Below are 144179 nucleotides of genomic sequence, written 5' to 3'. Positions count from 1 at the left end.
ACTCAGAACGCAAAACAGAGCCCGTGAACAAACTTGTCATCCATCATTTTCAATCTTTCTCACTATTTCTATTACATTACATTCAATGTTAAGACATCAATCAACCTCTTGTCCACTCCATTCAATCGAAAATGTCGAGCTTTCACATTCGGTAAGTTTTCATTTTCTTTCTTCTTTTTTTATGCATTAGTTTGAAGTAAAACGTGTTATAGATTGTTTATGGTACATAAGGATGCATAATAGGTTGCTTAGTGAGATGTGTATGTAGACTTTTTTATGTTTGAAGTTAAAGCATATGGGCATGCTCTATTTATTTGTTTTATGGTTTCAAGAGGATATGAAAGTTATCTTTCACATTTTATTGTTCTGCATTGCAGAAGTTAACTTCAAAAGTTTGTTGTCTTGCATTATTTTATTTTTTGTGTTCTATCCCATGTGTTTTTCTTATATGATTATGATATAATTTTTCTAGTGTAATTACATGTAAAATGTATGACAACATGGATAGATTGAGGCATGGTAGAGTGAGCCAATGTGCTTCTGTTCGGAGAAAAAAAGATAGACCCTCTCATCCAGTCGTTGGTGCCACCTCATTTGATGTTGAAGCATTTTCTTCCAGAGTTCATGTGTCTCTGAAACTGTTCTCCTAGAGACACGAGTCCTTTGTTGATGCTCTTGATGCCCCGAAAGTATAACCTGCTTCTGCCCTTGATGTCCCATAAGTCTAATCTGGTGATGCCCCAAAAGTCTAACATGTTGATGTCATTCCTGATATTTATTTAGAAGGCCCCTCATACTCCTAATTACTTTTTCTGTATGCAAACAATGTTTCCTGGCACATGTGTGATGAAGAGGTAAAATAAATCTGATTTGTTCTTTTGTTATAAGATTTAAACATTTTGACGTTGATGTATTTTTACAACACTGTAAGTCACTAAAATATATCAACCATGATAGGAAGATTGCGGAGCTGTCGCAACGTGATGAACCGTTGTTTTAGGATGTCATGAAACTATATGAGCTGCAAAATTTATCAAGGTCTGGTATATTTTTGGAAAGGTTGTATATATACGAACTGGATATGGAAGTTGATAATAATGTTGAAGATGCATAGGTAGCATATCATAGAATATGTGCATTGAGGCCATATGAAGATGCATAGGTAGCATATCATAGCATATCATAGTCATCTACATATGCCCAACACTTTCCACGCCTCTCTAGTTGGGCATATGTAGATGACTATGATGAGCCTTTGCCACGTGCTAGCTCATGCATCCCGCTCAGAGAGAATCAGGCGACCATACCGTTTAAAGTTTATCTTTACTACATTGTGGCAGATGACATAAACTTCACACATTATGACAATCACTGTGAAACACACCCTTTCGATAATATATCCTTCTATCGGGATGGCTGGATTATGGGTCATAATTGAGTATTGACATCTACCTGAGTGAATCATTCGATAGTTCGGGTAGATGTCGGGTATTCCTAGAGCCCCCATCGTTGTTACTCCACCCATAACCCCTCTCCCCCACAAAGATGTTAATGAGATATTTACAGAGTACCATGATCATTTGGTCCAAGAGGATGTATGTGGTGTGTCAACTACTCATCTATGGAGTTCTACATTAGACTACATATAATGTGAAACTTTGTTCTTATGAGGATATATGTCGTACACAATGCAGGGGACAATGTGTATAAAAAGTTAATTGTGTAATAGACAGAATAACAATAACACATGAATTGTTAACATTTACACTCATGAATAAGAGACCCCTATCACTTTCACTCAAACACTCTCCCAATTTTTAAACAGTTACAATAATAAGATGAATGGTATAACAACCTTAAAACTCAATACTCTACTTGGCTAATTTAGATTTGAAGTGCATGAATAAAGTGTACAAAATACAAACGAAAATAAAGACTCAACTAAAAGAAAATTCTCCTAATGAGTAGATATTTTCTCTTAAGGTTTGAGTCTTCACAAAGGAGATTAACTCCTTATATGGCCACAAAAGCCCAACTCCAAAAGCCCATAAGAATTTAGGACATGAATTCGATTTGACTTCTAAAAAGCACATGAAATTAATCTTCAATAATGTGATTTCCAATCTTGATTGATAACCTTGAATAAATATAAATCTCTTGATTATCCTTGTTGTATTTAATTCATATCACATCCTCCAAAAACACACATGATCAATAAAATCCTTATTAGAAAGATTGAGATCCTTGATTGATACAAATTAAGCATTCCACATGCAATCTTGCTAAAATAAGATCTTTTCCAAATCCAATCTCAAGTTAGCACACTTATATCTCTAATATAACAAAAAATAAAACAAATCATAAAAGGACAATATATACTTCAATTTATATTGCTCTCCAAGTAACTAGACCGAGCAGATATCTCACAGATCATGGAACATTTAGCCTAACATCCATCCATGTCACAAAATTTTGAGTCTTGAACAAATCATATAAAATCTTTACTTGATATAAATCACAATTCCAACTTCTCAAGTAAAGTATTCATAATAAATCTCTTGCGGAAACTGAATCACACTTTAAATCATCTTTAATAGAGATTGGAGATTTTATCATTAAGTCCAAATCCAAATCATGTAATTAAAACATATCTAATTAAATCTCATCATGGAATGAATCTTTAATCAGTATATTTGCATATCCAATTTCAGCATAATCTTGAATAGACTAAATCTGAAACAAATCTTCCTTTAAGGCACATTCAAATAAATATTTTTTTCCGAAGCAAATCCAATCAAATCAAATATTCATCTTTTCTTTAATGCAAATCCAATCAAATCAAATCTTCTTATTTGAATAAAATCTTTTTCAAATTGATTTGGATTAACATGCTTCTTCCAAAAGTAGTCTTCTGTATCTTCTGAAGGAATTAAAATCAAAGACAATTTGATGATAATCAGAACCCAATTTGCATACAGAGATGTCCCATAACACGTGCTTAACATCTTGATCGACAAATTTCCTATAAAAATTAGCCAATTACTTGGAATAAAAAAACTCTGTATGAGTAGTATGAACAACACCTGAGTTAGGATGTCATACAACATGTCAAGACATCTTGCTCAACAAGTTGCCTACAAAAATAAGTCAATCAAAGGAACAACAATATCCCTTTTTGGCTATTTTTTATGCAAAGCACATATAGTACATATTAACATTCCTTCAAAGAAACACACCAAAAATAGTACACAAGAGACAAAAAGTATAAAAAACATCATCAAAGAAGTGTGTCATTTTCTTTTTGTCCCCCTATTTGCCTCAAAAGAGACAAAGGACATTGGACCACCATCAAACAAGCAGCAACGACTTATAAAATCCAAAGCGAGCCAGAACAAAAAAATAACATAAGAAACCAACAAACCAGCAACATATCCTGCAAACAGACATGATGTTACGCACATTCTTCTAGACATTCTTAAGATGACAACAACATACAACTTCTTACGAACATCGGGTTGAAGTAATAGTCTTTCTTGAAAATCATCATATCGCCATCAGCCTTAATTTACTCAAATGGACACAAATACCAGAGAACAAGAGCATAAGTACATATACATCATAAATCACTGTTGGACATAAACATTCCAATAGCAGTAACAAGAGGTTAAGATGAAGAAGCTCATATATGACGATGATGTGTCTCACATAAATTAAAACCTTTGGAAATTTGACTTCTCGTAGGCCTTGAAGGTGAAGCAACATATAACATTTCTTTAATAACAACAAGAACAATTTCATTAATAGGTATCATAATGTCCACCACAAGTTTCCCAACACTCAACGTGTAACACATGAACAACACACTTGAAGCGATACCAATCCTACCAACACAATTACTAGTTTCTTACTTTTGAACACTAAAAATACCATAAATTAAAGAAATAATCCCTATAGGTGGTTTGTACAAGATGACATACTTAAAACTTAAGTAGGTGGCAACCAAAAGATCATTTGAAGGCTAGTTCTCTTGAATATTTCTAGTAATTTCTCGAGCTATGATGCTCAAAGATGGGATATAGCCAGAAGTATGAAGACTTAACATTTTAAGAATACCTTTACAAACACCTTTTATGGTAGTGAGTATGACAATGATTTCCTGTAAATCCTTGGCTTCATGGATGGGTGCTGTCATACCCCAAAATTTGCCCATTAATCTTGCAAAACATTTCTCGAAGCACTCCAACTTATTCTGCAAGGCACTGACCTTAAAGGAACAAAAGCCCAGCTCACAACAGACCCAATCCAGAAAAAGGCCCAAACTAGCTTGCTCGCTAGGCGAGCAACTCCTTCGCCTAGCGAAGCTTGCGATATATCAGAATTTCCGGGCTTCATTCTGAGCCCATTAGGTCACCCCAATAACTATAAATACCGACACTTCAGTCACGAAAATGGACAGACGAAGACGGACAGAAACCCTGGCATAGAAACCCTGGAGACTAGCTCAGAGAATTCCGAGTAAAGAAACCCTGAAGGCCGCTCATCCGCACCGAAGTTACCTCCGCCCAACTCCATCCGATACTAAGAGTGGTCAGTCCCCTCAACATCGCAGCTCAGTTGCAAACAGGTTTGCGCATCACTACTGTTTTATGCTTTTAATCGGTAATCTCTACATACATAAGGTATCATGATTAAATTTTCGGATATGTAATTTGATTTCACATGTGAATTTAAGTATGCCTGAATATCCTGAATGTTTGTCCATGCTATTCCTGTAATTAAATGCCATAAAGTTCAGGGCTCCGGAGATCATGCTGCTATCAAACTCAAAACCCGTAGCCGCTCGCTAGCATATCGCTAAGCGAGCCTGTAGCGAGCACTCGCTAAGCCTTCGCTAGGCGAAGCAGGAGCGAACGGGACAGTGGCTGTTTTGTTTCTTTTCTGTTCTGCCTTATACTTATCTAATCCAGATTTATCATAATTCTGCATTATTTGGCCTGACCTTATGACTGTTGTGTTTATTTTGTGGTGCAATTTTCAATTGTACTTTATCTCGATGTTCTAACCCGTGTGCTGAAATGTGTAAAGGCTTACATATTCCCGAAGAAACGGCCAGCTAGGTATTCCACTTTATTTGTGGGATACCCTTATGGAGATGGATTCTGAATTACTTAATTTTAATGTGGAGATTCATCCTAATTGCCTAATTAATTTTAATGTATTGATTTCATCGATTTTAATGTGGACCTAATTACTTAATCGATTACGGCTATCTAATTAATTGTAAAACTTTGCCTTTAAATATGCGGTCTTGGACCTCTCTTTGTTACCCTACGATTACGGTATTATGGTCATGTCCTACGAATATGGGGATACACTTAGCAAAGACCCTTCGGTTAAATCATCATAGTCTCTCGAATGTCGCCTTTGTCCCTCGATGACCCTTCGGTGTAGCCTACAGTTAAATGATGATTGTCCCTTCGAATGCTAAGGTATCCTCACAACTGTTGCCTTCAATGACCAATCGATGACCCTACGATGACCTTTTACATCCAAAGGATAAAACTACTTACTTCTCAATAGTAAGGACAGTTTTACCCTCATAAGGATAGGAAATGCCCGTAAAGACCTTGGATAGGTATAACTCTTAATTGCTTATTCACAACCTAAAATACTTTTAACACCTCACACCTTTCAAAACATCTTTTAGAAAATCACCACTTGGCATACATTCGTACTAGAATCATTGCCGAGTTATATTTTTCTAAACTATTTTCAAAACTAAATGAGATAACCACTTTGTATACATTCATACAAGAATCATTACAAAGTTAAATTCTCCTTTTCAAAACATTTCCTACACATTTCTCAAACACTTTTTCAAACTAGAAAAACATAAATGATTAAGCAATTAAGAGCCCATGGAAAACCATGGATACAAAGGGTGCTAACACCTTCCCTTTGTATAATGTACCTCCCGAACCTAAAAATCTAAATTAAGGTTTTTCCTGTTCTTTTCCACCTTTCCTTATGGGATAAAAGAAAAGTCGGTGGCGACTCTTGCTAACCGAGACATTTGCTTTCCAAAGCAAAAACAAATAAAGTCAGTTCACCGTATGACAGAACTGGCGACTCTGTTGGGGACTACAAAGAGAGGTCACCTTAAAAAATCATTTATGTTTTTAAATTGTTCCTTCTTTTAAGGGTATTGTTGAGTGAAAGATCCTACACCCGGATCTAGTGTACCTTAGGTAAGTAGCAATAGATCATCGCGACTATCCGGCGTATACTGGAATGGTTAAAATGATGGCTACGGTTAATGTGACACTTTGGATGTCCTGATGTTCCTCATGTTTACTTGAGGAAAAATTTGGCATTCACGTGGTGTCATCAAAGCATTAACCATACCTTTAGAACCCTAATTGACTCATCCTAGCCATTAGAAATTAGTGAGATAACTGGCTTCGGTTCCGACTGAGGTTGGTTGAGACTCGATACTACACTCTTTGAGATTGGACTTTAAAGAAATTTTGGTCAACCACTTGGTGTTGCACTGAAGTGGACTTAAGGAAAGGTCGATGATTTGAGATCCTTCTAGAACCCGGTTACTATTCTAGGACAGGTTGAACCAACCAAACTTCAGTGGGGAGGGTACTTACCTATGGAACTCATGCAAGCCTTAAAACCTAGGAATGTTTGTTGTGTGACTTGTTTGTGCTTGTTATTTCATAACACCATAACATCATAACATCATAACATTGTACTAATCATTTCAAGGACTTAGGGATTTAACTTTGCTCTGTTAAACAGGTTATGGCTTCCAGGAAGACCATCCGGATCAATCTTGTAGCAATCTCTCCTCAACTCAAGGATTTAGTGTCAGAACTTCCCGATCATGCTCAGTTCATCAAGAAACATGGTTCTCTCCTCAATTTGGTTACCACTGGTTTCAAAGAAGATATGATGAGAGTTCTATTCCAGTTCTTCGATCCTAAATATCATTGCTTCACCTTCCCAGATTATCAGTTGGTACCCACATTAGAAGAATTTTCCAGGCTGCTTGGGATACCTATTCTTGATCAAACACCTTTCAGTGGTTTAGAAAAGATTCCGAAGTCTGAAGAAGTTGCCGCAACTTTACACGTGACAAAGTCCGACATTGAGATTAATTGGGTAACAAGAAGTGGAGTTAAGGGTTTACTTGCCAAATTTCTGATAAATAAGGCCCGAGAATTCCTAAAAGTTATGAATGTCCATGCTTTTGAAGATGTCCTAGCATTGCTAATCTATGGTTTGGTGCTATTCCCTAATCCAGACCAATTCATAGACGTGAATGCTATTAAGATATTCCTCACTCATAACCCTGTGCCTACCTTGCTCGGAGATATTTTGCATTCCCTTCACACCCGTACTATGAAGAGACAAGGGACTCTCATGTGCTGCATACCTTTATTGTTTAGGTGGTTTATTTCGCACCTTCCTCAATCAGTCTTGAAGAATGAACCAAATCTGAAGTGGCCTCAAAGGATAATGTCGCTCTCCCATTCAGACATCCGTTGGTGTCCTAATCTCAGAGAAAATGTTATCCTCATCGACCGTTGTGGAGAATTCCCTAATGTACCACTCATGGGGATAAGAGGAGGTATTACTTATAATCCTGCTTTAGCCCTACGTCAGTTTGGTTGTGCTCGAAGAGATGGTCCACATGAAATGATCATTCAAGGTACGGTGTTTGACTATGACGATGACTCTCAAGGTCTCCGTCAAAGGTTTGTACGGGCTTGGGGCATGGTGAAAAGAAGCGCTTTAGGACAGAAAAATTCTATTCCTATGGAGCCTTATCTCAGATGGGTACGCGCCAGAGCTCGTGAACTAGTCATGCCATATCTTGCGGTCGGACCATTGATTGTTGAACCAGAAGTTGAAGGAGGTACTCCTCAGATCATTCCTTATCCTGATATGCCTACCGATGTTGAAGAATTAAAGAGATCCTGGATCCAGCTAAGAGAGGAAAGGGATACTTTTGAGACTCAGTTTGTTGCAGAAAGGAAGAAAGTATTAGAGCTCACCAGTCAACTTAATGAGGAACGAAGACTCAATACATATCTTCGCCCAAAAAGAAGCCGTCCCTGGGAGACTTGAGCTTTTATTGTATTTTTATTTTTTCCTTTTTGTAATGAACATTGATTAAAGAAATTATTAATAAAAGTTTCCCTCTTTTGGGTGGTTTACGCAAAGTTAAATTCCAGGAGTCCTTGAAAACATTTCATACATTGCATAGCATAACATAACATTGCATAACAGGTGTTCTAAAAGATCAATATTCTCACGGTCTTCCTTCCAAACAGAAAAATGGCTCTCGAACAAACTGTCAAAGATCTCCAGGCTCAGAATGCTCAATTCCAGGAGATGATGCTGAGCTTATCCAAGGGGCAGGAAGAACTGAAGGCTCTCTTGCTCGAGAAGAAGAAAGACCCGAAACCTGTGAGTTACATTAACCCGGGAAGGAGGCGTAAAGGACAGGCTGCAGGAGTCAAGATTAGACTTCCAAAAGAGCAAGAAGAGGAGACAGAAAATGATTCAGGAGAGGAGGATGTTGATCTCTTCAACTCTGAGGACGACGATGAAGATTATGAGAATGAACAGTACTCTCCAAGAGATGGCAAGTACAAGTTGCTGGAAGAACGTATGCTAGCTATGGAGGGTTAGAAGGCGCCCGGTCTGGATTTCGAAAGCTTGGGACTGGTCTCTAATGTGGTCATTCCTCGCAAATTCAAGATCCCCACTTTCACTAAGTACGATGGTGCGTCTTGTCCTCAGATGCATCTGAGAGCTTATGTGAGAAAGATTTAGCCGTATACCACTGATAGGAAACTATGGATCCATTTCTTCCAAGAGAGCCTGTCTGGCACACAGCTAGAATGGTACTATCAGCTCGAAAGTTCTAACATCCGCACCTGGACTGATTTAGCGACAGCTTTCTACAAACACTACCAGTACAATTCTGAATTGGCGCCTACTCGGCTACAGTTGCAGAATATGACTATGGGATCTAAAGAAAGCTTCAAAGAGTATGCTCAAAAATGGAGAGATTTGGCTGGCAGAGTCAAACCCCCTATGGCTGACCGAGAATTAGTGGACATGTTCATGAGTACATTGACTGGCCCATTCTACAGCCATCTACTGGGAAGTTCGTCATCGAGTTTCACTGAACTTATATTGACAGGTGAACGTGTGGAGAGCGGCATTCGAAGTGGAAAGATACAGGCGACTACCTCTGCAAGCACCAAAAGGTCCTACCAGGGGAGGAACGAATCAAATGCCGTGTACAGTCAAAGGGGTCGTAGCAAGAAGAATCGTGACCATACCATTGGAGCAGTTACGATTGCAGCACCGCCATCTCAAAACTTCCAGCACAGACAAGACAGGCCAAGAAGGCAGTTTACCAAGATCAATATGACTTTAGCACAGGCACTGCAGGGTATGCTAAAAGCAAATTTGATTACCCTCAAAGATCCTCCTACGAATCCCAACACTACTTCTCCTCGTTATAATCCCAATGCCAGGTGTGCGTATCACTCCGATAGCCCCGGGCTTGATACAAACGATTGTTGGTCGTTGAAGAATAAAATTCAGGATATGATCGACGCTGGGGAAATTGAGTTTGAGCCTCCGGAGACTCCTAATGTCATCACTGCACCTATGCCTAATCATGACAAGGCTGTTAATGCTGTGGATGACAACTCTCACATTTCTAATGTAGCTGACTTAGCATCTCCCCTCCTGGCCATCAAGAAGAAGTTGTTGCAAGCTGGTTTATTTCCAGGTTGTGCTGAAAATTGCGATCTCTGTATATCCCGACCCAATGATTGCTTGAAGTTGAGAATTGGTATTCAACGACTGATGGACGATCATACAATTCTCTTCGAAAAGGTTCCTAAGGTGGAAGACCCTACTGAAGAAATATTTGTGATTGCTAGGTCCAAAGTTCCAGTGAAGATTACCGCTCCTAGAGTACCTGTGAAGATTACTGCTGAACCCAAGGTAGCTCCCCTGATCATTACTGCACCTGGCCCAGTACCATATTCCTCAAGCAAAGCCATTCCGTGGAATTATGGGGGTGATGTCTATATCCATGGTGTAAAGCAAGATGATAATTCTGCTAATTCTGATGACGTTGACATTGTTGGGACTAGTAGAATTACTCGAAGCGGAAGGATCTTTTCTCCAGAGATCTCGCCTCCAGTCCCTGAAAACCGAGGAAAGGAACCGGTCAACCCTTCTCAGTCAGAGACCCCGGTCGAAGTTACTACTGAAGATGTTGCCAAACAAGAAATGGAAGAAGTGCTGAAAATCATCCGCAAGAGTGATTTTGATGTGGTAGAACAGTTGGGGCATACCCTGTCTAAGATCTCAATGTTATCCTTGTTGTTATCTTCTGAATCTCATGCCAACGCCTTGATAAAATTCTTGAAGACTGCTCATGTACCTCAGGAGACCTCCGTCGATCAGTTCGAAAACTATGTTGCTAACCTGACTGTTGACAATGGCCTAGGTTTTTCCAATGCTGACCTGACACCAGCAGGGAAGAATCACAATAAAGCTCTGCATATCTCCATTGAGTGTAAGGGGATCACCTTGTCTCATGTGTTGATCGATAATGGCTCTTCTCTGAATGTGCTACCGAAAGCCGTGCTCGATAAACTTGACTGCAAGAGCATTGAACTGAAGCCTAGTGATATTGTGGTGCGTGCTTACGATGGTGCGAAGAGTGTTGTCCATGGTGAAGTGGTTCTCCCTATCAAGATAGGACCTCAAGTCTTCAACACTACCTTTCATGTAATGAACATTCGCCCCGCCTATTCCTGCTTGCTGGGACGCCCTTGGATTCATGGGGCAAGTGCGGTAGCTTCGTCTCTCCATCAAAAGTTGAGATATCCAATAGAGGGTAAGATCGTCACTGTGTGTGGGGAAGAAGAGTACATTGTCAGTAGTGTGCATACCTTCAGATACGTCGAGATGGATGGTGAATTCTTTGAGACTCCGTCTCAGTCATTTGAAGTAGTTCCTCCGACTAATCCTGTCCTTAAGCCAACTTCCTGTGTGCCCAAGGTTATTCGTGCTCCTCCTACTATGATTTCTCTGAAAGATGCTCAAGATGTGGTTGAAGATGGTGGTCGTACTGGCTGGGTCAACTGATCAATGTACCGTACAAGTATGATAGATTTGGCCTAGGGTTTAGCTCTAAGAAGGTAGTCAAAAATCAGCTCAATGTTGTAGAAGATGCTGATAGCGATTGCGACTTGGATAGCTGGATTTTCCCAACAATTGGTGACGGACTCAATAATTGGAAGGCTGAAGACACTATCCCGATTTCCTTTAGTCAGGAGTAATTGTTATTGTCTATTTTAGTGTTGCAAATTTTTTAATTTTAATGTTTACAATTGAACTTCTTAAAGCATTGTGTCTATGCCCGGGGCACAATAGCTAATTTGTTAAGGGTTTGTCATTTCATAAGCATATCCACATTCAATAAATCAATGGACTTTTTGCATTCAAATATTGCGCTCTTTATCTTTCTTGTCATCTTCCAAACAAGCTATGTTTTCTTACACACACTCACGTAACAAATTGCAGATCCGTACCCACTCTGGATCCTGTTGATAATAGTCCTACTACTGTTCATTATGACTTTGAAAATCCGATCTACCAAGCCGAGGATGGAAGTGAGGAAGAGTGTGAAGTCCCTGGTGAACTTGCCAGACTGTTACTGCAAGAGGAAAAGACCATACAGCCGCATGAGGAGACAATCGAAATTGTAAATCTGGGTACTGAAGTAGACAGGAAAGAAGTCAAAATAGGAGCAGGCTTGGAAAACAGTGTCAAAGAAAGATTGATTCAGATGTTACATGACTACGTAGAGATTTTCGCTTGGTCTTATGAAGACATGCCAGGATTGGATACTGACATAGTAGTGCATCGTCTGCCAATGAAGGAAGACTGTCGTCCTGTTAAGCAAAAGGTTCGCCGCATGCGTCCTGAAATGTCTGAGAAAATCAAAGTCGAGGTTATGAAACAATTCAATGTCGGTTTTCTAGCCGTTACTTCTTATCCTCAATGGGTTGCTAATGTGGTACCGGTACCGAAGAAGGATGGTAAGGTGCGAATGTGTGTAGATTACAGAGATTTGAATAAGGCAAGTCCCAAGGATGACTTTCCACTTCCGCACATTGATGTTCTGGTAGATAACACCGCTCAACACAAGGTATTCTCATTCATGGACGGCTTCTCAGGTTATAATCAGATTAAGATGGCGCCTGAGGACATGGAGAAAACTACGTTTGTGACGCAATGGGGCACTTTCTGTTACAAAGTAATGCCATTCGGTTTAAAGAATGCGGGGGCAACGTACCAGCGTGCTATGGTGGTTTTGTTCCATGATATGATCCATCATGAAATAGAGGGATATGTGGATGACATGATAGCTAGATCTCATACTGAAGAAGAACATCTCGATCATTTATACAAACTGTTTGAGAGGTTGAAGAAGTACAAGTTGAGATTGAATCCGAACAAATGCACCTTTGGAGTAAGATCCGGTAAACTCTTGGGCTTTATTGTCAGTGGTAAAGGAATTGAGGTCGACCCGGCTAAGGTGAGAGCTATTCAAGAAATTCCAGTTCCCCGTACAGATAAAGAAGTCAGAGGTTTCTTGGGACGCTTGAATTACATTGCCCGATTTATCTCCCACTTGACTGCTACCTGCAAACCCATCTTCAAACTACTGAAGAAAAATCAAGAGATGGTATGGAATGATGAATGTCAAGAAGCTTTTGATAAAATCAAGAAGTATCTCCAGGAACCTCCCATTCTGATACCACCAGTTGAAGGAAGACCTCTAATCATGTATTTGACCGTGTTAGAAAGTTCAATGGGGTGTGTGTTGGGGCAACATGACGAGTCTGGTCGAAAAGAGCATGCCATATACTACCTTAGCAAAAAGTTTACCGACTGTGAAACAAGATACTCACTGCTCGAGAAAACTTGATGTGCTTTGGCCTGGGCTGCTCGCCGACTAAGACAGTATATGTTGAATCATGCCACTTTATTGATTTCTAAGATGGACCCTATCAAATATATATTTGAGAAACCCTCTCTCTCCGGAAGGATAGCAAGATGGCAGATGATTTTAACAGAGTATGATATCCAGTATACTACCCAGAAAGCAATCAAAGGAAGCGTGCTAGCTGATCACTTGGCTCATCAAGCGGTGGACGATTACCAATCTATGAATTTTGAGTTCCCAGATGAGGATGTCATGCTTGTTACTGATTATGAAAAACCTGGACCGGATGAAGGACCCGAACTGGGATCCCGATGGACTATGGTTTTTGATGGATCTTCTAATGCATTGGGCAATGGTGTTGGTGTTGTAATCATTTCTCCCAGGGGTGGCCATACGCCTTTCACTGCTAGACTATGTTTTGATTGCACCAATAATATGGTTGAGTATGAAGCGTGTATTTTGGGACTCAGAGCTGCTATAGACCTGCGAATCAAGTTTTTGAGTGTGTACGGAGATTCAGCCTTAGTAATCAGTCAGATCAAAGGAGAATGGGATACAAGACATCCGAATCTCGTCCCTTATCGAGAGCGGGTGTTGACATTAATCCCATACTTTGAAGAGATTACATTCGAACATATTCCACGAGAAGAGAATCAGTTGGCAGACGCATTGGCTACCATGTCGTCTATGTTCAGAGTCAGATGGGATAATGAAGCTCCCAGGATCACCATTGAACGATTAGATGAACCAACATATTGTTATGAACTTAACACTGATGAAGTAGAAGAGAAACCTTGGTTCCATGAAGTAAAAAGATATTTAGAAGCTCAGGAATACCCTGAAGGGCCATCCATCAACGACAGAAAATTTCTGAGGAAGTTCTCCGCTAAGTTCTTTTTGAGTAATGGAGTATTATACAAACATAATCATGATTCGACTTTGCTTCGCTGTGTGGATAAAAAGGAAGCAGAAAAGATTATGGAAAACATGCATGACGGTATTTTTGGGACTCATTCTAGTGGACATACAATGGCCAAGAAGATTCTGAGATCAGGGTATTATTGGTCTACCATGGAAGCTGATTGCCACCATCACTCCAGAACCTGTCACAAGTGCCAGATCTATGCGGACAAAGTACATGTGCCCCCTGCTCCTTTAAACGTGCTGACAGCCCCTTGGCCCTTTGCAATGTGGGGCATTGATATGATTGGGGAGATTAAACCTACTGCTTCTAACGGACATCGTTTCATTCTTGTTGCTATTGATTACTTTACAAAGTGGGTAGAGGCAGCCTCATTTGCTTCTGTCACCAAGAATGTGGTAGTACGATTCATCAAGACTAATCTCATTTGTCGATACGGCATCCCTGAAAGAATTATCACTGACAATGGTACTAATTTGAACAACAAGATGATTACTGAACTTTGCACGCAGTTCAAAATAAAACACCATAACTCTTCTCCGTACCGGCCAAAGATGAACGGCGCCGTGGAGGCTGCTAATAAGAATATCAAGAAGATCATACAAAAGATGACAGTAACGTACAAAGACTGGCACGAGATGTTACCGTTTGCTCTCCATGGTTATCGCACTTCAGTACGCACTTCGACAGGGGCAACTCCCTTCTCTTTAGTCTACGGAATGGAAGCCGTTTTACCAGTGGAAGTTCAGATTCCCTCTCTAAGAATCATGAAAGAGGCGGGCTTAGATGAAGATGAATGGATTCAAACTCGACTCGATCAGATAAATTTGATTGATGAAAAGAGACTTGTGGATGTTTGTCATGGGCAGATATATCAGAAGCGCATGACCCAGGCCTTCATAAAAGGTCAAGAGACAGGTGTATCAAATTGGCGACTTGGTGATCAAGCGTATCATTCTACCACAAGGTGATCCCAGAGGCAAATGGACCCCCACATACGAAGGGCCATTTGTAGTTAAGAAAGTATTCTCTGGTGGAGCCATGATACTTGCTACGATGGATGGCGAAGATTTCCCGCATCCCGTGAACGCAGACATAGTTAAAAAATACTACGCATAAAAGAGACCCGCTAGGTCGACGTATCTAGGCAAAAGTAAGGGCATCCCGACGAACCAAAAGGGTTCGGGCAAAAATTAGGGATAAACATATAAAAATGTACACCCGGCAAGTCGAAAACCCGAAAAGGCGGCTTGGGCAAAAAAGGGTATCCTGGTGGACTGAAAACCTAAAAAGGCGGTCCAGGCAAAAATTAGGGATTAAAGCGTATGACTATGTCCCGTTCTCGGTCAGCTTCACCCAAGTCAAAGGGACTGAACAAGCCAATCACTTCTATCCGACAGCAGGAGATAAGACGCTTGAAGACGTAATGACAGTAGCAGAATTAAAATCGATAGGACTTTTCCTTCATAGCTTTTTCTTTATGTTCTCGACAATTTCCTCTTACTAGGATTTCTGTCTCTTTGTACACAAATGGCCTGTTTATAGGCCCTCTTTCAAAATCAATACAATTTTATTTCCAAAAAGATGATTTTGTTTTTACTTTTTCTGTTTTGTTTGCGTAAACGTCCATTGATTTACTTTGAATTAATATATGCATTTTGAATATGATCAATGTTTATCAAAAATACATGCATAAAATAGCAATAACAGTTACTAAAAGACTTTAGGGTCGAGGATAAGGTCTAACCATGCTTTCCAACAAGTCCGGTTACAAATCCTGTTCCCCAGCAAGAAACCAGTTATTTCCCAGAAGAGGTCGGCATCACCAGACAGACTGATCATCTCTTCCATCCCCAGCCAGGCTCTGTTGGATATTTCCACCATCAGACAAAATTCAAATACCCCCAGCTAAGAAAGGGTCATCAATACAAGTATTTCCAACCAGGATATTGGATTTATCTTCCCCCGGCAAAACTTTCAGACGCATAATTCATTCACCACATCATTTCACATCATACACATGCATACAATGATCGCATTTATTTTCACAAGCATAAAACATCTCATGCATCATGACATGGCATGAAGCTAACCTTATTTTTCAGGTTAATTATCCTCTTGATACAGTCAAAATAAAGATTCATTCGGACGGATCTTTATCAACCACATCCAAGGTTCAGATACATCTTTCAGATATGCTCTATGTCAACATTCATTCTGACACCCTCTTAATGATGGCATCTATAAGCCCATCCCAGACATTTATTGCAAATACAGCATATACAAATACTATCAGATTCAGCCTAACGTACGGTTCGTTCTGATTCAGCCCAACATACGATTCCTTCAACTATTTCAAGACGGTCTAGCGTACGACCCATTTGGATCTTTATTCCCTAGATACTACCTAGCGTACGGTACACTCTGAAGTGTAGTCTAGCGTATAACTATCCCTTTCATCCTCAGATGCAGCCTGACAGACAACTCATTCCACAACTCCAACACGGTCTAACGTACGACCCATTTGGATCTTCGACTCAGACACGATCTAGCGTACGATCTATTCTGATTCTACCTTTCTCAGATACAGCCTAACGTACGGTTCATTCTGCAACTCCAACACGGTCTAACGTACGACCCATTTGGATCTTCAACTCAGATACGATCTGGCGTACAATCCATTCTGATCTTTCATCCCCAGTGGAGTCACCCGTGAAGTCATCCGCCTAATGAACAACTCACTCTGCTATTCAGATACGGTCTAGCGTATGATCCATTCTGATCCCTTATCCCCAGCAGTATATAACACACTCCGACTCCCCAGTGAAGTCGACAGCCTAATGGGCGACTCACTATACGGTCTAACGTACGACCCGGTATGACACCCATGACTTCAGATATCGTCTAACATACGACACAATCTGAAGCTCTCATCATCAAACTTCCTGGATGGCATCTTTAAGCCCATCTCCATCAAGACTAATTGACAAGTGCAAATTTTTGGGGCATTCTAGTGTTCAATAATCTTCCACCTCCAGACCACGAATGGCATACTTGCCATCCTAACTCTCTCGGTTCAAGAATAATGAACAGGGGCAGCTGTCATACCCCAAAATTTGCCCATTAATCTTGCAAAACATTTCTCAAAGAACTCCAACTTATTCTGCAAGGCACTGACCTTAAAGGAACAAAAGCCCAGCTCACAACAGACCCAATCCAGAAAAAGGCCCAAACTAGCTTGCTCGCTAGGCGAGCAACTCCTTCGCCTAGCGAAGCTTGCGATATATCAGAATTTTCGGGCTTCATTCTAAGCCCATTAGGTCACCCCAATCACTATAAATACCGACACTTCAGTCACGAAAATGGACAGACGAAGACGGACAGAAACCCTGGCATAGAAACCCTGGAGACTAGCTCAGAGAATTCCGAGTAAAGAAACCCTGAAGGCCGCTCATCCGCACCGAAGTTACCTCCGCCCAACTCCATCTGATACTAAGAGTGGTCAGTCCCCTCAACATCGCAGCTCAGTTGCAAACAGGTTTGCACATCACTACTGTTTTATGCTTTTAATCGGTAATCTCTACATACATAAGGTATCATGATTAAATTTTCGGATATGTAATTTGATTTCACATGTGAATTTAAGTATGCCTGAATATCCTGAATGTTTGTCCATGCTATTCCTGTAATTAAATGCCATAAAGTTCAGGGCTCCGGAGATCATGCTGCTATCAAACTCAAAACCCGTAGCCGCTCGCTAGCATATCGCTAAGCGAGCCTGTAGCGAGCACTCGCTAAGCCTTCGCTAGGCGAAGCAGGAGCGAACGGGACAGTGGCTGTTTTGTTTCTTTTCTGTTCTGTCTTATACTTATCTAATCCAGATTTATCATAATTCTGCATTATTTGGCCTGACCTTATGACTGTTGTGTTTATTTTGTGGTGCAATTTTCAATTGTACTTTATCTCGATGTTCTAACCCGTGTGCTGAAATGTGTAAAGGCTTACATATTCCCGAAGAAACGGCCGGCTAGGTATTCCACTTTATTTGTGGGATACCCTTATGGAGATGGATTCTGAATTACTTAATTTTAATGTGGAGATTCATCCTAATTTCCTAATTAATTTTAATGTATTGATTTCATCGATTTTAATGTGGACCTAATTACTTAATCGATTACGGCTATCTAATTAATTGTAAAACTTTGCCTTTAAATATGCGGTCTTGGACCTCTCTTTGTTACCCTACGATTACGGTATTATGGTCATGTCCTACGAACATGGGGATACACTTAGCAAAGACCCTTCGGTTAAATCATCATAGTCTCTCGAATGTCGCCTTTGTCCCTCGATGACCCTTCGGTGTAGCCTACAGTTAAATGATGATTGTCCCTTCGAATGCTAAGGTATCCTCACAACTGTTGCCTTCAATGACCAATCGATGACCCTACGATGACCTTTTACATCCAAAGGATAAAACTACTTACTTCTCAATAGTAAGGACAGTTTTACCCTCATAAGGATAGGAAATGCCCGTAAAGACCTTGGATAGGTATAACTCTTAATTGCTTATTCACAACCTAAAATACTTTTAACACCTCACACCTTTCAAAACATCTTTTAGAAAATCACCACTTGGCATACATTCGTACTAGAATCATTGCCGAGTTATATTTTTCTAAACTATTTTCAAAACTAAATGAGATAACCACTTTGTATACATTCATACAAGAATCATTACAAAGTTAAATTCTCCTTTTCAAAACATTTCCTACACATTTCTCAAACACTTTTTCAAACTAGAAAAACATAAATGATTAAGCAATTAAGAGCCCATGGAAAACCATGGATACAAAGGGTGCTAACACCTTCCCTTTGTATAATGTACCTCCCGAACCTAAAAATCTAAATTAAGGTCTTTCCTGTTCTTTTCCACCTTTCCTTATGGGATAAAAGAAAAGTCGGTGCCGACTCTTGCTAACCGAGACATTTGCTTTCCAAAGCAAAAACACATAAAGTCAGTTCACCGTATGACAGGTGCCTTGCGAATTTTCACCATCATAAACATATATGCCACTTTGGACATATCCTCATCACCCGATAAACCAAATTTATCAATAACAGTAACATTGGGAAGACTAATTTCTAGGACATATTTCCCTACAAACAGCTTGTAACTAAAGTTCAGCAACCCATGAGGAATATGATCATTGTTAACCATAAATTCCTTCATTAACTTTGGATAATAAGCTCCAACGTTCACCATTGTCTTCAAGAACTAATCATCACTAAGAGACTTTATAATTTCACTATACTTCAATGTTTAAACATAAAGCTTATCAAGAGTCATTCTCTTATTGTAATCAAAATTCCATTTGATTTTACTTTCTTCGAAATGAAAAGGAACAGGAGGAGAGTTCTTGGGAAGCTTCTTTCCTTCAACATACATTTTAAAATTTATAACACTCTTTACATCATGCCCATTAATCTTCACTTTCTCTTCACCTTGAACCGCAGGTTCTTCATTTCGGGGGTACTCATCTTTCATGTCTTTAGTAGAACCGTGGTCTTAGTTCAAGATATCATTTAGGTACATATCAAAGACAATTATATCATCAGTTGATTTAGCAATGGGTTCAATAGGAGGTTCAACGGGCTTCACTAGATATTTCACCACGAGGTTTAACATTTGGATCAGTGTTGGTTTCAACATATTCAACAATATTCTCAGTAGGAGTGGTATCGACATTATTATCCTCAATGTCTTTATTCAAGGAACCAACAGGCCTATAAACTGAGCATGCACAAAGGTGCCTTTATCAGAGGGACTTACCTTTTCAGTTGCCTTATTCTTCTTGAAGTCAACATTCTTAACTCTTGTATTTGGAACATCAACTAATACAATCATATGAAGAGGTACAACATTGAGTACCACATATTAATCGTCAAGCTTGACATTCTTATCCTTCCTCTGAGTTGGAAACTCAGTCACCAACATGTCATACAAGTTGTCTAGCACGTCCTGGTTTACATCTTAAATTCTCAGATTGGTTTCATGGGTTGCATTAGCAACAATCTTTTGAATGAGAGGATGGTTTCTTACAGGTACATACATGAGTGGGACATCAAGAATGTTGTCACCAGTAGGCAGATCAGACTCGTCAAAATATGGAATATTATGGGAACAATGTTTGGGACATGTTTCTTGACATGCATCTTATAACTGAAATTCAACTCACTAATAAGAACACCAATTTCAGCTTCACCAAACATAATATCATGTTTTTGAATAGTTAAAATTCCATAAATATGAGAAGGAACCCCAATAGAAAGAATTATGCGATAATCATGAATCTTCTTCAGCTTCTTCTTTTGAACCATCGTTGGTTGTTCAATGTTGGGAGGAAAATGGCTTTAAATTGGGAGAGTTGGGAGGAACCCCTGTCACTTTCACTTAAACACTCTCCCGATATCCAATTTCAAGGCATATTCAAATAAACCCCATATCCAATCTCAGCACAATCTTGAATAAACTAAATCTGAAACAAATATTCCTTCAAGGCATATTCAAATAAATATTTTCTTCAAAGCAAATCCAATCAAATTAAATCTTCATCTTTTCTTCAATGCAAATCCAATCAAATCAAATTTTCTTATTTGAATAAAATATTATCCAAATTGATTTGGATTATCATGCTTCTTCTAAAAGCAATATTTTGCATCTTCTGAAGAAATTTAAATCGAAGAAATCTGAAGATAATATGAAGATAATATGAAGATAATATGAAGATAATCATAACCCAATCTGCCTACAAATATGTCCCACAACATGTGTTGAACATCTTGCTCAAAATGTTTCCTACAAAAATTACCCAATTACTTGGAACAACAAAACTCAGTATGGGCAGTATGAACAACGCTTGGGCCAGGATTTCATACAATATTTCAAGACATCTTGCTCAATAAGTTTCCTACAAAAATAAGCCAATCAAATGAACATCAACCTCCCTTTTTAGATATTTTTTAGGCAGAGAACAAATAATACATATTAACATTTCTTCAAGGAAACCCACCACAAATAATACACAAGAGACAAAGATTAACATAAGACATCATCAAAGAAGTGTGCCATTTTTCTTTTTCTCCCCAATTTGCCTCAAAAGGGACAAAGGACATAGGACCATCATCAAACAAGCAGCATTGGCTTAAAAAATCCTAAGTGATAAAAAAGCAACAACTGAAGAAACCAACAAACATGGATGTTATACAACATATTAAGACATCTAGCTCAATAAGTTGCCTATAAAAATAAGCCAATCAAAGGTACAGCACAATGGTTTTTCAGGGTATCACTGTTGGTGTAAGCCCTAGAGGCCAATACTTTTGGTACTTGTATCGAATTATTTAAAAGGCTTTTTCTTTATTACGTTTGTTTAATAAAATCCCTAGAATAGCTAGTCTGTTTAATGTATCAAGTGTGACTTGATCATGAGATCACATTGAACATAAGGACATTATTCTTAAAGTATTCGTAGTCGAGCTTTATTGTGAAGTGGGATAGCATTAAAGCATTAAGACTATTATGTATATAGACTGATGATCACATCTCATGGATCATGGATAAAGGAGTTATCAAGTCTTAAACATAGGTATGAATATTAAGAGTAATATTTATACCGGATTGACCCGCTATGAGAATACTATATAGAAAGTTATGCAAAGTTTCATAAGTTATTCTCATGGTGATAATGGTGTATACCACTCTTCGACCTGAAACCACTATGGACCCTAGATGTAGAGTCGAGTGCTTTGTTGCTGATCAAACATTGTCCGTAACTGGATAACCATAAAGACAGTTGATGGGTAAAGCATGCTGAGGGACATGAGTGACCTAGATGGAATTCGCCCATCCTGCATAACAGGATAAATGTCTATGGGCCCAATATTGAACTGGACAAGGATGACACGGTCTATACCTTGTGTTCAATATAGACATAAGGGCAAAAGGATAATTATGCACATAAGTATTATCACAGAAGGTTTGTCAGATCACATGACATTTTTGTGTCTTGGGTAGCAGTGATGTGTTGCTAGATACCACTCGCTGTTTATTATGTTAAATGCGTGATTTAATATAATTGTCAACGTTGCGAAAACCTACAGGGTCACACACAAAGGACGGATTGATGAGAGATAGAGTAACTAAGGAACACCGTAAGGTACGGTTCCCTTAAGTGAATTGTAGAACATCGTAAGGTACGGTGTACTCAAGTAGAATACGAAATATGGTAAGGTACCACACGCTTAAGTGATTTTGGGCATATTATAAGATATGGGCCAAAATACACTTAAGTGGACTTTTAGCTTGAAGCCCACACAAGTGGTTCTATAAATAGAACCCTTGTGCAGAAGCATTCATTGGCGGTTGCATTATTTTCGTTTTCTCTCTCTCTCTCACTCTCTCCCTCTCTCTCTCTCTCTCTCTCTCTCTCTCTCACACACACACACACACACACTCAAAGCCTTCATTCGTACCAGCTAGCACTGAGATTGAAGGAATCCGTTCGTGTGGACTGAGTAGAGACGTTGTCATCGTTCAACGTTCGTGATCGCTACGTGGATTTGCATCAAAGGTTTTGATTGTCACAAGAGATCTGCACCAAAGGTTTCGATCATCACAAGAGGTAAATATTCTATCACTGATCATGACCATTCGTAAGGATCTCTAAAGGAGAAAATTTTAATTTCCGCTGCGTTTTGGACCGCAATTCTCCTTCAATCACATCCTTACATGACACCAAATGCAGAGAGAGGGCCACTTAGGCCAGCTCATCAGAAGATATTAGAGGAGGAACATGCTAGGCATACTATGATATTAATGTGTTACCCGTTGTTAGCCTGTAAATTTTGGCTTAGTATTTCGACATAAAAGTGTGATTTAAAGGTATGAAGTGAAGGAGAATTGCGGTCCAAAACGCAGCGGAAATTAAAATTTCTCCTTTAGAGATCCTTACGAATGGTCATGATCAGTGATAGAATATTTACCTCTTGTGATGATCGAAACCTTTGGTGCAGATCTCTTGTGACAATCAAAACCTTTGATGCAAATCCACGTAGCGATCACGAACGTTGAACGATGACAACGTCTCTACTCAGTCCACACGAACGGGTTCCTTCAATCTCAGTGCTAGCTGGTACGAATGAAGGCTTTGAGTGAGAGAGAGACAGAGAGAGTGAAAATGAAAAGAATGCAACCGCCAACAATGCTTCTGCACAAGGGTTCTATTTATAGAGCCACTTGTGTGGGCTTCAAGCTAAAAAGCCCACTTAAGTGTATTTTGGCCCATATCTTATAATATGCCCAAAATCACTTAAGCCCATGGTATCTTACCATATTTCGTATTCTACTCAAGTACACCGTACCTTACGATGTTCTATAATTCACTTAAGGGCACCGTACCTTACGGTATTCCTTAGTTACTCTATCTCTCATCAATCCGTCCTTTGTGTGTGACCCTGTAGGTTTTCGTGACGTTGGCAATTATATTAAATCACGCATTTAACATAATAAACAGTGAGCGGTATCTAGCAACACATCACTGCTACCCAAGACACGAAAATGTCATGTGATCTGACAAAACCTTCTGTGATAATAATTATGTGTATAATTACCCTTTTTCCCTTATGTCTATATTGAACACAAGGTATAGACCGTGTCATCCTTGTCCAGTTCAATATTGGGCCCATAGACATTTATCCTGTTACGCAGGATGGACAAATTCCATCTAGGACACTCATGTCCCTCAGCATGCTTTGTGGAGTACCCATCAACTGTCTTTATGGTTATCCAGTTACGGACAATGTTGGATCAGCAATAAAGCACTCGACTCTACATCTAGGATCCATAGTGGTTTCAGGTCGAAGAGTGGAATACACTATTATCACCATGAGAATAACTTATGACACTTTGCATAACTTTCTATATAGTATTCTCATAGCGGGTCAATCCGGTATAAACATTACTCCTAATATTCATACCTATGTTTAAGACTTGATAACTCTTTATCCATGATCCATGAGATGTGATCATCAGTCTACAAACATAATAGTCTTAATGCTTTAATGTTATCCCACTTCACACTAGAGCTCGACTACGGATACTTTAAGAATAGTGTCCTTATGTTTAATGTGTTCTCATGATTAAGTCACACTTAATATATTAAACGGACTATCTATTCCAGGGACTTTATTAAACAACCATTGTCATACGGTGAACTGACTTGGGGTGTTTTGCTTTTTATCGCAATGTCGCGGATAGCAAGAGTCGCCACCGACTTTTCTTTTATCCAATAAGGAAAGGTGGAAAAGAACAGGAAAGACCTCAATAGATTTTGGGTTCGGGAGGTACATTATACAAAGGGAAGGTATTAGCACCCTTTGTATCCATGGTTATCCATGGGCTCTTAATTGCTGGATCACTTATATTTTTGTCTGAAAAAATGTTGGTGAATTGCTTAAAAAATGTTTGAAAGAGAGTTTAACTTTGTAATGATTCTCGTATGAATGTATACAAAGTATTTATCTCGTTTGATTTTGAAAATGGTTTAGAAAAATATAACTCGGTAATGATTCTAGTATGAATGTATACCAAGTGGTGATTTTCTAGGATTTGTAAAGTGTAAGGTGTGAAGGGTGGAAAATGTTTTAGGTTATGATCCAGTAATTGAGAGTTATACCTTCCTGAGGTCGTTATGGGCATTTCCTATCCTTATGAGGGTAAAACTGTCCTTACTATTGAGAAGTAAGTAGTTTTATCCTTTGGATGTTTAAGGGTCATCGTAGGGTCATCGATAGGTCATTGAAGGCAACAGTTGTAAGGATACCTTAGCATTTGCAGGGACGATCATCATTTAACCGTAGGCTACACCGAAGGGTCATCGAGGGACAAAATCGTATTTTCGAAGGCAACATCCGAGGGACTATGATTTATTTTATGATGATTTAATCGAAGGGTCTTTGCTAAGTGTATCCCTACATTCGCGGGACATGACCGTTATACCGTAATACCGTAAGGCAGCAAAGAGAGGTCCAAGATCACGTATTTAAAGGCCGTATTTTAAAGTCAATTAGGCGATTTAAGGTGAATCTCCATATTAAAATCAATACATTAAAATTAATACATTAAAATTAATACATTAAAATTAATACATTAAAATTAATTATTTAAAATTAATTAGGTAATTTAGGGTGAAAATCCACAAGGGTATCCCACAAATAAAGTGGAATACCTAGCCGGCCGTTTCTTCGGGAATATGTGAACCCTTACAAAATTCAGCAAACGGGTTAAAATACCGAAATAAAGTGCAATTGAAAATTGCACCACAAAATGAACACAACAGTCATAAAAATCAGGCCAAATAATGCAGAACTGTAACAACTCTTGGTTAGATAAACATAAGGCAGAACATAAAAGAAACAAAACAGCCACTGTCTCGTTCTCCCCTGCTTCGCCTAGCGAGGGCTTAGCGAGTGCTCGCTTCAGGCTCGCTTAGCGATGTGCTAGCGAGCGGCCACGGGTTTTGAATTTCAGAACAATACAATCTCAACCTGCTGCATGGCTTATGGCATTCAATTACAGAAATAGCATGGTCAAATATTCAGGGTATTCAGGCATACTTAAATTCATACATGAAATCATATTACATATCCGAAAGTTTAATCATGATGCCTTATATATGTAAAGATTATCGATTAGAAGCCTAAAACATTAGTGATAGGCAAACCTGTTTGTAACTGAGCTTGGTATCGAATGGAGTTGGGCGGCGGTAGCTTCGGAGCGGATGAGCGGCCTTCAGGGTTTCTTTACTCGGAATGCTCTGAGTTAATCTCCCGGGTTTCTATGCCAGGGTTTCCGTCCGTCTTCCTCTCTGTTTTTCCGTTCTCCTTTTCGTTACTGAAGTGCTGGTATTTATAATGCTCTTTTTCATGACCTAATGGGCTCAGAATGAAGCCCGAAATTTTCTGTTGTCTGTCAGCTTCGCTAGGCGAGCTGGTAGCGAACGCGTAGCGAACGTTCGCTAGGCGAGCGTGTAGCGAGCGCGTAGCGAACAGGCCAGTTTGGGCCATTTTCTGGATTGGACCATTCGTGAGCTGGGCCTTTGTTCCTTTAAGATCAGTGTCATAAAAATGAGTCGGAATGCCCTGCAAAATGTCTTAAAATATTAATGGGCAAATTTTGGGGTATGACAGCTGCCACTGTTCAATATTCTTGAACCGAGAGAGTCAGAATGGTATGTACGCCATTCGTGGTCTGGAGGTGGAAGATTATTGAACACTTAGAACGCCCCAAAAATTTGCACTTGTCAATTAGTTAGTCTTGATGGAGATGGGCTTAAAGATGCCATCTAGGAAGTTTGATGATGAGAGCTTCAGAGTGCGTCGTACGTTAGAAGATATCTGAAGTCATGGGTGCCACTGGGTCATACGCCAGACCATATAGTGAGTCATTCATTAGGCTGTCGACTTCACTGGGGAGTAGAATGGGTCATACACCGCTGGAGATAACAGATCAGAATGGATCATACGCTAGATCGTATCTGAGTTGCAGAATGGGCCGTCTGTTAGGCTGTATCTGACGAAAAGTAGTCGTACGCTAGACTACACCTCGAGATGTACCGTACGCTAGGTAGTATCTGAGGAATGAAGATCCGAATGGGTCGTATCGGACTTGTTGGAGGAGTAATATGTTATGCCGAATCAAAATGAGATAAGAATCCGAATGAGTCATACACTGCTGGGGATAAAGGATCAGAATGGACCGTACGTTAGATCGTATCTGAGTTGCGGAACGAGCCGTCCGTTAGGCTGTATCGTTACTGGGGGTGAAGGATCAGAATGGATCGTATGCTAGATCGTATCTGAGTTGTAGACTGAGCCGTCCGTTAGGCTATACCTGGTGATGAAGGGGGGTAGTCATACGCCAGACTACACTTCAGAATGTACCGTACGCTAGGTAGTATCTGAGGACTTGAAGGTCTAACTGGGTCGTACATTAGACCGTACTTGAGCAGAATGAGCCGTCCGTTAGACTGAATCTGATGATGAAAGGGGTAGTCGTACGCTAGACTACGCTTCAGAAATGTACCGTACGCTAGGTAGAATCTGAGGACTTGAAGGTCTAACTGGGTCGTACGTTAGACTGTCTCTGAGTTGTTGAAGGTCAGAATGGATCGTACGTTAGATCGCATCTGAGTTGAAGGAGTCATATATTGAGCTGAATCAGAATGAACCGTACGCTAGGTTGTATCTGATAGTATTTGTATATGTTGTATTTGCAATAAATGTCTGGGATGGGCTTATAGATGCCATCGTTAGGAGGATGTCAGAATGAATGTTGACATGGAGTATATCTGAAAGATGTAGTTGAATCCTGAACGTAATTGATGAGGATGTCCGTCTGAATGGACCTTTGTTTTGACTGTATCAGGAAGATGATTAACCTGAAAAATAAAGTTAGCTTCATGCCATGTCATCTTGTGGTAGAGTGATGCGCTTTACCACCAAGTCGCCAATTTGATACACCTGTCTCTTGACTCTTTTGTTAAATGCCTGGGTCATGCGTTTCTGATATATCTGTCCATGACAAACAGCCGCAAGTCTCTTCTCATCAATCAAGTTTATCTGATCGAGTCGAGTCTGAATCCATTCATCTTCATCTAGGCCCGCCTCTTTCATGATTCTTAGAGAGGGAATCTGAACTTCCACTGGTAAAACGGCTTCCATTCCGTAGACTAAAGAGAAAGGAGTTGCTCCTGTCGAAGTGCGATAACCGTGAAGAGCAAACGGTAACATCTCATGCCAGTCTTTGTACGTCACCGTCATCTTTTGTATGATCTTCTTGATATTCTTATTAGCAGCTTCTACAGCGCCATTCATCTTTGGTCGGTACGGAGAAGAGTTATGGTGCTTTACGTTGAACTGCGTGCAGAGTTCAGTAATCATCTTGTTGTTCAAATTAGTACCATTGTCGGTGATAATCCTCTCAGGGATGCCATATCGACATATTTCTTGGTGAATCGTGCCACCACATTCTTGGTGACAGAAGCGAATGAGGCGGCCTCTACCCACTTTGTAAAGTAATCAATAGCAACAAGGATGAAACGATGCCCGTTAGAAGCAGTAGGTTTAATCTCTCCAATCATATCAATGCCCCACATTGCAAAGGGCCAAGGTTCTGTCAACACGTTCAATGGAGCAGGAGGCACATGTACTTTATCCGCATATATCTGGCACTTGTGACAGGTTCTGGAGTGATGGTGGCAATCAGCTTCCATGGTAGACCAATAATACCCTGATCTCAAAATCTTCTTGGCCATCGTATGTCCACTAGAATGAGTCCCAAAAATACCGTCGTGCATATCTCCCATAATCTTTTCTGCTTCCTTTTTATCCACACAGCAAAGCAAAGTCGAATCGTGGTTACGTTTGTATAATACTCCATTACTCAGAAAGAACTTAGGGGAGAACTTCCTCAGGAATTTTTTGTCATTGATGGATGCCCCTTCAGGGTATTCCTGAGCTTCTAAATATCTTTTTACTTCGTGGAACCAAGGTTTTTCCCGTACTCCCTCAGTGTTAAGTTCATAACAGTATGCCGGTTCATCTAGTCGCTCAATGGTGATCCTGGGAGCTTCATTGTCCCATCTGACTCTGAACATAGATGACATGGTAGCTAATGCGACTGCCAACTGATTCTCTTCTCGTGGGATATGTTCGAATGTAATCTCTTCAAAGTATGGGATTAATGTCATCACCCGCTCTCGATAAGGGATGAGATTCGGATGTTTAGTGTCCCATTCTCCTTTGATCTGACTGATTTCTAATGCTGAGTCTCCGTACACACTCAAAAACTTGACCCGCCGGTCTATAGCAGCCTTGAGTCCCAAAATACATGCTTCATACTCAGCCATATTATTGGTACAATGAAAACATAGTCTAGCAGTGAAAGGCGTATGGTAACCCTCGGGAGAAATGATTACCACACCAACACCATTGCCCAATGCATTAGAAGACCCATTGAAAACCATAGTCCATCGGGATCCTAGTTCGGGTCCTTCATCCGGTCCAGGTTCTTCATAATCAGTAACAAGCATGACATCCTCATCTGGGAACTCAAAATTCATAGATTGGTAATCATCCACTGCTTGATGAGCCAAATGATCGGCTAGCACGCTTCCTTTGATTGCTTTCTGGGTAGTATACTGGATGTCGTACTCTGTTAGAATCATCTGCCATCTTGCTATTCTTCCGGAGAGAGCGGGTTTCTCAAATATGTATTTGATAGGATCCATCTTAGAAATCAATAAAGTGGTGTGATTCAACATATACTGTCTCAGTCGGCGAGCAGCCCAGGCCAAAGCACAACAAGTTTTCTCGAGCAGTGAGTATCTTGTTTCACAGTCGGTAAACTTTTTGCTAAGGTAGTATATGGCATGCTCTTTTCGACCAGACTCGTCATGTTGTCCCAACACGCACCCCATTGAATTTTCTAACACGGTTAAATACATGATTAGAGGTCTTCCTTCAACTGGTGGCATCAGAATTGGAGGTTCTTGAAGATACTTCTTGATTTTGTCAAAAGCTTCTTGACATTCCTCATTCCATATCATCTCTTGATTTTTCCTCAGTAGCTTGAAGAGGGGTTTGCAGGTAGCAGTCAAGTGGGAGATAAACCGGGCAATATAATTCAAACGTCCCAAGAAACCTCTGACTTCCTTATCTGTACGGGGCACTGGCATTTCTTGAATAGCTTTCACCTTGGCCGGGTCAACCTCAATCCCTTTACCACTGACAATAAAGCCCAGGAGTTTGCCGGACCTTACCCCAAAGGTGCATTTGTTCGGGTTCAACCTCAACTTGTATTTCTTCAACCTCTCGAACAGTTTGTATAAATGATCGAGATGTTCCTCCTCAGTATGAGATCTGGCTATCATGTCATCCACATATACTTCTATTTCATGATGGATCATATCATGGAACAAAACCACCATAGCACGCTGGTACGTTGCCCCTGCATTCTTTAAACCAAATGGCATTACTTTATAACAGAACGTGCCCCATTGCGTCACAAACGTAGTTTTCTCCATGTCCTCAGGCGCCATCTTAATCTGGTTGTAACCTGAGAATCCATCCATGAATGAGAACACCTTGTGTTGAGCGGTGTTATCTACCAGAACATCAATGTGCGGGAGTGGAAAGTCATCCTTGGGACTTGCTTTATTCAGGTCTCGGTAATCTACACACATTCGCACCTTACCATCCTTCTTTGGCACTGGTACCACATTAGCAACCCATTGAGGATAAGAAGTAACAGCCAGAAAAACCTGCATCAAATTGTTTCATCACCTCGGCTTTGATTTTCTCAGACATTTCAGGACGCATGCGACGAACCTTTTGTTTAACAGGACGACATTCTTCCCTCGTTGGCAGTCGATGCACTACTATATCGGTATCCAATCCTGGCATGTCTTCATAAGACCAAGCAAAAATCTCTACATAGTCATGCAACATCTGAATCAACCTTCTCTTGACGCTGTTTTCCAAGCCTGCTCCTATTTTGACTTCTTTCTTGTTTACTTCAGTACCCAGATTTACAGTCTCAACTGACTCCTCGTGTGGCTGTATAGTCCTTTCTTCCTGCAGTAACAGTCTGGCAAGTTCTCCAGGTACTTCACAATCTTCCTCACTTCCATCCTCGGCTTGGTAGATCCGATTTTCAAAGTCATAATGAACAGTAGTAGAACTATTGTCAACAAGATCCAGAGTGGGTATGGATCTGCAATTCGTTACGTGAGTGTGTGTAAGAAAACATAGCTTGTTTGGAAGATGACAGAAAAGACAAAGAGCGCAATATTTGAATGCAAAAAGTCCATTGATTTATTGAATATGAATATGCTTATGAAGATGAAAAAAAAATCCTTAACAAATTAGCTGTTGTGCCCCGGGCATAGACACAACGCTTGGAGAAGTTCAATAAAACACAAAAATTTGCAACACTAAAATAGACAATAACAATTACTCCTGACTAAAGGAAATCGGGATAGTGTCTTCAGCCTTCCAATTATTGAGTCCGTCACCAATTGTTGGGAAAATCCAGCTATCCAGGTCGCAATCGCTGTCAGCATCTTCTACAGCATTAATTTGACTCCTGTCAGAGCTGAACCCCAGGCCAAATTTGTCAGACTTGTACGGTACGTCGATCAATTGACCCCAGCCAGTACGACCACCATCTTCAACCACGGCTTGAGCGTCCTTCAGAGAAATCATAGCAGGAGGAGCACGAATAACCTTGGGTACACAGGAAGTTGGCTTAAGGACAGGATTGGTCGGAGGAACTACTTCAAATGACTGACAAGGAGTCTCAATGAATTCACCATCCATCTCGACGTATCTGAAGGTATGCACACTACTGACAATGTACTCTTCTTCTCCACACACGGTGACAATTTTACCCTCTGTGGGATATCTCAACTTTTGATGGAGAGATGAAGCTACAACACCTGCCCCATGAATCCAAGGGCGTCCCAGTAAGCAGGAATAGGCAGGACGAATGTTCATTACATGGAAGGTGGTATTGAAGACTTGAGGTCCTATCTTGATAGGGAGGACTACTTCGCCATGGACAACACTCTTCGCACCATCGTAAGCACGTACCACAATGTCACTAGGTTTCAGTTCAATGCTTTTACAATCCAGCTTATCCAGCACAGCTGTCGGCAGCACATTCAAGGAAGAGCCATTATCGATCAACACATGAGACAAAGTGATTCCCCTACACTCAATGGAGATATGCAGGGCTTTATTGTGATTCTTTCCTGCTGGTGTCAGATCAGCGTCGGAAAAGCCTAGGCCATTGTCAACAGCCAAGTGAGCAACATAATTTTCGAACTGATCGACAGATGTTTCCTGAGGCACATGAGCAGTCTTCAAGACTTTTATCAATGCATTGGCATGAGATTCAGAAGATAACAGCAAGGATAACATCGAGATCTTAGACGGGGTATGCCCCAACTGTTCTACAACATCAAAGTCACTCTTGCGAATGATTTTCAGCACTTCTTCCATTTCTTGTTTGGCAACATCTCCGGGAGTAACTTCGACCGGTGTCTCTGACTGAGAAGGATTGACTGCTTCCTTTCCTCGAGTTTCAAGGACGGGAGGTGAGATTTCTGGAGAGAAGATCCTTCTGCTTCGAGTAATTTTACTAGTCCCAACAATGCCACTAGTATTAGCAGCATTATCCACTTGCTTCACGCCATGGACGTAAACATCACCGCCATAATTCCACGGAATAGCTTTGCTTGAGGAATACGGGATCGGGCCAGGTGCAGTGATGATTAGGGGAGCAACCCTGGGCTCAGCAGTAATCTTCATAGGCGCCCTGGTAGCGGTAATCTTCACTGGAACTTTGGACCTAGCAATCACAGATATTTCTTCAATAGGGTCTTCCGCCTTAGGAATCCTTTCGAAGAGAACTGTACGATCGTCCATCAGCCGTTGAATACCACTCTTCAATTTCAAACAGTCCTCGGGCCGGAGTATGCAGAGATTGCAATCTTCAGCACAACCTGGAAATAAACCAGCTTGCAATAAATTCCTCTTTATGATCGGGAGAGGAGATATTAAGTCCGCCACATTGGAGATGTGAGAATCGTCATCCATAGCATTAACAGTCTTGTCATGGTTAGGCATAGGAGCAGTGATGACATTAGGAGTCTCCGGAGGCTCAAACTCAATTTCTCCAGCTTCAATCATATCCTGAATCTTATTCTTCAATGACCAGCAATCGTTTGTATCATGCCCGGGGCTATCGGAGTGATATGCACACCTGGCATTGGGGTTATAACGAGAAGAGGTAGTGTTGGGACTCGTAGGAGGATCTCTGAGGGTGATCAAATTTGCCTTTAGCATTCCCTGCAGTGCCTGTGCCAAGGTCATATTGATCCTGGTAAACTGCCTTCTTGGCCTATCTTGTTTGGGCTGGAAGTTTTGAGATGGTGGTGCTGCAATCGTAACTGCCCCAATGTCGTGGTCACGGTTTTTCTTGTTACGACCCTTTTGACCGTACACAGCATTTGATTCATTCCTCCCCTGATAGGACCTTTTGGTGCTTGCAGAGGTAGCCGCCTGTATCTTTCCACTTCGGATGCCGCTTTCAACACGTTCACCTGTTAATATAAGTTCAGTGAAACCTGATGAAGAACTTCCCAGTAGATGGCTGTAGAACGGGCCGGTCAGTGTGCCCATGAACATGTCCACCAATTCTCTGTCAGTCATAGGGGGTTTGACTCTGCCAGCCAAATCTCTCCACTTTTGAGCATATTCTTTAAAGCTTTCTTTAGATCCCATAGTCATATTCTGCAACTGTAGCCGGGTAGGTGCTAGTTCAGAGTTATACTGGTACTGTTTATAGAAAGCTGTTGCTAAATCAATCCAGGTGCGGATGTCAGAGCTCTCGAGCTGATAATACCATTCCAACTGTGTGCCAGACAGGCTCTCTTGGAAGAAATGGATCCATAGCTTCCTGTCAGTGGTATGCGGCTGAATCTTTCTCACATAAGCTCTCAGATGCATCTGAGGACAAGACGCACCATCGTACTTAGTGAAAGTGGGGATTTTGAATTTGCGAGGAATGGTCACATCGGAGACCAGACCCAAACTTTCGAAATCCAGACCGGGCGCCTTCTGACCCTCCATAGCTAGCATACGTTCTTCCAGCAACTTGTACTTATCATCTCTTGGAGAGTACTGTTCATTTTCATAATCTTCATCGTCATCCTCAGGGTTGGAGAAATCAGCATTTTCTTCCTCTGAATCATTCTCCGCCCCCTCTTCTGGACCATTTGGAATTCCAAACTTGACTCCCGCGGCCTGTCTTTTAAGCCTTCTTCCCGGGTTAATGAAACTCACAGCTTTCTTGTCTTTCTTCTTTTCGAGCAAAAGAGCCTTCAGTTCCTCCTGCCCCTTGGATAAGCTTAGCATCATCTCCTTGAATTGAGCATTCTGAGTCTGGAGATCTTTGACAGTTTGTTCGAGATCCATTTTTCTATTTGTAATGAAGACCGTGAGAACATTGAACTTGTAGAATACCTGTTATGCAGTGTTATGTTATGCTATGCAATGTATGAAATGTTTTCAAGGACTTTTGGAGTTTAACTTTGCGTAAATCACCAACAAGAGAGACATGTTTATTGCTGATTTCTTTGATCAATGTTCATTACAAAAGGAATAATAATAAAAATACAATGAAAGCTCAAGTCTCCCAGGGGCGACTTCTTTTTGGGCGAAGATACGCATTGAGTCTTCGTTCCTCATTAAGCTGACTGGTAAGTTCTAGCACTTTCTTCCTTTCTGCGACGAATTGAGTCTCGAAAGTATCCCTTTCTTCTCTCAACTGGATCCAGGATCTCTTTAGTTCCTCAACATTGGTAGGCATATCTGGATAAGGAATGATCTGAGGAGCACCTCCTTCAGCTTCAGGTTCGACAATCTGAGGTCCGATTGCAAGATATGGCATGACAAGTTCACGAGCTCTGGCGCGTACCCATCTGAGATAAGGTTCCATAGGAATAGAATTTTTCTGTCCTAACGCACCTCTCTTCACCATGCCCCAAGCTCGTACAAATCTTTGACGGAGGCCTTGGGAATCGTTGTCATAGTCGAACACAATGCCTTCGATGATCATTTCATGTGGACCATCTCTTCGAGCACAACCAAACTGTCGCAGAGCCAAAGCAGGATTATAAGTAATACCTCCTCTTATTCCTAGGAGTGGTACATTAGGGAACTCGCCACAACGGTCAATGATGGTAACATTTTCCTTGAACTGAGGACACCAACAGATGTCTGAATGGGAGAGTGACATTATCCTTTGAGACCATTTCAGATTTTGCTCATTCTTCAAGACTGATTGAGGAAGGTGTGAAATAAACCACCTAGACAATAGAGGTATGCAGCACATGAGAGTCCCTTGCCTTTTCATAGTACGAGTGTGAAGGGAATGCAAAATGTCTCCCAGCAAGGTAGGTACAGGGTTATGAGTGAGAAATATCTTAATAGCATTCATGTCTATGAATTGGTCTGGATTAGGGAATAACACCAAGCCATAACTTAGTAATGCCAGGATGTCTTCGAAAGCACGGACATTCATAACTTTTAAGAATTCTCGGGCCTTATTTGTCAGGAATTTGGCAAGTAAACCCTTAACTCCACTCCTTGTTACCCAATTAGCTTCAATGTCGGACTTCGTCATGTGTAAAGTTGCGGCAACTTCTTCAGACTTCGGAACCTTTTCTAAACCACTGAAAGGTATTTGATCAAGGATAGGTATCCCAAGCAGTCTGGAGAATTCTTCCAGTGTAGGTACCAACTGATAATCCGGGAATGTGAAGCAATGATGTTTAGGGTCGAAGAACTGGAATAAAACTCTCATCATATCTTCTTTGAAACCAGTGGTAACCAAATTGAGGAGAGAACCGTGTTTCTTGATGAACTGAGCCTGATCAGGAAGTTCTGACACTAAATCCTTGAGTTGAGGAGAGATTGCTACAAAATTGATCCGGATGGTCTTCCTGGGAGCCATAGCCTTACAAAACAGAGCAAAGTTAAATCCCTAAGTCCTTGAAATGGTTAGTACAATGTTATGATGTCATGATGTTATGATGTTATGATGTTATGAGGTTAAATAAATAACAAGCACAAGCAAGTCACACAACCATCATTCCTAGGTTTTAAGGCTTGCATGAGTTCCATAGGTAAGTACCCTCCCCACTGAAGTTTAGTTGGTTCAACCTGTCATAGAATAGTAACCGGGTTCTAAAAGGATCTCAAATCATCGACCTTTCCTTAAGTCCACTTCAGTGCAACACCAAGTGGTTGACCGAAGCTTCCCTAAAGTCCAATCTCAAAGAGTGTAGTATCGAGTCTCAACCAACCCCAGTCGGAACCGAAGTCAGTTATCTCACTACTTTCTAATGGCCAGGATGAGTCAATTAGGGTTCTAAAAGTCTAGTTAATGCTTTAATGACACCACGCGGAAGCCAAATTTTTCCTCAAGTGAACATGAGGAACATCAGGACATCCAAAGTGTCACATTAACCGTAGCCATCATTTTAACCATTCCAGTATACGCCGGATAGTCGCGATGATCTATTGCTACTTACCTAAGGTACACTAGATCCGGGTGTAGGATCTTTCACTCAAAAATACCCAAGCAATCCCTTAAAAGTAAATCAGACAATTTGGAATAAGTGATCTTGTTTTTTAAGGTAACCTCTCTTTTTAAAGATTCCCCAGCAGAGTCGCCAGTTCTGTCATACGGTGAACTGACTTGGGGTGTTTTGCTTTTTATCGCAATGTCGCGGATAGCAAGAATCGCCACCGACTTTTCTTTTATCCAATAAGGAAAGGTGGAAAAGAACAGGAAAGACCTCAATAGATTTTGGGTTCGGGAGGTACATTATACAAAGGGAAGGTATTAGCACCCTTTGTATCCATGGTTATCCATGGGCTCTTAATTGCTGTATCACTTATATTTTTGTCTGAAAAAATGTTGGTGAATTGCTTAAAAAATGTTTGAAAGAGAGTTTAACTTTGTAATGATTCTCGTATGAATGTATACAAAGTATTTATCTCGTTTGATTTTGAAAATGGTTTAGAAAAATATAACTCGGTAATGATTCTAGTATGAATGTATACCAAGTGGTGATTTTCTAGGATTTGTAAAGTGTAAGGTGTGAAGGGTGGAAAATGTTTTAGGTTATGATCCAGTAATTGAGAGTTATACCTTCCTGAGGTCGTTATGGGCATTTCCTATCCTTATGAGGGTAAAACTGTCCTTACTATTGAGAAGTAAGTAGTTTTATCCTTTGGATGTTTAAGGGTCATCGTAGGGTCATCGATAGGTCATTGAAGGCAACAGTTGTAAGGATACCTTAGCATTTGCAGGGACGATCATCATTTAACCGTAGGCTACACCGAAGGGTCATCGAGGGACAAAATCGTATTTTCGAAGGCAACATCCGAGGGACTATGATTTATTTTATGATGATTTAATCGAAGGGTCTTTGCTAAGTGTATCCCTACATTCGCGGGACATGACCGTTATACCGTAATACCGTAAGGCAGCAAAGAGAGGTCCAAGATCACGTATTTAAAGGCCGTATTTTAAAGTCAATTAGGCGATTTAAGGTGAATCTCCACATTAAAATCAATACATTAAAATTAATACATTAAAATTAATACATTAAAATTAATACATTAAAATTAATACATTAAAATTAATTATTTAAAATTAATTAGGTAATTTAGGGTGAAAATCCACAAGGGTATCCCACAAATAAAGTGGAATACCTAGCCGGCCGTTTCTTCGGGAATATGTGAACCCTTACAAAATTCAGCAAACGGGTTAAAATACCGAAATAAAGTGCAATTGAAAATTGCACCACAAAATGAACACAACAGTCATAAAAATCAGGCCAAATAATGCAGAACTGTAACAACTCTTGGTTAGATAAACATAAGGCAGAACATAAAAGAAACAAAACAGCCACTGTCTCGTTCGCCCCTGCTTCGCCTAGCGAGGGCTTAGCGAGTGCTCGCTTCAGGCTCGCTTAGCGATGTGCTAGCGAGCGGCCACGGGTTTTGAATTTCAGAACAATACAATCTCAACCTGCTGCATGGCTTATGGCATTCAATTACAGAAATAGCATGGTCAAATATTCAGGGTATTCAGGCATACTTAAATTCATACATGAAATCATATTACATATCCGAAAGTTTAATCATGATGCCTTATATATGTAAAGATTATCGATTAGAAGCCTAAAACATTAGTGATAGGCAAACCTGTTTGTAACTGAGCTTGGTATCGAATGGAGTTGGGCGGCGGTAGCTTCGGAGCGGATGAGCGGCCTTCAGGGTTTCTTTACTCGGAATGCTCTGAGTTAATCTCCCGGGTTTCTATGTTAGGGTTTCCGTCCGTCTTCCTCTCTGTTTTTCCGTTCTCCTTTTCGTTACTGAAGTGCTGGTATTTATAATGCTCTTTTTCATGACCTAATGGGCTCAGAATGAAGCCCAAAATTTTCTGTTGTCTGTCAGCTTCGCTAGGCGAGCTGGTAGCGAACGCGTAGCGAACGTTCGCTAGGCGAGCGTGTAGCGAGCGCGTAGCGAACAGGCCAGTTTGGGCCATTTTCTGGATTGGACCATTCGTGAGCTGGGCCTTTGTTCCTTTAAGATCAGTGTCATAAAAATGAGTCGGAATGCCCTGCAAAATGTCTTAAAATATTAATGGGCAAATTTTGGGGTATGACAACCATAATAAAGAAAATGCCTTTTATTATTAATAAATAATTCGATACAAGTACGAAAAGTATTGGCCTCTAGGGTTTACACCAACATGAAGTTGCTAAGTATAAAACAATATAGTTGTAGTCATGACATGTTGATGACTTTGACCAAAGAAGCGAGTTAGGTAATCTAGTAACCTATGAATCTTGGTTTGGAGGAATATCAGGAACAAATCCACAAGATTAAGATCATTCTCTCATCAAAACATGTCCAGAATCTCGAGAAGGTTTGCACAAATCAATAATTCGACGTGGAGATATGGTGTAGAAGTTTCGAGTTCGCTGTGTCCATCAGATGTCAGAGACTTAGATTGTTTTGAATCTAGAGGTCAACTAAACTAAGGGTACTTCAATAACACTTAGGAGTCTACTGGAGTTTCTCGACTTGGGAAATTAGGAGATTTAAAAGAAGTTATCAGCGTGAGTGGTGATTTAAGGTAATTCAAACGTTAAATACGCGTGGAAGAAAACTAGAAGGCTGAAGCCCACATTTGTGAGTATGTGTGAGTTTCTGCGAAGATAACCATTATCGACGGTTAAAATTGTAATAGTATATAAGACGATTTCAGTTGTGCAAATAGGGGTTACAATTTTCATGTACTCTCTATAAAACTAAAGTATCCAAGTCACAAAGAGAAATAGTTTGTGAGAAGATGTATAAATATGCGTCATTTCTTTAAGTCTTTTGAAATCAAGCATTTACTTAATGACATTTATTATGCTTTTCATTTACTTTATTCTCCAATAACAATTATGCATTGTTTTGACCATAGCCTTATCCAAATTCTTACCATCCAAAAATTTAAGTTTCTAGCACAAACATTTTTTGTTGCACTTTTCTACACAAATTATCCTTAGGATTTTTTTGAGTTTAATCCCTTAAGTGAACTAAAACTTGTGACTTGATTTACTAAAAATACAAGTAAAAAAAATTGGCACGTAAAGTGGGACCCTTTTGTTCAAGAAATTCGAACCTTTGCAGAAACGTGTTATATCTTTTATTTTACATTTTGTTCTCCATACATGGAATGGTTTGCAGCAATTCAAACGTTAAAGACGCGTGGAAGCAGACTAGAAGGCTAAAAAGCCCATGTAAGGGAGTATGTGTCAATTTCTACAAAGATAACTAATATCGATGATTAACATTGTAATAGTATATAAGACAAGTTATGTCATGTAAAAAGGGATCCGAATTTTCATTTACTCCCTATAAAACTAAAGTATTCAGGTCATAGAGAGAAGCCCCTTTTCAGAAGATGTATGAATATGCATCATTTCTTTAAGTCTTTTAAATTTAGGCATTTACTTAATGATATTTATTATGCTTTTTATTTACTTTATTCTTCCAAAACAATTATGCGTTGTTTCGAGTTTCAACCATAGTCTTTATCCAAATTTTTACCATTCAAACATTTTCCAAGCACAAATAATTTTTTGTTATACTTTTCTACACAACTTATCCTTAGGATTTTTTCGAATTTAATCCCCTAAATAAACTAAAACTTATGATTTGATTTACTAAAAATAGCAATAAACACTTGTATGTCTGCGTATTGTGGCTATTGGGTGAACGGGTATAAAGAGAGAAGAGTTTTAGGAAGACACTCCTAGGAGGGCCACTGTAGAGGTCAAGATAGCCGAGACACAAAATGCATTGTAGTAAAGGAGACAGAGGAGGAACTAAGGGGTTAGATATACTAAATAATTGACTTTTTCTTTGTATTTGATAATTTGCATTTTAGTTTTTATTTTGTGAATGATGTATGGTTTTGATTTTGAATTAATATATGGTATTTTGATTTAATTACATAAATGCATGATTTGGTTGAATTAAATATGATATTTTAATTGTATTTTGTGATTGAATTATAAGATTTACTAAAATGTGTCAAATTTATAACAAAAATACTGTTCACTAGAGAAATTTCATGTCCCGAGGGTAGGGGTGCTCGTGGTGCGGTTTGAGTGGTTTTGACGCTAAAAATCATCTGAACCGCAAAAGAAAAATATGTTGTTTGGTTTGGTTCAGTTGACCTTTAGAAATAAAACCAAACCAAACCAATGCGGTTTGTTTGGTTCATTTTTTAAAATTCATTGAGTCATACATACATAGAGGACAACATAACTCTGTGTTTAGTCATTCATACATTACCAAATAACAACAAGACTCAACATATTTGGACAACAACTTCTTATTTAATATATAAAAATCATATTAAACAAAAGTGGATTAATAAACATAAAATGATAGTATAAAACAATATCAATTTTTTTTTAATAAAACAAAAAAGTCGAGGAGGTGAGAGATTAGTGAAGATGAAAAAGAAAGAACAGAAGAGATGAGAGATTAGAGAAGAATAGGTGCGATAAAAATGAAATTGGAAGAGAGAACAGTAGTATAGAAATGAGAAGATGAAATAAAAAGAATAAAAAGAATGGAGATTAGAGAAGAAGAGGCGAGATGTACCGAGCGATGAAGGCGTGATACTATTATGAGAGATTTGAGAAGACTGAAACTGAATTCCTAAGTGCAAGGAAGGGAAAATCGTTCATGATCGTAAGGATAAGTCATAATAGGTTTGAGTTTGGGTTGGATGTGGGTTAAATGAAGTTTAAGTTGTAACATAATGTGGTTTGATTCAGTTTGCGAAATACAAATTACAAATCGAACCAAACCGCACAGTTTTGTTAAAAATTGGCTCAAACACATCCGAACCAAATGCATTTTTTTTGCAGTTTTCGATTTGGTTTAGTTCTGTTTGCAGTTTTCTATTGGGATGGTTTATTTTTGAATACCCCTACCCGAGGGTTATACGAAAGTTAACTTCTATAATATCTACTAAGTTATAAAATAAACAGACTATCATGAGTTTAAAATGTGTCGTATGGGTTAGTCGGAAACTTAACTCGCCTTTCCTTCAATAAGAAGGTGATTTTTTTAGTAAATATTTTTGGTGTGTACAAATGGGAGATTAACTTTCTTAAGAGAATTCTTCTTGCCACCTCCCCTAATTAAACCTGGCACACCCCCCCCCCCCCCCCCCCCCCCTAAGTTTTCAATATTTCTAAAATACCCTTGCTAATATTTACACTTCAAAATTTATTTTTCTTCCATAATTTTTACCTTTTCAAACTTACTAAAACGAAAATTTTGATAGTTAATTTGAAATTTTTGGTACTCAGTTTTTAGCATTCATGTCGGAAATTTGGAAAAATCCGGTAAAAAATTCCGGAAGTTTCAAAAAATTTGGTATATAATACTGGAAACTCTCAAATATTCTATGGACAAACAACAAGTACCAGAAATTTTCAAATTTCCGGTATACCGGAATTTTTTAGTATATTTGAAATTTCTAGTAACATAGTAGAAATTTCAAAAAATGCTTTATTTGTGTGGTTCGGAGTCGGCAATGTCATCTATAGATTCGTGTAGTGATTGTATGCAATTCTTCACCACATACAAAATAATTTTTTCTATGTAATAAATTTAAATTGAATATTTTCTCGCCCTTATATGATATTGATAGTATACTTTTTCTACGATGTAAATGACTAATATTTGAGTCCCAATCTGAAGTATTAGTCTGTGCACAAAATATTAGCAAACAACATGGTATTATAGTTGTAACTGTTCGTTCTGATATTGGAAATGGACAACGAGGTAGGAAAGATAAATTGATTTTGGGTTATGAGATAGTAGATAATTATAAAACGAAGAATACATCTGAAAGCAGTAAATCCTCAAAGGACACTTATAGTATGAAAGTGAAATTCCCTTTTAGGTTGAGATCTACGTCGAGTGGTATTGATTGGAAGGTGATGGTTAGGTGTGAGTTTAACAATCATAAACTATCTGAGGATTTATACGGTCATGACATATTGGATCATCTAAAAGTTCATGAGAGATAGTTTGTGAATGACATGACGAAGTACAACATGACTCCACGATACATTATTTCTGCCTTGAAAGACAAAGATCTAGGAAACCTCATCAGTGTTACCCAAGTGTATAAAGTTAGAGATACATACAATGCTAGCAAGAGAGGTTCATTGAAGGAAATGAAAATGTTGTTGAGTCTTATTTATAGAGAGAAATATATGTATTGGACAAGAAATAAGGAAGACTCAAATGTTATTGCTGATATCTTTTGGGCACATCCAGACTCAGTGAAGTTGTTGAATATGTTTCATTTGGTATTGACTTTTTATTGTACATACAAGACAAATAGGTAATGTGAATCGTGATCATGTCTTGATATCATTTCGTCATACTTTGATTTATCAGACTTTTGATTATTTGCATTGTGATCATACAGGTATCGACTACCACTACTTGAGATTGTTGGTATTACGTCAACAAATTTGATGTTTTTGGCAGGCTTTGCCTATTTGGAGCATGCAAGGGATGAAAACTACAAATGGGAACTGGAAAAGCTCAAAGAGTTGTTCTCTTAAGAGAAATTGCTACCAAATATTATCGTGACGGATCGAGAACTTGCATTGATGAATGCAATTGAAGTTGTGTTTCCAAATTCAACCCATATGTTATGTTCGTTCCACATTTCAAAAAACATTAACATGAAATGTAAAAAGTATGTTAAATCAAAAAGACATGAGCATGTCATAGATCTATGGAACAACATCATGTATGCTAATAGAGAAACTGAGTTTGTCGCATACTTGGAGCACTTTGAGACTGTTTGTGTTAATATTCAGTTGTTTGTTAAGTATGTGATTAAAACATGGTTGAGACCTTATAAAGAAAGGTTTCTTGCAGCTTGGACTAACAAAGTCACTCATTTAGGTAACACAACAACAAATAGGGTGAAGTCTGCTCATTGGAGACTAAAAAACATGTTAACTACAAATCGGGGAGATTTATGCCGAAGTTGGGATGCTGTGAACACGATGTTGAATTTGCAACTTGGTTCAATCAGGGTCTCGTTCCAAAAAAGTATTACCAACATTGAGCATCGGTATAACACTTAATTCTATACGAACTTGCACAGTTTCGCTTCAAGACAGTGTATACAACATATAGGGAATGAATTATAAAAGGTAAAACTTATTGTTACAAACAAAGACGTTTGTGGTTGCTTCATTAGAACAACACATGGATTACCTTATGCGTGTCAACTTGCCGGTTTCCAAATACAAGGAAAACTTGTTCCTTTAGATCCAATTCATGTTTTTTTAAAAGAAATTACACATTGAAAAATATGGTGTCAATCATGAAGATACTGGTACAAAGATGGATTTAGAAGCAGGGTATGAAGAGTTGAAGATATATTTCAATTCTTTGGATATTCTAGGTCAAAGGGTGTTTAAGAAAATGGTTAGGGAAGTAACACATCCATTTACAACTTCGATGTGTCCACCGCCGGTGCAGTATAAGTCAAAGAATGGAGTTAAGAATAGCAGAAAGGGTGAAGAGAGTTATGTGCATCATAATTCTTCATAGTGGGAGTATGGTGAGGGCTCACAGGGGAGTCAAACTACAAAGAGATCATGCACAAAACCAACAGGAAGTCAACTTTCAAGTCTGTTAGGTAAAAATCAACCTTCAAGTCTGTCAAGTCAAAGTCAACCGGCCACTGCTTCTTCGAGGCATCTTTACTTGTCTCAATTTCCTGGTTTCTTGCATCCATACATTGATGACATTGTTGATGAGGGTGACGATGAAAATTATGGTTTTCGGGCTATTGTAACTTTACTTGGATGAGACGAAGAGTCATGGGCGTGTGGGAGAGATGAAGTTAGGAAATCATCATAAGTAGTATTGTAATCTTGTACGTAGAACAACTTTTTTTGGTGAATATGTATCTATTATATGTGATGACTCTTTAATCAAAACCATTTATGCAAACTATTCCACCCCAAAAAATTGAAATTTCATGTTTTTGAGAATCCTGGGAGCATATAGAAAATTTGCATAATTTGAAATTTTTGATATACCGAAAATTTAAAATCTCCATAACTTTAAATCATTTTACGCAAAAGTCATGATTTCGGATATAACTTTTCTGAAAATTTTGAAATTTCTGATTCATACCTTTCGGAAATTTGAAATTTCCGGTATGAAGCTGGAAATTTAAAATTTTACGGAATTTTTACGAGGATATTATGGTCATTTCACTCCAAACAAGGGGTCAGGTTTAATTGGGGGAAATTTCACTTTGGTTTAAATTTCCGGTATCAATAAGTAAATCTCAAAATTCCAAAATTATTTGAAACATACTAAAAACTGTGAAATTTCAGGTATATCAGAAATTTAAAATATACTATCAACAATTTTTAATTATCAAAAATTTCAAACTTAAATTTTATTTTAAATTTCAAGGATAGTTTTGACAAAATAAAAATATGGGATTTTAGACTTAATTTTGGGGTTTCATTAAATGCGTGAGAACAACCATGAATCATTTTATACCATAATATAAATCATTTTATAATATAAATGAATCATTAATATTATTTTTTCTATTATACCTTTAAATATTTATTATTTTTTTTTCTTCAATTATGTCAATTTGATGAAGAACAATTTTATAAAATTCTACCTAATTTCTCTTTTCTATATCATTATTATTACATTTTTAATATGTGTAAAAAATAAAAAACTAGAGTATAGATTAGTAACAAATTTTACTTTTTGACCATTTGTTACAAACTTAAAGAAGGGGAAATGTAAAGATACAGGGCTCACGATGGAAGAAAAGCGCGTGTGCAAGAAGTATACGGTGGTGAAAGGCAGAGCTTCGTGGTGGTGGAGTGTTAGTTTGTGCGTGTAGGTTGCAGTGAACAATTTTCACAGTAAAATAACCATAGTTACTTCTACCCATTACAGGTATGAATGTCATTAACATTAATTTAGATACACTTATTGTTTTAGAAAATGAATTGTTTCTTACTGTGAATATGACGTTTATCTGTTTGTTATAATTCCTAGCTGGGGCATACAACTTTAGCACATGCATAATAGTCTAAAGCTTGACTTGTATGTGCATTTTCTGAGTCATTATTATCTTTATTAGTCTCTGAAATTAATGAAATTTTAAGACGCGTATCTGTTTGTTATAATTCCTGGCTGGGGCATACATATATAGTACACCCAGAATAGTGTAAAACTTGACTTGTCTATGCATTTTTTTAAGTCTTCTCCTCAATCTTTTCTATGTCACTTTCCTCTTTTATATTTATGTCGGCAATCATTCATGTGAATCAAACATCATTGAACCATGCATAAATTTGACTTTAATTTTTTTTTTTATGGGGAGCTGCGTTGCATAGATACGGGTACGATCCCGACACGGATACTTATACGAAATCCGATATTTTTAAAAAAATTAAAATACGGATATGTTAGTATAATTTTTTAAATATAGTTATAAAAATAATAAATGAGTTATATTATTTAAATAACAAACAAAATATTAAAATTATAAAAAAAATTATTTAAAAAAAATTAATATCTGCACAATAACATAAATAAATCACATTTAAAAAAATATTCATAAATCAATATTTTCCTGTCTAATATCATTAAAAAGAGCGGTTTCTAGTTCAAGTTCATAGAGAAAAAGACGAACAACTTCAAAAATATCAACTACATCAAATAGATCTCATTCATCTTCATCAATATCTCACATTTTTGTTGCTCCTAAATTATAAACCTTAATATGAGAAGACAGAGATTTGTATGAACAAAAACTAAATCTTCAGTCCTCTTTAGATTGAGTCTGTATATTTTCAATGAGTGAATAAATCTAATTGTGTTTAATTTCTCTCAACAAAAGATAAAAAATTTGATTGTGAAAAAACTTTTTTATTTATAAATAGAATAATTAACCTAATTTTTACTTAGTAAAAAAAGTCCAAATTATACCATCAAAAAAATAAAAAAAAGTTAAGTACGTGGTACCAAATATGTAACGGTTGGTGTACCAATTGAAAAAAAAAATTGATACGGCTTTGGTGCGTACCATACGCGTACCGTATGAGTACTGGTACCCGGTATTAATACTTTATCTAAAATGGAGTAGCGTGGTTTATAGATGGGGAGTTAATAAGTTGAACTGATTCATCGATGTACAAGTTCTCAATCACATTAATTTTGCGGGCATATTAATAATTTAAACGATTAAACTACTAGCCTCTTAATTTCAAAATACACTGAATATATATATTCAGACTCTCAACCTCTAAATTATTGATATATCTGAGCTTTCCTTATTAATATTAAGATGAACACTTCCTCTCAGCTCTTCCTTTCACTCATTGCCGTTTCGCTCATATCTCTATCAGCTTTTGGAGCTACTACTACTATTCACCCTGATGAAAGTATGATATCTATTTCTACCATAGCTCCCATTTCTATTTCTTTTCCAGATTTTCTTTATCTAAGGATTCAAGTTTTTTTTGCTCAGAATTTCTATAGAAATTGTCTATATATATTAGAAAATTTTCAGTCCTTAGCTGATAGCTTCTGAATTGTGTATCTAGAGAAAGCTCTTCAAGATATAGCTAACTCACTTGGTAAGAAGAATTGGAATTTTGACACAGATCCATGCAGCAACAAAAACTGGTTTACAGAGTTAGAGAACAGTGTCACCTGTAACTGCTCTGTAGCTGGTGACAACTTCTGCCATGTTGTTACAATGTAAGTTTATTTTCCATAGAAGCACCCTCTGCTATCAGTAGTCCTTATAACTTGGTTTGATTACACGTCTTTGCTGTCAAAGATATGTATTTTGTGCTAAAATTGTGTTTGACAAATGGTAAAACAAGTCTTAAAACTCTCTACAGTAGAAGAGCTTGTTGCAATTTTCCTTTAAATCTATCGGCTAGCAAATATATTAGAATTAATTTATTTAAATAACTTTTTTATGGTAAAATAAACATACAGAATTTTGAACATGCAAAATCTTCCCGGCACTCTCCCACCAGAACTGAACAGGCTGCGTTACCTTCAAATTATGTATGTAATTCCCAAACTTTTTCCTAATATCCAGATCAAATATATTATTGAACTTGTTTTATATCCTAAATCACATTTATCTATATATTATTTTGCATGACAAACTCTTTCTCTCCCGCCATTTATCTTCTATTAAAGTGACCTCTCTCGCAATTACTTGAACGGTACAATTCCTAAAGAATGGGGCTCCATGATGAATCTTCTGAACATGTATGTTTTGTCTCTTATTTTTCTTTTCTGGTTTTTAATCATTGATTGTTCTTTAGAGGTATATATATTCTAAGATCTTGACATATGGGTCTTATAGTATATTCTTTTAAGACTTTGCATTCATTTTCTTGTATACTTGTAGTAATTACATGCAAAAATAAGCTAATGACCACATATTTCTTAATCATCATAGTACTCTCTCCGGAAATCGATTAACCGGTTCAATACCAAAGGAGATTGCTAATATATCTACTCTGATACAATTGTGAGTTACTTGTTATCCTACTTAGTAAAAAATAATTCCATTTCATAAGTACATAAACATGTATGCGTTCAATTCATAAAGTTTTAGTAGAACTTAACTTTAACTTGAAATGGATAGGGACTTGACAGGCAATCAAATGTCTGGAAATATTCCTTCTGAGCTTGGGAGTCTAACCCATATTCGAACACTGTAAGTATCTTTTTTCCTCTTAATATGTGAAAGCCCAAAGTTCATAGCCCACTTTTGATTTCCATAGCTTAGAATCATAATTTACTGTCTTGTTTTTCAATTATATATAGGCAACTTTCGTCTAACAATTTTACTAGAGAACTACCCGCAACATTGGCCAAGCTCACTGCACTGCGAGATTTGTAAGAGACAAGTTTTTTCAGTGATGTTTACGAATGACTATATTACAAAAAAAAATTTATGATGCTTCAAATTCCACTCCCTCTTTCAATGCAGCCGAATTTCGGACAACCAGTTGTCCGGAAAGATACCTGGTTTTATTCAAAATTGGACAAATATCGATACACTGTATGCTCTTTCCTTTTTAATATTTTTTCCTCAATTTGTTTTTGTATTGCTTGACTTTTAAACAATGGTTACTTTACTTTGACAGAATCGTTCAAGGGAGTGGATTAAGTGGGCCGATTCCTTCTGAAATATCACTTTTGAGAAACATAATTGAATTGTAAGTATGATATTTTATATCATGATAATGCTAGGCTTGAAGTTTAACTTTCATTTTCATTATGTTTATTTTGCTGTGATTCAAATGTGATATTCAGGAGAATTAGTGATTTGAATGGATCCGAATATGCACCTTTGCCACAACTTAGCAATATGAAATTGTTAACAAGACTGTGAGTTGGTTCCTTCCTGTTTTCAGAAATAGAAACAAGAGGCTTAAATACTTTTTTTTTCCTTTACTTATTGGAAAATTCTCAATCCACTTTCCCTTAAGTACTCCAAAATTTCTAATTTTGACACTTATCAGAAGGATCTTTTCAGTAATTTTTCAAGTTCTAAAGTAAATACACTGCAAAACTCTTTTAGAAGGATCCTCTCGGGAATTCATTTTTTATGTTCTACAATAAATATGCTATATAGTGTGGTTTATTTAGTGGAGTTATTTCAAAACTCTCACAAAACTCTTTCCGAAGGATCCTTTCAAAAAAAGATCAAATTTAGAAATTTGAGGGTGTTTTAAATTATTTGGAGGTAGATTGAGAATATTGCTTAAATATTTATAAGGTGCTAGGTTGTCCTTTAACTAAATTTTGATTCATTTTGGTTCTCCTACAAACTCGACCAAGTTGGTCTGTTAAAATGTTAAAATGACACTAATAACCTCGTTAATTTTACGTGGCAAATGAGTCATCAAAGATATTGAAAAAAATAGATAAAAACTTTAATATTTTATTCGTCAGTCTTAGGTTGATTTATATAGTAAAGATACAATTATTACAATTGATTTTCTCTTTAACGGAGAATAAAGAAAAATAAAGGTAGTATTAAAGAAAACAATAAAACCGGAAATAATATATTTTCCAACATCCTTATCAAATCGGTGCATAAATATCTATCATGCCCAACTTGTCTATCAAATACTCAAAAGTAGGTTTTGCCAAACTTTTGGTCAGGATATCCGTAGTTTGTTGACTTGAAGTCACGAAGGGTAGACATATGATTCCCGCATCTAACTTTTCCTTTATGAGGTGTCGATCAATCTCGATATGCTTGGTTCTGTCATGTTAAACTGGATTATGAGCTATGCCAATAGTAGCTTTACTGTCAGAGTACAATTTCAATGGAAGCTCAATTTTCATCTTAAGTTCTTCTAGAACTCTAAGGATCTATAATCCTTCACAAATATCTTGAGACATAGCTCTAAACTCAGCCTCTGCACTACTCCTTGCTACAACTCCTTATTTCTTACTCCTCCACGTCACAAGATTATCCCAAACATAGGTACAATATCCAGAGGTTGATATTCTATCTGTGACTGAACCTGCCCAATCGGCATCGGTCAAGATAGACACATTTTTTTCACTAGTCTTCTTAAAAAATAATCTTTTTTCAGGATTTCCCTTCAAATATCTCAGTATCCTACAGACTGTCTCAAGATGTTCCTCGAAAGGAGAATGCATAAACTGACTCACTACACAAACTGAGAAAGCAATATCAGGTCGGGTGTGTGACAAATGAATCAGTTTCCCAACCAATCTCTGATATCTCCCAATATCAACAAAAACATTACCTTCTCCCCAAAGTTTAGCATTAGGATCCATAGGGGCATCTGCAAGACGACATCCACTCATTCATGTTTTTTTCAACAAGTCTATAATGTATTTCTGCTGTGAAACCACAATACCATTTTTTAACCAAGTACCTCCATACCTAGAAAATATCTCATGAATCTCAGGTCCTTGATTTCAAAGTCTACTGACAATTTCTCTTTTACTCTTGTCATTTCCACTGTATCGTCTCCAGTAAGGATAATATCATCAACATAAACAATCAAGACAACAACTTTCCCATCATGGGAGAGCTTTGTGAACAAGGTGTGGTCAGTCTGTCCTTGGATGTACCCCTATTTCTTCATGGACTGAGTGAATTTTTTAAACTAAACTCTAGGGGAATGCTTTAATCCATACAAAGACTTATTTAGTTTGCACACATTTGATCCAAATTTGTTTTCTAAGTCAGGAGGAATGTCCATATATACTTCATCTTCTAGATCGCCATTAAGAAAGGCATTTTTAACATCTAACTGATGCAAAGGTCAATCCATGTTAGCATCAAGAGACAAAAGAATTTTGACAGTGTTCAATTTTGCAACGGGAGCAAATGTCTCTGAGTAATCTATACCATAGGTCTGAGTAAAAAATTTAGCCACCAACCGAGCCTTGTACCTTTCAATTGACCCATCTGAATTATACTTCATAGTAAACACCTATTTGCATCCAATTATCTTCTTGCCATCTGGTAGTGACGTAACACTCCAAGTTTTGTTCTTTTCAAGAGCTTTCATCTTCTCAAGTACAACTTCCCTCCACTTTGAAATTTCTAGAGCTACCTGTACACTTTTTGGAATTTCTACACTAGACAATTTTGAACTGAAGGCATACATATATGAAGACAAATTTTAATATGATATAAAATTGGACATGGGATGTTTAGTGGAAGATCTGTCAGGTTTTCTAATGGAAACAAGATCATCTATATCAGGATACAAAATACGACTCTCAGAAACAGAGATAGACTTACCTTTTCTTTTGTTAGGAAATTGACCATTCCCTGGTTCAGATTCCTGGCAGTGTTGAGATGTGGACTTGTCCTTTCCTTTATGGTGCTTTTTCACACAAACCTTTCATTTCCAAGTCCTGTTTCCTAATTCAAATTTGTTTTGTTGAAGTGACTCATTATTTTGTGGCATTTCAATTAGATCATCATTATCATCGTTTTCAGGATTCTCATTGTTTTCTACAAGAGAAAATGTAGGTTCGGATTCACAAGATTCCTTACTCATGACAGGAGTAGGATCAGATAAAGAATCATGGTCATTTTCTGTTGGTGCAGGTATAAAAATCTTAGAATTTTGTGATATCGGCAAAGATAAGTTATTTAAAAAACCCATGTCCTCAATTTGAAACGAGTCTTCGTTTATCTCCCCCCCCCCTTAAAGATGAGTGTCATCAAAAAAATGTTTATTTTCAAAGAATGTAACATCCATAGTGACAAACATTTTCTTATTTTTTGGATCAAAATATTTATATCCTTTTTGGGTTGAGGAGTATCCAAAAAAGACACATTTTATAGCACGTAGCTCAAGTTTTCCAATATTTTTATGTTCATGAACAAAGGATGTGCAACCAAAGATTTTTAAAGTCAAATCAATTAAAACACGAGTACTGGGAAAACATTATTTGAAGACAGTAATAGGAGTTTGAAAATTGAGAATTTTGGAGGGCATTTTGTTAATTAAATACGCAGCTGTTAAAACAGCTTCGCCCCATAAATTATTTGGTACTTTATTTAAAAAAAGTAGAGCTCTAGAAACCTCTAGTAAATGTCTATTTTTCCTCCCGGCCATTCCATTTTGTTGAGGAGTATTAGGACATGAACTTTGATGTACAATCCCATTTTTTAGAAAAAAATCACCCAGTATAGTGTTAAAATATTCTTTGCCATTATCACTTCTAAAGACTTGGATATTTGTTTGAAATTGGTTATGCACCATTAAAACAAAATTCTTTACAGCCTGACAAACATCTGATTTCCTCTTTAACAAGTACATACAACATACTCTTGTATGATCATCTATAAATGTGATAAACCATTTTCTGAGAGAGAGTGTACTTGTACGGTTAGGGCCCCAAACATCACTGTGTATAATAGAAAAAGGTTTTGATGCTTTATAAGGTTGTATTGAAAATTGGGAACGCTGATGCTTTGCAAATTCACATGCTTCACATTTAAACGAAGAAAAGATCTTATTGTGAAATATCTTAGGAAACAAGTGTTTTAAATAATGAAAACTAGGATGACCTAATCTTAAATGACATACCATAATATTGTCATCTTTAATATCCAAAACAGAAAAAGACTCAAAGTAGGAACTTATTATTTTTGAAGGTAGTTGTGATGAAGATCTCATGCCAAGGTAGTAGAGTCATCCACTCTCCTTAGCACTGTCAATCATCTTCCCCGAGTTCAAATCTTGAAAGACAGTGAGATCGGAAAAAATTAGTTTGACAGTTTATATCTTGGGCTAATTTACTGACGGATATTAAATACAAGATAAATTTGGAATATGAAGGATATTTTTAAGAGTTAACATTGGAGACAACACAACTGACCCTTTATCTGTAATGGCTGAAAAAGAGCCATCTGTGATTTTTATTTTCTGATTACCTGCACATGGACTATATGAATGTCAAAATGGATCATCTACTATGGTTTCTGTTATCGGGCCACCCTCCATTTATTTCCATGCTCCGGATGTCCAGTCCTGGGCGTGAGGGAGTGTGTTAAGAGTCTCATATTGGATAATAGATGGCCTAAACATCTGTTTATAAATGGGGGCAGTCCTCACTTTACCAACCGATTTTGTAGGGTTGAGTTAGGCGAAACCACACATTCTTAACAAAAGATATAACATTTTTAAAGCCACATGTCTTTTGTCAATATTAAAATTATAACTGTTCCGATATTATTTTATTATTATTTTGTATCTATTGTTTTTATTAATAGTATCAATTAAGATATTATTTAGAATATTATTGTATCAAATTTTTTCTTAATTAGTGGAATTGATTAGGAGGCTTAGACATATATATATATATATATATATATATATATATATATATATATATATATATATATATATATATATATATATATATATATATATATATATATATATATATATATATTCTCCACATAATAAATATTGGAAAAATAGATAAAAATTGTTATATTTTATTCCTCAGTCTTAGGTTGGTTTATATAGTGAATATACAATTATTACACTTGGTTTTCTCCTTAATGGAGAATAAATAAAAATAAAGATAGTATTAAAGACAATAATAAAATCAGAAATAATATATTTTCCAACACCCCCCTCAAGTTGGTGCATAAATATCTATCATGCCCAACTTGTTTATCAAATGCTCAAAAGTAGGCATTACCAAACTTTTGGTCAGGATATTCGCAGTTTACTGACTCGAAGTCACGAAGGATAGACATATGATTCTCGCATCTAACTTCTTCTTTATGAAGTGTTGATCAATCTCGATATGCTTAGTTTTGTCATGTTGAACTGGATTATGAGCTATGTTAATAGCAACTCTACTGTCAGAGTACAATTTCAATGGAAGCTTAATTTTCATCTTAAGTTCTTCTAAGACTCTAAGGATCCATAATCCTTCACAAATACCTTGAGACATAGCTCTAAACTCGGCCTCTGCACTACTTCTTGCTACAACTCCTTGTTTCTTGCTCCTCCATGTCACAAGATTACCCCAAACACAAGTACAATATCTAGAGGTTGATCTTCTATCTGTGAATGAACCTGCCCAACCGGCATCGGTGAAGATAGACACATTTCTTTCACTAGTCTTCTTAAAAACTAATCCTTTTCTAGGATTTCCCTTCAAATATCTCAATATCCTATAGACTGCCTCAAGATGTTCCTCGAAAGGAGAATACATAACCTGACTCACTACACTAGAAAGCAATATCAGGTCGGTTGTGTGACAAATAAATCATCTTCCCAACCAATCTCTGATTTTTTTCTTATATCAATAGAAACATTACATTCTCCCAAAAGTTTAGCATTAAGATCCATAGGGGTATTTGTAGAACGATATCCACTCATTCCTGTTTCTTTCAACAAGTCTAGAATGTATTTCTACTGTGAAACCATAATATCATTCTTTGACCGAGCAACCTCCAACCTAGAATATATCTCATGAATCCCAAGTCCTGTATTTCAAAGTCTACTAACAATTTCTCTTTTACTCTTGCCATTTCCACGGTATCGTCTCCAATAAGTACAATATCATCAACATAAACAATCAGGACAACAACTTTCCATCGTGGGAGAACTTTGTATATGTGGTCAGTCTGTCCTTGGATGTTCCCTTGTTTCTTCATGGACTAAGTGAATTTTTCAAACGAAGCTATAGGGGACTGCTCTAATCCATACAAAGACTTATTTAGTTTGCACACATTGGATCAAAATTTGTTTTCAAAGCCGGGAGGAATGTCCATATATACTTCTTCTTCTAGATCACCATTATGAAAGACATTCTTAACATCTAACTGATGCAAAGGTCAATCCATATTAGAAGCAAGAGACAAAAGAATTCTGACAGTGTTCAGTTTTGCAACAGGAGCAATGTCTCTGAGTAATCTATACTATAGGTCTAAGTAAAGCCTTTAGCCACCAAGCGAGCCTTGTACCTTCCAATTGACCTATCTGAATTATACTTCACAGTAAACACACATTTGCATCCAACTGTCTTCTTGCCATCTGATAGTGACGTAACACTTCAAGTTTTGTTCTTTTCAAGAGTTTTCATCTCCTCAAGTATAGCTTCCCTCCACTTTGGAATTTCTAGAGCAACCTGTGCACTTTTTGGAATTTATACACTAGACAATTTTGAGGTGAAGGCAGACATAAATAAAGACAAATTTGAATATGATATAAAATTGGACATGAGATGTTTAGTGCAACATTTGACAGGTTTTCTAATGGCAACATGATCATCTATATAAGGATACAAAATACGACTCTCAAAAACAGAGATAGACTTACCTTTCATTTTGTTAGGAAGTTGATCATTCCCCGGTTTAGATTCCTGACAGTGTTGAAATATGGACGGGTCTTTTCCTTTATGGTGTTTTTTCACAAAAACCTTTCTTTTCCAAGTCCTGTTTCCTAATTCAAAGTTGTTTTCTTGAAATGACTCATTATTTTGTGGCATTTCAATTGGATCATCATTATCATCATTTTTAGGATTCTCATTGTTTTCTACAAGAGAAAATTTAGGCTCATATTCACAAGGTTCCTTATTCATAACAAGAGTAGGATCAGATAAAGAACCATGGCCATTTTCTATTGGTGCAGGTGTAAGAGTCTCAGAATTTTGTGATATTGGCAAAGATAGTTATTTAAAAAACTTATGTCCTCAATTTGAAACCAGTCTTCGTTTATCTCCCCCCCCCCCCCCCCCTGAAGATGAGTGTCATCAAAAAAAGGTTTATTTTCAAAGAATGTAACATCTATAGTGACAAACATTTTCTTATTTTTTTTATCAAAACATTTATATCCTTTTTGGATTGGAAAGTATCCAACAAAGACACATTTTATAGCACGTGACTTAAGTTTTCCAACATTTTTATGTTCATGAACAGAGGTTGTGCAACCAAAATTTTTTTAAGTCAAATAAATTAAAATACGAGTACTAGGAAAACATTCTTTGAAGACATTAACTGGAGTTTGAAAATTGAGAATTTTGGAGGGCATTCTGTTAATTAAATACGCAGTTGTTAAAACAACTTCTCCCCACAAATAATTTAGTACATTATTCGAAAAAAGTAGAGCTCTAGCAACCTCTAGTAAATGTCTATTTTTCCTTTCGGCCACTCCATTTTGTTGAGGAGTATTAGGCCATGAACTTTGATGTACAATCCCATTTTTTAGAAAAAAATCATTCAGGATAGTGTTAAAATATTACTTGTCATTATCACTTTAAAAGACTTGGCTATTCGTTTGAAATTGATTCTGCACCATTAAAAAAAATTATTTACAGCCCGACAAACATCTGATTTCCCCTTTAACAGGTACATTCAACATACTCTTGTATGGTCATCTATAAATGTGATAAACCATTTTTGAGAGAGAGTGTACTTGTACGGTTAGGGCCCTAAATATCACTGTGAATAATAGGAAACATGTTTTGATGGTTTAGAAGGCTGTATTGAAAACTGGGAACGATGATTTTTTGCAAACTCACATGATTCACATTTAAACAAAGAAAAGTTCTTATTGTGAAATATCTTAGGAAACAAGTGTTTTAAGTAACGAAAACTAGGATGACCTAATCTTAAATTCCATACCATAATATTGTCATCTTTATTATTCAAAACAGAAAAAGACTCAAAACAGTAACTTATTGTTTTTGAAGCTAGTTGTGATGTAGATTCAATGTCAAGGTAGTAAAGTCCTCCACTCTCTTTAGCACTGCCAATCATCTTTCTCGAGTTCAAATCTTGAAAGACACAGTGAGATCAGAAAAAATAGTTTTACAATTTATATCTTGGGACGAACATTTAATTACAAGATAAATTTGGAACATGAATGACATTTTTAAGAGTTAACATTGGAGACAACACAACTGACCATTTACCTGCAATGGCTGAAAAAGAGTCATCTGCAATTTTTATTTTTTGATTACCTGCACATGGACTATATGAAGAGAACAAAGTAGATTCAACTGTCATGTGATCGGAGACACCTAAATCTACTATCTAAGTATGATTGGGACTGCCACTAAGAAATACAGAATTACCTTTTGTTGCTATAGAGCAAGAAAGGGTTGGAGACTCGAGGAGTTCGTACAGTCTGTCTAGTTGCTCCGTAGTGAGTGGAAACTGTGACGGAGGGGGTTGATGTCCTTGATCAGAATTACTATCCCGAAATGCACGACCACTTTTCTTCTTCTAGTTAGGAGGTTTTCCTTTGAGCTTCCAATAAGTTTCACGTGTATGCGATTCACGCATGCAGTGATCACACCAAGGAACTTTGTCAGACCTTCTTCCCCCGTCAAGGTTCCTAGTAGCCAGAGCTGAGCCTTCAGATTCAGAGCTTCGTGGTGTCTTGCCCATCATAATTCTTTATCGTACCTCCTGCCTTCTTATTTCTGCAAAAGTTTCACGAAGAGTTGACAATGATACTTTTCCTAAAACTCTACCTCCTACTTCATCAAGGTCTTTATTGAGCCCAACGAGAAACACGAATACACTATCATTTTCCTGCCTCTTGAGAAACAAAACACTGTCTTCTTTACACTTCCAATTGTCATCATAACAAAGATCTAACTATTGCCACAATGTCAATAACTCATTATAATAAGCAGTTACACTCCTGGCACCTTGTTTTGCATGGCATAACTTTGATTTTAAACCAAAAATTTGAGAGGAGTTTTGAATATCAGAGTATGTTTCCTTAACAGTTTCCCACATATCCTTTGTGGAAGGTAAAAACATGTAAGGCTTTCCTATTCCAGTTTCCATAGAGTTTACCAGCCATGCAATAATCAAGAAGTTTTCCGACTTCCATTATTTGTAACGAGGGTCTCCTGTTACCGGTTCAGCTATTGCTCCTGTTAAGAAATCAAGTTTCTCCTTGCTAACCGAATGGTTTGAGCCCATTCATTATAGTTATTCCCATTCATTTTAGGGATATTGACCTTAAGGGAGAATGAGGAAACCTTTTGATCATTACCGGCTATGTTGGATTAACTGTCACCAAAAACAATGGTGTTCCTGTTTCCATTGTTGTTGTCATTACTGCCATTGTTTATGACCACCGGCGGTTCCTCTCGTACGCCGTTTCCTGGACCAACGCCCGACTCAGGTTGCAGTTGTTCGCCATAGTTAGATCCGGTGTAGGCCTGTGATGGGGAAGGCCACCTGTTATTGTTATTTGCCATAGGAGGCTAAATGGGTATGTGAATCGGGTCAAGTAAGAAAGCGGGTCGAACAATTTTTTTTTCTTCGGGACTACGCCCTGAACCCCACTAGTTGTGGAAAGCTTTACAGTAACCCCTAATCTAGTGAAGATACCATATTGAAAAAATAGGTAAAAACAGTTATAGTTTATTCCTTAGTCTTAAGCTGATTTATATAGTGAAGATACAATTATTACACTTGATTTTCTCCTTAATGGAGAATAAAGAAAATTAAAGAAAAATAAAGATAGTATTAAAGACAATAATAAAATCGGAAATAATATATTTTCCAACAATAAAATAAGAAATTCAAATTCAAGTTAGTATCTAAAGCTTGATTCAAAACCATATTTTTATCCCTACCACGTGCCCCCACTCTCCGGCGCGTGAAGGCCACACACCACCCTCCGGTCGTCCGTTTCCGGTGACAATTGACTCGATTTTGCCTATTCCTTATTTTGAGTCGGTTTAGTCGAATCCTTTATCGTATAGTCCGCCCGTCGTGATAGATGAGTCTCCACCTCTGTTAAACCGGTATGGCATTACCTATGAGAGAAGGTTGAGACCACATGATTAAGCTTTTATTCCAAGCGCCTCCACCCCTGCTCCGACCCTGTGTCCTGACTTGCCCATTGCCATCCGTAGAGGTAATCATTCAAATCGTAACCCTTATCCTATTTATAATTGTGTGTCTTATCATCAGTTATCTGCTACCTATTGTTTGTTTGTTACTGCATTTGCATCTGTTTCTATTCCTAAAATTATTTAGGAAGCTTTATCCCATCCCGGGTGGAGACAGGCAATATTTAATGAAATGCCAACTTTAGAATCTAATCATACTTGGGAGCTTGTTCCTCTCCCACCTGGAAAATTTGTTGTTAGTTGTAGGTGGATATTTCATGTTAAGGTGGGTCCTGATGGACATGTAGATCGATTTAAAGCTCGCTTAGTAGCAAAAGGATACACTCAAGTCCCCGATCAAGATTATAGTGATACTTTCTCTCCTGTTGCGAAGATGACATTTGTTCGCCTCTTTCTAGCCATGGCTGCCATGAAACAATGACCTATATTTCAATTGGATATCAAGAATGCATTCTTGCATGGGTACTTGGAATCGAAGATTTACATGGAGCAATCTCTTGGGTTTGTTGCTCAAGGAAAGTGTAATCGGGTATGTAATTGCACAAGTGTTTGTATGGCTTGAAACAATCACCTCAGGCATAGTTTGGAAGTTTAGCAAAGTGTTGCAACAATTTGGGATGAACCGATGTGAATCAGATCACTCTGTTTTCACCAAATGTTCTTCCAATAAATACATTTATCTAGTGGTTTATGTTGACGATATTGTAATTACATGTGATGATTTTGAGGGTATTAAGACTTTAAAACAACACTTATTTCAGAATTTTCAAACTAAGGATTTGGGTCCTCTTCGTTACTTTTAGGGGATTTAGGTAGCTCAATCAAAGTCAAATATTTTTATCTCTCAAAGGAAGTATGCTCTTGATATTTTAGAAGAAACAGGTCTTACAGAATACAAATCAGTTGAGACTCCTATGGATCCTAATGTAAAACTTCCTCCTAATCAGGGGGAGCCATATACTGATCCGGGAAGATATCGAAGACTTGTATAAAAGTTGAATTATCTTACCTTGACTAGACCTGATATATCTTTTTCAGTCAGTGTAGTAAGTCAGTTCTTGAATTCTCCTTGTGACAATCATTGGGAAGCAGTTATTCGAATCCTTAAGTATATCAAAGGATCACCAGGAAAAGGGCTTATTTTTTGTGATAGAGGCAACACTGATATCATTGGATATTCAGATGCTGATTGAGCAGGAGATGCAAGTGATAGACGCTTTACATCGGGTTATTGTGTTTTTATTGGTGGAAATTTGATCTCTTGGAAAAGCAAAAAGAAAATTGTCGTTGCTCGATCAAGTACAAAAGTTGAGTACTTAGCCATGGCCCATGTCACATGTGAGCTCTTGTGGTTAAAGCATTTACTACAAGAACTTCATTTTTGTGAAGTCGGTCATATGGAACTTGTATGTAACAACCAATCAGCATTGCGCCACTCCTCCAATCTAGTTTTTCACGAAAGGATAAAGCATATAGAAGTCGACTGTCACTTTTTTAGAGAGAAGATTACCACCGGGACCATCAAAACCTCTTTTGTTAATTCTAAGGATCAACTTGCTGACCTCTTTACAAAATCTCTCCGAAGACCTCAAATTACATACATATGTGACAAGATGGATGCTTATGATGTATATGCACCACCTTGAGGGGGAGTGTTGAGATATTGTTTTATTATTATTTTGTATCTATTGTTTTTATTAGTAGTATCAATTAGGATATTATTTAGAATATTATTGTATCAAATTTTTCCTTAATTAGTGGAGTTGATTAGGAGGCTCTCTATATATCTATATCTATATCTATATCTATATATATATATATATATATATATATATATATATATATATATATATATATATATATATATATATATATATATATATATATATATAAATAATAAAATAAGAAATTCAGATTCAAGTATAACTACTGACCATCAACAAATATACTCATCCAATTCCAAGAACCATACCAAAATGATTAAAAATGTCAACAAAAAATTTTTTTTTTTTTTAATATACCCAAGTTGGTGCTGGAATTATGCAAATTCAATGATTTTATATATCGAAGTTTAGGCTTTTAACCACAAACCCATTATCACCGATTCGATATAGATTTTCCTTTATGTTAGAAAAAAGAGAGTTTGGATTTGGCAATAGGCATGTTGATTTTGAAAGAAAGGGGTTTAGATTTGGCAGTTTATTTTGAAAGTGAGCAAATAGGTGGCAATAAGTGTGGTGATATTTGTTGATTTTATTTCATCATTGTTGTGAAATTTAGGAAATGGGTATTGTGATTTTTGTTTGTTTTGTTTTGTGAATTTGTCAATGTGTTTATTATGTTTTCATATCTTACTGATCTTCCAAAACCGGTTTGTAAAGTGGAGGACATCTCTTTTTATAAACTCTTGTGAAACCTTCTTTTTAATTTGTGAGATTTAGGTTTGTCCCAATACTATGGATTGGACTTGGTGTGTGAATCTAAATTATGAGTGACCTGAATCAATGAACTCTCCTATCATATTATATTTTTATATTAGATCTAACTCATCTTTAATTACGCGAGACTTTGATGGCAACAAAGCCAATTGATTCAGGTCATTCATCATTCACATCTACGCACTAAGTTTAATAGTGTTGAACGTAAGTGTGTGTATCGTAAAAATCAAACCCTCATAAATTAAAGATAGAGTTTGAATAAAGTTCATTAAAAGTGGCACACCCTCATCTTTTAAGTCGATTTTATAAGAATAAGTTATATCTAATATAAAAATCAGAGAGTGTTGTTTGAAATGAAAGTGATATCCTTTTTAATGCAAAGATTGGCAGCAGTGTCTCTCAATGGTGGTTGTTAGTATGGTTTGAGAGAAAGAAAATGACCTTTTAACTTTTTAGGTTACTGAAATGATTACTAAATAAAAAAAAGTGTTAACCTATATAGCATGTTAGATCCACATGTAGGTGGTAAGGAAAAAGAGCAATTCAATCCAATATAGATTTAGAAGACCAGATAGTATCTTATAGATAAATTAAGGGATCCAAAAGATATTTAAGATGAAAGAAAGATGCGGAAAAAAGGTACTCATAATATATTGTTGTTTATCTTATTGTCTTGCAGGGTTATGAGGAATTGCAACATCAATGGAAAACTACCCAACTATATTGGGAATATGGCAGCATTGAAACACTTGTAATTGCATACTTGCTACATTTTGTTTGACTATAGCTAACCATTGAAGTTAACTTATTCTTTAGTCTTTTGACAGTTTTGTGTTTTGTAATTATATCTCCAGCTATTATAATGCAGGAATGTTTTTTCTTACAAATTTTCTCTGTACTTTTAACATAATTTCAATATGGTATCCCTTTCAGAGATCTCAGCTTTAACAAATTAAGTGGAGCAATTCCGAGTAGCTATGCTGAAATGAGCAGTGTGAATTTCATGTATGAAACTTATCATGGCTGCAATTTCCTATTAGCCTTTGTATATTGATATCCTGAATTTCTTTTATGCTAGATTTTTAACTGGAAATCTTCTCACTGGTGGAGTGCCTCCTGCTTGGGGAAAGAATGTGGAAGTGTGAGTTATCTTGTAAATATAATGTTTTTTTACATTCTAACTATACTTTTTCTTTTCTGATCATCATATTGTTATAATATTCTGAATTAAATTTGATGACTTATGTATAGAGATCTTTCTTACAATAACTTCACCATCAATCAAGAGAGTCCGATATGTCGAAATGACAAAGTGTAAGAATCCTTTCATTTGTGTGCATTTGTTTGCAAACTAAAGAACCTTTCTGAAAAACAAACTTGTATAATATGTCACAGGAACTTATTTTCTCCTTCATGGGCACGCAATGACATGTAAGTTTGACATTATAAATACTAAAACATGCATATACATATACATATTCTTGTTTGCGCTTATTATGCGATGAATCGTACTAACTTTTCTATTTCTTACATCATTATCTCAGAGGAACAAATTCGTGCTTTGAATGTCCCAAACGTGAGTTCTCATATTCTATTGTATATTGATTTGTTTCTGAGTGCATATATTAGAATCTCTTTAGTGTAGTTTAGACGGCATAGTTTCACCGTATTCCTCTCATTTTTTCTCATTCAACTTGGTATCCGCCGTAATCTATGTTTTTCCTTGTCACACCTTACATCCCTCCTACCACATCATCAAAACCGCCACAAATTGTCACACCTTACATCCCTCCTACCACATCATCAAAACCGCCACAAAAACCGAGCCACCCTTGTTCTGGTGCGTGAGCGCCCCTAGCATCAGCCTCACTGGCCTGTGTAAACCATGTGGCAGTTTTTGATGGGTTTTTTTGGTCGCACTCTTCAACAAAGTTATAGATCCAAGTCTTTTGGTTTCATTGGAGATCAAAATTCAGATTGAAGATACTTGGTGTTTGAGTTTTTTTTAATGTCACATTCAATCTTTCATTTTGATAATAGATTGTGATTGTTTGAAACTCCATAATATATTTCTAAGTATGTTAAAATTACAAGTACCACTCTCTTTATATAGGACTATTCTAATTTAATAGGCCTAATTAATGGACTAAAAGCTCAAATATAAATTACTAATAATAATAGTAGTAAAAATAACTTATTTACAACACTCTTCCTCTAGTGAATGAATATTTATTATTCCTAGTTTGGAAATAATTTTTTCAAAGTTATTGATCTTCAACCTCTTAATTAGAAGATCTGCAACGCTGTCTTGAGAAGAAACATATGGAGTGTAAATAAGATCACTATCTAACTTTTCTTTGATGAGTGTCTGTCAACTTCAATATATTTTGTTCTATCATGCTCCACAGGATTATGGACTATGCTAATAGTAGATTTATTATCACAATAAAATTTCATTGGTTCATCACTCTTTATCTTCAAGTTTTCTAATATCATTTTCAGCCAAAGTAGTTCACATATTCCTTGTGTCATTGCTCTAAATTTTGCTTCAGCACTAGACCTAGATATAACACTTTGTTTTTTACTCTTCTGAGTCACAAGATTCTCACCTAGAAAAGTACAATATTCTGCAGTTGATCTTCTATCCATAATTGAACCTGCATAGTCTGCATCACTATATGATTGCATAATTCGGAGCGCAACTTGTAAATGAATCTCCTTTGGTTGGTGCATGAATTGTTGACTATCTCCTTTGGTTGGTGCATGAATTGTTGGCTAACTAAGCTTACGGCAAAAGCAACATCTGGTCTAGTATGTGATAGGTATATAAGTTTTCCGACTAATCTTTGATACACTCTCTTATCAACCGGAATATTTTCTTCTGTGTTCCCCAACTTTACACTTGGATCAATTTGTGTACTTGCAAGCTTGCATGTTGTCTTACCCATCTCTAGTAGAAGATCATTAATGTATTTTTGTTGAGATATGAAGATTCCTTTCTTAAAGTGGGCAACTTCAATTCCCAGAAAGTACTTCAATTTTTCCAAGGTTTTAATATCAAACTCTTTGGCTAAGTGTTCTCCTAACAATTGTTGATCCTTCTCATCATCACTTGTTACTATAATGTCATCCACATACACTAATAAATTGTTACTCCCCCTGTCTCGGAATGTTTGATAAATAGGGTATGATCTCCTTGACTTTGTTTAAAGGTCAAACCTATCATAACTTTGGTGAATCTTCCAAACCATGTTTGTGGTGATTGCTTTAACCCATATAAAATCTTTTTTAATTTGCACACAATGCTGGTGGTAGTAAGTTCACAATATCTAGGGGGTATATCCATATATATCTCTTCATCAAGTTCTCCATGAAGGAAAGGATTTTTCATATCAAATTAATGTAAATTCCAATTGTAATTAGTTGCTAAAGATAATATCACCCTTATGGTATTCATTTTACCAACTGAAGAAAATGTCTCTGAGTAATCTACTCCATAAGTTTGGATGAATTCTTTGGCAACCAATCTTGCCTTGTACCTCTCAACAGATCCATCAGCCTTGTATTTTACACTGTATACCCATTTGCACCCTACAGGTTTCTTTCCATTTGATAGAGAAACCAATTCCCAAGTATTGTTCTTATTCAGTATCTCCATCTCCAACTCAATGACATGTTTCTATTTCCTATCAGACAATGCCTCAGATAAAGAGTTAGGTATTGTTATAGTGTTTAGATTTGTGAGGAATGTTTTATAGGTGGGTGAAAAATGTTCAAAACTTAGGTAATTGGATATAGGGTAAAGTGTCTTTTTAGTACATTTTCTGGAATCTTTTCTAAGGACAGTTGGAAGATATAAATCCTTATAGGGAGGTGGTAGCACTGAGTTGGATTCTGTATCTTGTTCATGAGAAAATTCAATAATTGAATCACTAGTGCTTAAAGGGTCGGGAGAAATTACCTCATGTAATGTCGGATTGGATTCTTGAATATGACTAGATTCAGGAATGTTCTTCTTTCTTGTATATACTAAATTCTTTCCAAATCTTACATCAGTTTCAACATTTCCATTTTTTCCAGAATCAAGTTCAGTGTCAACATTATCACCATTAATACCATGTTTGAAACTGAATAATATATTTCAAATATGTTAAAACTACAAGCATTAATCTCTTTATATAAGACTATTCTAATTTAATGGGTCTAGCTAATGGACTAAAAGCCCGAATCTAAATTACTAGTATAGTAGTAAAAATAACTTATTCACAATAGTGATATTACTCCATTTTTTGTTAGATAATAACTTCTTTTTTTGGTTTTGTTCATCTGCGGCTTTATTTCTAATTAGATTGTAGAAATCAATAACAAAAAATTTTGCGTCCCTAGTATGAGAATGAGTGATAAGAGCTTTTTCTCTCATTCACTTAGAGTTTTTGATACTATGTCTAAGGATGTTTGGACTCTTGACTTTGGAGTCACCGATAATATGACATCTCACTTAAAAGTGTTTCTTCATATATTTCTCCTTCTAATATTCATTGCATTAATGATGTTGATTTGTACCCTTATTGTTGGTTATGAGAATATTGAGGTTCAACCTTATTTTAAATTAAATGACATAGTTCATGTTCCCACTCTCATAACTTAACTTCTATTTAAAGGTTACTTAGGATCAAAACTCTCTGTAGTAATTATTTTGATTCTCATTGTTCTTTATAGGATTTTGCAACAGAGAGAACGATTTGAGTTTCTAAAGAACAGAAAAGGCTACACCATTTTTCTTATGCATAAATTGCTCAAAAGGTGTTGTCTTTTGTACTCCATTCTAAATCAAAGTATCATTCCTTTGTCATACATATATGACTTCAACAAAAATTGTTAGAAATCCACCACAACCTATAGAGAATTTCAATCAATCTTGATGAACAAGATTGTTATCAACAACGCAATGACAATGAAAAGAAAAGAACGATTGAGAAAGAGAGAAAAGAACGTTGGAGAGGAAGAAGAACATTTTCTGCAGATTTTTTCTATGTCCATAACTTGTGAAAAACTTCTTTATTCACTTTGCAACTGCAAAATTTTGAGAATACAATGTTATGAGTTCTTTTTAAGAATAGGGGTTGCTCCCTCTATTTATATATTTAGGTTAGTTTACTCCCTAAGCCAAACTCCAAGACTATAAAAACCCAAAATAGTTAACACTACTAAAAATATGCCTAAGTCGAAATCCTATGTGAAGCAACATGCTTCGACACTTCGACACACTAATACAACTCGACACACTAGCCTATTCGACACATCCTTGTTTTGTCTAGCAACCTACTTCGGCACAAAGAATAACAATTCAATACACCACCTAATTCGTTGTGTCTATGCTATCTATATTCATCATAGCTCTTAGTCTTCTGAGCACTTCGACCTGCACTCCCTACGTCATAATGTCTGCAATCTGATTCTCAGTTCTGCAGTGTTTCAAATTCATCTTCCCTTCTACTACCTACTCTCGAAGATAATGGAACCTCATTTCGATGTGCTTCGACCATGTGTTATCGGATTATTCGCCAGATTGATAGTTGACATGTTGTTGATCTTCATGGTAATTGCTCCATGACTCTTCACTGTTATCTCTTCGACCAGATTCACTATTCACGTTGCTTGACATGCACAAAGGGAAGCAACTATGTATTCTGCTTCGCACGTCGATAATGCCATTACTGGCTCCTTTCTCGAACTTCAAGCAACTGGTGCATCACCTAGCATAAATACATAGTTAGTTGTGGATTTTTGATCCTCAACATCACTACACCAATTTGAGTCGGTGTATCCTACTAGTTTGTATTTTTTTTCCTTCATCAGCTGCAGGAAACAAAATTCCATAGTCGAGAGTTCCTTTCAGATACCTTAGTATCTTCTTCGCCGCTGCTAGATGTCATACATTTACCTTCTGCATGAATCTATTCATCATACCTACATTGTATGCTAAGTCAGGCCTTGTGTGACAAAGGTATCCAAGTGACCCAATAAGTCTTCTATATTGGATTGGATTGACATCATCTTCATCTGAATCTTTCAACAATTGTAATCTAGGCTCAGTTGGAGTCGATGTTGGGTTGCAATCTTGCATCTCAAATCTCTTGAGTATTTCGCCTGCATATCTTCTTTGATGCATCATCAAACTTGTGCCACTCTTGTAGAATTCGATGTCAAGGAAATATGAAATGTCGCCCAGATCTGACATTTCAAATTCCTTGCTGAGATCACCTTTGAAGTCTTCGATCTCCTTCTTGCAGCTACCTGTTATCAACAAGTCATTGACATAGAGACATAGTATAAGCAATTCACTCTTGCTTCTTCTTACATATATTCCATGTTCAGTTCTGCACTTCACAAATTCCTTCTCTCTTAGAAAGCCATCTATTTTCCCATAATTCTTGGACACCTGATTCCTTCTACCTTCTTCATCGGACATATGTTCCAACTGGCACAACTTCTCCCCATAATTCTTTGAGTAGATGCTTGTCTTTCAACATACTCCTCACCATATTTATGATGGTTCTATCTTCCTTTCTGGGAATCCATTCTGCCATGGAGTGTAGGGTGACACCACCTCATGCACAATCCATTATTTCACACATAATGCGTCGAAGTCTTTCGACACATATTCTCCACCACCATCAGTCCTCAAAATTTTGAGATTTCGACCGCTTTGTCTTTTGACCAAAGATTTAAACTTGGCAAATACCTCGATCACTTCACTTTTCTTCATCAGGTAAGCCCACAGTTTTCGATTGAAATCATCTATGAATGTAACAAAGTATTTGTTACCTCTAATCAAATCCACCTGGATAGGACCATATACATCAAAGTATATGACTTCAAGATTTGCCTTCGACTTGCTTCCTGCATCTTTACTAAAGTTGTTCTTGTGTTGATTCGCATGCACACATTCTTCTCTTCAAATCTCTGATGTCTTTGAATATGAGATAGCCAAGTCTATAATGTCATATCCATTCATCTATGTTGGTTGTTGTTGCAAGGCAGTTATGCTCCATCACATTAAGCTCAATCTTGAGGTTCTATTCTGAGACATTAAGGTCTTCAAAATCAACCTTCCATTTGAGTCGAGAACTCTCATCATCTTGTCTTTAATCGATACCTTTTAGTTCTTTTCGACTAACTGCCATATGCTAAGCAAATTGCTCTTCATGCCTGGTATGTACAACACATTTGAAATTACTGGCCTCTTGCCATCTTTCCTCATATAATCATAACATCATCAACACCTTCACCTGCTAGAGTATTGTCATTTTCAAATTTCACCATGTTCTTCATTGAGGGTTTTATGTTGACAAACCAATCTTTTCTTCCAAACATGTGTGATGAGCATCCTGAGTCAAAGTACCACTGGTCCTTGAATTTCTCTTCATCTCTCGTTTTAACCATCAGCAACATCTCTTCTTCTTCATGTTTCACCAACTATGCATTAGTTTCTTGATTCTTCTGTTTTTCTGGACAATCACTAGAATAATGACCATGCTTCTGACAATTGTAACACTGAATGTGACTCTTGTCTGGCTTTCAACCACCACATATTCCTCTACCTTCAACAACACATCTTTGGTTGCCTTGGTTCCAAGGTTTTCTCTTATTCGACCAGTTTCCTTCTTACTAATTTCGACTAGTCGAATTGTTGTAGCCTCATCTGCCTTTGTTGCCATTCCAACTTCCTTTGTCTTTCCTTCCTTTTGTTGATTGCGCCTGCAAAGCCACATCACTCTTCGACTTTCCTGCAGCTCTTTCAGCCATTCTATGTTCATGAGATTCACGCGTTCCTTGAAGCTCTTCCTTTGTTAGTTTTGACAAATCTTTCGATTCTTCTATGGCTACTACCACGTGGTCGAAATTTGGAGCCAACGACCTTAAGATCATTCCAACAACAGATCTTGATGTCAACACTTCTGCACACACCTTGATTTGATTCACTAGTTTCGTAACCTTAATAAAGGAATCAGTTATGCTTTCATTGTCTTCCATCTGAAGAAATTCATATGTTCTTTTATGAGTTTGTAACCTCACCTCTTTCACCATCTCCGCGCCTCCAAACGACTTCTCCAGAATTTCTCATACTTCTTTCGCTGACTCTACGTCACTAACATTTTCAAAGCTATCTAGATCAACACATTGATGGATTATAAAGAGAGCTTTATAATCTTTCTTTTTCAATTCTTTATGTGTAGCCCTTTCTTGATCCGTCGCGTTTTCTTCTAGCGTTGTTACTCCTTCCTTCACAAGATCCCAAAGATCTTAATAAAATAACACAACCTTCATCTGCTTGCACCAATTCTCATAATTATTGTTCTTGAGAATCGAAAGATTTGCTGAAAATGTTCGTTTGGATGATTCATTATCATCATTATTTTCTTCCCACGGATCGCTCAAACCGGAGCTCTAGATACCAGATGTTGGAAATCCACCACAATCTATGGAGAATTTATCAACCACACAATTACAATAAAAAGAAAAGAATGATTGAGAAAGAAAAAAAGAAAGTTGGAGAGAAAGAAGAATATTTTCCTGCAGAGTTTTCTCTCTACCCACAATCTATGGAAAACTTCTTTATTCACTTTGCTACTGCAAAATTTTGTGAATACAATGTTATAAGTTCTTTTTAAGAATATGGATTACTCCCTCTATTTATAGATTTAGGTTAGCTTACTCCCTAAGCGAAATCCCAAAACTATAAAAGTCCAAAATAGTTAACACTACTAAAAATAGGCCTAAGTTGAAATCCTGGGTGAAGCAACATGCTTCGACACTTCGACACACTAATACAACTCGACACACTAGGCTATTTGACACATCCTTGTTCTGTCGAGCAACCTGCTTCAACACAAGGAATTACAATTCAACAAAAATGTCTTGATCATCCTCTTTTTTCATTAAAGAAGTGTATGTTTTCATCTTTATTTTAAAAAAAAATCGGTTGAGTCTTTTGAATATGACATTTATCGATTTTCTAAGTACCATAAACTATTTACCTTCAAGTCTTACTAATTTTGAATCATTTTTTCTTATTCATTCGGATGTTTGGGATTTTTCCTCTATTTCTAATATTTCTGATGCAAGATAATTTGTTTTCCTATAATGGAAATACAGTTATTATACTTGATTCTCTCCTTAAGGGAGAATAAAGGAAAATAAAGGGAAATAAATGTAGTATTAAAGGAAACAATAAAATCGAAAATAAAATATTTTCCAACGCCCCCATCAAGTTGGTGCATAGATATCTATCATGTCCAACTTGTTTATCAAATGCTCAAACGTAGGTTTTGCCAAACTTTTGGTCAGGATATTCGCAGTTTGCTTACCTGAAATCACGATAGGTAGACATATGATTCCAGCATCTAACTTCTCCTTTATGAAGTGTCGATCAATCTAAATATGCCTGGTTTTGTCATATTGAACTGGATTATGAGCTATGTTAGTAGCAACTTTACTATCAGAATACAATTTCAATGGAAACTCAAATTTCATCTTAAGTTCTTCTAGGACTCTAAGGATCCATGTTCCTTCACAAATACCTTGAGGCATAGCTCTAAACTCGGCTTCTGCACTACTCCTTGATATAACTCCTTGTTTCTTGCTCCTCCATGTCACAAGATTATCCCAAACATAGGTACAGTATCCAAAGATTGATCTTCTATATGTGTTTGAACCTGCCCAATCAGCATCGGTGAAGACAAACACATTTCTTTCACTAGTCTTCTTAAAAAGTAAGTCTTTTTCCGATATTTCCCTTCAAATATCTCAATATCCTATAGACTGCCTCAAGATGTTCCTCGAAAGGAGAATGGATAAACTGACTTACTGCACTAACTGAGAAAGCAATATCAAGTCGGGTGTGTGACAAATGAATCAGTTTCCCAACCAATCTCTGATATCTTCCAGTATCAACAGGAACATTACCTTATCCCCAAAGTTTAGCATTAGGATCCATAGGGGTACCTGCAGGAAGACATTCACTCATTCATGTTTCTTTTAATAAGTTTAGAATGTATTTCTACTATGAAACCACAATATTATTCTTTGATTGAGCAACCTTCATACCTAGAAAATGTCTCATAAATCGCAAGTCATTGACTTCAAAGTCTACTGCCAATTTCTCTTTTACTCTTGTCATTTCCACTGTATTGTCTCCAGTAAGGACAATATCATCAACATAAACAATTAGGGCATCATCTTTTCCATCATGGGAGAACTTTGTGAACAAGGTGTGGTCAGCATGTCCTTGGATGTACGTTTCTTCATGGACTGAGTGAATTTTTCAAACCAAGCTCTAGGGAATTGCTTTAAACATACAAAGACTTATTTAGTTTGCATACATTTCATCCAAATTTCTTTTCAAAGTCAAGACGAATGTACATATATACTTCTTCTAGATTGCCATTAAGAAAGACATTTTTAACATCTAACTGATGTAGGGGCCAATCCAGATTAGCAGCAAGAGATAAAAGAATTATGACATTGTTTAATTTTGCAATAGGAGCAAATGTCTATGAGTAGCTTATACCTTAGTTCTGAGTAGAGCCTTTAGCCACCAAGCGAGCATTGTACCTTTCAATTGACCCATCTGAATTATACTTCAAAGTAAACACCATTTGCATCCAATTGTCTTCTTGTCATCTCGTAGTGTCTAAAAGGAAAGTTCTTATTATGAAATAACTTAGGAAACAAGTATTTTAAGTAACGAAAACTAGGATGACTTAATCATAAATGTAATAACATAATGTTGTCATTATTATTATTCAAAACAAAAAAAGATTCAGAGTAGGAACTTATTATTTTTGAAGGTGGTTGTGATGCAGATCCAATGTCAAGGTAGTAGAGTCATCCACCCTCTTTAGTATTGTCAATCATCTTCCCTGAGTTCAAATCATGAAAGGCATAATGAGATCGGAAAAAATTAGTTTGACAATTTATATATTGGGCTAATTTATTGACGGACATTAAATTACATGATAAGTTTGAAGCATGAAGGACATCTTTAAAAGTTTAACATTGGAGACAACATAACTTACCCTTTACCTGCAATGCCTGAAAAAGAGTGATCTGCGATTATCTGCACATGGACTATATGAAGAGAACAAAGTGGATTCACCTCTCATGTGATCAGAGGCACCTGAATCTACTATCCAAGTAATACTGGGGTTGATACTAAGAAATACAAAATTACATTGTGTGCTATAGAGCAAGAAGGAGTTGGAGACTTGAGGAATTTGAACATTTGTCTAGTTGTTCCGTAGTGAGTGGAAGTTGAGTCGAAGAGGATTGTTGCCCTCGATCAGAATTACTATCCTGAAATGGCTGACTACCTTTATTCTTCTAGTTAGGAGGTTTGGCTTTGAGCTTCCAACAAGTTTCATGTGTATGTCATTCACGCCCGTAGTGATCACACTAAAGAAATTTGTCTGATCTTTTTCCCTCGTCGAGGTTTCTAGTAGTCAGAACTGAGCCTTCAGATTCAGCTTCGTGTTGTCTTATCCATCATAATTCCTTTTCATGCTTCCTCCCTTCTCATTTCTGCAAAAGTTTCACAAAGAGTTGACAATGGTATTTTTCCTAAAACTCGACCTCTTATCTCATCAAAATATTTATTCAACCCAGAGAGAAACATGAATACACAGTCATTTTTTTTTGCCTCTTGAAAAACATAACACTATCTTCTGTGCACCTCCAATTGTCATCATAATAGAGATCCAAATCTTGTTGCAGGGTTCACAGTTCAATATAATAAGCAGTTACACTCTTGTCATAACTTTGTTTTTGAACCAAAAAATTAGGAGGAATTTTGAATATCAGAGTGTATTTCCTTAACAGCTTCCCATACATCATTTGCAGAAGGCAAAAACATGTAAGACTTACATATTCTAGTTTCCATAAAGCTTACCAACCAAACAATAATCAAGCAGTTTTCAGACTTGCATTGTTTTTAAAGAGGATCTCCTCTTGCTAGTTCAGCTACTGCTCTTGTTAAAAAACTAAGTTTCTCTTTGCTATTCAATATCAAGTGAACGCTTTGGGTTTATTCATTATATTTATTCTCATTCATCTTAGGAATATTGACCTTGAGGGAGCATGAGCAACCATTTTGGTCATTGCAGCCTATGTTGAACTTACCGTCATAAACATTGTTGTTCCTTTTTCATTGTTGTCGCCGTTACCGCCACTATTTGCGACGAACTCTGGTATGTCATCCATGTGTCCACTGTCGTCTCCTCTATCACTGCCATCTACGTGGCCACCACGGTCTCCTCCGTCTCCTCTGCCATCGCCATTTCTGCGTCCACCACCGCGGTTTACGCTCGACTCGGGTGATTGTTCGCCATGATTGGTTGTGGAGAATCCAGTATAGGCCTATGTTAGGGAATGTCACCTGTTACGATCCGTCATAAGAGGCGAATCGGGTAAGATAACGGGTTGAACTGACAGTCTTACAGTAACACCCCTAATCTAACCCTCTTGATACATACCATATGGAAAGATAATAAATAAATACTTTATTTATTTATTTGTCAACAAAAAACTGATTTATATAATGAGAATATAATTAATTCTCTCCTTGAACTAAGGAGAAAATTATTACATTGAAAAATAAAACGATATAATGGAATCCTCTAGAACTTTTAAAAAACAATAAACTAGGAAATAAATATTGATGTATTTTCCAACAGTATGTTAACAACCATGATTCCCTCATTTCATCTTCGTTTACAGTGGGGAAAATTGATAACTAGAGAGAGAGAGAGTATCTAACAATAAAATTTCAAGGAACATATTTTTCTTTTTGATCTTTTTAGTTTCTTTAATATTTCAAAAGTTACTCACATGATCTGCTCAACCCAGACTTTTACTCCCTTTATATAAATTGTGGTGGAAATCATGAACAAGTCAACGGAACAAGTTATGAATATGATCAAGATTCATCTGGACCAGCCAGATTCTATGTCAGTGACAATCCAACAGTAAAATGGGCATTTAGCAGCACTGGTAAATTCATTGATAGTGATATATTTGGAAACACTTTTACCCCGGAAAGTATCTCTAAACTTACTATGGTGGATTCTGAGCTCTACATGAAAGCACGTGTTTCTCCTATTTCATTGACTTATTATGGCTTTTGCCTCGCAAATGGAAACTACACCGTAAATCTGCATTTTGCTGAAATAATGTTCACAGATGGTCAAACTTATGGTAGTCTTGGAAGGCGTGTATTTGATATCTATCTTCAGGTACATGGTTTAACAATTAAAATACTTATAAATTGTAATCATACTGAAGTACTAAGAAGATTGTGATTGAAATGTTGCAGGGAAAGTCAGTGCAAAAGGACTTCAATATTGCCAAAGAAGCAAGAGGAGTTGGTAAGAAAATCATAAAACAGTTCAATGATGTTGTTGTTACCAGTAATACTTTGGAGATCCGTTTGTATTGGGCTGGAAAAGGGACACAGTATCTCCCAAATAAATCAGTATACGGTCCTCTTATATCAGCTATATCAGTGAAATCTGGTGGGTTATACTTTGTACCTTCCTAATCTTATGCTATCTCCATGTTATGATCTAATATTAAAAATGTACTGTATCATAATAATCAAGCAGACTCTCCACCTAGAAGCATATCTGCAGGAGCTGTGGTTGGAATTGTGGTTGCAGCAACAATTATTATCATTCTAGTATTCGGTATACTCTGGTGGAAAGGATGTTTTGGAAAGAAAAACTCTTTAGCAAAAGGTGATGACAAAGAAATTTCTTTTGTTGCTATTATTATAAAACTTTTTGCCAACACATGAATTATTCAAGTCATACAAAATAAACTTTCTCATGTTGTTTGAGGGCATACTTTTATTAGTATATCATGTTATGGAACCTGAGACTAGTTTTAGTATCCATGTGTTAATTAAGAAAGTTGCAAGCTTTTAAGAAATGGATTGTCGACGCAGAGATTCCATGTGTGAATTCTTAGATCAAGTTATCTTTGATCCTTCTTTTACTTAAATTAGCAGAGCTGAAGAGTTTAGACCTTCAAACGAGTTTATTTACCTTAAGACAAATCAAATCAGCAACAAATAACTTTGATATTTCCAATAAGATTGGAGAAGGAGGATTCGGTCCTGTGTACAAGGTATTTTGCTTAATATAACAAATCCTTTCGGGTGTCATGCTTTTATTTTAGTTTTACATGTATATTTGAGAAAACCATTTCTCTACTTCTAAATCAACATTCCTCAAAATGCAGGGCAGTTTGCCCAATGGGACAATGATAGCAGTCAAACAACTTTCTTCTAAATCAAAGCAAGGGAATCGTGAGTTTTTAAATGAGATAGGCATGATTTCTGCTTTGCAACACCCTTATCTTGTTAAACTCCATGGCTGTTGTGTGGAGGGAGATCAGTTATTGCTGATTTATGAATACTTGGAAAACAATAGTCTTGCTCGTGCTTTATTTGGTAACTTCCCTACATTGTCTACTTCGGCTGCTATTTATGTGATAGTTCACATTTTTTAACTTAGCACGTTACCATTTTTTATTACATTCACAAATAAAGGTCCAGAGGAACACCAAATAAAACTAGATTGGTCAACAAGGAAGAAGATCTGCGTTGGTATTGCTAGAGGTTTGGCATACCTCCATGAAGAATCAAGATTGAAGGTTGTTCACAGGGACATCAAAGCCACTAATGTGTTGCTTGATAAAGATCTCAAACCAAAGATATCTGATTTTGGTTTAGCCAAGCTTGATGAGGAGGACAATACTCATATCAGCACTAGAATTGCTGGGACATAGTGAGTAACTAACTATAATTCTTGCATTCTGAGTTTATTAAAAAGTACTCCAAATAGTTATCAAATTTAATTCAATTGATAATTTTTATAATATAATAGTTTGGCATCATATTGTATTCTGATATTAAGTTGTTGAAATGATATGTTTCAATTATGCAGTGGATATATGGCTCCTGAATATGCATTGCATGGGTATTTGACAGACAAAGCAGATGTCTATAGTTTTGGAGTTGTTGCCTTGGAAATCGTTAGTGGAAGGAGCAACACCCTTTATCGGTCCAAGGAGGAAGCATTCTATCTTCTTGATTGGGTAATTTTTTTCATGTTCTCCCTGATCATGCAAATTTGATTCTAAATGGTACTATCTACTTACACTTCATTTTGTGTTATGGCATACACATATTGTAGTTCATTTTTCTTGTAATAATTCAACTCTGCAAGAGAATGAACTCATGTGTCACCTTTTCTTACTCCTTTCCTTGTCCTGACCAACGTTAATTTTGAAAAGTTGGAGAACATTTCTCTGTTGAAGTATTACATTTCACTTGGACAATGAAGAGGATTGGAAAAGCATGTACTTTTAATCTGTCTAGAAGAGTAATTGTAGAGGATCTTTCATAGTTACTGCAATTTTCTAGAATCTTACTATCACGAAGCGTCTTAATAAGTGACATCATTTTGGTTTAGATATTTCACATACATAGGACCAATTTTGTACTATGAAGAATTTTCAGAAGTTGAATGTATCTTTTGTAAAAGACGGGTTTCAAATCAAACTGTTATTGTTTATTTATCTTTTTCTTTCAACAGGCACATTTGATGAAAGAGAAGGGTGACTTAATGGAGCTAGTTGATAGAAGATTAGGATCAAATTTGAACAAAAAAGAAGCTATGGTGGTGATCAATGTGGCTCTTCTATGCACGAATGTGACTTCAAACCTTAGGCCCTCCATGTCGTCGGTGGTAAGTATGCTCAAAGGTAGGAGCGCGGTTCCAGAATTTGTTGCAGATTCAAGTGAAGTAATAGATGAAAAGAAGTTTGAAGTAATGAGGAAGTATTACTATCAGATTGAAGAAAATAAGACAAGTAGTAAGTCAGAAACACAAACACAGAGTCAGAGTTTATTAAGCGATGGGCCATGGACTGCTGCATCTTCCTCAGCTGTAGACCTTTATCCAGTCCATCTTGATTCTTCCTATTGGGAGGAAAGAAATTAAGAGTTTATCAATTGCATATGCCTGCCAATATGTGTTGGGATGAATTTTGAGAGATTCCATTAAAAATTGTTGATTGCTTGAACTTGTTATAAATTATAAGAGCAATGTTAGCAACATGTTAGTTGTTGGTTCTCCTATTCTTGCATCTAGTTTGCCAGAAAAGGGTTAAGATTAAAAGTTGGAATCCATGGAATACAACCCACCAACTCTTCCATTTCCATCTTTAATCTTGACAATGAGGTAGGTATTAGCTTAATTCTTTATTTTTTTTTTGTATTTCTTTTCTTTTTACCGATTAACTTTATTTGAAGATTTTTTTTAAATAATCATGTTTTTTAAAAAAAATTTAAAAATAACCATAATTTCAAAAAAATTATAAAAAAGGGCACTTTTTTGCCCTAAAGACACATGGGCGCCACCCTAGATGGCGCCTACCCTTTAATAGGAGGGCAACTCGCCACTAGGAGTAGCGCCTACTCCTAAAAAAAAAATTTAATTTTTTTTTCTTTTTTTTAAAAAAAAATTTAATATATTTTTAATTATTTTTTAAATTTTTGTAAATTTTTTTTAACTAATTTTAAATTTATTAATTTATGTTTATTATAAATTATATTAATTTATATTAATACATATATATATATATATATATATATATATATATATATATATATATATATATATATATATATATATATATATATATATATATATATATATATATATATATATATATATAAATTTTTGGAAGAATTAGGGTTAATCATGTTAGGGTTAATTAATCAATTATAATTAGGGTTTATTGATCGGTTATAATTAGAGTTTGGTAGTTATGACCTAATTCAAACTGTAATTCTCCCTAAGACTAATTAATCAAGTGCGACACTAATTAGGGTTAAGTACATTGGTGTAAGAGTTGAGTTATTTCCTTGCATTTTCTTCACCACTTTTTCCTATCACTTTCTCTATCAAGTTGAGTTCATGACATCCCCCAGACCGTCATCATGGCAGCGAACATCATTAAGGCGGCCGGATCCTAAATCAGTAATCTTAAAAAGGGATGGACATGTTATTTTCTCGCCTGTCAAACCCCCAATGGAGATGAAATTTTGGAACATCCGTTCGTTGGACCAACTAAAAATGTCCTTGATTTCTTGGTTAGAGGGAGATTACCAACCTGGGGAAGTCATCAGAAGGATTCAGAGGCTTAGAACAAGGTTCTCATTTGAAACTGGAGAAACGGTACGTTGGTGGGTTGAAGTTGAAAGCGACATTGATTGCATCCAAATGATGCATGGATCAGATGACATAGTGTTAACTGTTGTAATTTCCTAGATTTTAATGGTTGTTTGTGTTGTTGTTCTTGTATTTGTTATTGTTCTAGTACTTGTTCTTGCTTTAGTACTTGTTCTTGTTCCAGTATTTGTTTTTATTTTAGTATTTGTTGTTCTAATGTTAGATGTTTGTGTTTGTTGTTCCAATGTCATCTTCTATTTGGAATAAAAAGTAAACTTTATTGATAAATAGCATTGGTACACAGAGTTATGAATATGAAAACTATGTTGTGGAACTAGACTCACGATATGGAAATTTGTTCTTATTATGCCCCAGTTGTCGACATATACTATACTGTCGCAACGCGAAAAACAACCGGCGGAAAAAGACAAACAAACAGAGCCGCCACCGTGCGTTATTTATCCCAAAGGAGGGAAAGGAAACACTCGAAGTAAACCTGGAAAGGAAATGGTCTTACGACCGGAGATTACAAGGTACGGGAGTCGGTTACGCAAGGGGAAGGTATTAGCACCCCTCACGTTCGTCGTACTCGACGGGATCCACGCTCAAAAGAATAGAATAAGGTTGCTGAATAACTGCTAAAAAAGAATGCACGCACACTGGAATAAAACACAGATGGAAGAAGAGGGGAACGGTCTCGCTAGGACATCACATCCTATGCCTACGTATCTCATCTGGAATGAGAATCAGAGCTACCGTAGTTCGGCTAACGCACACCGAAACAAAACACACACCAAAGACGCTGAGACGTCAAAGCGAACACACAAATGGAAACCGACTGCCAATCGCTGGACTTATGTCGGACTCCAAACAAACAAACACACACAGGAAACCGACTGCCAATCACTGGACTTACATCAGACTCCACACACAACAAACACGCAAAGGAAACCGAACGCCAATCGCTGGACTTACATCAGACTCCACACCTACTCACAAGAGGGTATCAAACAGACAAGCTAATAGGGAGTCTGAAACTCGAGCCTAATAACTGTCAAAACACACACAAAAAGAAAAGGTTGAAAAACAAAAAGGGTGCCCGGAGAGATCTCGCACGATCTCCTGCCTACGTACCTCATCTGGTATGAGGATCAGGGCAACGTAGTTCCCCTTAACAGGGGAGAACCTTCTATCCTAACCAGAGACTGGGAAATAACAAACTAAAAGGGAGATTGACTCGAGCCTAATAGTTGTCATGTAATCCACAATAGTTCTAGGTTGGGGTTTCTAACAAGAGTTTGACTCACACAGGCAGTGAGTCAACTCAAGTCTATCTCTACGTACATTCAACTTCCTCGAAAGTTGATCATACGACTCCTACAGAAAGGAGATGAGAAGCAAAACAGATAATCATCAAAAGCAATCAGCATACACTATACACAACCAAGGGGCTCAAGCAAGGTTGGGCTTTAGTCAAGGGGTCATATCGACCTTGACAAACAAGCCAACTGGAAAGGGTGGTCAGGCTCTTAACCTCTAACATTGAGAGTTAGGGTGAGAAGATGAACTGGAGATGAGGGTTATGCCTCATGGCTCTTAACCCGGGCCTGGGTGAGCTTGAATCAAAGAAGGTGTGGGAGTCCAGAATGTGGGACTCTATTCCACATGACTGACACAACAAGATTTTGGGTTTTTATTCAAAATGCATCAACACATGGTGTGAGCAAGATGAAAGACACAACTGAATAACAGGGGATGGATTGCACATCCCTTCTATCTGCCGATGCCTCTTCACTTAGGAGGTCTTTACATGTACAAGGCACACATATAAACAAACAAAAACATGGCCTCTTAAGGAGGGCTTCAGACAGGTGCCTGCCAAAAACAGCAGGTGTTCCAGACTACATGGAGATCAAGAGTTTTACCTAAGTGGTATGCCAACCACAAGCAAAGCAAAGCAACTCAAATAATGAGTTAAAGCGGCTAAAGTACCTGTGTAAACAACCAAACAATCAGTATAGTATTCAGACAAAACAATCAGAAAGTCCAACAGTGAGACAACCAATCATCAGACAACATCAATGCAAGGCATGAGATGCAAGCAAACTAAATTAATTCACCATCCACAAGACCTACAAAACAGCAAGGTTAGTCAACCAAAATAACTTGTATCTCAAGTGATGAGATCATATCAACCAATGTGGCTAATTGCTTGAAACCTGAAACACACAAAGTCCAAAGGATGAGAACAAACCACTAGCTCAAAGGCTAGGGTCAAAGGTGGGTCAAAAAGTCAAAACAGAACTTGATATTCAACATGAAGCAACTACATTCACTCAAGAACATGTCCTAAAAAGGACCACATCAAAATCATTAAGCAAAGTCATGTAGTGAGCAAGAGAAGACAAAGACAATTTCAAAGCATTCAAATGATCATCAAGAATCAAAATTCCATATCAAAACAGAAATGAATCAAATAGTTCTGGAAATTTTCATGTGCACACAACATGTCTAATACAATCATCATGCCAAAAATCATAAACAGAGGAGCTCATTTGATATGGATATGAAAATGCACAAGTGGAACATCAAATTGTGTGACACACATTGTCACACCTAAGGTACATGTGTCCCAAACAGTGAAGACAATAGCAAAAAAATTCCAAAATAAAATCACACAAATCTATCAACATGTTAAGAATCATCATGCAAAATTTCATGGCATTTGGATCAATATTGAGCATTTCATGATAGAAAGAATGAGGCAATGTCACAAATGCACACATGTTCACATAATCAACCACAATTCAAATTCCAGAAATGATAAAATCATGAAATCAAAACCATAAAATTCTAGACATTTCAATGAACATTTGGAAAAAAAATCATTCAATTTGGAGCTATTTTCAATTAGTTATGATTTTTGGAAGTTTGGAAAAAAATTGAATTAAAATGTGAGATATGGTGAAATGGAGGGAAAAGATAAATGAGCATTAATTTGAAATTTTCTCTCAGCCAGAATCGAAGCGAGGGAAGCGCCTGGGCCAAAACGGCGTCGTTTTGACGATGTGCCCTAGTACAAAACCAGGCGCGCTGGCACTGTTCACGACGGCGGTGACAACGGTGGAAACCACCGTCTTCTTCATGAAGACGGTGGTGAACAGTGAATTCGAAATTTTTTTCCAGAATTTTGAAACGAATACATCATTCAACTCGTCTTGGCACGTAGATTACAAATCTAATAATATTTTGGTCCAAATCATCATGAATTTCAAGAATCGATCAAGAACATCTTTGACCACCAAACTTTAAACACATATATCTCACTCAATAATCATCCGTTTTTTATGAAATTTAGATCAGAATTTTCAGCATGGAAAGATCTACAATAATATGCACATAAAATCATGAATTAAGAGGTTCGAATTTTTGACCTCTTGAAGCTCCAACAATGGCAGTAGCAGATTCAAGGCTTGGCAAGCATCCAAATCTCTTCCTGTATCACTGTTATGAGGCTTGAAGTTGAAATTGAGGCTTGGCACAACTTAGATCTTGCTCAAATAACCATTTCCATCTTCACCTTCATGAACTTGATATGCTTGATTTTTACACGAATCCTTCAAAACAAAGCTTGATCTACACCAAATCCATATCACAGAACAAGAATATGCAAGAAAATAGCAAGGTTATGTGGTAGAAATTTGAATTTTGGTTGAGAGGAAAAAATGGAGGGAAAATGAGATCTAGATCTAGAATGATGAATAATCACAAATTCTGTTAGGATTATGTATATATATGCTCCACTAATCACATCCAAATTGTAATTAGGCAAGGTTTAGTTGAGATTAACAAAGATAGGGTGTGTGACCAAAAATGACAATTTGTGTGGTGCATGGCAATTCCAAACGTGAACAGTACCATGTGCATGGCCAAATTCACTTAAAATCTTCCAATTAACACAATGGCAATGGTGATTTGTTCCCATGATGCACCAATTTCAAATTTAGCATTTTCCCTCCAAAATAAGCATGAATATGCATATGGTCATAAGATGAATTTTCATGTAATATGATGAATGCTTTGGAAAGTTCATGCCATGAGAAGAATTTGGCAAAAAAGAACACTCAATTTGGAGTTATGAGTCAAAAGATATGGCCTTTTGAAGTTTCAAGCACACTTGGCAATGATTGAACCATATCTCTTCAACCATTTATCATAAATTCATGATCTTGGACTTTTTGGAAATGGGAGAGAGAGATATTCAACTTTCATGTTGGACAAAAATTCATTTGAAGCTTCTTTGATGATGTAAGATCAAGTTGAATTTGGACCAAAAACTTTCCATTTTTGGAAACCTTCAATTACAGGTCACTTTCCATTTTTGGAAACTTTTGATCTGACCTCAAATTCTTCAAGATATGCATTTGTAATAACCAATGAACCCCATTTGAACATGAATGAGATGTTGAAACTCATTTCTCCACCTCCTAGCCCTCAGTTGACTTTCTGTTGACTTTCTGGTTGACATATGACTTAGAAGTGCTCTGATCAGCTTGAGTCTCAACCACTTGAGGAATTGGCTCCAAAATGAAACCCTAGCTCTTGTAAGCTTCACATAATAATCATATGATCCTCATCCAAGCAAATAACCTCATCTCCTTAAAAAACCCTGACTGGTAGAATGGCACTGATTAGGGTTGACCAGAGGTCAAAACCCTAATCCAGAGGAATCTGAGCATGAACAATGAACCCCTTGATAAGGACATAACCATGATGATGATGACATATCCTTGTAAATAAGATCATACTCAACCTCCTTGAGGAACCAATAAAACCCTAATTGAAGAGCAACCCTCAGATGATTGATCATCAATCCATGAGACCCTCAAGCTTGAATCTCTTAACCTCTCTATCTTCTGAGAAAGACTTAGGAGGATGACTTTCTTATTGTCACATGATATGCAATATGCTAATGCCTAATGTCCCAAAACATGAAATGCAATATGCTAAACTAGTCCCAAGAAGAGGAGGGCAAATTTTGAGGTATTAAAGCTGCCCCTATTCAATCCACTATGAACCTGTCGATATGAACAGCCTCGGCTTTCAGATGATCAGGGTGAAGAGTGATTGAATACCAAGAACAGACGAACAATTTACGCTTCGCTGGGAAATAATTAACAATGCCTGTCAGAATCGGCAAAGATGCGATCTCAAAAGAAGAATCCATCTGGTACGGAGAAATTCGGCCTGAGTACCGAGAAGAAAATATTGACCTGGATACCAAAATAAATGGTAACACAGGAACCACCATGGCATGAACGCCGTTCATCAGTCTGAATACTGAACCTCGGAATATGAGAGTATTAATGTCGGTCTGAACACCGAGAGATTGGCCTGAATGCCCGAAAAACCGGCCTGAATACCGCTTCGGTCTGAATACCACTTCGGTCTGAATACCGGAAACTGGCCTGAGTGCCACATCGGTCTGAATACCGGTTCGGCCTGAATACCACTTCGGTCTGAATACTGGAAACTGGCCTGAGTGCCACATCGGTCTGAATACCGGTTCGGCCTGAATACCACAAGTGCGTCGACCTGATCGTCGGAAACTTCTTCGATCTGAAAATCGGAAACTGGCCTGAATGCCACAAGTGCGTCGACCTGATCGTCGGAAACTTCTTCGATCTGAACATCGGAAAACTTCATGCCTGTCAGCATCGGCAGAAATAAGGAAACGTGATAAATGAGGCGGCACGCGGGCCAACGACCTATGTTGGGAATAACAAGCCATGAGCACGCTATCCTCTATTCAACCCTAGCAAACGAACAATTTGCGCTCAGCTGGGGATTTTTCTCTCTTTACTTTTCTTTTTGGACCCCGAAACTCTGATTATCATTTCCATCTCCGCCCGACCGAAATCTTCCTCCAATATCGCACTACTGGGGAATATTATTGATCTGACATCATGATGATAAACTCCTCATAGTAACATCTTCACCATCTGGCGAAACCAATCCTCAAACAGTAACCACGGCTTGAGACTAGTTTATGCTTGCAATGATGATGCATGATTTTTTTTTAGCGAAATGCTCCATAATTATAGAAATGCTACGCAATTAGCTATGCAATATGCTATACCTATCTAAATGATGAATGCATAAAAAGTATCCCCCTCAGGGGATTCTTCTAGGGAGCTCGAGGCACTCTGCTGAGGAACTCGACAACACTCCAATCTCCACCCTGTTGGGGAATAACCCTGCTGCTGGGGGAAAAGACAACCCTCGCCCGGGATAACCTCCTCTGCACCCGATCCGCTTGGGAAACTCGCTGGGAAAGAAACCACCAACACACTCTGCGGGGAAAACAGCAATCTTCGACTTGCTGGGGAAACTAACAAGCTCCGTCGTGCTAGGGGAAACAGCTACCCTCAAACACCTCTGCTGGGGAAATAGCAACCTTCAGGCCTGGCTGCGGAGGAAATATCGATCTCGAACCCGCTGGGGAGATAACAATCCCGACCCTGCTTGGGGAAAACACAGACCTTGAATCTGCTGGGGAGGTGACAATCCCGACTCTGCTTGAAATAAGGAAAGTCTGACACATAACACCCGTCGACTCGTCGAACCTTGGTATTCAACATCTGAATCCAGTGTCAGCTTTCCACTTTTGAGAGCTCCCAGGCTCGTCTGGACTTTTCTGTTTCATCACCTTGTATTCTCGACTTCTCTGTATTCTACGGAGATCGAACTCCTTAGATTAGTATCAACTTTCCAATTCTCAGACTTTGAAGAGTCTTCTTGATTAACCCTCCAGGATCGTCGCACGTCTCTCACTGTCTTTTCACCATTCTTCAGTCCCTTGTCCCTGATTGGACTCCACGGGGATCCTTTGTCAAAAAGACTTCACATTACAACCTGCAAGTGAGTGAAAATACCTAACAGCACCTGCAAAAGAGATCATTAGATAAAAACGTGCCCCAGGTGTGTCAAAGCTTCAACACCTAGGTCACTCAAACTTCCGAATAAGATTTCAAGCTTTCAATCTTAGGAACATGCATTGGAAAGGACCTCCATGCCTCAAAATGAAAAGATTCTTTATCAAAATAAACGGATGTTTTTGCAATCAAAGCGGTAATGAAAACAAAAAACAAAAATTATTTGTCTGAATATGCATTTTATTGATTGAAAAAAAATGTGGCTCATAACTGAGCAATACAAAGGAAGCAATTCCTGAAAAGAGGTAATTGCGCACAAAAGGAAAATCTATCCTAATGGCAATGAGAAACCGTGATCTCATCGAGTTCCAACTCGGTTACACCCCATATGTCCTCAAGATTCTCCGCACTTTCTGCCTTCTGAACAAGACGCTTCCAACCGATCCCTGCCGGGGATTATCCACGTGTCATATTCAAAGCACAAACGATCATGCTGGACGCAGTTGTTCGTTTCAATCCCTCTTTTGCCTGGACCGCCCTTTCGGGTTTTCAGTCCACCGGGATACCCTTTTTTGCCCAAGCCGCCTTTCTAGGTTTTCGACTTGCCGGGTGTACAATTTTTTCATTTTATCCCTAATTTTTGCCCGAACCTTTTTTTCATTTTTTCTGGTTCGCCGGGATGCCCATTTTTGCCTGGACTATTTTATTCTTTTCGTCCAGCGGGTCTCTTATACGAAGTATTTTTTAATTGCATCCGCATTCACAGGGGATGGGAAATCCTCGCCATCCATGGTCGTCAACAACAAGGCTCCGCCAGAGAAAACCTTTTTGACCACGAATGGACCCTCATAATTGGGTGTCCACTTGCCCCTACGATCATTTTGAGGAGGAAGGATCCTTTTCAACACCATATCACCTACATGATACACACGAGGTCGTACCTTTCGGTCAAAAGCACGCTTCATCCGCTGCTGGTACAACTGCCCATGACAGATGGCCGCCAGCCTCTTTTCCTCAATCAGGCTCAACTCTTCGTACCAAGTCCTTACCCATTCAGCCTCTTGCAATTTCACGTCCATCAGGACTCTCAGCGACGGAATCTGAACCTCAACTGGTAACACGACTTCCATTCCATATACCAACGAGAAAGGCGTTGCCCCAGTAGACGTACGTACCGAGGTTCGATACCCATGCAATGCAAACGGCAACATATCGTGCCAATCCTTATAGGTCACGACCATCTTCTGCACAATCTTCTTGATATTCTTATTGGCTGCCTCAACCGCCCCATTCATCTTCGGACGATAAGGAGAAGAATTGTGATGCTCAATCTTGAATTCCCGGCACAGTTCTGCCATCATCTTATTGTTGAGATTAGAACCATTATCAGTAATAATTCTTTCGGGAACCCCATATCTGCAAATGATGTCTCTCTTGAGGAATCTGGCAACGACCTGCTTCGTCACATTTGCATGAGAGGCTGCTTCCACCCACTTGGTGAAGTAATCGATAGCCACTAATATGAACAGGTGCCCATTCGAAGCTGTAGGCTCAATCTTCCCAATCATATCAATGCCCCACATAGCAAACGGCCACGGAGACGACATCAAGCTCAACGGATTTGGAGGCACGTGCACCTTGTCAGCATAAATCTGGCATTTATGACACTTCCGCACGAAATTGAAACATTGGGCCTCCATTGTCATCCAATAATATCCAGCTCTTAACAGCTTCTTCACCATTGTATTCCCACTAGCATGGGTACCGAACGACCCCTCGTGTACTTCTTTCATCAATTGGCTTGCTTCTTTGTCATCGACACATCTGAGCAACACCCAATCGAAATTACGCTTGTACAAAACCCCATCCTTATTCAAATAGAACACCATGGCCAACCTCCTCAGAGTCTTTCGGTCCTTCTTGGATGCTCCCTCAGGATACTCTTGGGTCTCCAGATAGCGCTTGACATCTTAATACCACGGCTTCTCATCATCAGGCGCTGCCTCAACAGCAAACACATAAGCCAGTCTATCCAGACGTCCCACCTCAACACTGGGGAACTGATTCCACCACTGTACCTTAATCAAGGCAGCCAGAGTAGCCAACGCATCTGCCAAAGGATTCTCTTCTCTCGGCACATGATGTAATTCCACCTTGGTGAAAAACGTCAACAATCTCCTCGTATAATCCCGGTATGGAATTAAATGAGATTGATGCGTATACCATTTTCCGTTAACCTGATTCACAACCAAAGCTGAATCTCCATATATAACCAGGTTTTTGATTCTCAAATAAATCGCCTCCTCAATACCCAGGATACAAGCTTCGTATTCAGCCACATTGTTGGTGCACTCAAATGTTAGCCGGGCAGCAAAAGGAATGTGGGATCCTTTCGGCGTAACCAAAACAGCACCAACTCCACTACCATTCACGTTAACGGCCCCATCAAACATCAGAATCCATTCGGATTCAGGGTCAGGCCCCTCCTCCGGGATTGGTTCCTCACAATCTTTCGATTTGAGAAACATGATGTCCTCATCAGGGAACTCAAACTTCATCGGTTGATAATCCTCAATGGGTTGCTGGGCGAGGTAATCAGACAATACACTCCCCTTGATTGCTTTCTGAGAGGTATACTGGATATCATATTCGGTCAAAATCATTTGCCACCTCGCAACCCGTCCGGTCAATGCTGGCTTCTCAAAAATGTACTTGATTGGATCCATCTTGGAAATCAATAAAGCGGTATGAACCAGCATATACTGTCTCAGTCGGCGAGCAGTCCATACCAAAGCACAGCAAGTTTTCTCGAGCAGTGAATATCTTGTTTCATAGTCGGTAAACTTTTTGCTAAGGTAGTAAATCGCATGCTCTTTTCGACCAGACTCGTCATGCTGCCCCAGTACACACCCCATAGACCCCTCGAGGACCGTCAAGTACAGAATTAACGGTCGTCCCTCCACAGGAGGCATCAGAATCGGAGGCTCCTGCAAATATTCTTTTATCTTTTCAAATGCCGCTTGGCAATCATTATTCCACCTGACCGTTTGATCTTTTCTCAATAACTTGAATATGGGTTCACACGTGGCTGTTAGATGAGATATGAACCGCGAAATGTAGTTCAATCTACCTAAGAAACCACGAACCTCCTTTTCTGTTCTCGGTTCAGGCATTTCTCGTATTGCTTTTACTTTAGCAGGATCAACCTCGATTCCTCTTTCACTCACGATGAACCCCAGCAATTTACCGGACCGCACTCCGAAAGTGCACTTGTTCGGATTCAACCTTAGTCTGAATTGTCTCAACCGGTCAAACAACTTGGCCAGTTCCACCAAATGCCCCTCTTCTGTTTGGGACTTTGCTATCATGTCATCAACATAGCATTCAATTTCATGATGAATCATATCATGAAACAAAGTCACCATGGCCCTCTGATAAGTAGCACCGGCGTTCTTGAGACAGAATGGCATCACCTTATAACAGAAAGTGCCCCACGGTGTGATGAACGTTATTTTCTCCATATCATCTGGCGACATCTTGATTTGATTATAGCCAGAAAAGCCATCCATGAAAGAAAACACCGAGAATTGAGTTGTATTATCTACCAACACATCGATGTGAGGTAGTGGGAAATCATCCTTCGGGCTAGCTCTGTTCAAATCCCGGTAGTCCATACACATTCTCACCTTCCCATCCTTCTTCGGCACCGGCACAATGTTCGCGACCCAAGGCGGATAATTAGTGACAGTGATCGCGACTTTATGAGTCGATTTGGGGTACTAACTGCAAGTGCACAGTTCTATCGCGTAGTTTTAAAAGATATCGATCCCACAGGGACTTATGAATCGATATACCGTTTTCTAAGGTTACTTCGTAAAGCTAAGGCGGATGATATTTTGATTGTTTGGGGGAAAAGTAAAACTAAAATTAGATCTAAATTAAATATCAATTAAGCGGATATCGGTATGTAGTTGTCTGTCATACCCCAAAATTTGCCCGTTAATCTTGCAAGACATTTTTCAAGGCACTCCAACTCATTTTTCAAGACATTGATCTTAAAGGAACAAAGACCCAACACACAGGTGGCCAAATCCAGAAAATAACTTAAACTGGCTTGCTCGCTAGGCGAGCAAAATCCTTCGCCTAGCGAACCCTTCGCTGCACCACTCGCCTAGCGAAGCTTGCGAATACCAGAGATTTTGGGCTTCATTCTGAGCCCGTTAGGTCACAAAAACTATTATAAATACCAAGACCTCATTCAGGAGGAGGGGAGGAGAAAGAAAAAGGGAGAAACACAAACCCACACAGACAGCAAACCCTGGAGGCTAACCAAGAGAATTCAGAGCAACCCTAAAGGAAACCCTGAAGGAAACTCATCTGCACAAAGGTTACCTCCGCCCAACTCAATCCGGCACCAACCCTAAGAGTGATCTACCAATTCAACGTTGCAATTAAATTGCAAATAGGTTTGCACTATCACTACCGCTTTATGCTCCCAATTTACATGTGACATAATGATTGAATTTATAAATATATCTTAGGTTTTGCATGTGGATCTAAGTATGCATGGATGTCTTGAATGTTTAACCATGTAATTTCTGTAATGGATGCCATAGGATTTGGAGCTTGCTGAAATCGTACTGTTATTAAAATCAAAACCCGCAGCCGTTCGCTAGCACATCGCTAAGCGAACATGTAGCGAGTGTTCGCCAAGCCTTCGCTAGGCGAGGCAGTAGCGAACATGACAGTCGCTATTTTTTTTTTGTTTTGTTCTGTGTTTATCTGACATGTCCTATCATAGCTGTGTATTATTTGCCTGACATTATTACTGTTGCGATTCCTTTGTTCGGTGCAACTATTGATTGCACCCCATTTGGTATTCTGACCTGTTTGCTGAATTTTGTGAGGGCTCACATATTCCCGAAGAAGGTAGCTTGCTAGGTATTCCACTTTATTTGTGGGATACCCTTGTGGAGATTCATCCTAATTACCTAATTGATTACAAATGTTGCCTTTGAATATATGATCTTGGCTCTCTCTTTGTTGCCTTACGGTATTACGGTCATGTCCCGCGAATGTGGGGATACACTTAGCAAAGACCCTTCGATTAAATCATCATGTCCCTATAAGATAAATCATAGTCCCTCGGATGTTGCCTGCGAATATATGATTGTATCCCTCGATGACCCTCCGTGGTAGCCTACGATTAAATGATGATCGTCCCTTCGAATGCTAAGGTATCCTTACAAATGTTGCCTTCGATGACCAATCGACGACCCTACGATGTCCCTTTACATCCAAAGGATAAGACTACTTACTTCTCAATAGTAAGGACAGTTTTACCTTCATAAGGATAGGAAATACCCATAAAGACCTTGGGTAGGTATAACTCTTAAATGCTGACTCACAACTTAAAACACTTTTCACACCTCACACTTTGCAAAACATCTATTAGAAAATCACCACTTGGTATACATTCGTACTAGAATCATTGCCAAGTTATATTTTTCTAAACAACTTTCAAAATTAAACGAGATAAATACTTTGTATACATTCGTACAAGAATCATTACAAAGTTAAACTCTCTTTTCAAAACATTTTCTAAACAGTTCTCAAACACTTTTTTTCAGACAAGAAAAACATAAGTGATTAAGCAATTAAGAGCCCATGGATAATCACGGATACAAAGGGTGCTAACACCTTCCCTTTGTATAATGTACCTCCCGAACCCAAAATCTAATCAAGGTCTTTCCTGTTCTTTTCCGCCTTTCCTTATTGGATAAAAGAAAAGTCGGTGGCGACTCTTGCTATCCGCGACATTTGCTTTCCAAAGCAAAAACACAAAAGTCAGTTCACCGTATAACACTGTCACTTATTAGTTAAGTCCAAAATCACTTTTTGAAAACAACAGAATCTATAGAAACTCTTTTCATTAAAATAAGGGTTAAATACACTTTACCCCCCTGTAATGTTAGCGAGTTTAGGGTTACCCCCCTAGTAAAGTTATTTTTTCAATATCCCCCTTATGTTATGTAGATTCCTTCATAGAACCCCCTAATATCCAGGTGGCATGGAATCTTGGTTTTTTATTTCAGACGTGGCTTTTTAATTTTTTTATTTTCACATGTGAATCTTCATTAGGTCTCCAGCATGGCATAAACTAGAAATTAGGGTTCCAAATCCATCCCTCTCTCTCTTCGTGAAATCCATCCCTATCCCAAATCCATCCCTCTCTCTCTTCGTGAAATCCATCCCTACCCCAAATCCATCCCTCTCTTCATCTTCGTCCGTGTCCCCTTCATCTGGGTTATGGGTGGCAGCAAAGCATCTTCCACGAGTGAAGTTGGAAACGGCTTACCAAGATGTGGATGCAATGAAACCATGAAGTTGTTTGTCTCCAAGTCAATTGAAAACCCCGGTCGCAAATTTTGGAAATGCAGGAATTATATGGTGAGCAATTTTGAAGCATTTTATTATTTTGAGTTTGATTTCGAAATTAATTGTTGGTGGTGTTTGTCTCAAATTGCAGAATGGGTGCGGTTTATTTTTGTGGGATGATTTGGTCAGTGAGTTTGCAGTGAAAGAAACCAATCCGTCCGGATGCCGCCAATGTGAAGTCAACAAGGCTTATTTGATTGAATTTGCTAAAGAGATTGTTGAGGAGATAGATTGCAGAGTCGGAAAGCTTAACAAGTTAGAAAAACTGAAGAAAAAGATTGCAATGGAAAAGAGGAAAAATTTATGGTTAATGTTTGTAATTGGTCTGTCATGGATGTTGATAGCAGCTATGGTTAAGTTAGTGATCTAATGAGTCTGTCATGTAATTGTTATGTCATTAGTGTTTTTCAGCAATGTAATGTTGAACTTGTAATGTGTTCATCAATGAAATGTAATCTGTTCATCAATCTTAAACTGTTATGACATAGTAAACATATAAATAAATTGAAATATATTAATGTAGTCTATCTCTTAAACTTTTTCAGTGCAGAATTCAAGGTGAATGTAATTAAATACTTTGGCTTTTTCTTTAGGTCCTGCAGAATTCATGGTTTTGTTGTAAGATTAGTGCACAGACTAGCCATGGCTCTCTGCAGAATTCATGGTTTATGAAAAACAAGAAAAAAATGTGACAGACTAGCCATTGTGTTTTATAGACAATACACACCAATAATGTTAAACTGATACATTAGAATTGATCATCACAGTAAGTGCATATGTTTGTTACAAAAGGATTACAAAATACATGTCTTCAAAGATCAGTTGGCATTACAAAAGAGTTTTCCAAAAGGATTACAAAATACATAGCAGAAACATAATAATCAGTCCCTCATTTTGAAGTGGGTATGTCTTCATTTTCTGGTAGGGTAATTGGTTTGTCACTAGATATTCCTTCACCTGTTATGGGTCTTTTAAACCAACTCAACTTGATCCTCTCACTTTGCCTTCTTTTGATGATAGGTTTTTTTTCAACCCTTTTTCTGGATTGTTTTGTGATTGAGGCAGCCACGCTAGATCCTGTTTGACTCATAATAGTTGGAACAGGCATATCAGTTGGAGGCTGTGGATCAGTTGGAACAGGCACATTTGTTGGAACAGTCATATCAGTTGCAGTTGGGGCAGGCATATCAGATGCAGTTGGCATATCATTTGCAGTTGGCATATCAGTTGCAGTTGGCACATGTCCTTTTTTAGGTTTTCTCTACAATGTAAGACACAATGTATGGTTGTCATCACAATGCATATCACAATGAAGAATGTAAGACAGAATGTAGAATGTAAGACAAAATGTATATCACAATGAATTACCTTTCTTTTAAGTGCATTGGGATCCTGAGTGGTAGCCTTACAAGTCATAGCATTGTGACCAAAATTATCACATTTGGTGCACTTATATGCAACACCAGATCTTCTCTTCCTTGCACCATCCTCTCCACTTTCTCTTATCCTAATCTTCTTAGGTCTACCAGGACCATTTTTATATGCAGGTGGTAGAGGTGGTTCCATCTCAACTTCTGGCCACATATCTTGACCATTGATTGGACTTACTGAAAATCCATAACATAGTGCAAACTTTTCTCTTGTGTAACAAGCATCAACAAATTCATCAGGGTTTTGCTTTCTATAACTCAGAGCAGCTACAGCATGCCTACATGGAATTCCTACTAATTCCCAAAAATTACAACTACATGACCTTTTAGCAATGTCAACAATAAATTCATGTGTGTTGTAACTATGTGTAACCTGAAAAGTCTCAGCAATTGACCATGTTGGCAACCAATGACCACTATTGAACACCTCATTATCTAACCTTCTCCTAGGTATTGGCATCACCTTATGTGGCCAATTTTCTAGTTTACTTGCAGAGGTGGATAACCTATTCATCAGATATTTTCTTATCCACTCACACATTGTGAGTATAGGTTTGTCCCTAGCAGCTAGAATGGTAGCATTAAAAGACTCTGAGATATTATTCATCAATGTATCACATTTAGGGTAAAAAGAAAAGGCATGCTTACACCAGCTTTTGGTAGGAACAGCCATCAACCAAGTCCAAGCATTGGGATCTGCATTCTTCAATTCATTCATCTTTTGGACCCATGCCTGATAGTATGTGGCTTTAGCAGCTCCCATCATTAAATCTCTAATAAGGGCTCCTCCACCAAACCTTTTCTTGAAATTAGCATACAAGTGCCTAAGACATAATCTATGCTCAATAGTATCAGACAATTCTTCAAATACAGCCACAAGTCCCTGATACAAAATAGAAATTTTTTCAACATTTAGAGAATAGAATAATTTGCAACAGAAAGATAGAGTTAAATACATACCTTCTATTGATCAGAGATAAATACATATCTTCTATCCTGACCAATGTCCTCCATTAGTAGTTGTATAAACCATCTCCAACTCTCCTTTGTTTCATTTTCAACCACACCAAATGCCAAAGGGAAGTATTGATCATTAGCATCCCTGCCTACAGCAATAAGTAACTGTCCACCATACTTGGTCTTTAAGTGACATCCATCAACCCCCACAAATGGTCTGCATCCATGAATAAAGCCTTTCTTACAGCCATCAAAACAGAAATAAAATGACCCAAACCTTGGTTGTATGGATGGACTAGGTCTTTCTACATTTATCTTCACAGTGTTGCCATGGTTTACCCTTCTTAATTCTTCTGCATACCTCCATATGGAAGCATACTGATTGTCAGCATCACCTTCAATTATCTTCTTGGCAATTAGCTTAGCCCTCCATGCTTTTGCAACAGTAATACCCACAGAATATGTTTGCCTCATATCTTGGATGATGTCTCTTATCCTGACTGTATCAGAAGTTTGCATCCTCTTTACCACATGCTTGGCCACCCACTTTGAGCTAGCAGACTTGTTGTTCAAAACCCTAGCACATGTGTGCTTATGTACAAGTGTTTTTATAGCAAAAGTCTCCTTGTGGCCCACCTTAGAGCATAAGACTAAAAACCCACATTTATGCTTACACACCACCCTTACCCTATCTCCCTCATTTTTCACAAAAGAAATTTCCCTCCCATTAAGCATTGACCACTCACGGATAGCTGCCCTAAAGTCATCAAGTGTGTTGAATTCCATACCCCACTTGAATATAAAGTCTTTGTTTAGATGCTCTTTCCTAAACCTAGCATACTTGGGCCTTTCTTCATCACAAGAATCATCTGGGTCAGAACTATTCAACTCATCACTATAGTATACATCATCTGAATCCATACTCTTATTGGGCTCCTCCATACTGTTATTGGGCTCCATCCTAATAGGCTTAGTAACATCTATTCCTTCAAAACCATCAAAGTAAGCAGTAGCTCTTTCATCTTCACTGTCATCTAACCCCTCTACCTTCTCCTCATCTAACCCATCAATTCCATTATCAGGGGGGTGGTCATCATCATTCACACATTTAGGTTCCCTATCAGCAGGGTCCATGTTCCCAGTACTATGTTCAACATACAAATCTCCTTTCACATTCATTGCACTAAAGTATAGAGCAAAATCATCAACAGCATCATCATCTTTCCTAATCAGAAAAAAACCATCTTGAATTTCTAAAACTTTTGTCCATACCCTAACACAATCAGCCTTATACCCTAACCTACTCAACAACTTCTCAATGTTATCCATGTTCCAATTTGAAACATGTATCCCATTAACTGTCGTATCCGTACCCCCTCTGTATATAATTTCTTCTTCAAAAACCCTGTAAAATTCACCCCCATGGTGGAGTGTAACACTAAAGTGTTGTGAATCCTGTCAATATATTATACCCACATGTCAAAGATTGTTGATTTCAAAATTTTACCCTACGACATTGATGAACTTCAAATTTTTACTAACCTCGGACTTTGGACACTTCACTGAGCTCGTCTTCACTGAGCTGGATCGCTTCTTCGTATTCGTTGAGGTTGTCTTCATCTTCGTCTTCACTGCGGTTGTCTTTCTCGTTTGCTTCGTTCCCTGCATTCTTCTTCTTCGTCTTCGTCTTCCCCTGGAAATTTCGTCTTCGTCTTCCCTGCTATGTTCAGAACCCTAATTTTCTAAGGGGGTATTTGAAATTAAAAAGTGTAAAATGACACATAATCACTTTAACAAAATTATAAATATGCCAGGTGTAGGACCTCTTATTAGATTCCATGCCACCTGGATATTAGGGGGTTCTATGAAGGAATCTACATAACATAAGGGGGGGTTTACAAAAAATATTTTTACAGGGGGGTAATCCTAAACTCGCTAACATTACAGGGGGGAAAAGTGTATTTAACCCTTAAAATAATAACTGTTTAAACACCCTCGTCTCAAACTCTCGCTCTATTAACTTAGATTATATAATTAAACTTAAATGCTTAACTCTCGTCCTCACATTTAACCTTTAAAAATACTTTTTGAAAAAGATTAGAATTTAATTAACTCTAAAAATTGCTTTCGCCCTGATTTAGAATTAATGTCCAATTTACACTGTCCAGTTAAAAACTCAAACTTTCGTTCTATTGATTTTAACTTCTTTACGTCTTTTACTCTCGTACAAAAACTTTGGGATTAACCCTGTAAATTGAGACCATAAAAAGAGTGACTTTATTTTTAAATGAAATTAAACCAACTTAGCTTTGATTCCTTCATTCCGCTTACTTTACATACCGGTATCTAAAATACTTAGCCGGACATGCTAAACGGGTCTAAACAATCATCATGCTTAAATAAAACCATCTCAGGCAAACAGTATAAATAAGCAACAATGCAGAGCATGTATAAATTAAAACAATAAATTAAAGAACCTGAATAATTAATAGCAATCTTGAACACTCCACCACAGACCGGTTGGATTTGTTCTTGAACTCGTCAATCGGACAGGAAAATAAAAGCGAAGGATTAAAATACTATGATCTAACGTAAGGTTAGATCCAGTAAAAGATACACAATAGTTTCCGGTGTAGAAACTATTGTGTGAAAAATTAATTAAGTGCTCGAAAGATTGATTGGAAAAGAAAGAAATAAAAATTGCTAATAAAATAGAAAGCTGTAGAAAAGTAATGCTGTAAAATATGCTTGCACGGCGGAAAAAGACGGGGAGCTTCAGGGTTGGATAAAAGCAACTATTTATATTAATCCACTTTTGTAACGGTTTCCAAAAATGCCTTCCGTAAGTAGTCTTCACGTTCCAAGAGTCAAGCGAAAGAATAGGCTTCAACGTGCCTCTGTTGCGCGTTAAAAGCCAAAAATATAGGAGAGGGGTGTGACGTTCGTCACACCATGTGTTACGCTCGTAACACAAGGTAGCAGGGCGTGACGCTCGTCACACCTTGTGTGGCGGTCGTCACAGCTTCAGCGCTCCTGGCTTGTGATTGTGGGCTGGGTTTTAGTGGAATTTGCTTCTCATTATCTTTTTGCACCCCCTTTTCTTCCTTTTTCACTTATGCTTCAAATAAGTTACCTGAGACAAATAGCAGGAAAAATACCAAGTAATATCGAATAAAATGAAATAAATCGAAACAAATAATAATATAATTTAATTAAATCGAGTCCAAAAATGTTTCATGTTATCAAACTCCCCCATACTTAGACCTTTGCTTGTCCTCAAGCAAGATACAGTATAGATATCGTTTTAAAATTTTGGCCAGATGAAATTTCAAAACACACATCAATTCGTACTAGGTTGCAAGTAAACCTTGTTTAGAAGTAACCTGGGTTTAATCTTGACATCAACAACTATCGTTACAACCTCAGATAACCTCACCTTATGCAAACCAGTTCGAGTAATGCTATTATAGCTATCCTAGTTCCTTTACTCTTATTTCACCCGTTTTCATTCTAGCGAAATCACATTAAGCCCTTTATCGTTTCGCGCACATAGTGGAGTGACCGGTTAGTGATTCTGATCCCCTTTTTAGCTTGAAGTTCTGGTACATAAGTTGGATAACTTCGTTATTTAGTCCATTGCAAATTGCGGGGGATCAGACCGTAGTCCGCCCTACCAAGTTCAGCACCAGATACCTGCTGAACCAACTCATAATGGATCTTTCGTATCATGCTTTTGTATGATCTACAACCTTTAGATTAAATGATCTGGTAAGGATCACCTAACTTAATTAGTGCATTTCCTGATATATATATATATATATATATATATATATATATATATATATATATATATATATATATATATATATATATATATATATATATATATATATATATATATATATATTTTTTTTTTTTTTTGTTTTGGGAATCATTCACTTATTTTCATCGGCTTTCCACGTATTTTGCTATTAAGATGGTGCTGACTTCTTGTATAAACTACTCGGGGTTACTATAAAACTAAAAGTTCAAGGGATTGGTATAATAGGTACTTTTCCTGATCTAACATGTTGAGGTTTGTTTAGAGCGTTGGGGCGGTAATAATTTTTGTCTTAATTTTTACTCAAGTTTTGTAAAATAAGCAACCTTTATATTTATTGAGTGTATTAAATTTTTGTTATGGCTCAAGAAAATTTGAGGGGAATAGATAATAAGAATTTTTCACACTAGGGACTTAACTTAAAATAAATATGTATTATAATTTTTTTTTTCATAATAATAAGAAAGGGAAATAACAATAAAAGGGAAAATAACATACTTGAAAAGGGAAGGTTGAAAGAACAAGGTTTTCCCCCCCACACTTATATGAAACATTGTCCCCAATGTTTCAAAGAAAACAAAAGAAATAGAAAAAAGAAAAAGAAACTAAAGTCAATGCTGCCTGCCGCCTCTTGTTCTTGGACCTGGTGATCGTTGACGTACTTCTAAGTCGTCAAACCTGCTGAGCAACTCAGTGAACCGCTGGTCGGTTATGGCATTTCTCGCTTCCTGTTGTTGTTGCATCTGGCGCATCATTTGCATCACTTCGAGATTCTGCGCTTGCATACCATCAATAGCATCCATGATGTCGTCGTTGGTTGCTAGCCTTCTTCGTCGACGACGTCGTGAGGATGGACCAGCTGCGTTATCGGAAGGGTTGAGCGGGACTGATTGTTGTGCAGGAACCTGATCACCTTGCTCCATTTCTTCAAACTCGTCTGGAGGCGGGTTTGCGTGTGAAGGCTCGGTAGCTTCGGGAGCAGTCAGATCGTAGATGAAGCGGTTAGGGTTGGTGACATCTGTGAGGGCAATGTTGGGCAGAACAACGCTTGGGACTTCTTGGTTGTTTATCATAAGATAATACCTTCCGCCTACCCTGGTTTTGATTAGGCGGCTGGACCGACAATAGCTTATATCCATAAATAGGGGTGGGAGAGCTTGTAAATTTTGAAGTCGGTCCCCTAGATTCAAACCAAGTGCTATGGAGGTTATTAATCCTCCAATCACGAAAGGTTGGCGGCCTCTAGCACATAGGGTGCGGATATGATGAAATAAGAAAGAAGCAGCTTTTACCTTTGTATCCATTTCAAAGACGCAGTGGAGGAAGAATAATTCCTTGGCGTTGACTTTGCTGTTGTTCGTCTTCCAAAAATTGTGTTTTGCAGGATGCGGATAAAATACCGGATGGTTGGGTTATGTATATGCGAAGCAAGCAGTACATCCCAGTTGTTGGTTTCCACACCGGATATTTTCCTAAAAAGGTCGAAGGCGTTTATTTGCCACTGGGAGTTCGGAGGGATTCTTGGGTGGACGCGGTCTCCTACAGGGAACTGCAGCATGGCACTCAGCTGATCCTGGGATAGTGAGTATTCGGTGTTGAACATGCGGAAGGTTGCGGTACCGGTTAAGTACTCGTCTTCACCGGTAGGAGTGTTGTACGAATAAGAACTTAAAAATTCTAATGTGAGAGATGGGTAGGTAGGTTGATTGTGTGTGCATAGAAAGGTTAAATCAGCAAGGCGGAGCATCCATTGTATACCTTGAAGTAATCTTAATTCTTGTAAACAAGTTGAATCAGGATACCTGGTGGATACGACACCTCGCTGTTGGAACCGCTCGAACTGCTCCCTTTGATAATTATCATCTTCGGATCGGAAGATGATATTTTTGAATTCTTGGTTTCCCGCCATACTGATAAGTGGGTTGAAAGAAGTAAAAGGAAAGAAAATGAAATGTATTTTATAGAATGGTTTGTGGTGTATGAAGAAAGGTATGGTGGGTATTTATAGGAAAAAATTTGGAAGTTGGAAAGGGAGTGGGTGAAAAATAAATAAATATGGGTAAATGTGAGTAAATGGGTGAATGAATGGGGAAGGTAAAAAGTGGGGTGGTGTAACGGTCGTGTCTCCAACGGTTACTAACGTTCACCTAGTCTGAAGGTGTCACGCTCGTGACAGAGGTGTTACAGGCGTCACAGGCACTTGGTGTGACGACCGTGATGGGTAGTGTGACGCTCGTCACACAGTCAGCTTGCAACGGTCACTGCTTTTGTTTTTATTATTATATTTTATTTTTTTGTTATTTTGTTTTGCATATGCTTATTTTATTTTGCTATTGTAATGCTTTTAAATTGTCTTGCATGCTATTCTACTACCATAATATATGTATTTCTTTAACAGGTATAGCATATAGTGGATATCATTACTTGTAATTATAGAAATTGCATAGATCAAAATAAACTAATAATGCAATAGCTTCATAAAATAATCATAATGTAACATTGGAAAACAAAAGCAAACATGCGAAAGAAAAACAAATACTAATATTAAAAATAATGTGAAACAAAATTAATAAATAGCCTAAACTAAAACTAAGTAACTAAGAAAAACAACTTCTAGCCACTTGCATGATCTCTGGCTGGAGGAGCAAAGGAGTTAACACGGTTTAGCAACTCGTGGAATTGATTTGTCATACTGCTCATGTATCCCAGAAATTCTTGTCCCATGTTAGCTAACTCTTCTCCGAGGGCGTCTTGTTCTGACATCAAGGCTTGAATGATGGTGTTATAATTATCTCCGGGCATATGATGTCTAGGATCGGGTATTGCCGACTCTTCGGTCGGGATAGGTTGAGGAGGAGGGTCAATATCATAATAACCAGATGGTGTCTGAGGGTCAGACTCAGCATAAGGAATCTGGTCATCACAAATCTCATAGTCCTGGCTGGATTCAGTAGATCTAGCAGGAGAGGATATTCCGTTCAGATTGTAGAGCCAGTTATTGCGGTTATGAACACTAGTCCTCGGACTAGGCAAGGTGAATAGGCAAAGAACTTGGTTGTTAATTATAAGCTCAAACTCTTCAGGCCCGAGGTTTGCTATAAACATAATGTTGAAGAGGAAGGGTATACTCATAGTCGCAATGCCACAGAAAGGGCTTAGGTCAAGCATAGGTTGACGTAATCCGATAGCATTACCAATCATGGTTATCAATCCGCCTATTTGAATCGGTGCTCGTTCATCTTGGATAAGACGGTCAAAGTTTGCCAACATAAAAGTGGCACCATTCACTGGACGGTTCTGGGAAGCACAAAATATGATGAAGAGTTCATCACGTTGTCGCATCCGCGAAAAACAACCGGCGGGCTAAAACAAAACAACACAGAGCCGCCACCGTGCGTTATTTATCCCAAAGGAGGGAAAGGAAACGCTCTAAGTAAACCTGGAAAAGACATGGTCTCGCGACCAAAGAGATGGGATCGGGAGTCGGTTATGCGAAGGGAAGGTATTAGCACCCCTACACATCCGTCGTACTCGACGGGATCCACGCTCAAAAAGATAGAAGAAAGGTTGCTAAAACTGCTCACAAACATCACACACACACACTGAAAACGACACAGGTGGGGGAAGAGAGGAACGGGCTCGCTAGGATATCGCATCCTATGCCTACATATCTCATCTAGAATGAGAATCAGAGCTACCGTAGTTCGGCTCACGCACGCCGAAACGAAACACACACAAACAGGAAAACATGGAAACCGAATGCCAATCGCTGGACTTACATCAGACTCCGAACCAAACAAACCCACACTGGAAACCGACTGCCAATCGCTGGACTTACGTCAGACTCCAAGCACACAACAATAGGATACGGAATGCCAATCGCTGGGCTTACATCCATCTCCTAACACACACAGGAAGGATAACAAACAACAATCTAATAGGGAATCGGGAACTCGAGCCTAATAACTGTCAAGCAAACACACACAAAAAGAAAAAAGGTGCCCGGAGAGATCTCGTACGACCTCCTGCCTACGTACCTCATCTGGTATGAGGATCAGGGCAACGTAGTTCCCCTTAACAGGGGAGAAACTTTCTCCTAACCAGAGACTGGGAAATGACTAACTAGAAGGGAGACTGACTCGAGCCTAATAGTTATCATGTATTCCACAATGGTCCTAAGTTGAGTTTTCTACCTAACTTGCACAGGCAGCAAGCTATCCTAAACAGGCAAAGCAAAGCATACAAGCACAATAAACAAAGCAAACATACACACAATTAGCACACACTATATACAAACAAAGTGGGATCACACAAGGGTTAGGCTGTGAAACACAAGCCAACTGTAATCGGGTGTAGTTAGCTCTTAACCCTAACATTGAGAGTTAGGGTGAAGCAGATGAAATGGGAAGTGAGGGGTGTGCCTCACAGCTCTTATCCCTGGCCTGGGAGAGCTTCAGACAAATGAAAGTGTGGGTTCAAAAAGTGGGAACCCTTCTACACTTATGACTGACTCAACAGAGATCTTGGGTTAATATCCACAATGCATCAACACCAGTTGTGTGAGCAAAGGGATGACTCAACTGAATAGCAGGAGATGGATTGCACATCTCTTTTATCTGCCAATTGCCTTATCAAAGGTCTTTTCCTGCTTGGCACAAAAGTAAACATACACAAGCATTGCCTCTTAAGGAGGGCTTCAGACAGGTGCCTGACCAAGTAACAGGCCAGGTCTTCCAGACTACATGAAGTCAGTGAGCTATACCTCAATTGGTTAAGCAACCAAGAAACAGCAAAAGCAAGTTCAAAAGAACTATAGCAACTAATGTACCTGAAAACAATCTAACTCAGTCAGTATACAAGTCAAAAAGTCAAACAGACAGGCTAATGGTCAACAGTTAACTGTACAAACAAGCAAACATCAATGCACCAAGGCAAAGCACAAGCTCAACTCAAATGAGCTAATCCACCTACAAAACAACTCAATGTTAATCAACATCAATCAAATATCAATCCAAATGAGCAAATGAATCAAACTCCTCAAGGCCATATGCTTCTTGTCCTGAAAACACAACTCAAACATAAGCACTAACCACTAGGACAAGGCCTAGGGTCAAAGAGGGAGAAATAAATCAAAACAGAACATGAAAATTGACAAGAATCAAGCTTAATCAATTAAGAACATCATCCAAGTGGTCTCATATCAATAGCATCAACCAATTTCATTTCACAAAGCATCTAAGGCAAGGCATGCAATTTGAAAGCTCATTGAAGCAAACAGAATGAACCAATCCACATCAACTCAAAAATAATTCAATAAATCCCAAGAAAAATCATGGCTAAACAGAGCTCATCACATGATCACCATACCAAAAATCAAGGCATTTGGACAAGTGGAAGCATAGCAAATAAATTCCATAAGGCAAGGTAAGGCAAAACAAGCTCAAATGAGGCACAATTTCATGCATCAACTTAACACAAGCCTAAAACAGAATCTACACATGATAAATGCATCCAATCAAAGCCACAATAATCTTCAAAGTGTCTAGAATCAATGTGCAAAATTTCAAGTTCATATGATAAACATCAAGCATTTCACAAATCATCTAAGTTCATGACTATCCAAAAGTCCAAATATGACCAATCAGCAAAGAAAATCCCAAACATATCATAAATTCATCCAAAAATTCTACAAAACTTCACAAGCAATCCTAACGTCCAGAGGTAGCATCATGCAAAAATTCACATCATTTGGCATTGAATTGGCATGGTAAAGAAAATCCACAAGTCAAGCAAGCAAAGGTGTGACACACATTGTCACACCCACATTAAACATATCATAACTCATCAACCAGAAATGAGAAAAATTCAAACTCTATACCAAAATGACCATTAGGATGTCTAGTTTAAGCATGCAAAATTTCAAGAATTTTGGATAAAATCTCATCATTTCACAATCAAAATTGCAAGGCATGTCAAGAAAACACATGTACACACAATCCCTAGCCAAAATTAAAATTCATCCAGGCACAAATCATGAAAAAATAGTCATTAAATTCTAGAGATCATGAGGAAAACAACAAAAAAAACCACATCTCATTTGGATTGATATTCATGAACTTATGAATTTTTGAAGTGAGTGAAAAAATAAAAAAATATGTGGAAAGGCATAGCATGAACATGGTGGAAATAAGGAACAAAATGCCAAAAGCCTAGTTTGGAATGTCCAGGGCCAGGAATCGAACAGAGGGAGTATTTGAAATGTGGCGCGTTTCATCATGAAACGCACCGTTTCATTTATATTATGTGGCATTGAGAATCAGTATCCACCAATCAAATTGACACGCAAGCATCCATGCAACCAATACACGCTCAGAAACATAAAACCACATGCAGCCATGCGCGATGAAGATCTAAATCATTCTGGAATTAAAAACCCTAGGACCTTCAACCAAGTTTATACGCGTTCATCCTAATTCCCAGGTCAAGAACAATTTCACACAGAAATCCACAAAACCTATACCATTGGAATCATCTTTCAACAAGCAACACGGATCAAGGCTCGATTTATGCTAATTCTTCCTAAGTTCAAAGTTTCGAAGCAAAACATTTTCATGCATCAATCTTATATCTAACATAACTAAGCCATTTCTTGATGGAATTTGATGATCTAAAGCTCATTGGAATCAGCATTCAAAGATCTACCACATGCATATCCTAATTTCATGAATTAGAACATTCGAAAACTGACCTTCAATGATGTACAGAAGTGGAATCGGTTGTTTCAGGCTTGGTAAGGTCAAAACAGATGCTCCTTAGCTCTCATATGCATGAATGAAGAAAGGTTTGGAAGTTGATCGTGCTTGATAAGTCCAGAAAATCAAACTGCCATGGATGAGCTTGTGCTTCAATAGTTCCAAATTCAGCTCGAATTCCTTTGGATCTTGCTTCCAATAGCTTCAATTACACTTGTGGATCACGCTTTGATCAAGAACAATGCTATGTTTGTGAAGAAAATTGGAGAAAAGTTGAGAGGAAAAAATGTGAAGTTTTTGGATCTAGATCTAGATTTCAGAATTCTGTTATGCTAATGAAGAAAACAGTTATGATTAGGTTTATATATGGTTTGCTAATGAAGTTGTTAATCATAATTAAGCAAATGCAAGTGATTAGTGAAATTGAAGTGTTTTGGCCAATTTTGCAAGTGCACCCTATGCATACAATAACCAATGTAACAGTACACAAATGCCTTTGGAAATCACTTAAAAACCTGTTTTGGACCAGATGCAAGTGTTAGGAAGTGAATTCAATGAATAATTTTCAAATTGCCATTTTCCCTCCAAAATTCAAATGGAAAGTCAAATATTTTTGTGAGCAAAATGCATGGCTTATGATGTATAATTTGGATAGTACATGACAAAAGAAGAATGTTGCAAAAAGAACCACTTCATTTGGCCTTTTGGTTCAAAAGTTATGCACTTGTGAAGTTCAAATTATCTTGACCAAGATTTGACCATAACTTCTCAACCATACATGAGAAATTCATGTTCTTGGACATTTTTGGAAAGGTGAGAGCAAGATCTTAAACTTTAATGTTGGACAAAATTTCATTTGAAGCATTTTTGATGATGTAATCTTGAGGAGAAAATCTTTCTTTTTTTGGCAATTTTGAATTACAAGTCACTTTCTATTTTTGGAAAGTTTTGTCCTGACTTTATTTTCTTCAATGTTGATGTTTGAAATGTCAAATGAGACTTGTATGGACATGAATGAAGCATTTCTAACCATCTCCCACCTTCAAATCCATGATTGAATGCACAGTTGACTTTTGTTGACTTTTTAGGGTTTCAGATGAATTTCAGCTTGACTGTTGAGCTTGAGCCTCAATCTCCTGATGACATGGCTCCAAAATGAAACCCTAGCTTTCACAAGCTCATTAAAACCATATGATGATCCCCATCTCATGAAAGACCTCATTTCCCTGACAAACCCTTATTGGTACAATACAGATGATTAGGGTTGACCAGAGGTCAAAACCCTAATCTCAAGGAATCTGATCAAGCACAATGAACCTCTTGGTGATGACAAGACCATGATGATGATGATGTATCATTTCAACCAAGATGATGATCAACCTCCTTGAGGAACCAAGAAACCCTAATTTGAAGCACAAACCCTCAGATGGCTAGTGATCAATTCAATAGGACCCTCAAGCTTGAATCTTTTAACCTCTTTATCTTTTGAGAAAGACCTAGGAGGATGACTGGCTTATTGTCTCCACATGATATGCAAATATGCAATGACTAATGCCCTAAAAAATGAAATGCAATATGCTAAGCTAGTCCCAAGAGAGGAAGGCAAATTTTGAGGTGTTACACACGTGATACTGTAGTAATATTTGACTTCTTCCCAAAAAGGGTGTGGGCCAGGATCTTATGGAAATAACGAAAGGTCGGATTATGTATGTTTCCAGAAAGAAACTCATGTTCCTCGGGGTCGTCATTTCCAGTCAAATTTCCCCAAAAATGTTCAAGTTCTCTATATTCAAAAAGGTCTGCTTGGCTCACTGTGAATGTATCAAAAGAGGTAGGGAAACCTAATAGGTTAGTAAAGTCTTGAATGTTAAACTGATACTCCATGTTGAACATTCTGAACTGAATGAAACCTCTGCTTATTCCTTTTCCGTGACTGGGTAGATAGATCAGAGAGCTAAGGAATTCTAGAGTCAGTCTCCGGTAAGTGACGAATTGTCTTCGAATAGGAGTGGTTTCCCACCCTATTTGACTCAGCAAATACAAGACACTCTCTCTTAGTCCAAGGGCAGTCATTGCCCAATCATCAGCATACAAACTAGGTAGCATCTCTCTCTCTGCTAGTTCCTCAAACTTTTGTTTCTGAGCTTTCCCTTTGAATTTGATACCCATACGATCAATTTGTCCCATCAGGTTAGTGTTAGCTAGAGAAAAGAAAAACAAGAGTTTTAGTCAGGATTTGGCCAAATGCCGAAAGAAGAAAAGAAGAAAAATTTTATAAGTTAAAATAAATTAAGAATTAATACTAAATAAAATTTAAAAGAATAATTAAAGAAGAAATAAAAATAAAAATATTTGTGGGTTGTCTCCCACTAAGCGCTTTGTTTAATGTCGCAAGCTCGACATAAAAACTATCAAATATAATCTATAAATTCTGGAGGCATTTCGTCTAAGTGCAGGACTTGTGAGTCTTCATTGTTCTCTGCATAATGATAATGTTTTAGACGCTGCCCGTTTACGATAAATGGTTCCATAGATTTGCCTTTAATTTCCACAGCTCCACTAGGGAAAACATTAGTAACTTGGAAAGGGCCTGACCATCTAGATCGTAGTTTTCCCGGGAATAACTTAAGCTTAGAGTTGAACAAAAGGACTATATCGCCTTGTTTGAAGATTTTTCTGGATATACGTTTGTCATGCCATTTTTTCGTTCTTTCTTTGTAGATTCTGGCATTTTCGTAGGCGTCTTGTCGAAGTTCCTCTAATTTGTTTATGTCAAGAATTCGCTTTTCACCAGCGGCCTTATAGTTTAAATTTAGATTTTTAATAGCCCAGTAGGCCTTATGTTCTAATTCTACTGGGAGGTGGCAAGATTTTCCATAAATAAGCTTAAATGGGGTTGTTCCTATGGGAGTTTTGTAGGCGGTTCGATATGCCCATAAAGCTTCGGATAGCTTTGATGACCAGTCTTTCCTTGAGGTGGCGACTGTTTTTTCTAATATTTGTTTAATTTCTCTGTTAGACACTTCCACTTGTCCACTGGTTTGAGGATGGTAAGGTGTCGTTACTCTATGTCTAACACCATACTTAAACAGTAGTTTTTCGAGTACCTTAAATATGAAATGCGATCCACCATCACTGACTACTATTCTTGGGACCCCAAATCTTGGAAAAATTATATTCTTAAAGAGTCTAGTTACTACTCGTGTGTCGTTTGTTGGAGAAGCTATAGCTTCAATCCATTTTGATACGTAGTCAACCGCTACGAGTATGTACTTGTTACCGAAAGAAGGTGGAAAAGGTCCCATGAAATCTATTCCCCACACGTCGAAAATCTCTACTTCCAAAATGCCCTTTTGTGGCATCTCGTCACGTCTAGATATGTTTTTTGTGCGTTGACATCTATCAAATTTCTTGATAGCCGCATGCACATCCTTCCATATGTTTGGCCAATAAAGACCGGCTTGTAGGATTTTGGAGCAGGTCTTGGATGTACTTGCATGTCCACCATAAGGTGCGGAGTGATAGTGTTGGATTATATTTTCTATCTCTTCTTCAGGTATACACCGACGGAAAATACCATCGGGGCCTCTTTTGAAAAGTAAAGGGTCATCCCAGTAATAATGTTTTATGTCATGGAAGAATCGTTTCTTTTGTTGGTAAGATAAATTAGGTGGAACTATTCCGGCAGCTAAATAATTGACGAAGTCAGCGTACCATGGTGTAACACATATAGCTAAGGTGGTCTCTACCTGTTTATCAGCTTTATTTTCTTCCAAAGTAGCTATAAGTTTATCGTACGAGAAATCATGGTTGATCGAAGTTCTTTCCGGTTCCAGGTTTTCGAGTCTAGAGAGGTGATTTGCTACTACGTTTTCAGTTCCTTTCTTATTTTTGATTTCCAGATCGAATTCTTGTAGCAACAAGATCCACCTTAGGAGTCTAGGTTTAGCATCCTTTTTTGTTAAGAGGTACTTAATGGCGGCGTAGTCAGTGTAAACGATTATTTTAGCTGCGACCAAGTAAGAACGAAATTTATCTAGTGCAAACACTACTGCTAGAAGTTCTTTCTCAGTTATGGCGTAATTCATTTGTGCTTCATCTAGGGTTCTACTTGCGTAATATATGACGTGAAGTTTTTTATCCTTTCATTGTCCTAAAACAGCGCCTACGGCGTAGTCACTTGCGTCGCACATTATTTTGAATGGTTCATTCCAATCCGGAGTCTGCATTATGGGCGCGGAGATCAATGCTTGTTTAAGCGTTTGAAATGCTTTTAAACATTTATTGTCAAAGATGAATTCAGCATCTTTCATTAATAATCCGGTTAAAGGTTTAGTTATTTTAGAGAAATCTTTAATGAATCGTCGGTAAAAACCGGCGGATCCTAAGAAGCTTCGTACTTCTCTCACAATTTTCGGAGGTTGAAGGTTTTCGATTACTTCTATTTTGGCTTTGTCTACTTCAATTCCTCTATTTGATATGATGTGTCCTAAAACAATTCCTTCTTGTACCATAAAGTGACATTTTTCCCAATTAAGTACTAGGTTTACTTTTACACATCGCTCTAGAACTCTTTCTAGGTTTTCAAGACATTCTTCAAAGCTTTGTCCGCATACGGAAAAATCATCCATAAATACTTCCATGATATTTTCGAGAAAATCGGCGAATATTGCCATCATGTGTAACACCCTCCTAAAATACCCCAAATATTTAATTAAAATAACAATATTTCAATCAGAGTAAATATGCAATAAAGGGTGTCACACAATCATTTCACACTAATCATCAAAATATCGTGTCATGCTCATTTATTTAATCAAAATAAAACATTTGCATAATTCGCAGCGGATACAAAATAACAACATTCAAATCATGTACTACATTACATGTAAAGTTGTTCAACAACCAAAAGAAAACATAGTAAAACATCCCATCCCGATGTTACATCTACCAGAGCATGACCCACTAAGGACTACACTAGACTCCAAGGACTAGCTTCTACTCAATCACTGCTCGTTACCTGAAAACATAGTTGTAAGGGTGAGTTCCTCAATCGATATAATAAGCATTATAAAATATCATGTAATGCTAAGTAATATAACACATATCATCACCCTAATCAGATTACACATATTCAGCAACGGCAATATCAACTCATAATTATCACCATCATCATACTCAAACTCAAAACAACCATAAAACACACGTATAATATTGGAATACATCCATTCATATTATACGCCATACATACATATATTATGCAATGAGACTCCATGCATGCGGTACCGACTACTCGTGAACATATAGTTCAACCTCACCGACCAAATCCAGGTACGGCTACCAAGCTCACTAGTCCCACTCATTTGAGACCTAGTGACTCACATCACTAATTCCTCACCATGGGAATTAGCTACCACCCCAAGGGCTATGCTATGCACGCTAAATCACCTAGCATGCAAACATCAACAACAATCCACAATAACTCATCACTAATTCCTCACCATGGGAATTAGCTACCACCATAAAGGCCACAACATGCATGCTAATCACCTAGCAATGCTACATCATCAACAACAATTCAAGAATAGATATATGCTCACACTCTAAGCCATAAAACAGTCTATTCACAAATGCACACATAACTGATACATTCACAGCATCAGGCATACCATCACACATCATCAGTATTTTATCACATAAGCATATCATATCATGCCAAATAACAACCACAGTATTAGCACACTCTACTAATACCTATACTACTCAAAACAACGGGAAATGATCCCTAATATATCATATATCATTTGAATTACGTTACTCAGCTGAACAGTTAAAAACTGCACAACAACAGCTCAGGAAAATCACAATCCTGCCCATACGCGTATTGCCTAACCCCATACGCGTATGGCCCATTTCTCAGCCAAAACCCATACGCGTAACACCATCCCATACGCGTATGCTACGCGTACCACATCCCCATACGCGTACCAACAGAGACCAAAACACGTTCAAAACATCATCTTCCTCATCCATACGCGTATTGCCTAGTGCCATACGCGTACCATGCCATCTCATACGCGTATTGCCTAGTGCCATACGCGTATGACCAGAAACCAGAATTTCCAGATCTGCAATGGCTTTCTCTGCTACGAGATCTATCCAATTCAACCTTCCACAGTCCAATTATACACATTATTCGTTCATATCCTCTAACACAAATCATACCCTATTCGATTTCACAAAATCTAACATTTTTACATCTAATTCCTACGAATTCCTCTCAATTATAACCCAATTTCGTTCATCCAAAAAGTTCACAATTTCATCATAATCATCCAATTCAGGGGTAAATCAATGGTTTATCACTACCCAGTACATATTATCCCATAATACCCATTAAACGATGATAAACCCCCCTTACCTGAGTTAATCCGGCGAACCTTTAAGCTTCAAGCTCTTCCTCCCTTCAACCCTTGTTCTCTGGCTCTCTTTGCCCTTTTCCACTTTTCTGTCTCTTTTCCCTTTTTCACGTGAAAATAACTCTTTTACTAAATGGGACCTTTTTACTGATTTCTACTTTTATTCCAATAATAATAGTAATTCCAATAATAATAATAATTCCAATTATTTAATTAAATTAATAAATATATTATTAACTCAATTTAAATACTTATCTTATTTTATCGGGGTGTTACAACTCTCCCCCACTAAAAGAGTTCGTCCTCGAAAACATATCTCAAGCAAATAACTCCGGATAAGACTCCTTCATCTGACTCTCAAGTTCCCAAGTCACATTGCCACCTGCTGGTCCTCCCCAAGCTACCTTCACCAAGGCAATCTCTTTACCCCGCAACTGCTTCAACTCTCGATCCTCGATCCTCATAGGTGATGTTTCAACAGTCAGGTTATCTCTCACCTGCACATCATCTACTTGGACCACATGCGACGGATCATGAATGTACCTCCTCAACTGAGACACATGAAAAACCTCATGCAAATTCGCAAGTGACGGCGGTAAAGCGATACGATAGGCTACCTCCCCTATCCTCTCCAAAATCTGATAAGGACCAATAAATCGAGGTGTCAACTTCTTCGACTTCAGAGCTCGACCAACCCCAATTATCGGAGTAACACGAAGAAACACATGATCTCCCTCTTGAAACTCAAGTGACTTCCTCCTTTTATCGTGATAACTCTTCTGACGACTCTGAGCAATTCTCATCTTCTCCAGAATCATCTTAATCTTTTCCGTAGTTTATTGAACAATCTCCGGTCCAACCACCGCACTCTCACCAGACTCATACCAACATAAAGGCGTCCGACATCTTCTACCATACAAAGCTTCAAACGGTGCCATACCAATGCTCGAATGAAAACTATTGTTGTAGGTAAACTCAATCAAAGGTAAATAACAATCCCAAGCCCCTCCTTTTTCCAAAACACAAGCTCTCAAAAGATCCTCCAGTGATTGAATCGTCCTCTCAGTTTGACCATCAGTCTGCGGATGATATGCAGAACTCAATCTCAGCTTAGTTCCCAAAGCCCTCTGCAAACCTTCCCAGAACTTCGATGTAAATCTAGGATCTCTGTCCGAAACAATACTCGACGGAATACCATGCAAACTTACAATCTTCTCAATATACAACTCAGCTAATCTCTCTAACGGATAATCCATTCTGATCGGAATGAAATGAGCCGATTTCGTCAATCTGTCAACAATCACCCAAATGGCTTCAAAATTCTTATTTGTCCTCGGTAAACCAGACACAAAATCCATACTGATACTATCCCACTTCCACTCTGGAATAGCCAACGGTTGCATTAGCCCAGACGGCTTCTGATGCTCAATCTTTGACTTCTGACAAGTCAAACAGGAATAAACAAAACTCGCAATTTCTTTTTTCATTCCCGGCCACCAAAATAACTTTTTCAAATCATGATACATCTTCGTAGCTCCAGGATGAATACTCAAGCCACTACGATGTCCTTCCTCCAGGATACTCTTCTTAAGTTCGGTAACATCCGGAATACACACCCGATTACCAAATCTCAAAACACCATTCTCATCAACTCTGAATTCACCACCTTGACCTTGATTCACTAGAGTCAACTTATCAACCAAAAGCACATCGGATTTCTGACCCTCTCTAATCTCATCCAGAATACCACTCGTCAACTTCAACATTCCCAATTTAACACTATTGTGAGTACTCTCACACACCAAACTCAAGTCTCTAAACTGCTCAATTAAATCCAATTCCTTAACCATTAACATAGACATATGCAATGATTTCCGACTCAATGCATCAACCACTACGTTTGCTTTACCCGGATGGTAATTCAAACCAAAGTCATAATCCTTCAGAAATTCTAACCATCTCCTCTGTCTCATATTCAGCTCTTTCTGATCAAACAAATACTTTAAACTTTTATGGTCACTGAAAACCTCAAATCTTGACCCGTACAAGTAATGTCTCCATAACTTCAGAACAAATACCACGGCTGCCAACTCTAAATCGTGCGTCGGATAGTTCCTCTCATGAACCCTCAGCTGTCTCGAAGCATAAGCTATAACCTGCTTATTCTGCATTAACACACCACCCAAACCCAACAATGAAGCATCACAGTAAACCTCAAATGGTTCTGACGGACTCGGTAATATCATAATAGGAGCAGTAGTTAACCTTCTCTTTAACTCTTGGAAACCTTCTTCACATTTTGAGTCTCAAACAAAAGCTTGCCCCTTTCTAGTCAACATCGTCAACGGTAACGCCAACTTAGAAAATCCCTCAATGAATTTCCTATAATAACCTGCAAGTCCAAGAAAACTTCTTATCTCAGAAACTGACTTCGGAGCTTCCCACTTAGATACCGCTTCTATCTTAGAAGGATCAACAGCAACACCACCTCTTGAAATCACATGACCAAGGAAACTAACCTCTTCTAACCAAAATTCACACTTAGACAGTTTAGCAAACAACTTCTTTTCTCGTAGAACTCCTAACACCACTCTCAAATGCTCAGCATGCTCTTCTTCAGATTTCGAATACACCAAAATGTCGTCAATAAATACCACAACAAACTTATCTAGGTACGGATGGAAAATCCTATTCATATACTCCATAAATACTCCAGGCGCATTAGTCACACCAAAAGGCATTACAGAATACTCATAATGTCCATACCTTGTTCTGAAAGCAGTCTTCTGAATATCTTCAGTTTTCACATGTATCTGATGATATCCCGATCTCAAATCTATCTTGCTGAACACACTCGCACCGACCAACTGATCCATCAAATCATCAATCCTCGGCAAAGGATACCGATTCTTGATCGTCACTTTATTCAGTTGCCTGTAGTCCACACACAACCTCATAGTACCTTCTTTCTTCTTAACCAATAACACTGGTGCACCCCACGGTGACACACTCGGACGAATAAATTTCTTATCCAACAGATCTTCCAACTGACTCTTCAATTCAGTTAACTCAACAGCAGACATACGGTACGGAGCCATCGATATCGGTCTAGTACCAGGCACCAAATTAATCGAGAACTCAACTTCACGCTCTGGCGGCAATTCATTCACTTCTTCAGGAAACACATCAGGAAAATCACACACTACACCTAGATCGCAAATCACCAGTTTATCTTTAGCCTCCAAAGTCGCTAACAGCATAAACAACTCTGCCCCATCTACTACTGCCTCATTCACCTGCCTCGCTGATAGAAACAAACTCTTTCCTTCCTCAATCTCAGGGAAAATCACAGTCTTATCAAAACAGTTGATAGAAACTCGGTTAAACACCAACCAGTTCATACCCAAGATAACATCAATCTGCACTAGTGGAAGACACACTAGGTCCATCCCAAAGTCTCTACCAAAAATACTCAAAGGACAATTTAAACAAACTGAAGTAGTAGTCACTGAACCCTTCGCAGGAGTATCAATCACCATACTTCCAAGCATCTCAGATATCTCTAACTTAAGTTTCACAGCACAGTCCAAAGATATAAAGGAATGAGTTGCACCGGTGTCAATAATAGCTACAAGAGGAAAGCCATTAATATAACACGTACCTCAGATCAAACGATCATCTGCAGCAGTCTCAGAACCCGATAAAGCAAAGACCTTGCCTCCCGACTGGTTCTCTTTCTTGGGCTAGGACACTGTGGGCTGATATGACCCACCTCTCCACAGTTGAAACAAGTCATAGTCTTCAACCGGCACTCTGCAGCCAAGTGACCACCCTTGCCACACTTGAAACACTTCTTCTCAGCACTGGTACACCCATGGAAACGATGTCCAGCCTGACCACATCTGTAACACTTAGCAGGGGCACTGGAGTCTCCCCCACTAGGCCTCTTCATCCCACTCTGTCTCTGGAAACCTTTGCCAGCTGCATACGGTTTCCCACGATCATTCTGATTCCTGCCTTTCCTATCAACCCTTTGCTGATAGCTCTCTGCTCTAGCCTTGGAATCCTGTTCAAAAATCCTGCAACAGTCAACCAAGTCAGAAAACACTCTGATCCGCTGATACCCAATAGCCTGCTTGATCTCGGGACGCAACCCGTTCTCAAACTTCACACACTTTGAAAATTCCCCAGTAGCCTCGTTATAGGGAGTGTAATACTTCGACAGCTCTGTGAACTTAGCAGCATACTCAGTAACAGACCTGTTACCCTGCTTCAATTCCAAGAACTCTATCTCTTTCTTTCCTCTGACATCCTCTGGAAAGTACTTCCTCAGGAATCTCTCTCTGAACACAGCCCAAGTGATCTCAGCATTCCCAGCAGATTCCAACTCAGTGCGGGTAGCAACCCACCAATCATCTGCTTCTTCTGACAGCATATGCGTACCGAACCTGACCTTCTGGTTATCGGCACACTCAGTCACTCAGAAGATTCTCTCGATCTCCTTCAACCACTTCTGAGCACCATCTGGATCGTATGCTCCCTTGAACATTGGAGGATTGTTCTTCTGGAACTCACTCAGTTGACGAGCAGCTCCCATTCCCACAACATTCGGATTTCCTCCAAGTACTCCAGCTAGCATACCCAGAGCCTCAGCAATTGCAGCATCGTCTCTACCTCTTCCAGCCATCTCTATTCTGAAAACCCAACAAGCTAAAACAATAAGTACTGATAGGGTTACACAACACCTATCCCGTACAGGGGAAATAGAATAATTACGACTCGACTCGACCGACTATGCTCTGATACCACTAATGTAACACCCTCCTAAAATACCCCAAATATTTAATTAAAATAACAATATTTCAATCAGAGTAAATATGCAATAAAGGGTGTCACACAATCATTTCACACTAATCATCAAAATATCGTGTCATGCTCATTTATTTAATCAAAATAAAACATTTGCATAATTCGCAGCGGATACAAAATAACAACATTCAAATCATGTACTACATTACATGTAAAGTTGTTCAACAACCAAAAGAAAACATAGTAAAACATCCCATCCCGATGTTACATCTACCAGAGCATGACCCACTAAGGACTACACTAGACTCCAAGGACTAGCTTCTACTCAATCACTGCTCGTTACCTGAAAACATAGTTGTAAGGGTGAGTTCCTCAATCGATATAATAAGCATTATAAAATATCATGTAATGCTAAGTAATATAACACATATCATCACCCTAATCAGATTACACATATTCAGCAACGGCAATATCAACTCATAATTATCACCATCATCATACTCAAACTCAAAACAACCATAAAACACACGTATAATATTGGAATACATCCATTCATATTATACGCCATACATACATATATTATGCAATGAGACTCCATGCATGCGGTACCGACTACTCGTGAACATATAGTTCAACCTCACCGACCAAATCCAGGTACGGCTACCAAGCTCACTAGTCCCACTCATTTGAGACCTAGTGACTCACATCACTAATTCCTCACCATGGGAATTAGCTACCACCCCAAGGGCTATGCTATGCACGCTAAATCACCTAGCATGCAAACATCAACAACAATCCACAATAACTCATCACTAATTCCTCACCATGGGAATTAGCTACCACCATAAAGGCCACAACATGCATGCTAATCACCTAGCAATGCTACATCATCAACAACAATTCAAGAATAGATATATGCTCACACTCTAAGCCATAAAACAGTCTATTCACAAATGCACACATAACTGATACATTCACAGCATCAGGCATACCATCACACATCATCAGTATTTTATCACATAAGCATATCATATCATGCCAAATAACAACCACAGTATTAGCACACTCTACTAATACCTATACTACTCAAAACAACGGGAAATGATCCCTAATATATCATACATCATTTGAATTACGTTACTCAGCTGAACAGTTAAAAACTGCACAACAACAGCTCAGGAAAATCACAATCCTGCCCATACGCGTATTGCCTAACCCCATACGCGTATGGCCCATTTCTCAGCCAAAACCCATACGCGTAACACCATCCCATACGCGTATGCTACGCGTACCACATCCCCATACGCGTACCAACAGAGACCAAAACACGTTCAAAACATCATCTTCCTCATCCATACGCGTATTGCCTAGTGCCATACGCGTACCATGCCATCTCATACGCGTATTGCCTAGTGCCATACGCGTATGACCAGAAACCAGAATTTCCAGATCTGCAATGGCTTTCTCTGCTACGAGATCTATCCAATTCAACCTTCCACAGTCCAATTATACACATTATTCGTTCATATCCTCTAACACAAATCATACCCTATTCGATTTCATAAAATCTAACATTTTTACATCTAATTCCTACGAATTCCTCTCAATTATAACCCAATTTCGTTCATCCAAAAAGTTCACAATTTCATCATAATCATCCAATTCAGGGGTAAATCAATGGTTTATCACTACCCAGTACATATTATCCCATAATACCCATTAAACGATGATAAACCCCCCTTACCTGAGTTAATCCGGCGAACCTTTAAGCTTCAAGCTCTTCCTCCCTTCAACCCTTGTTCTCTGGCTCTCTTTGCCCTTTTCCACTTTTCTGTCTCTTTTCCCTTTTTCACGTGAAAATAACTCTTTTACTAAATGGGACCTTTTTACTGATTTCTACTTTTATTCCAATAATAATAGTAATTCCAATAATAATAATAATTCCAATTATTTAATTAAATTAATAAATATATTATTAACTCAATTTAAATACTTATCTTATTTTATCGGGGTGTTACATCATGCACCTTTGGAAGGTTGCGGGAGCATTGCACAAGCCGAACGGCATTCGTCGATAAGCGAAGGTACCAAAAGGACATGTGAATGTTGTCTTTTCTTGGTCATCAGGATGAATTGGTATTTTAAAGAAACCTGAGTAACCGTCTAGATAGCAGAAATGAGAATGTTTTGCTAACCGTTCTAACATCTGGTCTATGAATGGCAAAGGGAAATGATCTTGTCGGGTTGCTTTGTTTAGTTTCCTGTAGTCAATGCATATTCTCCATCCCGATTCGATTCGTTTGGTTATAGTTTCTCCTTTTTCATTTTCAATAACTGTTATACCTCCTTTCTTTGGTACTACGTGTACAGGACTAACCCATTTGCTATCAGATATAGGATATATGATACCTGCCTCTAATAACTTTGTTACTTCCTTCTTCACTACCTCACTCAGGATCGGGTTTAGTCTCCTCTGATGTTCCCTAGAGGTTTTACAGTCTTCTTCTAGCATGATGCGGTGCATACAAATAGAAGGACTTATTCCTTTAAGATCGGTGATGTTGTATCCTAGTGCGGTTGGATATTTTCTTAAGATATGTAGGAGTTTTTCGGTTTCGAGTTTTCCTAGGTCTGCATTAACTATTACTGGTCGTTCAAGTTCTAAGTCTAGGAATTCATATCTCAGATTTTTGGGAAGTGTTTTCAGGTCGAGGTTTGGTTTCTTAAGGCATTGCGTAGGGTCCGGTGTTATTGCTAAACATTGGTTAAGTTCGTCTTCTACACGATAGTCAGACAATTTGTCATTCTCTAACTCTGTTTCTTTTATGCATTCATCGATGATATCCATGAAGTAACATGTGTCTTCTATTGCAGGTGCTTTCAAAAATTGGGAAAGAATGAACTCAATTTTCTCTTCTCCTACTTCGAAAGTGAGTCGTCCTCGTTTTACGTCTATGATCGCACCGGCGGTTGCTAAGAATGGTCTTCCCAATATAATGGGTGTAACTTCATCTTCTCTAATGTCCATAATTATAAAATCGGTTGGAATATAGAATTGTCCTATGCGCACGGGAACGTTTTCAAGAATTCCTACAGGATATCTAACGGAATGATCTGCTAATTGCACAGACATTTTAGTTGGTCTTAATTCTCCCATTTCCAGTTTCTTGCATATGGATAAAGGCATAACACTGATACCGGCTCCTAAATCGCATAGAGCTTTGTCTATGACAAATTTTCCTATGTGACAGGGTATAGAGAAACTACCAGGGTCTTTAAGTTTAGGAGGCATATTCTGGATTATAGCGCTGCATTCAGCAGTGAGTGTAACGGTTTCGCTCTCTTCAAGTTTCCTTTTATTAGAAAGAATTTCTTTTAAGAACTTAGCATATGAGGGCATCTGCGTAATAGCTTCTGTAAAAGGAATTGTGACGTTTAATTGTTTCAGTAGGTCAACAAATTTTTTAAATTGGCCCGCATCTTTGGTTTTAATAAGCCTTTGAGGGTAAGGGATAGGTGGTTTATAAGGTGGTGAAGGTACATAAGGTTCTTTCTTTTCTACGGTTTCCTTATTACTCTCTTCCTTTTCCTTAGGTTTACTTTCTTCCTCAGTTGACTTTTTAGAGTTTTGGTTTTCCATCCTTGGATCAGACGGTCCTTCTACTTCCGTTCCACTTCTTAATATGATTGCATGAGCGTGGCTTTTCGGGTTAGGTTGGGGCTGTCCAGGAAATGTACCAGTTGGGGCAGCAGTAGGCGCTTGTTGTTGAGCTACTTGTGAGATTTGTGTATCCAGCGTTTTGTTATGGGTAGCCAGGGCATCTACTTTACTTGTTAGTTATTTAATTTGTTCGCTAGTGTGTACATTCTGGTTTAAGAAGTCCTTATTGGTTTGCTGTTGAGAAACTATGAAGTTCTCCATCATGATTTCCAAGTTGGATTTCCTAGGAACGTTATTGTTAGGTGTAGATGGGATCGGCTTTTGATATCCCAGAGGTATAGCTGGGGCTTGATTGGGAGCTTGTCCTGGTGCGTATAAAGCATTATTACTCTTATATGAAAAATTAGGATGGTTCTTCCAGTTTGAGTTATAGGTATGCGAGTAGGGATTTCCTTGAGCATAGCTCACTTGCTCTGCTTGGATTCCTGTTAGGAGTTGACAGTCTGCAGGAGTGTTACCTTGGATTCCACAGACTTCGCAATTTTGAGTTGCGACAACCACGGTGGCTGGAGGTGATACATTTAAACTTTCAATTTTCTGGGCCAGAGCATCCACTTTTGCATTAACATGATCAAGGCCACTTATCTCGTACATGCCACTTTTCGTTTGAGGTTTTTCTACCATTATTCGGTCGCTTCCCCACTGATAATGGTTTTGGGTCATGCTCTCGATAAGTTGATAAGCATCAGCATAAGGTTTGTCCATAAGCGCACCACCTGCGGCGGCGTCTATTGTTAACCTTGTGTTGTATAAGAGACCATTATAGAAGGTATGAATTACTAACCAGTCCTCTAAACCATGGTGTGGACAAAGTCTCATCATGTCTTTGTATCTTTCCCATGCTTCGAAAAGAGACCCGTTATCTTTCTGTTTAAATCCATTTATCTGGGCTCTCAACATAGCTGTTTTGCTTGGAGGAAAATATCGAGCAAGAAAGACTTTCTTCAACTCGTTCCATGTGGTGACTGAGTTGGAAGGAAGAGACTGAAGCCATCTTCTAGCTTTATCTCTTAACGAGAAAGGAAAGAGACGAAGTCGAATTGCCTCTGAAGTGACACCATTAGCTTTAACAGTATCAGCGTATTGGACAAATACGGATAAATGAAGGTTTGGATCCTCGGTAGGATTTCTAGAGAATTGATTATGTTGCACTGCTTGTAGCAGCGAAGGTTTAAGTTCGAAGTTGTTTGCTTCGATTGCGGGTGGAGCAATACTCGAATGCGGCTCATCTTGCGATGGAGCGGCGTAATCTCGAAGAGCACGAGCTGGTTCTGCCATCTCGGGTATCGGCGAAGGAAGAAGATTTTTGAGGTCGGGCACTTCGATAGGAGGGAGATTGTTTGCAGCACGATATTCCCGAATTCGTCGTAAGACTCGGAGATATAGTTCAATGTCGTTGATTCGTAAGTAAAACGGCTCGCCTTGTGAGCGAGTGTGTGGCATACAAATCAACGAAAGAAAGAAAAATAAAAATTGCCTTAGTCTCTACAGCGTAACAGAAGAGTTACGATATCGACTAAATAAAAGTCCCCGGCAACGGCGCCAAAAACTTGATCGCGACTTTATGAGTCGATTTGGGGTACTAACTACAAGTGCACAGTTCTATCGCGTAGTTTTAAAAGATATCGATCCCACAGGGACTTATGAATCGATATACCGTTTTCTAAGGTTACTTCGTAAAGCTAAGGCGGATGATACTTTGATTGTTTGGGGAAAAGTAAAACTAAAATTAGATCTAAATTAAATATCAATTAAGCGGATATCGGTATGTAGTTCGTCGTAATTAGGGAATCAAATCTTCGTTGGTTTCTTGGTTTTTAAAATAAATCTTTTCGGTAGATACTATTAATTAAAAGTCTTATCTCAAACTCTCGCTCTGTTGAATAGACTATGACTTTATATTAACGTAGCTGTCACTTATTAGTTAAGTCCAAAATCACTTTTTGAAAACAACAGAATCTATAGAAACTCTTTTCATTAAAATAATAACCGTTTAAACACCTTCGTCTCAAACTCTCGCTCTATTGACTTAGATTATATAATTAAACTTAAATGCTTAACTCTCGTCCTCACATTTAACCTTTAAAAATACTTTTTGAAAAAGATTAGAATTTAATTAACTCTAAAAATTGCTTTCGCCCTGATTTAGAATTAATGTCCAATTTACACTGTCTAGTTAAAAACTCAAACTTTCGTTCTATTGATTTTAACTTCTTTACGTCTTTTACTCTCGTACAAAAACTTTGGGATTAACCCTGTAAATTGAGACCATAAAAAGAGTGACTTTATTTTTAAATGAAATTAAACCAACTTAGCTTTGATTCCTTCATTCCGCTTACTTTATATACTGGTATCTAAAATACTTAGCCGGACATGCTAAACGGGTCTAAACAATCATCATGCTTAAATAAAACCATCTCAGGCAAACAGTATAAATAAACAGCAATGCAGAGCATGTATAAATTAAAACAATAAATTAAAGAACCTGAATAATTAATAGCAATCTTGAACACTCCACCACAGACCGGTTGGATTTATTCTTGAACTCTTCAATCGGACAGGAAAATAAAAGCGAAGGAATAAAATACTATGATCTAACGTAAGGTTAGATCCAGTAAAAGATACACAATAGTTTCCGGTGTAGAAACTATTGTGTGAAAAATTAATTAAGTGCTTGAAAGATTGATTGGAAAAGAAAGAAATAAAAATTGCTAATAAAATAGAAAGCTGTAGAAAAGTAATGCTGTAAAATATGCTTGCACGGCGGAAAAAGACGGGGAGCTTCAGGGTTGGATAAAAGAAACTATTTATATTAATCCACTTTTGTAACGGTTTCCAAAAGTGCCTTCCGTAAGTAGTCTTCACGTTCCAAGAGTCAAGCGGAAGAATAGGCTTCAACGTGCCTCTGTTGTGCGTTAAAAGCCAAAAATATAGGAGAGGGGTGTGACGTTTGTCACACCATGTGTTACGCTCGTAACACAAGGTAGCAGGGCGTGACGCTTGTCACACCTTGTGTGGCGGTCGTCACAGCTTCAGCGCTCCTGGCTTGTGATTGTGGGCTGGGCTTTAGTGGAATTTGCTTCTCATTATCTTTTTGCACCCCCTTTTCTTCCTTTTTCACTTATGCTTCAAATAAGTTACCTGAGACAAATAGAAGGAAAAATACCAAGTAATATCGAATAAAATGAAATAAATCGAAACAAACAATAATATAATTTAATTAAATCGAGTCCAAAAATGTGATATTATTTCATGTTATCAGACAGCGAGGAAACCAGCATTCAACTGCTTCTGCACCTCCTCTTTGGATTTCATGGCCATTTCGGGTCGAGTTCTGCGCAACTTCTGCTTCACTGGAGGACAATCTGCTCTCAACGGTAGCTTGTGCACAACGATATCGGTATCCAACCCTGGCATATCCTGATAAGACCAGGCGAAGATATCAACATATTCTTTCAACAGCACTACCATTCTGCTCTTAACACTCGCCTCCAAAGCAGCCCCCACTTTCACTTCTTTTCTGACCTCGTCGGTACCCAGATTCACAACCTCAACTTGCTCTTCATGCGGCTGAATCACCTTTTCCTCTTGTTTTAACAACCTGGCTAATTCCTCCGGCAGTTCACAATCTTCTTCGCCTTCTTCTTCGGCATGATAGATCGGATTGTCGAAGTCATACGAGGGTGTAACAGGATTGTTATCAATGAGATCCGGAGAAAGATCGCATCTACATGAATGTTGATTCATGCATTGCTTTAGAACCGGAGCGAAACAAATTGAAAAAGGAAAATGAAAACAGACATTGCCATTTTTATTTTTGTTTTTAAACTGCAAAAATAAATGAAAAATAGGGAACACCGCTTTTAATGAAAAACATCCTTTTATTTATGATGCAAATTTTACAAAATGAAACACATGAGGTGGCCCTTACAATGAACCATTACGTTTCGGGCAAAACGTATGGCTTTCATGCAGACAAAATTGAAAAACAGGAAATATTACTCTTCAAGTAGAGTGACGGTGATGATCTTTTCGGCCTTCCAGTTCTGGATCTCCATTCCTGGTACGCACGGCTTTATCTATTGATCAAGCTCACAATCACTGTCAACTTCTTCACCCACCATACAGATGTGATCTGGATCCAGCATTCCAGCACCGGTGAACGTGAATGACGTACGACGTCCTTTACCCTGTCCAGACGAGCCTCGGCCCGACTGATAACCCACTCCAAATCTGTCTTTCTTGGCGGCGATGTCCATCATCTTTCCCCAACCAGGAGCTTCTCCATTCTTCACCATCTCAGCAGCCTGTTTGTACAAAGAAATGGACGGCTTCTCCTCTTTAGCAAAAATAGCATTCTCCACCTTAACGGTTTCAAAAGCTTGACTTGGTGTTTCCCATATCTCACCGTCCATTTCAACGTACTTGAACGATGATAGGTGGCTGACGAAGATGTCTTCTTCTCCACAGACTGTGACGACCTGCCCTTCCCAGATGTACTTCAGTTTCTGGTGCAAAGTCGAAGTCACTGCCCCTGCAGCATGTATCCATGGGCGACCCAACAGGCAACTGTATGCCGGTTGAATATCCATGACATAGAATACAGACTTAAACACCTCGGGCCCAATCTTCACCGGGAGCTCCACTTCTCCAAACACAACCCGCTTTGAGCCATCAAAAGCTCTAACTATCAGGTCCGTGGGCGTCAAGATCAACCCTTCACAGTCCAGCTTCGCCAAGGCCTTCTTTGGCAACACATTGAGCGATGAGCCAGTATCAACCAACACGTGCGAAAGCACAGCTCCTTTACACTCCATCGCAATGTGTAATGCCCTATTATGATTACGCCCATCCACCGTCAGATCCAGATCAGTGAAACCCAGCCCATGGCTGGCATTGACGTTTGACACCACCGTCTCCAACTGATTGATTGTTATCTCCTGAGGAACATAGGCTCTCTTCAGTATTTTCAACAAAGCCTCCCTATGCCCCTCGGAGCTCAGCAATAAGGACAAGATTGAGATCTTGGATGGAGTCTGTTGCAAGTGGTCAACAAGCATATACTCTGACTTCTTGATGATTCTAAAAAATTCTTCAGCTTCATCATCAAGTTCTCTCTCCGACCCACCAGGCGCCGGTGTCACCACAGGAGTACCCTCATTTACCACCTGCTTCCCTCTTGCCCTGGCTAAAGCCTCGGCCTTATCTTTCTTTTCTCTCTCCCCATCCCCACTCCTCAAAGCATCATGTGTAAACAACCTTCCACTGTGAGTGAAACCACTGGGTCCGACATTATCCTCCTTTGAAACAGTGGTTTCACCTGCAGCCTGATCCTCCTGCTTCTCCCCATTGCAATAGACCTCTCCACCATAATGCCACGGTACCGCGTCATCATTGTCATAAGGAATAGGCCCAGGTACCGTGATGGTAACTAGAGTCGCATCTGCCAGCGTAGACAAATCGATCGGATCAAAGTATATGGTTATGGTGGAGACATCCTCCTTTCCCAAATCAACCTTTTCAAATCTGAGGCTTCCTTCATCCATCAGCCTCTGGACAACCTCCCTTAACAATACACACCCATTATGGGCAACAGTGCACGCAACACAACAATCATCACACCCCGAGAAGACCCCATTCCTCAACAATTGTCTCTTGACCTCAGCCAATGGAGTCTTTAACCGGTTCACATCCGTCACCCAGATTCGGCCCTTATCCTCAGAAATTGCATTCACCCCCATCTGACCATGCGCGGGCATGGGATTAGCGTTCACATTCGGAGATGGTGCAAAATTGATAGCCTTAGAATCCACCAGGTCCTAAACAACATGCTTAAAAGCTTTACAATTTTCCATATTGTGTCCAGGAGCACCGGAGTGAAATTCACATTTGGCATTCTCATCAAAACTGCCCGGCCTCTGATCCGGTCTCAACGGAGCCAACGTCCTCAGCTGAACCAACCCCAAGTCTTTCAACTTCTTCAGCAAGAATGAGTATGTCACAGGTGGCCTATCAAATTGACGATCATTCATTCGCCCTCTCACCTGATACCCGGCCCTCTGCGGTCTCTGTTGAAACGGCTGCCGTTGCTGTTGCGGTTGTTGTTGTTGTTGTGAATTATCAGCAGGAATGGTTACCGCAGCAGTGTGCTGGCAGTAACGATCCCTACCTTGTCCTCTCTGGGTATACACAGCGCTGGTGTCACCCTCATTCTTTCTTTGACCATTCCCAAAGGGCTTCTTCGATCCAGACGACGAAGCGTTACCCTGTATCTTTCCCAGCTTCAACCAGCTTTCTATTCTTTCCCCAACCACCACTATATCAGCGAAGTTGGTAACCGGGCATCCCACCATCCTTTCTGCAAACGTCCCCTGAAGGGTACCCATGAACAGATCAGACATTTCTCTATCTACCAACGGAGGTTGGACTCGGGCAGCCAACTCCCTCCATCTTTGTGCATATTCTTTAAACCCTTCATTTGGCTTCTGAGACATACCCTGCAGTTGGGTACGACTAGGAGCCATGTCACCATTAAATTGGTATTGTTTAAAGAATGCATCCCCGAGATCCTGCCAGCTTTTGATATCAGACGACCTCAATTTGGTGTACCATTCCAAAGACCCCCCAGACAGACTGTCCTGGAAGAAGTACATCCAAAGCTTCTGGTCCATTGTATAAGCAGAGATCTTTCGAACAAAATCCTGGAGATGAGTTTCCGGGCAAGAACTTCCATTATACTTGTCAAACGCAGGCGCTTTAAACTTCTGCGGGATCACAATCCCCTCAACAAGCCCCATGTTCGACATGTTAACAACCCCCGGAGTGGCATAGCTTTCAAGAGCCCTGATTTTCTCCGCCAGCACCCGAATCTCTTTGTTTGGTGGTTGAACACCCCGTTGACCAAACTGTTCATTTAGCATGGAGAACTGATCTGCTTCTTTGTCTTCCTCTCTATCCTTCTCATCCCCAAAGAAAGGAGGAAACAGACTATCCTTCAGATTGTTGTTCACCGGACCCGGTCCACCGCCTGTAGCAGCACCAAAACCACCACCATTATTGATCACCACCCCAGCAATAGTCTTCTTTCTGAGATCTCCTCCATCTCTTGATCCACCGAGACCATTGTTAGACACACCCTCCTGATTATTACCACTGTTAGCAGCTGAAGCCCGCTCGAGCTTTTCCACCTTATCAGCAAGTGCTTTCTGTCCCAAGGCCAACCCTTGCATGACGTTTATCAGCTCACCCATCTTCTCCTTCAACTCAAGAATATCTGCGTTGGGTAGATCCATCATCTTGGATTTGTTGCGCCTGGTAGGGTATCTGTGTGGACGTGCTACGTGCAAGGGAATGATTCTACGTGCGCGAGCAATGATTCCTGAAACAATCAAGCATGTTAGCAACATACACCTGCAAAATAGAAGACAAGTTATTATGATTCATGCATGAATGCAATGTCTATCCATATGAGGAACACTCTGTTTTTCGATCCTGGTTTCATCGAGACAGATAATAATTCGCCAGCAATAATCTGACATCAATCATCTGATTTTGCCATACAGAGCAGAGAATTATGATTCAGCAAAGATACCACCCAACCATGTGTGTGATGTGTGAGTGAAGCATGGCAAAGCAAATAAAGCTTAAAGATCAATCACTGACTGAAAATAACCACTGTATATCAAAAGTGCACTGTAAGTGCAAAAGTCATACATCAGGCTGATACAAATCAGATACAATTCTCCAGAATCAGAAATAAAATACAAACAAGTGAATTCCGTCAACAGGCCTGACGGTAATCCCACACATGATAACGAAAGTCTACACCGAAGGAGGTCCCATAGAGGGCCCTGCATCATCAACCATCCTGGTAAACTTCACAGCAAACCTGAGCTCAGTGTTCTCCTACTGCAATCTTCCTATCTCCTTCTGGTGAATCTTCATCTGTCTGAAATAATGATCCCTCTCAGCACGATAGTGATCTCTCTCAGCAATAATCTTCGCTTTCTCAGCTTCCCATTCCGTGGCAAGGACTTTGGCTCTGGTATCTCTCTGATTCTTCACAAGGATCTGCCTCCTCTTCTCATCTTCAATGACGCTCAAAGCTCTAGCTAACTTCTCCTTGGTAATGTCATACTCCTTTGTAGACGACTCCAAAGCTTGGCTGATCTTGCGGTAATAAGCGGTGTCTATCTCAAAGCGCTTCACCTCCATGGCATATCTCCTATCCTGATCTTCTATTCTCCCTTTGATTTCCTGATTAGCCATCTGAATCCTAGCAACACTCATCTCCAATTCAGTCTTCTCTGCTTGCAACTGATCTCTGGCCTTCTTCATCTCAAGGAACTCTTCCATGCTGACAGAAGAACGTGGCCCCTTAATCAAAGGACACCAAGGATCACCCCCAGGAAATGGTAGATGTGTGAGCTCAATCCTCTTCCTAAGCCAATCACCAAATGGAGGAAAAGACCTGCTATTAACCTTACCAAAAGGAACCTTGCCCTTCCTCTGAATGTTACGCCATGCCCCAGACACCTGCCTCAACTGTGACGGATTACCCTCAGCCAGGAAGTAGAAAGACTCCTGAATCTCACACTCGAGAGGAGGAACCTCCATAGCAAACCCCATTTGTCTCCTAAGAAGCGTCGGGTTGTAATTAATGCAACCTTGAACTCCTATAAGAGGCACATTGAGAAAGCTCCCACAACTGTAAATGAAATTTCGCCCAGCCACACCATTATGAGTCCAAGCTATGTCCTTGGCTCGTAAACCCATCAACTTGGTCGCCCAATTAACCGTAGGATCAAGAGAAACAAAAGCACCTCTAGAAGGCAGATATCCCATGAACCACTTGTGCAACAGTTGAGCACAACATCTAATCAATCCCCCATGCCGCTTCTCGTTCCGATTATGGACCAAGTAATAAACATCCCCAACCAAGGTAGGAATAGGATTCCTCTGCATAAACATCCGGATGGCATTAATGTCCACAAAGTTCTTCTGATTAGGGAACATGATGATCCCATAGATGCTCACAGCAAGCAAAGCACAAACGGCCCTCCAATTACCCACAACAGCATGCTCCTTGGCTTTAGCCTCCAAGAAGCTCAGATGAAAATCGGGCAACTTTCCCTTCTCCTTCAAACCCCCCTCAGCCACCTCGGAGCTCAAATAAAGAGCACGAGAAATCTCAGCAACATCAAGTTCATCCTTAGTGACATAGAACGGAATCTGATCCCTGATCGGAAGACCCAGGATGCTGGCATAGTCCTCCATCAAAGGTCCCAACAAGTAATCCGGGAACACAAAGCACCTCAAGCCCGGGTCATAAAACTGGAGAAAAGTGTGGATGGCACTCTTATCTGTATCAGTAAGCCTGAAAACCACCTTCAGAATACCACCATAAGCCTCACGGAACATCCCCACATGGTCAGGTGTAATCAATGCTATCATATCCTTCAACACATCAATCTCTGGATTGAAGAAACTGTAGACGACATCATCTTTCAAGCCGGGCCTCATGTCTGAAACAAAGAAGTCTCTCAACCAGGATCTTGATCAAGAATGTCCCCTGCATATGGATAAACATGAGTTAGATGCAGATAAATGCAAAATGTGAATGATGCGGATGTATGAATGAAATGCATTGTGCCATCCTCCAAGTCATCTGAACATCTGTACTGAAGCCCTGGTCTCTGAACTGATCACAACCATCTGAGGGAATGAATAACCATAAATCCAACTCAAGAGTTCCGAAATAAACGGAACCGGAGAATATATCACCATCATCACTGGAGAACCACTGATCTGATAGCAACACAATCATCTGTACCAACCCAGGGAATCCTGAAATAAACGGATCCCCACTGATAAATACCACGGACAGAACTCCGGCGTCTCAGAAATAAATCCATAAATCCGACTTATAAATAAAACTCTGATCAATAGCTGAACCATTAGTCACCATCAAAGTCACCATCAGAACATGCATCTGTAAGAATCAACCCTCCCCTCACAGGTGAATTCTAATCAGGTCATCCTAAGATGGATAATGGTCTCAACAATCGGACAAGATACTCAACGGGTTTGCCCTTTCGGGTGTGCCGCTGCAGCTCTCATAAGATCGTCTAAACCAAAGATCCGGGAAAGAACGGTCATCGAAGTCAATAGCTCAGATGAGGTAACCCAACCAAAGTGGAATACTCCACCCGGAAGAGCTCTCTCAAAAGAACCTCGTCCGGCTTGTGGTATGTCACGTCGCAACAACATGCTGATCCAACATGTGAGGAGACGTGAGACCATGCTAATCCTAGGTGTATACTCGGGCCTGGGTTTTAGCCCCACTCAGAACACCCACCCCAAATCAGAGGAACCAACCTGTACAGAGTCCAGCACAATGATAATATGATGCATGCAGACATATATGCAAATATATACACAACATAATAATCATAAATGCAATAAATAAAGCAATAAAAGCAACCTAAACTATCCTAGAGAGCGCTAGGAGCGACTCGCTTAGGGAAGATGGACCAGCAAGAGGTCAACTTCTATATGTCCCCAGCAGAGTCGCCAGCTGTCGCTACGCGAAAAACAACCAGCGGAAAAAGACAAACAAACAGAGCCGCCACCATGCGTTATTTATCCCAAAGGAGGGAAAGGAAACGCTCGAAGTAAACCTGGAAAGGAAATGGTCTTACGACCGGAGATTACAAGGTACAGGAGTCGGTTACGCAAGGGGAAGGTATTAGCACCCCTCACGTCCGTCGTACTCGACGGGATCCACGCTCAAAAGAATAGAATAAGGTTACTGAATAACTGCTCAAAAAGAATGCACGCACACTAGAATAAAACACAGATGGAAGAAGAGGGGAACGGGCTCGCTAGGACATCGTATCCTATGCCTACGTATCTCATCTAGAATAAGAATCAGAGCTACCGTAGTTCGGCTAACGCACGCCGAAACAAAACGCACACCAAAGACGCTGAGACGTCAAAGCGAACACACAAATGGAAACTGACTGCCAATCGCTGGACTTATGTCGGACTCCAAACAAACAAACACACACAGGAAACCGACTGCCAATCGCTGGACTTACATCAGACTCCAAGCACACAGACACAAACAGGAAACCGACTGCCAATCGCTGGACTTACATCAGACTCCACACACAACAAACACGCAAAGGAAACCGAACGCCAATCGCTGGACTTACATCAGATTCCACACCTACTCACAAGAGGGTATCAAACAGACAAGCTAATAGGGAGTCTGGAACTCGAGCCTAATAACTGTCAAAACACACACAAAAAGAAAAGGTTGAAAAACAAAAAGGGTGCCCGGAGAGATCTCGCACGATCTCCTGCCTACGTACCTCATCTGGTATGAGGATCAGGGCAACGTAGTTCCCCTTAACAGGGGAGAACCTTCTATCCTAACCAGAGACTAGGAAATAACAAACTAAAAGGGAGACTGACTCGAGCCTAATAGTTGTCATGTAATCCACAATAGTTCTAGGTTGGGGTTTCTAACAAGAGTTTGACTCACACAGGCAGTGAGTCAACTCAAGTCTATCTCTACGTACATTCAACTTCCTCGAAAGTTGATCATACGACTCCTACAGAAAGGAGATGAGAAGCAAAACAGATAATCATCAAAAGCAATCAGCACACACTATACACAACCAAGGGGCTCAAGCAAGGTTGGGCTTTAGTCAAGGGGTCATATCGACCTTGACAAACAAGCCAACTGGAAAGGGTGGTCAGGCTCTTAACCTCTAACATTGAGAGTTAGGGTGAGCAGATGAACTGGAGATGAGGGTTATGCCTCATGGCTCTTAACCCGGGCCTGGGTGAGCTTGAATCAAAGAAGGTGTGGGAGTCCAGAATGTGGGACTCTATTCCACATGACTGACACAACAAGATTTTGGGTTTTTATTCAAAGTGCATCAACACATGGTGTGAGCAAGATGAAAGACACAACTGAATAGCAGGGGATGGATTGCACATCCCTTCTATCTGCCGATGCCTCTTCACTTAGGAGGTCTTTACATGTACAAGGCACAAATATAAACAAACAAAAACATGGCCTCTTAAGGAGGGCTTCAGACAGGTGCCTGCCAAAAACAGCAGGTCTTCCAGACTACATGGAGATCAAGAGTTTTACCTAAGTGGTATGCCAACCACAAGCAAAGCAAAGCAACTCAAATAATGAGTTAAAGCGGCTAAAGTACCTGTGTAAACAACCAAACAATCAGTATAGTATTCAGACAAAACAATCAGAAAGTCCAACAGTGAGACAACCAATCATCAGACAACATCAATGCAAGGCATGAGATGCAAGCAAACTAAATTAATTCACCATCCACAAGACCTACAAAACAGCAAGGTTAGTCAACCAAAATAACTTGTATCTCAAGTGATGAGATCATATCAACCAATGTGGCTAATTGCTTGAAACCTGAAACACACAAAGTCCAAAGGATGAGAACAAACCACTAGCTCAAAGGCTAGGGTCAAAGGTGGGTCAAAAAGTCAAAACAGAACTTGATATTCAACATGAAGCAACTACATTCACTCAAGAACATGTCCTAAAAAGGACCACATCAAAATCATTAAGCAAAGTCATGTAGTGAGCAAGAGAAGACAAAGACAATTTCAAAGCATTCAAATGATCATCAAGAATCAAAATTCCATATCAAAACAGAAATGAATCAAATAGTTCTGGAAATTTTCATGTGCATACAACATGTCTAATACAATCATCATGCCAAAAATCATAAACAGAGGAGCTCATTTGATATGGATATGAAAATGCACAAGTGGAACATCAAATTGTGTGACACACATTGTCACACCTAAGGTACATGTGTCCCAAATAGTGAAGACAATAGCAAAAAATGCCAAATAAAATCACACAAATCTATCAACATGTTAAGAATCATCATGCAAAATTTCATGGCATTTGGATCAATATTGAGCATTTCATGATAGAAAGAATGAGGCAATGTCACAAATGCACACATGTTCACATAATCAACCACAATTCAAATTCCAGAAATGATAAAATCATGAAATCAAAACCATAAAATTCTAGACATTTCAATGAACATTTGGAAAAAAAATTCATTCAATTTGGAGCTATTTTCAATTAGTTATGATTTTTGGAAGTTTGGAAAAAAATTGAATTAAAATGTGAGATATGGTGAAATGGAGGGAAAAGATAAATGAGCATTAATTTGAAATTTGCTCTCAGCCAGAATCGAAGCGAGGGAAGCGCCTGGGCCAAAACGGCGTCGTTTTGACGATGTGCCCTAGTACAAAACCAGGCGCGCTGGCACTGTTCACGACGGCGGTGACAACAGTGGAAACCACCGTCTTCTTCATGAAGACGGTGGTGAACAGAAAATTCGAATTTTTTTTCCAGAATTTTGAAACGAATACATCATTCAACTCGTCTTGGCACGTAGATTACAAATCTAATAATATTTTGGTCCAAATCATCATGAATTTCAAGAATCGATCAAGAACATCTTTGAACACCAAACTTTAAACACATATATCTCACTCAATAATCATCCGTTTTTTATGAAATTTAGATCAGAATTTTCAGCATGGAAAGATCTACAATAATATGCACATAAAATCATGAATTAAGAGGTTCGAATTTTTGACCTCTTGAAGCTCCAACAATGGCAGTAGCAGATTCAAGGCTTGGCAAGCATCCAAATCTCTTCCTGTATCACTGTTATGAGGCTTGAAGTTGAAATTGAGGCTTGGCACAACTTAGATCTTGCTCAAATAACTATTTCCATCTTCACCTTCATGAACTCGATATGCTTGATTTTTACACGAATCCTTCAAAACAAAGCTTGATCTACACCAAATCCATATCACAGAACAAGAATATGCAAGAAAATAGCAAGGTTATGTGGAAGAAATTTGAATTTTGGTTGAGAGGAAAAAATGGAGGGAAAATGAGATCTAGATCTAGAATGATGAATAATCACAAATTCTGTTAGGATTATGTATATATATGCTCCACTAATCACATCCAAATTGTAATTAGGCAAGGTTTAGTTGAGATTAACAAAGATAGGGTGTGTGACCAAAAATGACAATTTGTGTGGTGCATGGCAATTCCAAACGTGAACAGTACCATGTGCATGGCCAAATTCACTTAAAATCTTCCAATTAACACAATGGCAATGGTGATTTGTTCCCATGATGCACCAATTTCAAATTTAGCATTTTCCCTCCAAAATAAGCATGAATATGCATATGGTCATAAGATGAATTTTCATGTAATATGATGAATGCTTTGGAAAGTTCATGCCATGAGAAGAATTTGGCAAAAAGGAACACTCAATTTGGAGTTATGAGTCAAAAGATATGGCCTTTTGAAGTTTCAAGCACACTTGGCAATGATTGAACCATATCTCTTCAACCATTTATCATAAATTCATGATCTTGGACTTTTTGGAAATGGGAGAGAGAGATATTCAACTTTCATGTTGGACAAAAATTCATTTGAAGCCTCTTTGATGATGTAAGATCAAGTTGAATTTGGACCAAAAACTTTCCATTTTTGGAAACCTTCAATTACAGGTCACTTTCCATTTTTGGAAACTTTTGATCTGACCTCAAATTCTTCAAGATATGCATTTGTAATAACCAATGAACCCCATTTGAACATGAATGAGATGTTGAAACTCATTTCTCCACCTCCTAGCCCTCAGTTGACTTTCTGTTGACTTTCTGGTTGACATATGACTTAGAAGTGCTCTGATCAGCTTGAGTCTCAACCACTTAAGGAATTGGCTCCAAAATGAAACCCTAGCTCTTGTAAGCTTCACATAATAATCATATGATCCTCATCCAAGCAAATAACCTCATCTCCTTAAAAAACCCTGACTGGTAGAATGGCACTGATTAGGGTTGACCAGAGGTCAAAACCCTAATCCAGAGGAATCTGAGCATGAACAATGAACCCCTTGATAAGGACATAACCATGATGATGATGACATATCCTTGTAAACAAGATCATACTCAACCTCCTTGAGGAACCAATAAAACCCTAATTGAAGAGCAACCCTCAGATGATTGATCATCAATCCATGAGACCCTTAGGCTTGAATCTCTTAACCTCTCTATCTTCTGAGAAAGACTTAGGAGGATGACTTTCTTATTGTCACATGATATGCAATATGCTAATGCCTAATGTCCCAAAACATGAAATGCAATATGCTAAACTAGTCCCAAGAAGAGGAGGGCAAATTTTGAGGTATTACATATACTTCCTCTGCATTCTCTCTGCGACGTCCATTTCAGTTCTAATGCGCCTGCTCTTTAGGCGACCACTTTATTCTGCCGCATCGAATCGTTGTGCCAAACAATTTCCCCGTCATACTCTGGCCAATATGCCTCCAATGCTACCACCGGAAAGGGATTGTCGTATACATTTAGCAATGTTGCAACTTTGTAGATGGGAGACACTAGCGAAAATGCATCGAAGTGGGTGTGTGAACACCCTGCAATGACATGGGAACAAGGCATACGATAGGCCTGAAATTGACCATAATCGCACCAACAGTCTGGTATTAGGACCCTATACTCTTGGCTGGGCAGCCCCTGGTTGTGGTCAATTGTTTCCTTGACACTAAAAGTGTGGCCATGGCGGTCGAATTCCGTAACCTGATGGTTGCTGGCTTTGGCAGATTCCTGCGTCATAAACTTCATGCAGGCATCACTATACACTTGACTCGTTTGTAACACTGCATGTCAGCGCTTGCCTCTTGTTACGAACAACGTTGCCATCCGAAAATAGGTTGCACTCACCAAAGCGGTTACCGAGAGGTTACGTATGCCCTTAAAGACGTCGTTCATTGATTCCACAAGATTTGTTGTCATGTGGCCCCACCTCACCCCATCGTCGTATGACCTAGTCCACTTTGCTCTGTCAATATTATCGATCCACCTCCCTGCATCAGAATTTGCCAACACTATTTCCCGGCGGTAGTATTGAAATCCAGGTTGGTTCAATGCATACCCCACGTTTATCAAATTTTGCTTAATGAATTTATCTTTGAACTCCCGCACAAAATTTTGAGCAATATGCCTGATGCAGTAAACATGCATAGACGGGGGGTCATGCCAACCATTTGCTGGATTATTGTATGCACTGTCTATAGAAGCGTGCCTGTCAGAAATCACACAGAAGTCAGCTTGTGGAGTCACGTGCGTTCGTAGATTCTTAAGAAAGAAACTCCAAGCAGCAGCCGTTTCTCCTTCTACCAATGCAAAGGCTATTGGGAAAATATTAGAATTTCCATCTTGTGCGACCGCCATCAATAACGATCCTTTGTATTTCCCATACAGCCAAGTTCCATCGACTTGAATAAGCGGCTTGCAGAGTGTGAAACCGATGATGCAGGGACGGAATGCCCAGAAAAGTCTATGGAATATTCCATTACCTTTTAGACGAGTTCCTTCAGGGGATTGTGCCGGCAAGGTCTCCATTATAGAAACCGTCCCAGATGAATACAAATGTAGTGCAGCCAGGTGGCGCGGAAGTTGTTTGTATGATTCCTCCCAATTACCGTATACCAGTTCAATTGCCTTGGTTTTTGCTAACCAAGCCTTTCTGTACGACTGTGTATATTTGAAAACAGCAACACAATGGGGGATAATAGTTTTGACCTTGAGTGACGGGTCAGCTTCAACAAGAGGTATTATGGAATGGCAGATCATATCATGGCTAAGTTTGCGATGATCCTGTGCCATGTTTGTGTTGACGCAAGTGTGAGCTTGAGAAATGGACCATATCACCCACGCATTATGTTTCTTCTTGTACGATGCCATCAACCTATACCCACACTCCGGATTTTTGCATAAAATAACGTATCTTTTTGGGTTTGATTTGTTAACATCGTAGTCAACACAGTTTTTCAAGTGCCAGTTTTTTATTGCTAACAGACACTCTTCCTTGGTCCGAAATTGGTCACCCTTCTTTAACTCCTCATCAGACCTCATATATGGGTTGTAGAACATATCTGACGAGGGCTCATCCTCGCCCAAGTTAAGGGTTGTGAAGTGCGCAGGCGGTGAGTAGTGTTGCGCTATAGGTATTTGTACTTGGTCTTCGTCTTCGGAATCACGGTTCACCAAGTCATCAACCACGTCTTCTGCATCATCAACCACATTGTCTTCAACGGGGTGTTCAACATCTTGTTCGTCATCAACCACAGGATCAATAACCTGTGACTGAATATTCTGAGTTGGTTGAAATTGTTCCAAGACAATGTACAACACTATATAATCGTAACCAGAATACTCATGGTTACGAAACATGTTTTGTGCCTCCATGTCATTTTGAATCAATGACTTATAAAACCTGACTGAGTTATTTTCAGAAAAAAAGGTTGTTGATAAAAAAATTGGGACACAGGTTGTCTAAGTTTGGACTCAATCTTTTTTTTCAGATAAGAGAAGTCAGCTCCTCTATTTAGACAAAAACGAGTGTAATCGGTGTTTCTAAATAGGAAGCCAGACATATCACATTCATAAGTCTCACAATTCACGTGAGCTTTGATTTTGTATTGTGATGAAGATGCCATTATATGTGAAGATATGTGTGAAATATGTGAAGATATTGTGAAGATTTTGTGAATACCTGTGTGAAAATTTGTGTGAATACTTGTACTCACGCATGCCTACATATAGGGATTCAATTGTGATGCATGCGTTAGATGTGTCACATTTTTGTATGCAACACATCCACCAAGTCTTCCCCTAGACAAGACAAGTTCAACCTAACATGTATCAATGCATGCTAACCTATCCACTTAGCCTGCAAGATTCTCACGCATGCCTATCCATCAAAGTCATATCCATCTAGCCTGCAAGATTCTCACGCATGCCTAGATACACGTATTCAATTGTGATGCATGCGTTAGACGTGTCACATTTTTGCATGCAACACATCCACCAAGCCTTCCCCTAGACAAGACAAGTGCAACCTAACCTGTACCAATGCATGCTAACCTATCCACCTAGCCTGCAAGATTCTCACGCATGTCTATCCATCAAAGTCATATCCACCTAGCCTGCAAGATTCTCACGCATGCCTAGATACACGGATTCAATTGTGATGCATGCGTTAGACGTGTCACATTTTTGCATGCAACACATCCATCAAGCCTTCCCCTAGACAAGACAAGTGCAACCTAACCTGTACCAATGCATGCTAACCTATTGATAACACTAAAATTTACCGTATTTTCAACTCCGATTTCACATGCATTCTAGTTGTTTTATTATCATTTTGTTGTGTTATTGCTATGTTTTCCTTTGTTTTCAGGTTTTTACTTTAATCAGAGCCCCGATCGAGAAAAGGAGTGAAAAAGAGATAAAAATCCTAAAATTCAGCATTTTGTACTTGTGGCCTACCCCATGGCTGGCGCCATAGACCCTGCCATGACGTGTCCAAGCTCAACTTTCCTCAACTCCCACGTTCCCCACTACTTCCACTAAGGCGCCTTATTTTGTGCTTGTGGCAGGCGCCATAGCCTTGTGGAGGGCGCCATGGCCTTGTGGCGGGCGCCGCAAGAGGAAAGTTTTTCCCTCCCATTTTCAAGTTGAAGGGCATCCTTGTCATTTTCATCTTTTTACTTGCTTATAAATAGAAACTCGAAATCACTTTTACAATCATCCAAACTTAAAGCAGAGGCAAACTCAGAGCAACTTTGTTTCACTTAGGCATATATTCAGTTTTATAAAGTGGTAATCGTTTCGCATTGGAGTGTTACCACAATTGTGTAATTGAGTTTGTGATAGAGTCTGCAATCGAGTTTGGAGCACTTTGGAAGGAAGTTAATCATGCCGCCATTTTCATTTCCGCTTTGCAATTTATTCAACCCTCCGATTGGAGCAGGTTTTTATTACTTGTCTTTATCTTATTTATTTTCCGCACTCGCTTTACTTTTATTTATTTCCTCGCACTCGCTTTAAATTTATTTATTTCCTCGCACTCGCTTTACTTTTATTTATTTCCTCGCACTCGCTTTACTTTTATTTATTTCCTCACACTCCCTTTACTTTTATTTATTTCCTCGCACTCGCTTTAAATTATTTATTTCCTCGCACTCACATTAAATTATTTACTTTCCGCACTCGCACTACTTTTATTTACTTTCCGCACTCGCACTACTTTTATTTACATTTATGCACTTTTACTTTACCATGTCTAACTAAATTTATAAGGTTAGAATGTAAGGATCGTAATTGAACCAGTAATCCGTACAATTGTTCGTAGAAATACTTAAGGGCTATTTTAACTTTCAACTTAAGTTTTCCCGCACTTCAATTCCGTTGGGTAAGATCGAAAACCGTCCAACGTCTTTTTAAACTTAATTGTTTTTAACTATTTCAAAAACAGCGAAAGCTCTTTGTTTAGTTCATTAGGAGATTTTAACATAAAGAAGAAAAGAGATTTTAAAACTATTTTCGGACGCGTTTATAAGTTTAGAGTTTGGTTCGTGAGAACCTCTTTTGGTTAAGAAATCCAGGTTATAATACTTTTCAACTTAGTCAAGATACTATATTTCTTAAAAATAGGTTTACTACTCTAACGCAATGCGCGCCTTTTTATAAGTGACAATAAGAGGGTTTGATTAGGGAGTACAACTCGGTTCTGAATACGCGAAAGCGACAGTTCCTGTTAAATTAGTTCTTTTCAAAGTAGGAAACACTGCCCATAAGTAGCTCTACTAGCAAGTACTTGGATTATTAATTGATTACGTGAATTACATTTGACCCTGTCTTTATTAATTAAATTTATTTCAAAACTTTACTTTTCATTGCACACTCCAAAAACACCTATTTCGATTGCCTTTGATAAACACCATAACAATAGATAACGATAGATTGACACTTGGTCTCTGTGGATTCGAAAATCTTTTATATTACTCTGACGCGTTCGTATACTTGCGAAAAGCACGCATCAAGTTTTTGGCGCCGTTGCCGGGGACCAATTTCGTAAAATTTCATTTTCCTGTTGTTATATCGTTTAGACTTAGGCTATTTCCCGCCGGTCAATACGAAGAACTCGCAGCACCGGAAGTTTAAGCTTAGTATACTCTCTGGCGGAACCTGAACGTTACGCTCATGCACGTTTATTCTTTCATAGAATTAAGAGAGCTATGGCCGAAGATCAAAACCAAAGACCTCTTAAGGATTTCGCTCAACCATCTAATGAAGAACCTAGTTCTAGTATAGCAAACCCAACCATCCCAGCTAATGATTTTGAACTTAAACCATCCCTGTTGCAACTAGTGCAACAGAGACAATTTGCGGGTCTCGCTACTGAGAACCCAAACCAACATTTAAAAATATTTCTTCAATTAGCAGACACTTTTAAAACCAATGGAGCTTCTCCTGAGGCAATACGTTTAAGATTATTTCCTTTTTCCCTCAGAGATAAAGCCCTATCATGGTTAGATTCCCTTCCACCCAATTCCATTACGACTTGGGATAACCTTAGAAGAGTTTTTCTTGCTAGATATTTTCCCCCGAGTAAGACCGCCGTTCTTAGAAACCATATAACTAGATTTACCCAAAACCAAGGAGAATCGCTGTTCGAAGCTTGGGAGAGATATAAAGAGTTGCTACGAGCATGCCCACATCATGGCTTAGAAAATTGGTTAATCATTCAAACCTTCTATAATGGACTTCATTAAAACACAAAGATGACCATCAACGCTACCGCAGGCGGTGCTCTGATGAACAAACCTTATCCTGAAGCTAGTGCCCTCATCGAAGACATGGCTCAAAACCATCAATCATGGGGAGTCGAACGAGCGACAGTTGAGAAAAAGGAAGCCCAAGGAGGAGCGCATGAACTAAGCTCTATAGACATGATGCAAGCTAAAATGGACGCATTAGCCCTCAAAGTCGAGCATATGTGCACAAACCCGAATACTGTAGCCGCAGTTTTGTCGGATTGTGAGATATATGGAACCAAAGGACACCAATCTGCAGAATGCAGTCTATTAAACGAAACCCACTCTGAGCAAGTGAACTACACCCAAGGGAACCTATATTCGAATACCTATAACCCTGGATGGAGGAATCACCTGAACTTCTCCTATAAAAACAATAACCCTATTCAAAATAATGCACCCCGAGACCTAGTTATCAAGCCCCTAGATCAAACCAACCTATGCAACCTGTACCACCAAAACCGAGCCTTGAGAAAATTATGGAAAATTTTATCACCGCTCAAACCCAACAAAACAAGCAGTTCATGAACCAAAACATTCATGTTAACGAATTGATTACTTAGTTAGGAACCAAGGTTGACCAAATAGTCACTCATACCAAGATGCTTGAAACCCAGATCTCTCAGGTAGCTTTAAACCAAGCCCCTCAGACTACACCTGGAGGACAATTCCTTGGACAACCTCAACAAAATCCGAGAGGACAAGCCAATGCCATTACCCTACGAAGTGGGAACGCTTATGATGAGCCACCAAACCCTAGATTGAGTGAACCCGAAACTTCTAAGGAATGTACCAAGCCCCCGGACGAAGTAAAGGAACCAGAAGAATTTGAAAATCGGGAAGGTCGAGATAAAGGAGAAGAACCTAAAGATAAAACTTACATACCACCCCCGCCATATAAACCACCTATACCATATCCGCAAAGACTCAAACAAACCCAGATCAATAAACAGTATCAAAAATTTATTAAAGTTATAGAAAAACTTCATGTAGAAATCCCTTTCACAGAAGTCATCACCCAAATACCTTCTTATGCATAGTTTCTCAAAGACATCCTTACCAACAAACGTAGACTTGACGATCCGAAGCCTTTGGAATGTAGTGCTATTTCCGAGGACAAATTAGCAAAGAAAGATAAAAATCCTGGAAATTTCTCCATTCCTTGCCTTTTGGGTAATCATGTCATCGAAAAATCTTTTTTAGACTTAGGAGCTAGTGTGAGCCTAATGCCTTTAGCAGTTTGTGAGAGGTTAAACTTAGGAGAATTACAACCCACTAAGATGTCACTTCAGTTAGCTGATAGATCTGTTAAGTATCCGATAGGCATTTTAGAAGATGTTCCTGTTAGGATAGGTCAGTTATTTATCCCTACTGATTTTGTTGGCATGGACATCAAAGAGGACAATGATATACCAATCCTTCTAGGTAGACCATTCTTATCGACTGCAGGAGCCATAATAGATGTCAAGAAAGGAAAGTTGACATTTGAGGTAGGTGACGAGAAAATAGAATTTATACTTTCGAAATTTCTTATGGCACCTGTGATGGGAGACTCGTGTTATGCCTTAGATATCATTGATGAATGCGTTAGAGAATTAGAACAAAAAGAAATTATAAAAACAATTAAGTTACCATCAACTCTCATAGGGGAAGATGATGACTTTAAGAAACCCTACATCGATGATAACCTTTACGAATGTTTATCCCTTACCCCAGATCCTATGCCATGCTCTAAGAAACCAACCTTAGAACTTAAGGAACTACCTAAGAACCTGAGATATGAGTTCCTCGATGAAAAGATGAATCGTCAAGTTATAGTTAGTGCTACCTTGAGCCAAGAGGAAACGAACCAACTTTTAGACATTTTACGAAGATATCCCTCAGCCTTAGGATATAATATCTCTGACCTGAAAGGTATAAGCCCATCCGTATGCATGCATCGGATTTCGCTCGAAGAAGATTCAAAACCCTCTAGGGAACATCAGAGAAGAATAAACCCTATAATGAGTGATGTTGTAAAAAAGGAAGTTCTTACGTTACTTGAGGCAGGTATAATCTACCAGATCTCGGATAGTAATTGGGTGAGCCTTGTGTATGTAGTACCTAAAAAGGGAGGCATCACAGTCGTGCAAAACGATAAAGGCGAACATGTAGCAAAACGTTTAGAAGGAGGATGGCGGATGTGTATAGATTATAGAAAATTAAATAAAGCAACTAGGAAGGATCATTTCCCTTTACCATTTATAGACCAGATGTTGGAGCGTCTAGCCAGACACTCTTATTTCTGCTATCTAGATGGATACTCTGGATTCTTCCAAATACCTATCCACCCCGAAGATCAAGAAAAAACTACCTTTACATGCCCTTATGGAACTTTTGCCTACAGACGAATGTCGTTCGGCCTCTGTAATGCCCCAGCTACTTTCCAACGCTGCATGATGTCAATATTTGTAGATTACCTAGATGGTATCATGGAAGTGCTTATGGATGATTTCTCGGTTTGCGGATTTGATTTCCACAATTGTCTTGCTAACCTTGAGAAAATCCTGGAGAGATGCGTGGAGGTGAACCTCGTGCTAAACTGGGAAAAATGTCATTTCATGGTAACCGAAGGAATAGTTTTAGGACATATAGTTTTCGAAAAAGGTATAGAGGTAGATAGAGCTAAAATAGAAGTTATAGAAAACCTAAAACCACCAAAAACCATCAGAGAAGTCTGAAGCTTTCTTGGACACGCTGGATTCTACCGGCGTTTCATTAAGGACTTCTCCAAAATAACTAAACCTTTAACTGGACTTTTAATGAAAGATGCTGAATTCATTTTTGATGAAAAATGTAATGACGCATTTAATCTTTTAAAGCAAGCATTGATCTCAGCACCCATTATGAAACCACCTGATTAGTCAGAACCGTTTGAGATAATGTGTGATGCTAGTGATTACGCAGTTGGAGCCGTTCTAGGACAAAGGAAAGATAAAAAATTACATGCCATTTATTATGCCAGTAGAACCCTAGATGCTGCCCAACTTAACTACGCAACAACTGAAAAAGAATTACTCGTTGTAGTTTTCGCTATAGACAAATTTAGATCTTATCTAGTAGGAGCAAAAATTATAGTTTACACCGACCATGCTGCCATTCGTTACCTATTAAGTAAAAAAGATGCCAAGCCCAGGTTACTCCGATGGATTCTATTACTACAAGAGTTTGATTTAGATATAAGAGATAAAAAAAGGCACTGAAAATGTAGTAGCCGATCACCTTTCTAGGCTAGAACATCTAAAACCTGAACTAGTACCCATAAATGATGATTTTGCCTATGATAGACTGATCGCTAGAATAGAAACCATTGAAGATAATAACCTAGATCCTTATGAGCATTCCCAAAATTCCTTAGCAATAAGTAACGTACCCTGGTATGCAGATTTCGTTAATTACCTAGCTACTGATATAGTACCCCCCTGATCTTGACTACCACCGCAAGAAGAAATTCTTCCACGATGTAAGAAACTTCTATTGGGACGAACCGCTCCTTTTCAAAAGGGGTAAAGATGGCATTTTTCGCCGTTGCGTTTCAGAAGAAGAGGTAAACCATATTATCGAGCATTGTCATTCTGCACCCTATGATGGACATGCGAGCACCTCTAAGACATACGCCAAGA

General features: G+C 38.5%; 5 protein-coding genes, 1 long non-coding RNA gene and 2 other non-coding genes across 10 annotated transcripts; 4 read left to right on the top strand and 4 right to left on the bottom strand.

The window, feature by feature from the left end:
• Positions 1-41796: 41796 nt before the first annotated feature.
• LOC127081877 (uncharacterized) lies at positions 41797-42295 on the top strand. Its single transcript, XM_051022106.1, has 2 exons — positions 41797-41824; positions 41964-42295. The coding sequence occupies exons 1-2, from the start codon at positions 41797-41799 to the stop codon at positions 42293-42295; spliced, it is 360 nt and encodes a 119-aa protein (XP_050878063.1).
• Positions 42296-42307: 12 nt separating this feature from the next.
• LOC127081876 (protein FAR1-RELATED SEQUENCE 5-like) lies at positions 42308-42841 on the top strand. The gene is made up of 2 exons (XM_051022104.1): positions 42308-42615; positions 42703-42841. The coding sequence occupies exons 1-2, from the start codon at positions 42308-42310 to the stop codon at positions 42839-42841; spliced, it is 447 nt and encodes a 148-aa protein (XP_050878061.1).
• Positions 42842-46517: 3676 nt separating this feature from the next.
• On the top strand, positions 46518-77489 carry LOC127086133 (probable leucine-rich repeat receptor-like serine/threonine-protein kinase At3g14840). 3 transcript variants are annotated; one of them, XM_051026852.1, is made up of 24 exons: positions 46518-46726; positions 46889-47045; positions 47292-47363; positions 47502-47573; positions 47767-47838; positions 47956-48027; positions 48138-48209; positions 48304-48375; positions 48461-48532; positions 48630-48704; positions 61842-61913; positions 62096-62167; positions 62241-62303; positions 62414-62476; positions 62558-62593; positions 62707-62738; positions 74069-74454; positions 74535-74733; positions 74824-74955; positions 75228-75346; positions 75461-75671; positions 75771-76008; positions 76168-76318; positions 76819-77488. In XM_051026852.1, the coding sequence occupies exons 1-24, from the start codon at positions 46630-46632 to the stop codon at positions 77224-77226; spliced, it is 3015 nt and encodes a 1004-aa protein (XP_050882809.1). In that variant the 5' UTR covers positions 46518-46629; the 3' UTR covers positions 77227-77488. The 3 variants fall into 3 exon arrangements, with proteins under 3 accessions (XP_050882809.1, XP_050882808.1, XP_050882810.1); XM_051026851.1 differs by having other exon boundaries at positions 75225-75346; XM_051026853.1 differs by having other exon boundaries at positions 46529-46726; positions 46949-47045; positions 75225-75346; positions 76819-77489.
• Positions 70753-71859, bottom strand: LOC127086139 (uncharacterized). Its single transcript, XR_007789407.1, has 3 exons — positions 71736-71859; positions 71273-71512; positions 70753-71170 (listed from the first exon to the last, which is right to left on the bottom strand). It is a non-coding gene; the product is annotated as an uncharacterized LOC127086139 (long non-coding RNA).
• A 15182-nt stretch (positions 77490-92671) lies between the features above and the next one.
• On the bottom strand, positions 92672-93990 carry LOC127086130 (uncharacterized). Its single transcript, XM_051026844.1, has 2 exons — positions 93201-93990; positions 92672-93093 (listed from the first exon to the last, which is right to left on the bottom strand). The coding sequence occupies exons 1-2, from the start codon at positions 93978-93980 to the stop codon at positions 92722-92724; spliced, it is 1152 nt and encodes a 383-aa protein (XP_050882801.1). The 5' UTR covers positions 93981-93990; the 3' UTR covers positions 92672-92721.
• A 235-nt stretch (positions 93991-94225) lies between these two features.
• Positions 94226-125286, bottom strand: LOC127081875 (uncharacterized). Its single transcript, XM_051022103.1, has 2 exons — positions 125000-125286; positions 94226-95624 (listed from the first exon to the last, which is right to left on the bottom strand). The coding sequence occupies exons 1-2, from the start codon at positions 125284-125286 to the stop codon at positions 94226-94228; spliced, it is 1686 nt and encodes a 561-aa protein (XP_050878060.1).
• LOC127088954 (small nucleolar RNA R71) lies at positions 120534-120640 on the top strand. The gene has a single exon (XR_007790747.1). It is a non-coding gene; the product is annotated as a small nucleolar RNA R71 (small nucleolar RNA).
• A 15036-nt stretch (positions 125287-140322) lies between the features above and the next one.
• Positions 140323-140429, bottom strand: LOC127090147 (small nucleolar RNA R71). The gene has a single exon (XR_007791677.1). It is a non-coding gene; the product is annotated as a small nucleolar RNA R71 (small nucleolar RNA).
• Positions 140430-144179: the final 3750 nt, after the last annotated feature.

The sequence above is a fragment of the Lathyrus oleraceus genome, chromosome 5 (genome assembly GCF_024323335.1).
Source record: "Lathyrus oleraceus cultivar Zhongwan6 chromosome 5, CAAS_Psat_ZW6_1.0, whole genome shotgun sequence".
NCBI classification, from domain to species: domain Eukaryota; kingdom Viridiplantae; phylum Streptophyta; class Magnoliopsida; order Fabales; family Fabaceae; genus Lathyrus; species Lathyrus oleraceus.
The sequence above is the reverse complement of the archived record's forward strand: the minus strand, read 5'-3'. Positions and strand labels throughout refer to the sequence as shown.

Coding starts and splice junctions, on each gene's coding strand:
- LOC127081877 (XM_051022106.1), top strand. CDS start 41,797: ATGTCATCTATAGATTCGTGTAGTGATT. Junction 41,825..41,963: donor TATAGATTCGTGTAGTGATT/GTATGCAATTCT, acceptor CCCAATCTGAAG/TATTAGTCTGTGCACAAAAT.
- LOC127086130 (XM_051026844.1), bottom strand. CDS start 93,980: ATGAATGAATTGAAGAATGCAGATCCCAATGCTTGGACTTGGTTGATG. Junction 93,094..93,200: donor CCAATGCACTTAAAAGAAAG/GTAATTCATTGT, acceptor CTTACATTGTAG/AGAAAACCTAAAAAAGGACA.
- LOC127086133 (XM_051026851.1), top strand. CDS start 46,630: ATGAACACTTCCTCTCAGCTCTTCCTTTCACTCATTGCCGTTTCGCTC. Junction 46,727..46,888: donor TACTATTCACCCTGATGAAA/GTATGATATCTA, acceptor TTGTGTATCTAG/AGAAAGCTCTTCAAGATATA. Junction 61,914..62,095: donor ATGGCAGCATTGAAACACTT/GTAATTGCATAC, acceptor TATCCCTTTCAG/AGATCTCAGCTTTAACAAAT.
- LOC127081875 (XM_051022103.1), bottom strand. CDS start 125,286: ATGGATGAAGGAAGCCTCAGATTTGAAAAGGTTGATTTGGGAAAGGAG. Junction 95,625..124,999: donor GGTTTCACTCACAGTGGAAG/GTTGTTTACACA, acceptor TGAATTTTACAG/GGTTTTTGAAGAAGAAATTA.
- LOC127081876 (XM_051022104.1), top strand. CDS start 42,308: ATGACGAAGTACAACATGACTCCACGATACATTATTTCTGCCTTGAAA. Junction 42,616..42,702: donor TGTACATACAAGACAAATAG/GTAATGTGAATC, acceptor GTGATCATACAG/GTATCGACTACCACTACTTG.